We start from the raw sequence: 124,414 nt of genomic DNA, 5'->3' as shown, positions 1-124,414 counted from the left end.
AAGGCCACTCGGAGAGCTAGAAACTGTAAAATGCATGGCCGTGCTCAGATGAATCATAGGTTATGATTATCTGTTTTATTTGATCAGTTGAAATCTGAAACCGAGAAACACCTCTGGACATAAATAAGGATGACAACTCTTACCTTATGTTCATGAGCAAGCATCGAGCGACAAAGGAATTAGGAAATGCACACTTGTCCCTAAGGACAAGTGGGAGACTGAAGGAAATAATGCCTTTGGTCCAAGTATGCATTTAATGATAACTCTAATAAAAGCGGTTCAGTATTAATTAACAAGTTAATAATTCAGTGAGATCAAGTGAGCTGAATGCCTAGCTAGAGGCTGCTTCAGTTCAAGTGGAATTAATGATATTAATCCACAGCTTACTCTTGACTGAACCCGTAGGGTCACACAAATAGCACATAAACGGATTAAGTATTTAATGGCATTAAATACTCTATCTATGGATATTCGGAATCGACGGATCTTGGTTTCAGTGGGAGCTGAGATCGTCAAAGGCAAGAAATGAATACTCAGGAAACGATGATATTGCCGGAAACGGAAATATGGATCGTATCGGAAATATAAATATTATCCAAGTCGTAGATGTTGCCGGAAACGGAAACGTGGTACGTATCGAAAAATATTATCGGAAATGGAAATATTGCCGGAATCGGAAATATTGCCGGAAACGGAAATTTTGTCAGAATCGGAAATATTATCGAAATCGGAAAATAATTCCGGAAACGGAAATATTAAATATTCATTCGAAACGGAAATTAATTCCGGAATCGGAAATATTAAATATTGTTCGTATCGGAAATGAATTCCGGAATCGGGGATTTAATCGGAAGCGTATCGTACGAATTAGCATCGGACGAGGCTTGCTAGACGAAGGCCCAGCACGAAGCCAGGCCGTAGCCCAGCAAGCCACACGCAACAAACCACACGCCAAAGCCTCGACCAGGCCCAGCGCAAGACCAAGCCCAGCCAAGGCTTGGGCGCGCGCACGGATCAGGTAGGCTGCGAGCATGAGCCAGGCGCCGTGTAGTTCGCGTGGGCCGCGAGGCATGCACGCGGGCTGTGCGTTGCTCGTGCGGTGCACGTGTGCGTGCTATACGAATCCTAAAGCTATCGGGATTCATCATATGATTAAATCCTAATCCTAATAGATAAAGTTTATTTAATAGAGTCCTAGCAGGATTATAATTAAACTAAATTAGTATTCTAATAGGATTATAAGTCCTTTTCCATTACTCTATAAATAGGTGCCTAGGGTCACAAATTTATACACAACATTGAAGTATTCAAAGGTAAGATTTTGAAGCAAAAATCAGCCAAACACTTGCTGAAGGAAATAATGCCCTTGGTCCAAGTATGCATTCTATGTTAAGTCTAATAAATGCGGTTCAGTATTAATTAACAAGTTAATAATTCAGTGAGATCAAGTGAGCTGAATGCCTAGCTAGAGGCCGCTTCAGTTCAAGTGGAATTAATGATATTAATCCACAGCTTACTCTTGACTGAACCCGTAGGGTCACACAAATAGTACGTAAACGGATCAAGTATTTAATGGCATTAAATACTCCATCTATGAATATTCGGAACCGACGGATCTTGGTTTCAGTGGGAGCTAAGATCGTCACAGGCAAGAAATGAATACTCCGGAAACGATGATATTGCCGGAAACGGAAATATGGATCGTATCGGAAATATGAATATTATCCAAGTCGTAGATGTTGCCGGAAACGGAAACATGGTACGTATCGGAAAATATTATCGGAAATGGAAATATTACCAGAATCGGAAATATTGCCGGAAACGGAAATATTGTCAGAATCGGAAATATTATCGGAATCGGAAAATAATTCCGGAAACGGAAATATTAAATATTTGTTCGAAACGGAAATTGATTCCGGAATCGGAAATATTAAATATTGTTCGGAAATGAATTCCGGAACCGGGAATTTAATCGGAAGCGTATCGTACGAATTAGCATCGGACGAGGCCTGCCGGACGAAGGCCCAGCACGAAGCCGGGCCATCGCCCAGCAAGCACGCGCGCCACAAGCCCAGCCAAGGCAGCGCCCAGGCCTACCGCAAGGCAGGCCCAGCGCGCGCCAAGGCCACGGATGCGTGGGCCGCGCTGCGTGGGCTGCTGCTCGCACGCGCATGGGCAGCCCTTGTGGCTGCCGTGTGTGTGTGAGTTTGTGCTCATGCGTGATTCCTAAATCTACAAGAGTTAGTGTATGATTAAATTCCTATTCCTAATTGGATAAATTAATTAAATAGAATTCATGTAGGATTCTAATTTCAAATTAATTCGTATCCTACTAGGATTACGATTCCTTTTCCATAACTCTATAAATAAAGGCCTAGGGGTCATTATTTATACACAAGTTTTAAGTATTCAAAACTAAGATTTTTAAGCAGAAAAATCAGCCAATATTCTTGCCTACCTAACCGAAAATATTAGAACCTTAAGGGCGATTCTAGTTGGTCAATCTTAAGGCGGATCCGGACGTGCTGTGGACTATCTACGGAGGGACGACACTTGGAGTCCTAAAGACTTGTTCTTGTTCGGTTCGGGCGCAGCTAGGGAAGGCACGCAACAAAGAGTATGCATCTAAACTATGCTAAATGATTATGTGTAAATAATATGTTTTCCTGGGTTTATGGTTTTTCCGCATGATTTATGAATTGTCATATGTATCATAACCTAACAGTGGTATCACGAGCCCCTTATTATTTTCATAATCTAAATTGCATGAACATGGTTAAATATTACAAATTTGCAAGAATTAAAAGGGGTGATTAATTTTCGTAATTGTTAATTAATTGCAAATTGCGTTTATTTAATTATACGTACGCAGTTTTTCGGCAGTTTCTTCGTTACTCATCCGAATTGAGTGATTTTTGTGTCAATTCCGCATGTAAAAGGCATTCTAAAATTTTGACAAAAATAGTATTTTTCTGCCGAACCCAGAATTCTCAAATTCGAAGCCTAACTATGACTTTTCGAAGGTTTTAGTTTTTCGAATGCAAAATTTCGTAAATTTAAGATGTTAAATTAAATATTTGCGATTCTTGTTGATAAATCTTGAATTTTTGATTGACCTACTGCATATGTTTAACAAGTTTGAATGCCTAGTCTTGTTAATTATGCAATCTAATTATTAATTATGATTAATTTGTTGAAAATTAGAATAATTTAGAATTAATTTGATTTTCATAATTAATTGTAATTTAATTAGAAACCTATGATTAAAAACCACCATAAAAAATTGTAAATTTACGATAAATTTTAAATTTTTATGACCTAAACTTGAATCCATATCAATCGGAAATCAATTGGATAATAAATTTTCGATTTTTCGCCCTAAAATTATGAAATTAATATTATTTATTAATTTGTCATTAATTTTAAATATAAATTTTAAATTTTTATGCGATTCGTTCATAAAACTTGCACGCACGAAGCAATGGACGCTTCGTGTTACCCTTAAGGGGTGTTGTATAATGCGGGCATGCGACGACGAGCAAGGGAGCTCGTCGCCCGTGCGGCACGAATGCAATGAGCAAGGGCGTAGTGCACGAGCACAAGGCAGCAGCCCTGCCTTGTGTCGTGTGCCACGAGCAATGAACGAATGGGCATGGGCGAAGGGCGAGCCAAGGCAGTCGCGTGTGGGCAGCAAGCGAGCTGCGCCACAACGCGCGCTGCCTCGCACAAGAGCGCGCAGCCTCGCGCGCAGCGAGCGCAAGCTCGCGTGCCACGAGCGCTGCGCCCAGCATTACTCGCGCGCACAGCGCGCGATGTCGCCCGCCCAGCGAGCGATGTCGCGCCCCAGCGAGCGATGGCTCGCGCGCACAGCGAGCGATGTCGCGCGCCCAGCGAGCGATGTCGCGCGCCCAGCGAGCGATGGCTCGCGCGCCCAGCGAGCGATGTCGCGCGCCCAGCGAGCGATGTCGCGCGCGCGCACTGCGAGCGATAGCTCGCGTGCGATGAGCGCTGGCGCGCGCAGCGAGCACCAATGCGTGCGGAGGCTTGCGATAGGGAAGCAGCAGCTATGCGACGAGCGCATGGGCTGCGCGCACATGGCCAGCAATGGCTGTGTGCGTACGGTCCATGGGCGTGCAACGCGTAGGGTGTTTGCGTTACGATTAGATCGTTTTGAATGTTTAATTTGAAAATTTCAGTTCACGTAATTTTAATTAATTTTAAAATTAATAATTTGAATTATTTTCTTGGATTTTAATTTTGAATATTATAATTATAATAAATGTTATTTATTCTAATTATTTTACTAAAATTAAAATCATGAATTAATTTAAATACGACTGAAATTGAATTAAATTTTTGGATTCAATTATAAATTGATATGAGCTTTAAATTTTAATTAAATTTGTATGTTTCCGGTTAGACTAGAAATACATTTTTATGTTTAAAATTGGTAAAGCATATGAATTTATTGGTTTAAGTGGGAGCGCTTTTTAGTCATAAACTCTTGATTAGGTCTACAAATCCTTAAGGTTAAAACAACTTGATTAGAATTAATAAGGACTGAATAATTGGTAGATTATTGGTGCCCTTGATTAATTGCTGCAAATGTTTACGTGATGCATAATGTGTTTTACTAACCAGCTATGTGGGCCATTCATGATAATGAATGGGTGAATGGTATATATTGTATATGTACTGTTTTGCAGGTTATGAAGTGACTAGTATGGCCCAAATAGGATAGAAAATATGGTCTGCGTACCATTAATTTGAATGTAATTGGTCTAAAGTACCAAAGTTATTTTTCAATTCAAATATGGTCTGCGAACCATCAAATAGTTGTAATTAGTTATAGCTTATCCTATTTGAAGAAAATGGTGCCTCCCACGGAGATTTTCAAGACGGACTTTGAAGTCAAAGCTTCAAGATGAAGTCGGGCCATACTAGATCACAAATATCTTATGCATGTTTTAAGTTATTTATTGTTTTAAATATGTCTTAAAATGCATGAGATCAAAAGCTTGATTATGTTGCATGATTAAGGATTTTAGTTCACTTAAAATCTAACCAACATAGTAAGAGCCTTAAGTTCCAAACTTAAAAATTGAGTTAAAAGGTGCCATGCCAAAATATACACTTGCTTGGATATCCTTTACATCAATCTAGTAATAGTTTTCGCTCAGCGAGGTGTTACTTATTGGTCCTAAAGGGGCAAGGTACACAAATAATTGTGAGTACATGTTAGTTTTGGTGAAACTCAACGATATAAGTAAGGAGTCCTTTTATGTTGTGGCAAATTCGATAGGTTTACCTAATAAGTTCTTAGACGTACCTATCAACCAAGAATAGTTTCTAGACTATTAGCAAAAGGCTTTTGCTTACCTAAGATGTTCTAGGATTAAGTCGACAAACTGTGCTTAGTTCTTCAATGATTTTAGGATCTTGGAATCATTTTATTCACACCTGCCGGAACACATAATTTGAATAAAATGCTTAATAAACACTGAATTATGCATGTATGCTAGAATTTAAGTTTATTAAGAGAAACTGTGAATGGTTATTTATTTGTTTATTCTTTTCAATTGTAGTTTTTAATATGGCAAACAACAATTCATTCAACATTCGATCAATTCTCGAAAAGGAGAAGTTGAACGGGAAAAACTTCCTTGACTGGCAAAGGAACTTGCAAATAGTTCTTATGCAGGAAGAAAAGGAGTATGTCCTAGATGAGGCGATGCCCGAAGCTCCAGGCGACGGGGTCACTCAGGCAGCCCTCAATCGTTGGATTGATGCCAACAAGGATGTGAAATGTCTAATGCTCGCCACCATGAGTACGGATCTGCAGAAAACGTTCATCAACTCAGATGCTTTCACAATCATCAGTGAGTTGAAGAACATGTTCCAAGATCTGGCTCGAGTCGAAAGATTCGAGACTCATAGGCAAATTCTTGAGACCAAGCTTAAGAAAGGCGAGCCCGTAAGTCCACATGTTCTCAAAATGATTGGACTCATTGAGAATATGAGTCGGCTGGATCAGCAATTTTCTCAGGAAATGGCTATAGACACCATCCTCCATTCTCTTCATAGCGGGTATGATCAGTTCAAACTGAACTACAGTATGAATAGTCTGGACAAAACGCTCACTGAGCTTCACGGTATGCTGAAAACCGCTGAAAAGACGCTCAAAAGTGATAAGCAGGATGTGCTTATGGTGCGTGGGGGCAAGTTCAAGAAATCTGGAAAGAAGAGGAATGCTAAGAAAGGTGGCAACAAGGCCAGCCCAACTAAGCAAACTGGCGCCAAATCTGCAAAGAGAAAGGTCAGTCAACCCACTTCTGAATCCGAATGCTTCTACTGCAAGAAGAAGGGGCATTGGAAGAGAGATTGCTTGAAGCTAAAGGAAGATCAGAAGAACGGAACAGTCGTTCCATCTTCAGGTATTTTCGTTATAGACTGTATACTTGCTAATTCAACTTCTTGGGTATTAGATACAGGTTGTGGCTCACACTTATGTTCCAATCCACAGGGACTAAGAAGAAGTAGAAAGTTAAGCAAGGGTGAAGTCGACCTACGAGTGGGAAATGGAGCACGGATTGCTGCATTAGCTGTAGGAACTTACTATTTGTCGTTGCCCTCCGGGCTAGTTTTGGAACTGGAAGAATGTTTCCATGTTCCAAGTCTTACTAAAAACATCATTTCAGTTTCTTGCTTAGATGCTAAGGGATTCTCCTTTATAATAAAAGACAATAGTTGTTCGTTTTATTTTAAAGAGATGTTTTATGGATCTGCTAGATTAGTCAATGGACTTTATTTATTAGATCACGACAAACAAGTATATAACATAAATACCAAAAAGGCCAAAAAGGATGATTCAGATCTCACCTATCTGTGGCATTGTCGATTAGGCCATATAAACTTGAAACGCTTAGAAAGACTTCAAAAGGAAGGAATTCTAGAACCATTTAACTTAGAGGATTATGGTAAATGCGAATCATGTTTACTTGGCAAAATGACAAAGCAACCTTTCTCTAAAGTTGGAGAAAGAGCAAATGAACTATTGGGTTTAATCCATACAGATGTATGTGGACCAATGAGTACAAATGCTAGAGGTGGTTTCAGATACTTTATCACTTTCACTGATGACTTCAGTAGGTATGGTTATGTCTACCTAATGAAGCATAAGTCTGAATCCTTTGACAAATTCAAGGAATTTCAGAGTGAAGTAGAGAATCAATTAGGCAAGAAGATTAAGGCACTGCGGTCTGATAGAGGCGGTGAATATCTGAGCTATGAATTTGATGACCATCTGAAAGAATGTGGAATTCTATCAGAATTGACTCCTCCTGGAACACCACAATGGAACGGTGTGTCAGAACGGAGGAACAGAACCTTGCTAGACATGGTCAGGTCAATGATGGGTCAGGCCGAACTTCCATTAGAATTTTGGGGACATGCACTAAATACAGCTGCACTCACTATAAATAGAGCTCCGTCTAAAGCTGTCGAAAAGACTCCATACGAATTATGGTTTGGAAAGCCTCCAAATGTGTCTTTTCTTAAGATTTGGGGATGTGAAGTATACGTCAAACGATTAATTTCAGACAAACTTCATCCAAAATCTGACAAATGTATCCTTGTGGGCTATCCAAAGGAAACAAAGGGGTATTACTTCTACAATACATCTGAGAACAAAGTGTTTGTTGCTCGAGATGGTGTCTTTTTGGAGAAGGATCACATTTCCAAAATGACAAGTGGGAGAAAAGTAGACCTCGAAGAAATTCGAGTCGAACAACAAACTCTAGAGAATGCTCAAGATGACATTCAAGATGAAACTCAGAGATCTTTAGAAGAATCTGGTGAGAATCATGGTCAATCTAGAAATGTTACCCCGCGTAGATCGCAAAGATATAGATCTCAACCGGAAAGGTACTTGGGTATTTTGACGAACGAGAGCTATGACGTTCTATTACTTGAAAGTGATGAACCTGCGACTTACAAGCAAGCTATGACGAGCCCTAGCTCCAAGCAATGGCAAGAAGCCATGCAATCTGAATTAGACTCCATGTCTGAAAACCAAGTATGGGATTTGGTCGATTTGCCAGATGGCTACCAAGCCATTGGAAGCAAATGGGTTTTCAAACTGAAAAAGGACAAGGATGGGAAACTTGAAGTTTTCAAAGCTAGATTGGTTGCAAAAGGTTACAGGCAAGTCCACAGTGTGGATTACGATGAAACCTTTTCACCAGTTGCAATGCTAAAGTCTATTCGAATAATGTTAGCAATCGCTGCATATTACGATTACGAAATATGGCAGATGGATGTCAAAACTGCTTTCTTAAACGGCGTTTTAACAGAAACCGTGTTTATGACACAGCCTGAAGGTTTTGAGGATCCAAAGAATGCTAAAAAGGTATGCAAGCTAAAGAAGTCAATCTACGGATTGAAGCAGGCATCCAGGAGCTGGAATATACGTTTTGATGAAGCAGTCAGTGACTTTGGTTTCATCAAGAACGCGGACGAATCTTGTGTATACAAGAAGGTCAGTGGGAGCAAAATTGCTTTCCTAGTATTATATGTCGACGACATATTGCTTATCGGAAATGACATTCCTATGTTGAACTCTGTCAAGATTTGGCTTGGGAAATGTTTTTCGATGAAGGATCTAGGAGAAGCACAGTACATATTGGGCATCAAGATTTACAGAGATAGATCTAAAAAGATGATTGGACTTAGTCAAAGCACTTATATCAATAAGGTTCTTGATAGGTTCAAGATGGCGGACTCCAAGCGAGGCTACCTACCCATGTCTCATGGAATGACTCTAAGCAAGACTCAGTGCCCAAAAACACTTGATGAGCGTAGACGAATGAATGGGATTCCATATGCATCATTGATTGGTTCAATAATGTATGCTATGATATGTACACGCCCGGATGTTGCGTACGCACTCAGTGCTACGAGCAGATACCAGTCAGACCCAGGAGAGGCGCATTGGACTGCTGCCAAGAACATTCTGAAGTACCTGAAAAGGCACAAAGATGACTTCCTGGTCTATGGTGGAGATGATGAATTAATTGTTAAAGGCTATACGGACGCAAGTTTCCAAACCGACAAAGATGATTTCAGATCACAGTCTGGGTTTGTCTTCTGCCTCAACGGAGGAGCAGTAAGCTGGAAAAGTGCTAAGCAAAGCACCATTGCGGATTCTACAACTGAAGCGGAGTACATTGCTGCACATGAAGCAGCAAAGGAAGCTATATGGCTAAGGAAGTTCATAGGAGAACTTGGTGTAGTCCCCTCCATTAAAGGACCAATAGCCCTGTATTGTGATAATAACGGAGCTATTGCACAGGCAAAAGAGCCTAGACACCACCAGAGAGTCAAGCATGTACTTCGTAGATTTCACCTTCTACGAGAGTTCGTTGAAAGAAAAGAAGTCGAGATAAGCAAAATTGGAACTGATGACAACATATCAGATCCATTAACTAAACCTCTGCCGCAAGCGAAGCACAACTCGCACACTGCAGCTATGGGAATCAAGCATATTGGAGAATGGCTTTGATGTCTCTGTTTAATGTTTTAAAGTTTTAGAGTTTAAATCTTTGTAAAACATTATTGGTTAATCATTCACAATAAATGAAAGGAATTCATTTTTCCATTTAATTTGTGGTTTATTAAATGATGAGTCCCTTCAACTTGACGATATATTCAAGATAGACTGTCAGGACCAGTCCTGTGACTAAGAAATGTCTATCAAGTGAACTTGAATGTCAAAGGTTGAAAATGGTCCCTAATCGGAGTTTTCTATAAAATTGGACGCATAGAAAACGTTAGACGATTAGAATGCAAGATGACTAGTAGTTCTGTTTCTTGAACTATGTGGACATGGCAATGTCATAATCATTTGCATAGATACTTACTTTGGGAAGACTAGTATCGGACAAGACCTATGAAACTTTACTGTAAGAGATGAAAGTCTGTCATAAGTAAATTTCATTAAATTATTAGACACTAAATCCTCAATACCTGAGTGATTTGAGATTACTTGTTTGAGAACTGGTTGATTTGACGTTGACCAACCGTCGCACCGTAAAAGGAGGCTATAAAGGCAACGCTCAGGTAATCACCTATCAAACGAAGTCTAATCTCAAGATCGCAAGATTGGGATTGTCCTCCCATAAATCGGGATGAGATGCTTAAAAGTTGTACAAGGCCACTCGGAGAGCTAGAAACTTTGAAATGCATGGCCGTGCTCGGATGAATCATAGGCTATGATTATCTGTTTATTTGATCAGTTGAACTCTGAAACCGAGGAACGCCTCTGGACATAATAAGGATGACAACTCTTACCTTATGTTCAAGAGCAAGCATCGAGCGACAAAGGAATTAGGAAATGCACACTTGTCCCTAAGGACAAGTGGGAGACTGAAGGAAATAATGCCCTTGGTCCAAGTATGCATTCTATGTTAAGTCTAATAAATGCGGTTCAGTATTAATTAACAAGTTAATAATTCAGTGAGATCAAGTGAGCTGAATGCCTAGCTAGAGGCCGCTTCAGTTCAAGTGGAATTAATGATATTAATCCACAGCTTACTCTTGACTGAACCCGTAGGGTCACACAAATAGTACGTAAACGGATCAAGTATTTAATGGCATTAAATACTCCATCTATGAATATTCGGAACCGACGGATCTTGGTTTCAGTGGGAGCTAAGATCGTCACAGGCAAGAAATGAATACTCCGGAAACGATGATATTGCCGGAAACGGAAATATGGATCGTATCGGAAATATGAATATTATCCAAGTCGTAGATGTTGCCGGAAACGGAAACATGGTACGTATCGGAAAATATTATCGGAAATGGAAATATTACCAGAATCGGAAATATTGCCGGAAACGGAAATATTGTCAGAATCGGAAATATTATCGGAATCGGAAAATAATTCCGGAAACGGAAATATTAAATATTTGTTCGAAACGGAAATTGATTCCGGAATCGGAAATATTAAATATTGTTCGGAAATGAATTCCGGAACCGGGAATTTAATCGGAAGCGTATCGTACGAATTAGCATCGGACGAGGCCTGCCGGACGAAGGCCCAGCACGAAGCCGGGCCATCGCCCAGCAAGCACGCGCGCCACAAGCCCAGCCAAGGCAGCGCCCAGGCCTACCGCAAGGCAGGCCCAGCGCGCGCCAAGGCCACGGATGCGTGGGCCGCGCTGCGTGGGCTGCTGCTCGCACGCGCATGGGCAGCCCTTGTGGCTGCCGTGTGTGTGTGAGTTTGTGCTCATGCGTGATTCCTAAATCTACAAGAGTTAGTGTATGATTAAATTCCTATTCCTAATTGGATAAATTAATTAAATAGAATTCATGTAGGATTCTAATTTCAAATTAATTCGTATCCTACTAGGATTACGATTCCTTTTCCATAACTCTATAAATAAAGGCCTAGGGGTCATTATTTATACACAAGTTTTAAGTATTCAAAACTAAGATTTTTAAGCAGAAAAATCAGCCAATATTCTTGCCTACCTAACCGAAAATATTAGAACCTTAAGGGCGATTCTAGTTGGTCAATCTTAAGGCGGATCCGGACGTGCTGTGGACTATCTACGGAGGGACGACACTTGGAGTCCTAAAGACTTGTTCTTGTTCGGTTCGGGCGCAGCTAGGGAAGGCACGCAACAAAGAGTATGCATCTAAACTATGCTAAATGATTATGTGTAAATAATATGTTTCCTGGCTTTATGGTTTTTCCGCATGATTTATGAACTGTCATATGAATCATAACCTAACACTTGCAACCTATTAGCCGAAAATTTATAGAACCTTAAGGGCGATTCTAGTTGGTCAAGCTTAAGGCGGATCCGGACGTGTTGTGGACTATCTACGGAGGGACGACACTTGGAGTCCTAAAGACTTGTTCTTGTTTGGTTCGGGCGCAACTAGGGAGGGCACGCTACAAAGTGTATGCATCTAAATTATGCTATATGATTATGTGTAAATAATATGTTTCCTGGCATTAAGGTTTTCCGCATGATTTATGTTTTTCATATGTATCATAACCTAACAAACTTTGTAGACCTGCATCTTGGATGAAATTTGAAACAGCTATCCTCACCCACCTTATATAGAGTTCTAAACAGATATTCCTATACACACCACAAACAGTAAGGGAGACAAAGGGTCCCCTTGTCTCAACCCCTTGCTGGAAGCAAAATAACCCTGAGCTGAACCATTGATCATGATTGAGAACTTGGGAGTTGTAACACAAATCATGATCCAATTAACAAACTGAGTAGGAAACCCCAAAGCAAGCAGCATTTCTTCCAAGAAGTCCCATTCAATTGTATCATAGGCTTTCTTCATATCTAATTTGATCAAGCAACCAGGTGATGCATTCTTCCTTCCATATTGTCTGACAATTTCTTGGCATTGCAACATAGAAAGAACACATTTCATTCTCTCACAAAGGATCTCTGTGATGCATTTATAAATTACATTGCAACAGGATATGGGCCTGAATTCAGTAACACTTTTTGGACATTTTGTCTTGGGAATCAGGGTGATAGTTGTGGAATTGATCTCTTTTAGAAGTTTTCCCGTGTGAAAAAAGTCCAGGACAGCCTTTGTTACATCCTCCCCAACTATGTTCCAGTTTTCTTTGAAAAAATGGCTCCCAAACCCATCAGGGCCAGGGGCTTTGTCCCCATTGATAGAGAACATAGCATGCTTGATTTCCTCACTAGTAATAGGAACTAGTAATTGATCTTTCTGCAGCTGCTCAAGAGTTGGACCAGCATGCACAATTTCAGCCATAACAGTACTTCTACTAGCAGCTTTAGTGCCCAAGAGTTTCTGGTAGTACTCCAGAAAGGCATTAGACACAGATGTTGGATCACACACCCAATTACCATGCATATCATGGATAGCATGCAATGTGTTATGAATGATCCTAGCTCTAATGCTTTTGTGAAAAAGAGAACTGTTCTCATCCCCATCCTTTGCCCATGCTTCTTTTGCTTTCAGTTTCAGAAAAGAAATATAAGCAGCATGCATCATTTTGTACCTCTTAGCAGCTTCAACTTCTCTATCAGCAAGCTCACTCTCACCAGGTGCTAGGTGAAGATCCTTCTGACATAACTCCAAATCATGCTTAGCTTTTATGTCAGCAGCATGGATATCATTGAACCCTGTTTTATTCAGCTCTCTAAACACCCCTTTCATTCTTTTTAACTTCTGAACCACCTGATACATCAGAGTGCCAACCACATTTTTTGACCAATTCACCTTGACCAGGTCAGTGTAGCCTTCAGCATGCTTCCACATGGCAAAATACCTAAATGGCTTCTTTGCAATGTTGTGACAGGGGTACACAGCAAGCACAATAGGACAATGGTCATATTCACCTTCATACTAGAAACTAGCTTCAACATTAGGATAATTCTGGAACTATAAGTCATTTGCCAGAACCCTATCAATTTTAGAAAACACTCTGGCATCACCTGCTTGTTTGTTATTCCAAGTGTAGAAATGTCCATCAGCTTTAATATCTTCTAACCCACATATATCCACACAATTTCTAAAGTCTCACAGGAGCCCCTACCCTTTCATCTATATTTAGAACACAATTAAAGTCACCTAAAACTGCCCATGGCTTGTGCATACCAAGACCAAAACCACTCAGATCCCTCCACAGATCCTCTCTCTCCTTGCTCTCATTGAAAGCATTTATAAAAGTACAACAGAATTCCACACTCCCACTTTTTGGACAAACCAAACAATGAATCAACTGGCTAGTAACCTTTAAAACACTAAGAGTGAAAGCATTTGGGTTCCATGCTAACACAATCCTCCCCCCCTTACTTTTGCAACTGTTGGTAGTGAAACACCAACCATTGAACATATTAACATATAAGGCCCCCATTTTTCTATAGGGCACCTTTGTCTCAAGGAGACCAACTAACCCAGCTCCATGAGAGTGAATAAAAGCCTTCACCTCATTTTGCTTCCTCTGGGTGTTGATCCCCCTCACATTCCAGCTAATAATCATATCCATTGTGACCAGGAGAGTCCCCTCTCCCAGAAACAATTCTCTGCAACCTCTCCCCTCCCCCTACTTTACATCCCCCAAGTTGATCCTCACCCCCAACATCCTCCACTGTGGCATCATCCTCCAATGTGGCATCATCAGTGTCTAGCACCTGGAAATGGTTCACAATAGGAATACTTGGAGGTCTCTGATCTTTCCTCCTGCTAGAGTGCAACATAGTTTGAAATCCCCCATTCTCGGGCACCATAACAGTGCTGGTAACCAGTGCAACAGCAGGTGCAACCTGTTGTCTAGGAATCCAAACCCTTCTACTATCACCCTTCCTGCATTTTGTGGCATCATGCCCCATAGTCTTACAGACAGTACACACCAGTGGTTTCCATTCATACTCCACATCAATCTCCATCATCACCCCCTTCTCATTTACAAACCTAAGCACCTCAGGAAATTCTTGTTCTACTAACACCTCTACCTGCACCCTGGCAAACTGCAACTTGTCTCTCTTTGCAGTTGCATTATCTACCCTCTTCAACACCCCAAGCTTCCCCACTATCTTGCTCAAACTTCTCTCCCTCCAATACATGAATCGCAACCTGTGCAGTTTCACCCAAATAGGGATAGATCTTAAATCCTCCTTTGTGAAATCCATGTCCTGAGTCCAAGGCTTCAGTACAACTAGTTTACTATAAAAAAAGGGTCGATTAAGTTTCAACACAGCATCTCTCTTTTCCATTGTAGCAAATCTCACCAAGTATACCCCCTTTGCCCCCAATACCACCTTGTCCACCCCCATATTCCTCCAAATTCTTCGATGAACCCCTCCATAACATGAATAGGAGGGTTAGAACCCACCACATAGCACATTACATCAGAATTCTAGTAATTGATTTCCTCCTGAATGTTCTCTAAGTCAATGGTCACACAATCCCCTGTTTCAAGATTATGCAATGGTACCGATTGATTCAATGTGTTCTCAGTATTATGTGGAATCGTTTCAGTATTAACATGATTATGTGCAGCTATGTCAAAATTAGTGTTCAAATTACTCCTTATATCCCCAAATCGCAAGTTAGTCGGAGAATCAGGGTTACCTTCAATTTCATCCGCCCACGCAATCAGGCTTGAGTTCGAGTGAATGTGTGATAGCCAAGCAGAGAAATCCCTTCATGCTGATGACTGTTGTTGCAGAGCCAATAGCGACGCCGCAGGAGATAAAATATCCCCAAAACCACCGTCTCCAACATTCTGGGTATTCACAATTATTGGCGCCAACACCTCCCTTTCCTATTCAAGGTCCTCCAGGATTCTCGCAGATGGTCCAGTAGCTTGTGTGTCACTTCCATTCTTATCGAGGTTCGAATTTGTTGCCTTCATCCGAGCTCTAGCTTTCCTTGCCATGGCGTCACTGCTAAGCAGGAGAGAAAAACTAGAGAGAGAAACGCGCGCCTGGTAGGTTTTGATAATTATGCTAATTGTTATGTGGCAATTAATTTGGATTCTTGGCTTTATGGTTTTTCCGCATGAAATATATGTTTTATACTTGTCATAACCTAACAGTGGTATCACGAGCCTCTAATTATTTCCATAATAAATTATAGTTAACATGGTTAAATTTTATAAATTTGCAATGAATTAAAGGGGTGATTAATTTCGATTTTTTGTAATTAATTGCAAATTCGTGCGATTATTTAATTATATGTTCGCAGAATTTTCGGCAGTTTAGTCAATAATGGTCGGAATCGTATAATTTTATAGTGAATTTCGCATGTAAACGACGTTTTAAAATTTTGACTAAAATCAAAGATTTGATGCCGAACCCAGAATTCCCAAATTCGAAGCCTAACTATGACTTTTCGGAGGTTTTAGTTTTTCGAACGCAAAATTTGTAATTTTTAAGATGTTAAATTAAATATTTGCGATTCTTGTTTGTAAATCTTGAATCTATGATTGACCTACTGTATATGTTTAACAATTTTAATGCCTAAGATTGTTAATTATACAACCTAATTTTTAATTGTAATTAATTTGTTGAAATTCGAATAATTTAGAATTTGATTTGATATAATTTAGAATTTGATTTGATTTTCCTAATTAATTAGCAATTTAATTAGGAATACATGATTAAAAACCACCATAAAATTTGTTAAAATTGAAAAGTTTTAAATTTTTTATGACCTAGATTTGAATCCATGAAAATAAACTTGATCAGAAATTAATTTGAATAATAAATTTTTGATTTTTCGCCCTAAATTTATGAAATTAATATGATTTATTAATTCGTCTATAAATTTAAATTATAAAGTTTTGATTTTTTATGAAATCCGCTCACGAATCTTGCACGCACAAAGCAATGGACGCTAAGTGTTACCCTTAAGGGGTGTTGTATAGTGCGGGCATGCGACGACGAGAAAAGGAGCTCGTCGCCCATGCTGTATGAATGCACCGAGCAAGCGCGTGGCACGAGAGCACAAGGCAGCAGCACTGCCTTGCGTCAAGTGCTGCGACGAGTGGGCGGATGGGGCGAGAGGCAAGGCATCAAGCGAGCAAGCAGGCTGCGCCCGCGGGCAGCGAGGGATGCCTCGCCACAGCGAGCGAGCTGTTGCTGCGCGTAGGCGTGGCTCGGCTTGCTGTGTCTACGCGTGGCTGCTCATTCCTTGCTATGCGATCAATCGAGTGGGGCGTTGCTGCTACGTGGACTCGACGGGGCATGGGCGCGAGCCCATGGCCTCGTCTTGACCCGATTGGTTCGTTTTAATTTAATTTTGATTTTTAGTTGGAAAAACGATTTTAATTAAATTTAAAACTCGTAATTTAATTTTTTTCTCGGAATTTAATTTTGAATAATTTAATTATTATAAATTTTATTTATACTAATTATTTTACTAAAATTAAAACCTTGATTAAATTTAAATTAATTAATTTAATTCAACGAAAATAAATTAAAGGATTTAAATAATACTCCCTCCATTTCTAAATGTTGTATCCATTTGGAATCTTGGGGGGTTTTTAAGAAAAATAGAATCTTGGTTTGTATGGGTATAAGTGTAATGATTGGGTGTAAGAGAAATGATTGTGTGTAAGAATGTGTAAGTGATTCTTTTTTAAAGATTAAAGTAAGGAGAGAGAAAATATTAAAGAATTATGGGAAAGGGGATATTTTCAATTAATTAATCAAAAATCAGAAAAAATCTGATTGAAGTGGGGACCAAAGTACATGTGTTGGATTTATTTCATCCAATGAGAGTTAAGCAACCAAATAAAAAACGGAGGGAAGACTTCCCAAATTGGGAAAGTCCACTTCCCTTTTTACACTTCCCTCCAAAAACAGAATTTCAGCCAAAAGTTTTCCCTCCAAACTTTTTCCCTCCAAACTTTCTACATTTACCACACACCCTTTATAAATAAGGGTCAATTTCTACCAAAAAACCCTCATAAATTCCAACTGTTTTAATATCAGTTACAACAACAAAAAACCAAAGGCAATAAATGCACTATAATTTATCAGCAAGGGGACATTAATGGCTTCAGATCAAGAGGAGGACGAGTTCCTCGGTTTTTCCGATGATGAAGGAGACGGCACGAACTCTGATTCAGATTATGATGATGATGAGGCAACCCAAAATGCTGAAAGTGAAGTAAATGCTCATCAAATAGGGGACTTTGAGCAAAATCAACAATTGCCAGATCTTAATGAAGTGGGACAAGAATATGCACAAGAATGTGAAGTGGGACCACAGCATACATCTGGTATATCAGATAACCACTCAGTTCCATTTTTGTTTGATTTGAACATGCCAACACAACAAGAGTTCCCACCATCTCCAATTCATCAAACAGAAACAGATCAAAATCATCATAAGCCTAGAACCCCAAGGATTAACAACGAATTAAGGTTGGAAATCTTGTTGTTCCTTCTCTTAAGAAAAGAAAAGCATTCAGATGAACTCATTCATGGGACAAATAGACAGGCTGTTATAATGTTTGGTTACACAAGGAAGACAATTAGACTAATATGGCAGAGAGCATTGGCACATAAGGCAACCATGGATTCGTATTTCTATGATAGCAAATATCACAACTGTGGGAGGAAGAGAATTCAAGTAACATATGAGTCTATAGCCTCCATAGGCATGGGGGATAGAACAACCATTATTGATCTAGCAAGGATGCTCAATTTGAGTCCCACAACAGTTTGGAGAATGGTGAAAAGAAAACAGATAAAACCACATTCAAGTCCCTTGAATCCAGGCATTTCAGAAGAATGCAAGATGGCAAGGATGAAGTGGGTACTTGGTCTCTTAATGGACTACTCAATACCAAATGATCCCACATATTACAGCATGTATGATTTCATTCACATCGATGAGAAATGGTTCTATCTTACACAAAAAAGTCAAAGAGTTTATTTAGCAAACAATGAACCATTTCCACACAGGAAGGGAAAATCAAGAACTAAGATTCCAAAGTTCATGTTTATGGCAGCAGTAGCAAGGCCAAGGTGGGGACAAGATGGGCAGTGTGAGTAGGATGGGAAACTTGGTATATTTCCATTCACAGATGCAGTGGCAGCAAAGAGAACATCCAAAAACAGAGTGAAGGGGACAATTGAGACTAAACCAATCAAGTCAGTGAATCAGATTGCAACTAGGGCCATGCTAATCAACTACCTAATCCCAGCAATTAAAGATAAATGGCCACCACATGAGGGGGAAAAGGTGATATACATCATTCAAGACAATGCAAAGGCACACATTTTGCAAAATGATCAAGAATGGCAGCAACATTACAAGCAAGATGGCTTTACATTGATATTGACTCAGCAGCCAACAAACAGTCCAGATTGTAACATACTAGGCTTGGGGTTCTTTAGGTCAATTCAATCACTAATGCACAAAAAGATGCCTAAAACAGTTGAAGATTTAAGTGGTGCTGTGACTGAGGCATATAATGAACTGCATGCAAAGACTCTATCTAATGTGTGGATGTCACTTCAATATGTTGGAAATGAAATTTTGAAACACAAGGGGGACAACAACTACCAACTTCCACACAACAAGAAAAAGATTTTAGAAGATGAGGGGAATCTGCCAGAACAAGTTAAGGCCCCAAGGTGGGCTGTGAATGAATGCAAACAACTTGTTGATGAATGGAGAGCAAATCAGTGAAGTATAGAGCAAGAACGAGAGATTACTTTTTGTGTTTTGGGAACATGTTTTAAAAGTTACAAGAACAAACAGAATGTCACTTTTGTAAGCTTGAATGAAAGCATCACATGTATTTAAAACATTTTGGAAGCAACATATCAACTAGAAGAATGAATGAATCAATTTATTGTTGTTAATCTTTAGTTTTTGTTCATCATACTCACATATTTGTAGTTATTCATGTACATGGCATAATAACATATGATTTCAGGATAAGTCAAAATCATAAGGGAACATGTACATGAAAGCAATAACATGGCAGCATTGCACAAGGCAACAATGCACAAGGCAACATGATCAAGACATCATGAACAAGGCAACAATAACTAGGCAGCAATGCACAAGGCAACAATAACTAGGTTATCACAATCATAGTTTAGTTTTTGTTCATCATAATCACAATCATGTTTATTATTTCTAGTTGTAATTGAAACACAAAACATCAATTGAATCAGTGAGCCATTCCTTAAACCATGAAGGGGACATCTTTATGTTTTCAAGGCAACACATGAATTCATTTTCAAGCCAAGGCAAAGCATGGGGACATGTTGTTCTCAGTTTGTATTTGTTCATCATCATTGAATCCTATACTTTAATATCCTCCTCCCAAATGGAGTGAATGACTAACACAAACATAAATGGGAAAGGAAAGTCACTCCATTTGACAGAGGATACTAAAAGTGTAGGAAACTCAGGACATGCAAAATCACAACTTCGAACACATCGGCTTCAAAATGAAAAGAATGCATATCATATCATTTTCAGATGGAAAATCTTCCCACTTTGAAACCGATGCGTCAAAAGATGTAATATTCGAGTTACTAAATCATTTCATCATTGAACAACTCAAAAAAACAAGGCATGAGCAAGGCAGCAAAGGCAAGGTATTTACTTACAACATACTTAGAAAGTCATATGCAAAATCACTTCTCTAAACACATCGGCATCTAAGTGGAAAGAATGCATATCACATCATTTTCAGATGGAAAATCTTCCCACCTAGATACCGATGCGTCAACAAAAGTAAATTTCGATATGCTTAAACCAATTCATCATTGAACAAAGAATCAAGAACAAGGCATCAAGTACATAGAAGCAAGTACACACAACCATCTCAGAATGTCCCCAAGCATCCCTCACACAAACCCCATCCACCAACACTTAGCTCCTGAGAAGCATTATTCATGCTAATGGCGCATGAGTGTTAATGGAATATAGGGTTTGAGTGTCAGCAAATGAAGACTCATCATAGATGACTCAAAACAAATAACAAGGCAGCAATGGACAAGGCACAACAACTAGGCAGCTTGGTTGATTTACAGCATATATGTAGTATGTTTCTAAATTTTAACAACCTCATCACCCTTTCACAAAAGGGATTACATGATCACTTCTTTGTTTTTGAAATGAAATTTATCCCCTTTTGTAAAAGGGGACGAGGGAATATGTTAGAAACCGAAATCTAAGATAATCAACAATTACATCACAGATCACAATGATCAAACTCACACATGGGACATTAGCAAACATTAGGGTTTCAATCTCAGAGTTGTTGAATAGCATCATTGATCTATTGTATCAATATTTTCTCAACTTTAACATCCTTTTGCCTAACGGAATGATTGATATTCACTACTGATCATGTGAAATGACAATCACTCCATTAGACAAAAGGAGTTAAAGGACAAGTATTGAAACATAAATCTCAGGATATCAACCTTTAACATCATTGATTATCATTATCACCACAATCAAACATGTTGTTTAAGTGTCATTGTGGTCCTTCCAAAGGGAATTGACAAATTGTGAACTATCGCATTGGATATTTAAAAATAAGTCAATCCCCTTTGAAGGACCACCTAACTAACAAAAGTGAAACATGCATGACATCAAAATTCATCTCAGATGTCCCCAAGCATCATTGAAACAAATTCAACCTACACACACTTAGCGCTTGAGAAGCATCAACACTGATACTAATGGCAGCACGAGTGAGTGTAGGTAACTTGAATTGTTTCTCAGCATATGAAAGACTCATCATCGATGTAACATACAAAGGTACTTAAGGGGACAACTAACCTCTAAGTAAACAAGACATGAATTGTCTTTCCGGTCTAATGCCAGTTTATATGTGACGGAATCAATTGAATTGTTTCCAAAGACATTTAAACTAGCAAAAGATCAAAAAGCCAAAACAAACCATGCTCATTTTGGTCTCAGATGTCCCCAAGCTTCATTGAAGCACACCATGTTCACAAACCATTAGCACACAAAAGCCTCAAACAGCCAAAGGCTGGATGCTAATGGCGCACTGTGGTTTATGAAACATGGATAGTTTCTCAGCACTGAAAGACTCATCATAGACCTCATTCAAACCCTAACATCACAGACCAAGCATTCAGGAAAGGCAAACAATAAGAGGGGACTTTAATGAAACTGTTTTTTTCCAATCACATGTTAAAATTTTATTCATAAACCCATCCCATATGCTTTCACCCCTCTCAAGGCAACACTAATCAACCAGCAAACATATCACAGTTTTAACAGGCAACATTTTTAAACCAGCAAGCACACAAGGCAACATTCATCAATCAACAAGGCAACAAGTTTCAAGCAACAAGGCAATAATAGAGGACATGAATACACTCCAAACCCTATAACATCATCAACAAAACAACAACACCCCTTGCCAACAACAGATCACAGTTGTTGGCTACTCCACCTTATGTCTCCACAGCTAACCAGCAATCCAAATATAATTAAAAGAGGGTTTATAGAAGACACACTTATCTCTAAGCATCATCAACACCCTTAGGTGGCTTTTTTTTTTATTTCATCTTCCTTCACGTTTGGGGACGAAACCGAACATTGCCCATCCGAAACCTCTGGACCAGCAGTCGTGTTCTCACACTCACCCACATAGTATAGGTCGAATGAATCAGACTGATTGGGTTCCTTGCAATCAAGAGGGGACATAAAATATGTTTAATATATTTCAGATCATCACAAACATTCATGGGATTGAACAAGATCAAAGATCAAAGAACAAAGAACATCCAAATCATGGAATTGAACATCCAAATCAACCAAAGTAGACCAACATTCATGGTATTGAACATGCAATTTAAAAAATTCATAATATTCGAGGAAAATCAAGGGATCTCTGACATGCAATTCGAAAACTTCATCATTTAACCAAAAAAATCAAGGGATATCTGACATGCAATTCGAAAATTTATCATTTAACAAAATAAATCAAGGGATCTCTGACATGCAATTAGAAAACTTCATCATTTAACAAAAAATATCAAGGGATCTCTGACATTCAATTCGAAAACTTCATCATTTAACACAAAAAATCAAACATTTTTTGGACATGAATGATGAAATCAAACTACTTCATGACAATACAATAAGATCAACATTTTTCGGACATGCATGTTGAAATAAACCGGAAACAAATGAACTAATGTTAAATCAAGAAAACTAACCAAAAATCATCAACAAATGGAAAAAAATCATAAAAAATCACAAAAAATCACAAAAAATCAGAACATGCAGAGTAACCCTATTTTTATTATAAACCCTACGTTTCAACCAAAAATCACATATTTTCTCCAAGAAACACAAAAAATCCCAAAAACAGAGTAAACCCAAATTAACTCGAAAAATCAGGAAATCAACCCAACAATAAGTAAATATACCTCATCAGAATCGTCTCCTCCAAAGAATCTCAAATCTGCTGGTGTGGGGACTCGATCGTCGTATTTGGACTCCACCTCTTCACCAGGCTCCACTTCCATTTTCTCAAACCAAGCTTTGAGATAATTTCGGGTACTCGTGTTCTCCTTCTGGGCCAACCTCAAATTATTCAGATACTCGCCAGAATACGAGTGGTCGTTGTTGGGACAATTGCATTTCGAGCCCCAATCACAGTTTGGGTCAGGAATTCGTTGCCCAGAAGTACCCACCGAATTACTCGGAAGATATTTGGAGGAAGAGGATCCCATTCAGAAATTAATAAAACCCTAATAAAACTCCGATTTTTTCCCCCAAAAAATTTCACCAGAGAATCGATTACCAACCGGGATTTGGGACGACAAAGGGGACAAAACTAGAGGGGATCTCACCGGAATGTGGTTCCGGTTAAAGTTTGAGAACAAATTTGAGCGAAAAACCCAAAGATCTGAGAGATCTCACCAAAATAATCGAAGAACAGGGGCGGAGAAGGTTAGGGTTTTTAGAGAAACATAGAGGTTTCTTGAGGAGAGAGAGGGATACAGGAGGAGAGAGAGTTAAGAAAAAGAGAGGGATCCGAAGAGAATGAGGAGAGAGAGGGTGAGAGGGACGATTTATAAGGAGAGAGGGGGTGAGAGCGACGTTAGGGTTTTATTAATTTAATAAGGGAGGTGGGTGGGTTAAATGAATAAAATATTATGGGTGGGGAAAATTAGGTGGGAATATGGGTAGAATCTTTAGGTATTATGGTAATTAGATTGAAATGTAAGGGTATTTTAGGAAAAAATATATGTCCAAAAATAGAAAAGATTCTAAGTGGATACAACATTATGAAACGACTAAAAAGGAAACGGATACAACAAAAAGAAACGGAAGGAGTAATTTATATGAGATTTAAATTTTAATTAATTTTGTATGTTTCCAGTTGGACTAGGAAATACAATTTTATGTTTAAAATTAGTAAAGCATGTAAATTTCTTGGTTTCAGTGGGAGCGTTTTAGTCATAAACTCTTGATTAGGTCTACATTCCTTTAAGGTTAAAACAACTCGATTAGAATTAATAAGGATTGAATAATTTGTAGATTATTGGAAGCCTTAATTAATTTCTGCAAATATTTATGTGATGCATAATATGTTCTACTAACCAGATATGTGGGCCATTCATTGATAAATGAATGGGTGAATGGTATATTGTAAATGTACTGTTTTGCAGGTTATGGAAAGTGACTAGTATGGCCCAAATAGGATAGAAAATATGGTCTGCGTACCATTAATTTGAATGTAAAATTGGTCTAATGCACCAAAGTTTTTAATTTAAATATGGTCTGCGTACCATCAAATAGTTGTAATTAGTTTCAATTATAGCATATCCTATTTGAAGAAAATGGCGCCTCCCATGGTGAAATTCAAGACGGAGTTTCCAATCCATTTTCAAGACGGAGTTTGAAGTTGAAGTTTCAAGACGAAGTCGGGCCATACTAAATGACATTTATATCTTATGCATGCTTTAAGTTATTTATTGCTTTAAATATGTCTTAATTATGCATGAGATTATGGCTTGATTATGTTGCATGATTAAGGATTTTAGTTCACTTAAAATCTAACCAACATAGTAAGAGCCTTAAGTTCCAAACTTTAAAAATTGAGTTAAAAGGTGCCATGCCAAAATAACACTTACTTGGACAACCTTTACATCAATCTTAGTAATAGTTTTCCGCCATAGCGAGGTGTTACTTATTGATCCTAAAGGGGTAAGGTACACAAATAATCGTTAGTACATGTTAGTTTTGGTGAAACTCAACGATATAAGTAAGGAGTCCTTTTATGTCGTGGAAAATGAGATAGGTTTACCTAATAAGTTCTTAGACGTACCTATCAACCAAGAGTAGTTTTTAGACTATTAGCAAAGGCTTTCCTTACCTAAGCTAAAATATTTTAGAATTGAGTCAAAATGCATAATGTGTTTAATTCTTCAATGATTTAAGGATCTTGGAATCATTTTATTCACACCTGCCGGAACACATAACATGAATAAAATGCTTAATAAATAATAAATTATGCATGAATGCTAGAATTTAAGTTTATTAAGAGAAACTGTGAATGGTTATTTATTTGTTTATTCTTTTTCAATTGTAGTTTTAACTATGTGTAGACACCTAATTTGTGTCTCCCCTCTGGGATGATGACGATACCATTATCCTTACTAGGCGGTTGGAATAACTCCAGGCGGAAATCCCAATTGCTAAGAACATTTCCAAAATTCAAGATCCAAAATCCAATTCCCGAGGCCGTTCCCCTTTTGGTTCTCGGTACAAAACACAACTTTCAAAATCCAATTTCAAAATCCAAGTACAATCTCATCTAGTAGACCATCCCATTGGTATTACTAGGCCTTTTCCACTCAAAATCATATAAGGCAAGTCAAATTCGGGCGCCGACCCACAAAACCGAGCATGCCGAGCCCCGTCCCGTAAAACCGGAATTCAAAACCCTAGAAAGACTTGTTTTTAGACGCAAAATAATGCCTTAACCTCCAAGCAAACACAAAACGCCAAACCTAGTACTATTCGTACAAAGATACAACACTACAAGACGAAACAAGGACAGAGCCCGCGTCCTTGCTTTGGCGGCATTCACGCTACGTCACCAGCGCCCAGCGCTGCCTCGGCGTGCTGCGCTGGCGTGTGCTGGCGTCTTGCACCCATTTATCCTATAAATACCCCTCATTTTCAGCATTAAAAGAGGGGAACAACATAATACAACGTCGTAATACTGACATTACGCCTCAAAACACAAATAAAAAACCATTCAAAACACATACAAAATTTCTAATTCTAAGCAATTGGGAGCTCTAAAAGGAATTCTTGCCTAAACCTAAATAGGTAATTCCGAATCCCACTCTAATCAATCATGTTGTTTTGATTTCAAAATGATTAGCAAGTTGGCATTTTTATTATTAAAAATGTCACTTGCAAATATCATACATTTTTTTCAAAAATCCAAACTTTTCAAAATACGAAAATGCAAACTTTCAAGATTCAAGGATGTTCAAAGTTGTTTGCAATCACCTATTTGAACTAGAATCACCTTCAAATATGGAGTAATCAAAGATGACACCTTTTTAACTCTTAAAGGTTTAGTCTTTTGAGATTCAAAACTCCATTTTTCAATATACAAGTTCAAGTTTTCAAATTTCAAGATCCCACCATGTTTAGGGTTGCTCATGACTACTTCCCTAAACTATGATCCTTTCAAGTGAGAGCATATCAAAGTTCTAACCTTTTCAACATTAAAAGGCCCGACCTTTGAGATTCAAGCCTCTTAATTTCAATTATTTCAAGTTCAAAGTTCAAGTATTTCAAGTTCAATACTTCAATATTCAAGCTTTCAAGTTCAAGTTCAATATGCAAAATCTAGGATATTTGGGTTGAGAAACCTCTCCCAAGTTGAGATTTTTGGCTTTGACTTCGTGTCGGGCGCACTTATTTTTAAGGAGCCGCTTGGCGTTCGAATCTCATGTGCCCAAGTACAAGTTTCAATTATGAACCTTTCAATATTGCAACTTCAATATCGCACCTTTCAATTCCGCAATTTCAATATCGCACCTTTCAATTCCGCAATTTCAATATCGCACTTTCAATACCGCAATTTCAATATCGCACTTTCAATTCCGCAATTTCAATTCCGCACTTTCAATTCTGCATCTTTACTTGCCTAGTCCATTTCTAGGCAATGTGGACCTACTCCCTAGTCCATTTCTAGGGGGTCTTGTATTTACTAATTCCGCACTTTATTTAGTATTGTGACGTTGCTTTATTTGCTTTATTGCTTTCATCACCGCACATGCTAAATACAACAAAATACAAGGTTACATCACGCTTAACAAAGATAATTTCTTGGACAAACCGGCCTTAGGTTCCTTTAAATCAATCTTTAAAGCAAAGTGACCACCATACAAAGTAGAGATTCTATTTGCTCTAAACTCAAACCCACATAGTCTAATCTAGGGTATATTTTCGAAAATGTTGTGCCAACGTACTTGAATATTTCTAAAGCTCGCGGAATAAGCATTTCGTTCCCGTGCCCGGATCTCACCCATCCGTTTCGAGGATTCAAAGCCTTATCCAAAAATGAGTCGCTTGCGGTCTTTCCAAACGAGAATTTAAACAATGTTTGGTGGCGACTCCTTCGAGGTACAAAAATACAATGGTTTTCTAAAAAACCGCCCCTCTTGTAGAACGGGAAACGAGTTTTACACAAAAAAACCCCCTACAATTCTGGCGACTCCACTAGGGAATTTTCTAATTTCAATTCGAAAATGCGGGCAGATTTCGAGCAGCAAGCCACTGATCTGCTTAAGTACTGGATGCCAGCACTGGCTCCAGGCGCAGCCCCTGCGCCCAACGCCGCTGCCTGCATCCAGGACAGTGGCTCACAGTGGCTTGTCGCCCACTTTTGCTCAACTTTTTGTGTTGGGATCTATTTTTGAATCTAGAAGGACGCTCCCAAACCTCGTGAACGAGTGCCGAAAAACGAGCTTTACAAATACAAATTCAAGTACGATTTCAATTTCAATTTCTAGGCATTTCATGCATTTTTCGAAAACCATATTTGTGCAAAATGAATTTCTACCTTTGCCCAAACGGATGTGTTCTACATTCGGGCTAGCCCCGGGGGCAACGAAATGGTGACTCTCCATACGGTTCCCGACCAAAGTGTGTGACCATTTCCGCGCCTACCGAAACTTGGCATTTACTTGACATTCCCGATGTCAAGTATGGAGGCCGTCTGCCGACACACACTTCCCTTAGGCGGATGTGCAAGCTTGTCGTCGGATCCGTCTCTTAGCCGAGTACCTTTTGACACCCAAAGCCGACCGCTTGCATCATACAAAACTTAGACCGACCTTAGGTTGAGAACTTTGCATGTCGCATTCATATTCATGACTAGTGTGACAACGTGCTACTTGTGCATTGTGTGGGCGTCTTTGCACGCGTGAATGGCTAACCTCGAGTTCTAGCTTGCCAAAACCAATTAGCCTCCAACTAGGAAACCAAACCCCTAGGAGCATCATTCAAACCTCATGCATCTAAATCGCCGATTTTAGGGTCTTTAGGAGTGTCACTCCATTTGATTCAAAACCCTTAAACACGCCTCACGCACAAATGCCAAATTCAAAATTCAATCCAGCGGCGTCATAATGCCGGATTTTCGAGTCCAAATTCCAAATTCCAAGTTCAAAATTCAATCCAACGGCGTCATAATGCCGTATTTTCGAGTCCAAATTCCAAGTTCGAAATTCAATCCAACGACGTCATAATGCCGGATTTTCGAGTCCAAATTCCAAGTTTCAAAGTTCAAAATTCAATCCAACGGCGTCATAATGCCGGATTTTCAAATCCAAACCTCAAGTTTCCAAGTCATAGTTCAAATCCAACGGCGTCATAATGCCGGATTTTCTAGTCCAAATTTCGAGTTTCGAGTTCAAATTCAAATTTTCTAGTCCAAAACCTCAATTTTCAAGTCCAAATCCAACGGCGCCATAATGCCGGATTTTCTAGTTCGAATTTCGAGTTTCAAGTTCCAAATTCAAATTTCAATCCAACGGCGTCATAATGCCGGATTTTCTAGTCAAATTTCAAGTTCAAAACTCAAATCCAACGGCGTAATGCCGGATTTTCCTATTTCAAACATTCAAGTCTTCAAACCTCAAACTCAAGTTGCCAATTCCAATCTCAAATTCTCAAGTTCAAATGTCCAAGCCCATACCGGCATAATGCCAACTTTCCAACTCGATCTTTCAAATTTTCAAGCTTCAAGGGTCAAATTCCAAATTCATGCCGTCGTAATACCGACTTTTCTATTCTATATTTCAAACCTCAAGTTCGAAGATCTCAATTCAATCTCAAGTCCTATACCTCAAGTCCACGGCGGCATAAGGCCGGACTTTCAAATTTCCAAAATCAATCCCTCAACTCCATGGCGGCATAATGCCGGAGTTTTAAAAGTACAAAGCCTCATACAAAAGTGTGTCTTTTCCATCTCAAAGTTCAAACTTCGAGTCAAATTCAAATTTCAAATTCATCTTCAAGCTACAAAGAATCTTGCTTCCCATTGCTCCCCAGTACAAAATTCAAAATACTTCCAACGGGTTGAAAATCCCCTGAAATAATACAAGTCCAATCTTCCAATGGGTTGAAAATCCCCTGAAATAATACAAATTTAAATTCCCCACATTCTATCTCCTGGTTGAAAATCCCCTGAAATAATACAAACCCCATTCCAAATACTTCCAACGGGTTGAAACTCCCCAGAAATAATACAAGTCCAATTTTCCAATGGGTTGAAACTCCCCTAAAATATTGACGGGTTAAAATTCCCTTGAAATAATACAAAATCAATTCCCTTTCAATCGGGTTGAAATTCCCTTCAAATACTCCTCCAACGGGTTGAAATCCCCTAAAATATTGACGGGTTGAAATTCCCTTGAAATAATACAAAATTCAATTTCCTAGTACAAATCCAATTTCCAAAATTCTCGAGCGGGTTGAAATTCCCTGTAAAATAATCCAACTTCCAATAGGTCGAAATATTCCTTTTTCGATATTCCAAGTTCTAGTACAAAGAGTCAACTTTCACAAAAGAATGAAGGCTCCTCTCAAACATTTCCAACGGGTTGCAAATCCCGAATACAAGTACAAAAATCCAAAATCCCGAATCTTCGGAGTGGCACTTAGAGTCAAGTCTAGGTCTCATTCATTGCATGCATATCATGTCATGTGTCGGGAAGTCCAAGTTCTAAAATCGTCTGGTGTGTTCTAAATAGGAGTCCAAGGATCTTGTGGGTTCGCCGAAGAGGAGAGAGGTTGAAAAGAAATCCATCAGCCCTAGCATCCCTCAAAGCCAGCATCGAACGAGCAGCCAGTTCATCTCCTACAAATCAAACTCCCAGTCCCATTCAAGAAACAATCCAAATGTCTGCCTCCGATCAACTCACTCAACTCCTAACGGCTTTCGCCAGCCTCAGCGCCAATGTGGAGAACATAAGTAACCGATTGGGTGCCGTGGAACAGGGCGCGCCCACTGATGATTTAACCAAGAAGATAGAGAGTCTTGTCAGTAAGGTTACCAATCAAGAGAACTACTTCGACACTTCAATGGACGACAACCTCAAGGGGAAGGCAAATCTGTCGGACAAATTCTCCGCAAATGATATTCCAAAGTTCAAATCAACTGACAATCCCAAGTACCATCTCAAGAACTTCAGAGCTACAATGGCCATCAAGGGGATCGAACTCGAGCTATACCCGGTGGTATTCCCTATGTCTCTGGAACCTTTCTGCCAGAAGTGGTACTATTCACTCAAGGAACATCAAACAAATACATGGGAAGCGGTTGCTCGAGCATTCATGGAGCAATATCAGCCCAACATTCAACTCCAAACTACTCTAAGGGAACTAGAAGTTCTCAGGCAAGGGCCTCAGGAAGGCTTCACTACTTACCTCAACCGATGGAGAGAGATGGCATCCCAAATGGTGACCCGGCCCTCCGAGAGAGAATTAGTCAAGATTTTCATTGCCGGTCTTCTTCCGAAATACAATGCTCACATGAAGTACCTAGGCTTGGAAAGCTTCAAGAGAACCTACGACATCGGGGTTGACATAGAGGATGACCTGATGAAAGCACCAGCAGCCCCAGCTCCACAAGCTGAAAAGTGGAAGGGAAAGAGACCTGAGACAACACACAAAGTTCACGAGGTTAACTCCCTAGAGGCTCCTCAAGGTCCAAAGTCAAACGACTTCAAAAACAATGCTAATCAACGCAACTATCAAGGCAGCCCACAAAGGGTCTTTACAAACCTCGCAATGTCTTACTGTGAGGCATTCGATCCGTTGGTTGAAAAAGAAGTCATAGCACCAATCGGTCCAACACCTGATCCTCCGGTCGATAAAAGATCCAAGAGTTGGGATCCGGCAGCCATTGCAAGTACCATTAAGGGAAGGGTCATGACATCGAAGACTGCTACAAGCTCAAGCACTTGATCTAGAACATGGTCGACAACAAGACCTTACCTTTACCACCCGGGGCTAAGCAAACCTCGTCCGTACAAGCCATCTCCTATGACTGCGAAGGTGAAGAAGAGGAGTTTCCATGCAATCTGATCTCCATAATATGCAAGCCAGGTTACGAGATGATGGTTCCAAGCTTTTGCCATCTACTTCCGAGTGCTCAAAACTGGGTGATCCCTGAACCTAGGGTAACCACCGACATCCAAGAGAACATCTGTCCACTCGCCACCTTAAAGGCTTTAGGGTTCTCCGAATACGATCTCATGTTGAGTGCCCAACAAACTGTCAAACTCCAGGGTGTCACATACAAAGTCCTGGGAGTCCTCGAGTTGGTTTTCTCCTTTGAAACCTATTACAACAGTGCTGAGTTCCTGGTTATCGATGTGCCTACTAACTTCGACCTACTATTCGGAGAGCCTTGGTTCGAGGAAATACTGGATGGCCCTGCCTGCCTCACCCTCAAAGGTTCAAGCTTCCGAGACACTCTCATCAAGCAAAAGCCGGATGTACGCCAGGAAAGGAACGAGTGCATTCAAGAATACTACCATAGGTGGCAGTCTCCGCTCGTACGATTCAGCCCGAGCTGCCAGAGGGAAAAATGGTGAGAATTTTCCTCTTCGGGCTCAACACTTCATGCAAGGGAAGCTTCGCCGCATTTCCTTACAGCTCATGGAATCAAGTCTGGGATCAAGTCCTGAAAATCTGTGCATGCAGCCCCATCTTCGATGATTATGGTGCAGATGTCTGGGAATACCCTGAGAACTATCTTTACGATTAGTGTCTTTGTCCACGTCTGGAGTCTGTCTTTCAATTTCTGAGTCTAGCAATGAGTCTAAGTGTCTAGAACTAGAGTCTTGCATCAATGAAGAGCATCTAAAGGCCGAGCTTCAAGTCAAAACAGTCGATGTAATGATTGCTGATTTCAATAACACTTCAATTTCTACTTACTCTTCGAGTCCTAATTCAAAACATAATCCTAATCCAAACAACTTTGCTTCACAAGAAACTAACTTTGAATTTCTAAAAGCTATCGAAAATCACGAAAACAGGATGCCCATAATTGAGGAAACAGAAAAAATCAACCTTTCTAACAACAGTGATCCAAAACTAGTTCAGATTGGTTTAACTCTTTCTCAAGCAGAGCGGGACGATCTTATCAAGCTACTTTCAGAGTATGTAGACGTCTTCGCATGGTCCTATCATGATATGCCAGGGGTTGATCCAAGCATCGATCAGCATACAATTCCCCTTATTCCAGGTTCAAAACCCATCAAACAAAAACTCCGTCGCATGAAACCGAATGTTTCCCTCAAAATTCAAGAAGAGGTCTCCAAGCAGCTAGAGGCCGGGTTTATTCGAGAAGCAAAATATCCAGAATGGATCGCAAATGTCGTCCCAGTTCCAAAGAAAGATGGCAAAGTACGAATGTGTGTGGACTACAGAGATCTTAACAGGGCCAGCCCTAAAGACGATTTTCCATTGCCTCACATCGACATCTTGGTCGACAACACCGCAAATCATGCCTTACTCTCTTTTATGGACGGGTACGCAGGCTACAATCAGATTCCCATGGCAGAGGAAGACATGGAGAAGACAACCTTCATCACTCAGTGGGGCGCATATTGCTATACAGTTATGCCGTTCGGACTAAAGAACGCAGGAGCAACCTATCAAAGAACAGCCACAACCATCATGAGCGATATGATTCACAGGGAAATTGAGGTATATGTCGACGACATGATTGTCAAATCCAAAGAACGGCACGAGCATACCTCAGTACTTCGAAAGTTTTTCAACAGGCTCAGACAATACAATATGAGGCTCAATCCTCAAAAGTGTGCATTCGGGGTAATGTCAGGCAAGTTACTCGGATATGTTATCAGCTCTCGGGGCATAGAGGCTGATCCTTCAAAAATCAAAGCAATTCTCGAGATGCAACCACCAACGAATGAAAAGGAAATTCGGGGTTTTCTCGGCAGACTACAATATATCAGCAGGTTCATTTCAAGACTCACAATGATCTGTGAACCGGTATTTCGAAAGCTCTGAAAAAGCGAGCCCAAAGTGTGGGATGACGATTGTCAGCATGCATTCGACACAATCAAAAGATACCTTTCCAACCCACCAGTACTAAAGCCAGCCATGCCAGGGATTCCCCTCAGGCTCTACCTCACAATAACGGATTCGGCAGTGGGCGCTATGCTTGCCCACGAAATTGAAGGCAAGGAGAATGCCGTATACTACATAAGCAAAAAGCTGATCGACTACGAGACCAAATACACTCAGCTCGAGAAACTCATTATCGCCTTGGTTTGGGCCACAAAGAAACTACGGCACTACATGCTCTCCCATACAGTACATGTGATCAGCAAAGCGGATCCTCTCAAGTATCTATTCGAAAAACCAGCACTCAACGGACGGTTGTCCAGATGGTTGGTCATGCTAGCAGAATTCGACCTCAAATACATTCCACAGAAGTCTATCAAGGGTTCAGCAGTCTCAGATTTCCTAGCCGACTGTCCTGTCGAGGCAGAAGAGGAAGATTACGACTTACCCGACGAGCAAATCTTAATGACCAGTGATGACAGTTGGTCAATGCATTTTGACGGTGCTTCCAACCAGAACGGATGTGGTGTTGGAGTAATCCTAGTAGCCCCAGACGGCACTCACATTCCTATATCAGCAAAACTGCAATTCAACGTCACAAACAATGCGGCAGAATATGAGGCATGCATCATGGGCCTGGAAGCCGCCTTAGCACTAGGCGTCCAGAAACTTCAAGTGTACGGGGATTCCTCCCTAATCATCAATCAAATTTCCGGCAAATGGAAAGTAAGAAGCGAGAGCTTGGCCCCATATCAATCCTATCTCGAACAGCTGTCCGAACAAATAGAAGAGCTTCACTATACATACTTCCCGAGAGAGGAGAATCAATTCTCCGACGCACTGGCAAAACTGGCCTCAATGATCAACATTCCAAGCGGCATGGCTGAAATGCCACTTACAGTTGAAACACGTCAAGAAGCAGCATATGTCCATGCTATTGACGACGTCGAGCAAGACAAAGATGAACCTTGGTTTACAGACATTCAAAGGTATCTACAAAATTCAGAGTATCCCCCACACTTTTCAAGCAAAAATCAAAGGGCTCTACGATTACAATCAGCCAATTTCTTCATAGAAGGCGTCATTCTATACAAAAGGTCCCTTGGCGGTCCTAACCTCCGATGTGTTGACAATCACGAAGCTCAAAGAGTCATGGACAACATACATGCTGGAGTCTGTGGCACCCACATAAACGGGAAAATGCTAGCCCTCAAGATCATCAGAGCTCGATACTATTGGACTACCCTCGAACGGGATTGCTACTTCTTTGTCAAGAAATGTCCTACATGCCAAAAGTGTGCGAATCTGAAGCACATTCCACCATCATTGCTATACTCTAAATCATCACCGTGACCATTCTCAGCCTGGGGTATCAACGTCATCGGCAAAGTCACTCCAACGGGCACCGGGGGTCATGAGTTCATACTGGTCGCCATCGACTACTTCACCAAATGGGTCGAGGCCAGGTCATTCAAAGTGTTGGGTTCCAAGCAAGTGGCCCAGTTCATACAAGAAAACATCATATGCAGATACGGTGTTCCTCACAAGTTCATGAGTGACCAAGGAACCCACTTTCAAGGAGAGTGTGAAGATCTATTCACCGAGTACAAGATTCAACATCATCGCTCTTCACCTTATCGCCCACAAACCAACGGGGCAGTCGAAGCAGCCAACAAGAATGTCAAAGCCATCATCATGAAAATGACTACCAATTACAAGGACTGGCCCCAGAAGCTGCATTTCGCATTGTGGGGATATCGAACTTCAATTCGCACTTGAACTGGTGCAACTCCGTTTTCATTGGTCTTTGGAATGGAAGCAGTACAACCTATCGAGCTGGAGATACCTTCTCTAAGGTAGTCTTCGAAAGAAAAATCCCAGAAGTTGCATGGGTACAAGCAAGATATGACGAGCTAGTCATGCTCGATGAGCGTCGGCTTCAAGCCGCTCACCATGTACAAGTCTATCAGCGCCGAGTGGCCAGACATTTCAACAAAAGGGTCAGAACCCGAAACATTAAGGAAGGCGAGCTTGTCCTGAAAACCCTTCGCAAAAGCACCATGGTCCGAAGGGGAAAATTCAAACCCAACTGGGCAGGCCCATACATTGTCAAGAAGATCCTCTCCGGGAGAGCAGTCGAACTACACAGACATCGACGGAACAGAATTCAGATCCCTGACCAACCTCGATCAACTCAAGAAGTTCTATGTCTAAGTTCCATGATCAAATTCAAGAATCCAAATTCAAAGTCCTGTAAGGTATTCAGAACTACGTCCGACCTGATTCCCTAACGGGACACGTAGGCAACCTCATTTCGAGGCCCGGCCACTTTAATACAAAAAAAATTCAAAATTTCCTCAATTAAGGGCATCCCAAAAAACAAATCTCAAAACTCAATTGTTGTTGTCTTTATTCCAAATGTGCAAATTCAAAGCAAAGCATGTTCAAGCGGAATTTAACACAATTTTTTTTTTATTTGGCCCTAAGGCCTTCAAAGCTAATTCAAATACAAAGTCAGGATCAAGTGAAGCAAAGTTCAAAAGCCTTTTCACTTCCCAAACACATTTTCTAAACACATCTTCCAAACACATTCCAAACACAATTCATTCTAATACAATTTCAAACACATTTAGCCTACAAAGATCTAGGGTCGGGCGACTATGCTCTCGAGTCTTGGCACCTTGAGTATTATCCCCTGGCTCCTCCCGCAATCAATCATCAATCTTCCCCTTGCCCAAGCGGCGGGAGAAGGAACTTGCAAGCCTTCCAAGACGGGAGGATGACGAACCTCCTTTGGATTCCGAACGGTCAAGCACCGGATGGGTCACACCCCCGTCCCCTTCCTCATAGTCAGTTGATGCAGGACGTCTAGCTCTAGAACCTCGGACTCTAGCTGGTCCGGAGAGAGAAATGTCCCTCTGGCTTAGACCTCTCATCCATACAATGTACCCCGCAGACAGAGTAACTAGCTCAGGTGGGAACCGGATACTCAAGAATGGTTTGGCGACCCAATACCGCTTCCAAACTTCAAGTTGATTTGCATTCAGCGCAACAGGTTTCGGGTTCTCTTCAGTACAGTCAGGGATCTCCTGTTTCAAGCCATATTGTCTCATCACTCGAGCAGGCGAGTAGAAGACCAGCATTGTGAGGCTTGACACCCTCAAAGCAGTAGAACCAGGGGCATGTCTCATAGCAGCAATTCCCCACCAAGGAACTACCCACCTTATACAAGATTCAATCCCGGAGAGTGCGCATCGCCACTCATCCAATGAAAGCTGGCCATACAGCATGGGCCGCACAGTGAATCCCTGTCAGTTATATCTCCATGTTCTCCGGTGGTGCCTCCAGCATGAGCCTCTCCATAAGCCAAACCTTGGGGAGTATACAAGAAGTGCATTTCAAAATTCAACAATCAAAATTCAAATACAAGTACAAATTCAACATACAAGAAGGCTCCAGATCCTTACTTGGAGTAATACCGGACTTCCCGACGGCAGAGAAGAGGGGTCCGACTTCAGCATGTCAAGGCCCATCAATGTTTCTCCAATCACGAGCGGCATTGGGTCCCGACCATTAGCAAACTTCTCTAAAATCTCTATTAGCACTAGTGGAAAAAGGCTTATTTGCATCCCCGCATTTGCCACGCCATTCTAAACATGTGACGCAAATGACAATTTTTAGCATAAAATTTAGTCATTTGCGTCGCAGCTTTGTTAAACTGCGACGCAAATGACTCTAGGATGCCCCCCAGAGTCATTTGCGTCGCAGATTAGTAAAACTGCGACGCAATTAACTCAATCAAGTGCGTCGCAGATTTACTAATCTGCGACGCAAATGACTCTGGGGGGCATCCTAGAGTCATTTGCGTCGCAGTTTAGTAATTCTGCGACGCAAATGATGTTTTGTATTTTTTTCTAAAATGCGATATTCCACAGCGCGCGACCTAAATTGAAACCCAATTGCAAAAGCTTCACCCCTCACTGCTTCAATTCCTTCCTCCAACTACCTCGGCCTTCCTCGTCCTCCGCCGTCAACCTCGTCCTCCGCCGTCAACCTCCGTCTTCCTCGACCTGCTGTTCGTCTTCCTGCCGCGTCAACCTCCTCTTCGCACAGCTCATTGTCCTCCAACTTCCTGCTCGTCGCCGCCCCCTGATCGTCGTTCAACCCCCGGCCTCTTCACAGGTCACTGTCGCCGCTGCTTGCTAACGCCGTCGGCTGCCACGCCGCTGGCCCTCCTCTCTTCAATTGCTCCATCGATTAATTAGGTACATTTAAATTTTATTTTGTGGATATTATTTAATTGAATTTTAATTGTGCATTTTAATTATAATTGTGGATATTATGTTTGAATTTTAATGGTACATTTTAGTTGAATTTTAAGATTGAATTTTAATTGTGGATATTATTTAATTGAATTTTAATTGTGCACATTTAAGATTTAGGTTTTGTTGAATTTTAATTGTAGTTTTTGGTGAATTGTAATAGTTGGTTTTGTTGAAATTATTTGTTTATTACAATTAGGTTTTGTTGAATTAAGGTTATGAAATGAATTTTTGGGTTTGTTTAGGTTTATGAGATGGTTTGTGTAGGTTATGAAATGATGTTTTGGGTTTGCTACAAAATTCGGGTTTGTGAATTTGTGATGTGAAATGAATTGTACTATGGGAACTTGTTATTAGTTATGGTAGGTTTTGTTGGAAGCCATGGATTTATAATGATATGAATAGCCTAGTTTATATTCTAACCTTTGACAAAATTTGGTCATATTGTTTTATCTTTAGTGGTTGAAAATGGATCGGAGTTGGATGTATGGTAGTAAACGATTTTCTACAAGGTTCTTACAAGGGATTCAAGAGTTCATTAAGGTTGCCTTGAAACATCAATCAGAACATGAATCAAGTTTAATTCTGTGTCCTTGTTGTGATTGCAATAATTCAAGGGGGTATCGGGATATTGATGATATTGTTGATCACATAGTTCGTCGCGGTTTTAAGGGTAACTACACGACGTGGACATGGCATGGTGAGAGCATAGATCATGGGGCAAGTTCTAGTATGCCGAGCTCGAGTCAGCATAATCATTGTGATAATGGTGATGATAATGAAATTGAGGATGATATTGGTGTTGAAAGTGAGGAAGAAGAGGAGAAAGATAGGATATATGATATGATGCATGATGTGGAAGACCATCATTTCGTTGAGCGTCCCCATATGTATGATAGTATAATCAAAGCTTCCGCAACACCATTATATCCTGGTTCTACACAAACTGTACTTGGTGCCGTCATCGAATATTTCAACTTAAAGGTGGAAAACGGTTGGACCAACAAGAGTTTTTCACAGTTTTTGGAGGCCACGTCTGGTAATCTTCCTGAAGGAAACAAACTTCCAAGGTCTAACTATGAGGCCCAGAAGCTTATGTGTCCTTTGGGTATGGATTATGAGAAGATACACGCGTGTCCAAATGATTGCGTGTTGTATCGAAAGCAGTATGCAAATCTGCATGAGTGTCCAAGATGCGGATTGTCCCGTTACAAGATCGTGGAGAATGATGCAACATCAACTAAGAAGAAACCTTCTCCGGCTAAGGTGCTTTGGTATCTTCCAATTATACCAAGATTTAAGCGCCTTTTCTCAGAAGAGAAAACTGCAAAACTCTTGAGGTGGCATGCCGAGGGGAGGAAGAAAGATGGGTTAATGAGGCATCCTGCTGATTCTCCACAATGGAGGAACATTGATCGAAAGTACAAGGTCTTTAGGGAAGAAGTTCGGAATCTCAGGCTTGGTCTTTGCACGGATGGAATGAACCCATTTGGGACACTTAGTACCCAATATAGCACTTGGCCGGTTCTTCTCACCATATACAATTTGCCTCCTTGGTTATGCATGAAGCGTAGATACATCATGTTGTCGCTCTTAATCTCTGGGCCTAAACAACCCGGAAATGACATAGATGTGTATCTAGAGCCACTCATTGAAGATTTGAAATTGTTGTGGGATGAAGGGGTGTTGATGTTTGATGCATACACCAAAACCAATTTCACTTTACGTGCCATGATTTTTTGTACGATAAATGATTTCCCGGCTTATGGAAATTTGTCAGGGTATTCTGTAAAGGGAAAGAAGGCATGTCCAGTTTGTCATGATGATTTGGTCTCGAGGCGCCTAAAATTTTGTGGGAAAGATGTGTACATGGATTACCGGATGTATCTTCCTGAAGATCATCCATTTCGAAAAGAGAAGGAAGCTTTTAATGGAGAATTGGAGATGAGAGAAGCTCCTGCCCCCTTATGTGCGTGTGAGGTTTATGAACGGGTTAAAGACATTGAGACAGAGTTTGGTAAGCCTTATAAAGGTCAGCCAAGTGGTGGTTACAAGAAGAGGTCTATCTTTTGGGATCTCCCATATTGGAGAGATTTGGAAGTTAGGCATTGTTTGGATGTAATGCATATTGAGAAAAATGTTTGTGATGCCATTGTTGGGACATTGTTGAATATGCAAGGGAAAACGAAGGATGGGCCTAAAGTTAGACAAGATATGGCTGCTATGGGTCGCTCCGAGTTGGCACCTCAAGAAAGGGGAAAACGCTGGTACCTTCCCCCAGCTTGTTTCACCTTGTCTAAAAAGGAGAAAGTTAGCTTTTGTGAGTCTTTGCATGGCTTAAAGGTCCCTGCCGGTTACTCTTCAAATTTTCGTAGACTTGTGTCCATGTCTGACTTGAAATTAGTTGGAATGAAATCTCATGATTGTCACGTGTTGATGCAACAATTGCTGCCGGTTGCAATTCGAGGGATATTGCCGCCACAAGTGAGGTATACCATTACAAGATTGTGTTTCTTTTTCAACACAATTTGTAGCAAGGTGATCAATCCAACAATACTGGATGATTTGCAGGCTGATGTACTTGAGACCATGTGTCGGTTTGAAAAGTATTTTCCGCCATCATTCTTTGACATGATGCCTCATTTGATTATTCATCTTGTTCGTGAAATTAAGCTTTGTGGGCCAGTTTGTATGAGGTACATGTATCCCTTTGAACGGGAAATGGGTACCTTGAAAAATAGAGTGATGAATCCGGCCAAACCTGAAGCTAGTATTGTCCAACGAACCGTCGCGGAGGAAGTTGCTGCATGGGTTTCTCAATATATGGCACGTTTGAAAGAAGTCGGAGTACCAAAGTCTAGACATGATGGGAGACTTGGGGGTCAAGGTACAATTGGCAAGAAAAGGATATCAATCAGTTCTGAAATGATGTGTAAGGTTGAGCTGTTTGTGGTGCAAAGTCTTAGTGAAGTCCATCCATACGTGGCTGAGCACATGAACTTTCTTAGAGAGCAATATCCTTCAAAAAATGGTCCTCAACTGATAAAAGAGCATAATCGTTCATTCCTCACATGGTTCAAGCGTCGAGTGATGGATCAATTTTCCGACACGCCTAATGAGGTATCTGACATGGTGAGATGGTTGGCATATGGTCCTAAATGTCAAGTCATATCTTATGAGGGGTACGACATCAATGGCTATTCTTTTTACACGAAGCGACAAGATGACAAAACGACGATGCAAAATAGTGGTGTTACGGCAATATGTTTGTCTTCAGAGTATGCTAGTGTAAAAGATAGAACACTTGTAGATAAGACGAACTCTTACTATGGAGTCATTGAAGAAATATTAGAGTTGGAATATAAGTATTTTAAGATTCCTCTATTCCGGTGCAAGTGGGTTCGAAAATGTCATTTTTGCCTAAATATGTACTATAACGACCCAATTACCCTTAAATGTGGAATAATAGATTATTACGAGGCTTAGAAAGTTATAACTATGCATATGAGACATGTAATAAGTTTGAAAACATTCCTTAGGTTCTTTGGTTCAAAGTTGGGTTCGAAAACGTCATTTCAGGAGCTTGGTTGTGCTTTCTTTGTTGCTTAATCTTTAAAGAACAGTCTGTTTTTGGGTGGGTTTGTGGACCAAAATTTTGCATATTCAAATTCATTCCCCAGCATTTGTACAGAACTGATCAGAACTGACCAGTTCTATGCACTGATCTGCACAGCTCAGATCAGAACTGTGCAGATCAGTGCACAGAACTGGTCAGAACTGATCAGTTCTGTGCACTGATCTGCATAGTTCTGATCTGAGCTGTGCAGATCAGTGCACAGAACTGGTCAGCTCTGATCAGTTCTGTGCACTGATCTGCACAGCTCAGATCAGAACTGTGCAGATCAGTGCACAGAACTGATCAGAACTGACCAGTTCTGTGCACTGATCTGCAATGTTCTGATCTGAGCTGTGCAGATCAGTGCACAGAACTGATCAGCTCTGATCAGTTCTGTGCACTGATCTGCACAGTTCTGATCTGAGCTGTGCAGATCAGTGCACAGAACTGGTCAGCTCTGATCAGTTCTGTGCACTGATCTGCACAGTTCTGATCTGAGCTGTGCAGATCAGTGCACAGAACTGGTCAGCTCTGATCAGTTCTGTGCACTGATCTGCACAGTTCTGATCTGAGCTGTGCAGATCAGTGCACAGAACTGATCAGTTCTGACCAGTTCTGTGCACTGATCTGCACAGTTCTGATCTGAGCTGTGCAGATCAGTGCACAGAACTGATCAGAACTTTATTTTTATTTTAAAATCCTGCTTTTGAAGGTATGTAATTTTAATGATTTTCCAATGCAGTAGCGTCAGGCATGGATGAAGATCAACACGCAAATTCAGGTCCTTCTAACAAATCACCAAATCAAGTGCCCCAAAAGCAAAAAAAGAAGCCAAGAGGCCCTACAAAAGGAATAAAATCCATGCCCGGGGTTCCAAGAAAAATTGAATGGGATCACTTGGACCGACCCACAGGGAAATGGGCAACGGATTACAAGAATCACATTGGCGAGATAAGTCGCGCAAAGGTTTCAATATTGATCAGAACCTGGGAAGATGTTTCACAAGGAATAAAAGACACTTTGTGGGAAGACGTCAAGGTAACCGGTTTTATTTTGGAAATTCAGTTGTACATATCTACGTGTCTTTTTCATGTGCTAAAAGACTTTCTTGTTCCTTTTCTTTTTCTTTCATTTAGAGAGAATTTCATATCACAGATGAAACTAAGAAAGAAGTTGTCTTAAAGAGTTGTGATAAGCGTTGGAGGGAATTCAAATCAAGATTGGCGACTGGTTGGATTCGGGGTACAAGGAAAAGGCCAAAAGATGAAAAGATGCCATATGATTTGTATAGTTATATAACTAAGGATATATGGAAGGAATTTGTGAAGATACGTACCTCCGAAGAAGCTGAGGTATAAAAATTATTCTTATTTAAAGTCTTGTTATAATCTAAGTTTTATTTTGTTGTAATAATTTCTTTTACCCCCCTAAAATTAGGAAATAAGTGAGAAAGCAAGACAAAGTCAATCTTTCAACATATATCCTCATCATATGGGACAGAAATCATATGCTGAAATGACAAGTGAATGGCAGAGAAAAGGGTACATTCCCTCAGTTTCTTCGTCATCTGAAGGTTCCTCTGCGTCTACAATTTCTTCAAGTTTGCCGAGTAGGACATGTTTATGGCTTCTTGCAAGATCGAAACCAGATGAGAAAGGAAATCCTTACTTGCCGGATGAGGGCACACAAAAGGTCAAAGAAAATATTGTAAGTTCATTTAACAATTTTGCGTAATGTTGTGATTCCTCTAATTTCATATATGTTCTTAAATATGAAACCAAGTGTTGAACTTTTCTCAAAACCATTTGATTTCATGTAGGATGAATGGAAAAGGAAACAAGATGAAGGGGAATTTGTTCCCAAAAGTGCACGAGATGATGTCTTATCTCGTGCACTTGGTAAGACTAAAGAAGGGAGACCACTAACATTTGGTGGTGGAGTAGGCATCAAAGCTGTGTGGGGGACCGGAGAGCGGCGTAGCTTTCGACGGTATGGAGATGCGGAGATGGAGGAAATGGAAGCAAGAGTGACCAAAAGGGTCAAAGATGAGACAATACAAGAGATGAACTCCAAGATGGATGCCATGGTCATGGAGAAATTTATCACATTTGCTAAAGAACTTGGTGTCCAAATACCAAGCCATATGAGGATAGACGCAAATGTTCATAGTAGTTGTCGTTCCGGGGGTTTAGATCCATTTGCCGACATTACGGTATGATAATTTGTGTTTTTCAAGTACTTTGTTTCTAGTTAATTCTATTGAACTTTTCTAACATGTTACATTGTATTTGCGTTATTGTTCAAAATAAATAATAAGGAACCTGTCCCGTGCCATCTATACCTGAACATAGGCTCGGAGAAAGTCTTTGTTGCCTATGGTACCATATGTCCAGAGTTGCTCCTTGATCACCACAACGACGTCACGTCCGATAACGTGAAAGTGAGCGTTGATGATTTTGAGCCCGCGTACAAAGAAGCTCCCGTCCCCGTGCCTTCTCAATATATTAAGAAACTTGCTCAAGCTCATGGTACCTTCACTCAGTGGCCAAAACATTTGGTGTCGCTTACGAATGAGGAGGTAACTAACATATGCATGATAATTTGAAGTAGAACTATTATACCATGTATGCTCACTAATATGTATATCGTTATTTGAAAATCATACCTCAGGTAAACAAGCCTACAAGTAAAGAGCCTAAAGGGAAAGGGAACAAAGGGAAAGAGATAGTGGTTGGGGGAAGTGGAACAAAAGCGTCCAACACTAAATCAAAAACCTATTTCCTTGAAAATTATAAAGTGCAAAATTTGAGTGGTAAGTGCAATGTGATGAAAACTATGATGTTGGGATTAAAAGAAGGGGAGCACGTTAAGGTACATTGCACTAAAAGGACATTCAATATGGAAAAGGACTTTGAAATTAGTGTCACCGTTGAAGACACCGATCAACTTCTCTCGGGAGCATGGCTCAATATATCAATAATACAAGTTTTTGCTACGTGAGTTACCTAAATTCATATTTTGCCCCTAAATTTGATTTTTATGATTGTCTTAACGTTCTTACACTCTATATTATAGGGCTTTGAGTGAGTTGTGTTTTCACGATGATTGTCACCCCAATAGTATTGGATTCATGTGCCCGGAGATGATCTCGGCCACCATGTTAAAGTCCGATGCAGATCGAATTCTATTGTACATCACGAGGTCCATGAGTGCACTTAGTTCTAAGACATTCATCTTATGTCCATACTACGAAAAGTATGAAAATTACTTTGAACTTCGTTTTTAATTGATTGTTATAAATTTAACTTTTTTTTTTCTAACTACATACGTTTATTGTTTGTATGTAGGAGTCACTGGATGCTTTTAGTTCTTTGCTTGTCTAAACGTGAGGTCTACATATTTGATTCTCAACAGAAGAAGAGAAATTTGATGATTAAGGAGCCACTAAACAAGTAAGTAAAGTATGCATATGAAAATGCCATTTTTGCCAAAATTTTTGCCTTAGGTTCTTTAGTTCAAAGTTGGGTTCGAAAACATCATTTTTGCCTAAAAATGACCTAGGACGACCCAAATAGCCTTAAATGTGAAATAATAGATTGTAAAGGGACTTAGAAAGTTATAACTATGCATATGAGACGTGTAATAAGTTTGAAAACATTCCTTAGGTTCTTTGGTTCAAAGTTGGGTTCGAAAACATCATTTTTGCCTAAAAATGACCTAGGACGACCCAAATAGCCTTAAATGTGAAATAATAGATTGTAAAGGGACTTAGAAAGTTATAACTATGCATATGAGACGTGTAATAAGTTTGAAAACATTCCTTAGGTTCTTTGGTTCAAAGTTGGGTTCGAAAACATCATTTTTGCCTAAAAATGACCTAGGACGACCCAAATAGCCTTAAATGTGAAATAATAGATTGTAAAGGGCCTTAGAAAGTTATAACTATGCATATGAGACGTGTAATAAGTTTGAAAACATTCCTTAGGTTCTTTGGTTCAAAGTTGGGTTCGAAAACATCATTTTTGCCTAAAAATGACCTAGGACGACCCAATTAGCCTTAAATGTGAAATAATAGATTGTAAAGGGACTTAGAAAGTTATAACTATGCATATGAGACGTGTAATAAGTTTGAAAACATTCCTTAGGTTCTTTAGTTCAAAGTTGGGTTCGAAAACATCATTTTTGCCTAAAAATGACCTAGGACGACCCAAATAGCCTTAAATGTGAAATAATAGATTGTAAAGGGCCTTAGAAAGTTATAACTATGCATATGAGACGTGTAATAAGTTTGAAAACATTCCTTAGGTTCTTTGGTTCAAAGTTGGGTTCGAAAACATCATTTTTGCCTAAAAATGACCTAGGACGACCCAATTAGCCTTAAATGTGAAATAATAGATTGTAAAGGGACTTAGAAAGTTATAACTATGCATATGAGACGTGTAATAAGTTTGAAAACATTCCTTAGGTTCTTTGGTTCAAAGTTGGGTTCGAAAACATCATTTTTGCCTAAAAATGACCTAGGACGACCCAAATAGCCTTAAATGTGAAATAATAGATTGTAAAGGGCCTTAGAAAGTTATAACTATGCATATGAGACGTGTAATAAGTTTGAAAACATTCCTTAGGTTCTTTGGTTCAAAGTTGGGTTCGAAAACATCATTTTTGCCTAAAAATGACCTAGGACGACCCAATTAGCCTTAAATGTGAAATAATAGATTGTAAAGGGACTTAGAAAGTTATAACTATGCATATGAGACGTGTAATAAGTTTGAAAACATTCCTTAGGTTCTTTGGTTCAAAGTTGGGTTCGAAAACATCATTTTTGCCTAAAAATGACCTAGGACGACCCAAATAGCCTTAAATGTGAAATAATAGATTGTAAAGGGCCTTAGAAAGTTATAACTATGCATATGAGACGTGTAATAAGTTTGAAAACATTCCTTAGGTTCTTTGGTTCAAAGTTGGGTTCGAAAACATCATTTTTGCCTAAAAATGACCTAGAACGACCCAATTAGCCTTAAATGTGACTACTACGTATATAATTGTATTTACATGTGTAAATAAAGTATATAATTGCACTTACATGTAAAATATTCTTTGCATTTACATGTGTAAACAAAGTATATATAATTGCATATTTTATCGAATGTGTAGTGCTTTTCGGAGTTACAAGAGACTAGGTGGACAATCTAAGGGAACTAAATTAACATGGATTCCAGCACAGGTATATATATATATAATTAGTTTATTATTTACCTAAGAAATAAGTTTTTCAAAATTATAACATACAATGTGATAGAAATTTTACTTGTGTTATTTATTTTAATGCATTTAGTGTGCTCAACAACCGGGATCACTAGATTGTGGCTACTACGTCATGCGTTTTATGTACGACATAATAATGAATCATGGTAATAGTCAAGATCTTACTAAGGTATGTTCTCATAAACTACGTACTTTATATAATAAATTGAAGTACACAAAACTATTATATTGATCAATCGTTGATAAATTGAATTATTTACACTTTTTTAGGATTTTTCAAGAACATTGCCCTATTCACCGGAGGAGATTAATGAGGTGAAAGATTTTTGGGCAGATTACTTCATGAACAATGTCGAATTTTTAGCTTAATTTGTAATATGAACTTGATCTCTAGCTAGCTACGTACCTTTGTTGTAATAATTTTATGTTTGTTGTAACATGTTGGTTGATCGATCTATGACGAATTTAATTGCCTTTTATTGGGAACGTTAATTACGTTGTAAACTTTAGTGACAGGTATTAATTATAAATGTATTCCCGGTATTGGGAATGAAGCGTCTAATTTCAAAGACGATCATGTCGGAATTTCCAACTAAAATATTAAAAAACGAATATTTTTTTAAAAAAAATAAGTCATTTGCAACGCACGTTAGCTCAATGTGCGAGGCAAATGACTTAATTTTTTGGCGCTAAAATTGTCATTTGCAACGCACATTTAGCTAATGTGCGTTGCAAATGACTTTTCAGCACCATGCCTAAAAAGCTATTTGCGTCGCACATTTAGCTAATGTGCGACGCAAATAACTTTTCAGGCATGGTGCTGAAAAGTCATTTGCAACGCACATTAGCTAAATGTGCGTTGCAAATGAACCTTATTTGCGTCGCACATTTAGCTAATGTGCGTTGCAAATGACTTTTCAGCACCATGCCTGAAAAGTTATTTGCGTCGCACATTAGCTAAATGTGCGACGCAAATAAGGTTCATTTGCGTCGCACAAATGTGCGACGCAAATGACTTTTAGTCATTTGCGTCGAGAGCTTTTGCCACGCACGATGTGCGACGCAAATGTGCTTAAAAGTGCGATGCAAATGACCCTTTTTCCACTAGTGTAGGGAGGCATCACCATTGCCAAACCCCTGCTTCGAAAAGAGGAAGCGAGCAAATATACAAAAACTCAAGGCCCTCAAGCGGAAAACTTTGGGAACATCAAGCCCAGCAAAGTAGGTGACAAAGAGGGACAAATCCACCCCTCTGCCATATACAACAGCACTCAAAAGTGGGGGCTTCAAGCCCAAATACCTTTCAAAACTCAAGAAAAAGTGTTCTTCAACACTGGGCATGCATGGCTCCAGCATAATGGGCCATCCTAATATGGCACTAAATTCCTCAGGGAGGGGACATACCTCATTATTTCCAAAGCGGAAGACATGATGATTTGGATCCCAAGCCTCCAGAGCATCAAGGATGAAGTGCAAATCCAGCTTTACAAACCGGAAAGAGACAAGCACCCCAAGATGCATGCCATCATGCTCCCTTTTCTCCAATTTGCCTAGCGAACCAAGCCACGAGTTCAGGGCATTTTCAAAGGACACAACCATATTCTCTTTTCTTTTCGTGAGGAAGCAGTATGTAATGATAGCAGGGAAGGATTGATGCAAGAAGTGATCCGACAACCTCCCTATTTATACAAGAGTCGGCTTGCACGACAGCCCACAGGCGCCAGGCGCCAAGCCTGCGCCAGGCACAGGGGCCTGTATCAAAGGACGAGGCCACCGTCCTCTTTTATGACTCCGAGTACACACTCTTTAGTGTTTCGGACAGCAGAGTACAACTTCCATTATTCAAGATTCCAAAGCCGCAAGCCGCGCATTTTCAAGCAGTCCGGATCAACTCTTCGGGCAGATTTCGGGTCATTTTTATTCAAAATTCAAGCATTCTAGTCCTAGATCGGCGTCCTAAGTCGAGTCTGCATATGCATAAGCAAGAGTTGAATATACTTTGACTTGCGCTTTTCCTAACCAAAAAACCTCAGTCAAAGTGGGGGCTTATAGTGGGTATATACACCCGAAAAAATGGGGCAAATTTTTTCAAATTTTTTGCAAAATTATCATGCATGCATATAGCTACAAAATTTCAAGACACACGCAACGCATACAAGTTCAAACATTCAAACATACCAAAGAAAATCTTCAAAAAATTGTCAAACCAATTTAAGTTCAAAGCCTTACAACCATACAAAATTCAAGTTTCAATCCATACAAATACAATACAATCCAGCCTATACAAAATCAACCCAGGCAAGCTGGAACTCGCTACCATGCAGGGTCAGTCTGAGTTGTCACCAACAGTGATATCAACCACAGGCGCCTTGTCCCTGTTCCGCCTCCTAAGGCGCTCCTAATCCTGATCCAGCTCCGTCCCAGGAGTACTAGGATCCTGCTCCAAGACACGAAGTGTGCCAGGAGAGGGATGAACTCCCTGCTGAGGAGAGGAATACTGATAAGGCGGCGGCATCCCCATATACTGGTACAACCCAAACATCTGAGCCTGACGCATCCTCTCCATCTCTGCATAGTAAGCCCATGAATCTGCACCCCAAGGCTGAGGACCACTTCCTCCGAAGTAGTAACCAGGGGAAGAAACAAAGGGCCGTGAACTGCCTACACCTCCAAACGAATGCCTGGTGGGATCAACATGTACGAAAGGGGAAGCTCCCCGCTCAGCATCAGAATGCCTCTGATGAGCACCAGCACCGGACCCCTGTCCCAGCTCCAAGCTCGGTCCCTCCTGCCTCAAGGACGTCTCCACCTGGGGCTCTCTGTCAACGGATCCTCTACGGTCTCGACGACGCTCCTATACAAAATACAAGTTCAAGAATCAACATCCAAGTTCGAATTTCCAGAATACAAATTTCAAGATCAAGTAAGGCACCTCTTTGTCCCGGCCAGAAAGCATCCGGGTCAGCTTGGCACAATGCCTCTTCCAAGAGTCAATCAAGAACATCCAGCGATGCACTCTCGCCCGAGGCGCCTGCATACAAAGTTCAAGATCAATTTCCTAATACAAGATTACAATCAATTTCAAGAAAGTGCAACAGTACTTCCAGCAGCATAATTCTCAGGTACAACATCATATGATCTCCGGTGCGGAGGAGAAGCTAAAGGGATGGTCTACACCACCTCTTCCCCGTCCGAGTTCTCGTAGCGGAGGATCCTATCAGCATGGGGAATGTCCTCGGGATTAACCTCCTCATCCTACATACAATCATCCAATCATACAATCAATACAAGAATGCGAGAATACAAGAATACGAGATACAAAGTTTAAAAGCTCACCGGCAGTACGAAGCGTACTGGTGGAGCCAGCCTCCTCAGGAAGTCGTCATAGCTACCCTTCTTGTGTACAAAATCCCTCAAAGAGCGGCAAACAGCATCGCCCCTAGCCTCCGCATAGAGCCGGGCAAGCTCTTCATCTGACGCTAGCATGGACCCCGGTGGGTCCTTGGGGACAAGTCTTTCCCCCGAATGGTGCTGAAGGGACACTCGCTCCCCAAGATACCACATGTGGCGGTACACCCCTGGAAGCAAAACCCGCCGCCCAGACAAGAAATGGGCACGAGCAGCCAAGGCAGGTACAGGCGCGTTGGCAAAAGGACGCCATACCACCTGCAAAGCAGACAACTCAGGCAACAATACAAATACCAATACAAGAGAGCAAACCAGTACAAAAGATCACCTCGGCAGCAGGTAGAACTCTCCAAGCTCTGCGGGAGGCCGCCAGAGGCACCCTAACGCGCACCGCTCCTATCTAAGAGGCAGCATACGGATAAGACGCATCTCTAGTACGATCTGGCGCCAAAGTCGGAAAGTGCTCATATATCCAAATCTTTCAAGAAGCAAGCAAAACATCCGTCAAGTTCAAATACAAACATACAAGTACAACATACAAAGGACAAGGAGTCTTAAATACCTCCAGCACACTCCACAGAGCAGCCATGCTCGGGTCACTCCCCGGCGCAGTCCGGGAGGCCTGCTTCATCTCGTACAAGAGGTGGATATATGCCAAACCACCCCAGTTGTAGCTCGAAACAACCCTCAAGTCCCGCAGAACGGACAAGAATCTAATATGCACCCGACTGTTCCTACTCGGAGCCATCACTCTGCTCACCAAAACTAGGAGGAAGAGCCTAACTCTCTGCTCCGCAGACACACTCACACCACAGATAGCATCCACAATCACCGTCACGGAAGCATGGGTGTCGTCATCCGACAAGTCAACAACAGGACCAAGCAAGTCCCTGGCAGCGGCAGAGCGCCACGTCAGCTCCGGATCAAAGGTCACATTCCTCTCAGAAAAAGGAAGACCCGTGATCATAGCGAACTCAAAGGGGGGTAATGGTGATCTCCCCCCATGCCATGTGGAAAGTGTTGGTAGTGTCCCACCATCGCTCCAACAAAGCCCATAGTCGGGGTTTGATCCCCGTTCTCCTCGAAGTACCTCCCATGGCACGCCAGAAATCAGCCAGGCCCGTCTGTGACCAAATCTCCATGGCCTCCTCATCAGCATGAAGGGATTTAAAGGCCTTCTGAACCTCCACCAAGGACCAGAAAGTACAAAACGGCTTTCCATCGGCCTACAGGTGAACGAGTCAGTTCCAAACGTATACAAGTACAAAATACAAACTCAAAACACAGTACGAGACTCACCAAGCCAGCGCGAGGCCGCTGAGACAAGTGCCACTTCGGCCGAAACACTAGGTCGGAAGGGCTCCAACCAGTACCAGCAAAAGTGGGCGCCTCCCGGGGAACCATACCCCCATCTGGCGCGTTTATTGCAGCCGCTTCATCATCCGAAGCATCCTCCTCAGCAGCTCGAACCACCGACGATTCGGCGAGCTTCCTCCGAGTGTGACGAGGCATACTAAATCAAGTGGAGTACAAAGTGTCAAAATTCTAAACTGTGGGCTATCCTATACTAGCCTATACAAAGTCAAAAATTCAAAACAAATTCCAGTGGGCCTCTAGTTCAAAGTACAAGTTCTACACCAACGCCTAGGCTACCCGTGCCGAAGAAGGTATACGAGTTCTACAGCAACGCCTAGGCTACCCATGCCAAAGCAGGTATACAAGTTCTACACCAACGCCTAGGCTACCCACGCCGAAGAAGATATACAAGTTCCACATCAACGCCTAGGCTATCCATGCCGAAGCAGATACAAGTTCAAAAATTCAAATCTACAAGTTCCAACATTTCAAGTTCAAGTGGCTATCAAACAGTCTTCTACAAGATTCAAGGAGCTTAAGCATACAAGCATCATTTCAAAATACGAGAAAATCAAAACTACATGCAGTCTTAGAGTTATTTCATAAGCAAAACATGAAATACTTACATGGATAAGGCAAGAACAAGACCAAGGGAAGATAATTCGACCTTTGAGAGAGAAAAAGAACAAGAAAGCAAGAGATTGCTCCTCAAAATGGCACGGCAAGGGGCGCTTATATAGCACAGCCCCGCGCCGTACGTCGGCCTAGCGCACAGCGCTGCCTGCTGCATGCGCGAATCTTTAGCGCGCACGGTCTCCCGTGCTGATTGCACGTTCTTTGCTGCTACGGTCTTCCACACCAAGCATCAAACATCGCATCAGGCCATCCATCAAAAATACGGGTATACACCCGTATCTCCAAGTACAAACAGATGAATATTTCAAGAATACTAAGTCAAAAAAATACAACGACTCTGGCGTTCAACTCCCAACGGACCCAAGCTCCTGGAAAGTCAGTCGAAATTTCAAAATTCTAAGGGCCGGTAAAAAGCTCTTATCCCCAGCAAAGCACATCCCCAATGGATTAACTCCAGGTGTTCACATTCAAAAATTCAAAAATTCAAGATTCAAAAATTCAAGATGCCAATTTTTGATGCCAAGCTCCGTCCTGAAATGAAGGCGGTAAAGTACAAATACAAATCGGAGTCGTCACAACCGCACCGAGGTAGACTCTATCCTTTTTTCTAACGCCTGTTTTATGCAGGTACATACGTACAAAGAGTGGTCTCGATTGCAGAACATCTTGATCACTCTCCGTCCCTTTCGAAATACTTTGACTTGCGCTTTCCTAACCGAACGCTCAGTCAAAGTGGGGGCTTCTGTAGACACCTAATTTGTGTCTCCCCTCTGGGATGATGACGATACCATTATCCTTACTAGGCGGTTGGAATAACTCCAGGCGGAAATCCCAATTGATAAGAACATTTCCAAAATTCAAGATCCAAAATCCAATTCCCGAGGTCGTTCCCCTTTCGGTTCTCGGTACAAAACACAACTTTCAAAATCCAATTTCAAAATCCAAGTACAATCTCATCTAGTAGACCATCCCATTGGTTTTACTAGGCCTTTTCCGCTCAAAATCATATAAGGCAAGTCAAATTCGGGCGCCGACCTAGAAAACCGAGCATGCCGGGCCCCGTCCCGTAAAACCGGAATTCAAAACCCGAGAAAGGCTTGTTTTTAAACGCAAAATAATGCCTTAACCTCCAAGCAAACACAAAACGCCAAGCCTAGTACTATTCGTACAAAGGTACAGCACTACATGACGAAACAAGGATGGAGCCCGCGTCCTTGCTTTGGCGGCATTCATGCCACGTCACCAGCGCCCAGCGCTGCCTCGGCGTGCTGCGCTGGCGTGTGCTGGCGTCTTGCACCCATTCCTCCTATAAATACCCCTCATTTTCATCATCAAAAGAGGGGAACAACATAATACAACGTCGTAATACTGACATTATGCCTCAAAATACAAATCAAAAACCCTTCAAAACACATACAAAATTTCTAATTCTAAGCAATTGGGAGCTCTAAAAGGAATTCTTGCCTAAACCTAAATAGGTAATTCTGAATCCCACTCTAATCAATCATGTTGTTTTGATTTCAAAATGATTAGCAAGTTGGCATTTTTATTATTAAAAATGTCAGTTGCAACAATCATACATTTTTTTAAAAAATCCAAACTTTTCAAAATACGAAAATGCAAACTTTCAAGATTCAAGGATGTTCAAAGTTGTTTGCAATCACCTATTTGAACTAGAATCACCTTCAAATATGGAGTAATTAAAGATGACACCTTTTTAACTCTTAAAGGTTTAGTCTTTTGAGATTCAAAACTCCATTTTTCAATATACAAGTTCAAGTTTTCAAATTTCAAGATCCCACCATGTTTAGGGTTGCTCATGACTACTTCCTTAAACTATGATCCTTTCAAGTGAGAGCATATCAAAGTTCTAACCTTTTCAACATTAAAAGGCCCGACCTTTGAGATTCAAGCCTCTTAATTTCAATTATTTCAAGTTCAAAGTTCAAGTATTTCAAGTTCAATACTTCAATATTCAAGCTTTCAAGTTCAAGTTCAATATGCAAAATCTAGGATATTTGGGTTGAGAAACCTCTCTTAAGTTGAGATTTTTGGCTTTGACTTCGTGTCGGGCGCACTTATTTTTAAGGAGCCGCTTGGCGTTCGAATCTCATGTGCCCAAGTACAAGTTTCAATTATGCACCTTTCAATATTGCAATTTCAATATCGCACCTTTCAATTTCGCAATTTTAATATCGCACCTTTCAATTCCGCAATTTCAATATCGCACTTTCAATATCGCAATTTATCGCACTTTCAATTCCGCAATTTCAATTCCACACTTTCAATTCCGCAAATTTACTTGCCTAGTCCATTTCTAGGCAATGTGGACCTACTTCCTAGTCCATTTCTAGGGGGGTCTTGTATTTACTAATTCCGCACTTTATTTAGTATTGTGATGTTGCTTTATTTGCTTTATTGCTTTCATCACCGCACATGATAAATACAACAAAATACAAGGTTACATCACGCTTAACAAAGATAATTTCTTGGACAAACCGGCCTTAGATTCCTTTAAATCAATCTTTAAAGCAAAGTGACCACCATACAAAGTAGAGATTCTATTTGCTCTAAACTCAAACCCACATAGTCTAATCTAGGGTATATTTTCGAAAATGTTGTGCCAACGTACTTGAATATTTCTAAAGCTCGCGGAATAAGCATTTCGTTCCCGTGCCCGGATCTCACCCATCCGTTTCGAGGATTCAAAGCCTTATCCAAAAAAGAGTCACTTGTGGTCTTTCTAAACGAGACTTTAAACAATGTTTGGTGGCGACTCCTTCGAGGTACAAAAATACAATGGTTTTCTAAAAAACCGCCCCTCTTGTAGAACGGGAAACGAGTTTTACACAAAAAAAACCCCTACACTATGGCAAACAACAATCAAAACATCATCATGGGTTCTGAGCTTATGGTCAAGCTGAACCTAACAAATTTTCATGAATGGGAAGCTAAGCTGATTGAAATAGTGAGACTCAATGGATTTGAGTATGTACTATTCCATCCCATGCCAAGCTACTATGCCAGAGACATGACCCCTGAAAGACATGCCGCCTGGGATGCGGATCTCAAAAGGGTTATGAGTCTCATGCTGAACAATATCCCTGGTGAATAGGCTAGGAGGTTTGTAGCTTACGAACCTTTTATGCTCATCAAGAATCTGAGGGATATCTGTCGAGGAAACACGGAGGACAAGGACCTAAATGTCCATGAGTTGATTGAATCAATGTCAGGCCTGAAGGTTAGTTCTCATAACAGATGTTTTAGGATGGAAGTCCAAGAAACACATGTTCAGGTCCTTCGCACTAAACAAAGGGTGGGTGTTCCACTAAGGTTCCATGTAGATCATATGCTTTCATTGTTCGATCGCCTAAGTCTACTAGGAACACCAATAAGCGAAAGGATGGAAGTCTCTATCTTGCTCAATTCACTCCATAGTGGGTTTGGTCGCTTTAAGCAACTATACCTAAGTGAACCAAGAGAAGAAACAGTTGCAGAGTTTGTTCACCTTGTCAAAAAGGCTGAGATAATACTCGACTGTGAAGCCAAGGATTTACTAAAGGCTAAAGGGAGACCCTTCAAGAAAGGTGGAAAGTCCAAGGGAAATGCTGAGTCAAGAAAGAAGACAAAGCAGGACAAGTCCACATCAAGCTGTCTTTATTGTTATGGAATTGGCCATTACAAAAGAGAATGTCCAAAGCTTAAGGAAGATCAGAAGAACGGAACAGTCGTTCCATCTTCAGGTATTTTCGTTATAGACTGTATACTTGCTAATTCAACTTCTTGGGTATTAGATACAGGTTGTGGCTCACACTTATGTTCCAATTCACAGGGACTAAGAAGAAGTAGAAGGTTAAGTAAGGGTGAAGTTGACCTACGAGTGGGAAATGGAGCACAGATTGCTGCATTAGCTGTAGGAACTTATTATTTGTCGTTGCCCTCTGGGCTAGTTTTGGAACTGGAAGAATGTTTCCATGTTCCAAGTCTTACTAAAAACATCATTTCTGTTTCTTGCTTAGATGCTAAGGGATTTTCCTTTTTAATAAAAGACAATAGTTGCTCGTTTTATTTTAAAGAGATGTTTTATGGATCTGCTAGATTAGTCAATGGACTTTATTTATTATATCACGACAAACAAGTTTATAACATAAATACCAAAAAGGCCAAAAAGAATGATTCAGATCTCACCTATCTGTAGCATTGTCGATTAGGCCATATAAACATAAAGAGCATAGAAAGACTTCAAAAGGAAGGAATTCTAGAACCATTTGACTTAGAGGATTATGGTAAGTGCGAATCATGTTTACTTGGCAAAATGACAAAGCAACCTTTCTCTAAAGTTGGAGAAAGAGCAACTGAACTATTGGGTTTAATCCATACAGATGTATGTGGACCAATGAGTACAAATGCTAGAGATGGTTTCAGCTACTTTATCACTTTCACTGATGACTTTAGTAGATATGGTTATGTCTACCTAATGAAGCATAAGTCTGAATCCTTTGACAAATTCAAGGAATTTCAGAGTGAAGTAGAGAATCAATTAGGCAAGAAGATTAAGGCACTGCGGTCTGATAGAGGCGGTGAATATCTGAGCTATGAATTTGATGACCATCTGAAAGAATGTGGAATTCTATCAGAACTGACTCCTCCCGGAACACCTCAATGGAACGGTCTGTCAGAACGGAGGAATAGAACCTTGCTAGACATAGTTAGATCAATGATGGGTCAGGCCGAACTTCCAATACAATTTTAGGGACATGCACTAAACACAGCCGCACTCACTATAAATAGAGATCCGTCTAAAGCTGTCGAAAAGACTCCATATAAGTTATGGTTTAGAAAGCCTCCAAATGTGTCTTTTATTAAGATTTGGGGTTGTGAAGTATACGTCAAACGATTAATTTCAGACAAACTTCAACCAAAATCTGACAAATGTATCCTTGTGGGCTATCCAAAGGAAACAAAGGGGTATTACTTCTACAATACATCTGAGAACAAGGTGTTTGTTGCTCGAGATGGTATCTTTTTGGAAAGAGATCACATTTCCAAAATGACAAGTGGGAGAAAAGTAGACCTCGAAGAAATTCGAGTCGAACAACAAACTCTAGAGAATGCTCAAGATGACATTCAGGATGAAACTCAGAGATCTTTAGAAGTATCTGGTGAGAATCAAGGACCATCTAGAAATGTAACCCAGCGTAGATCGCAGAGATATAGGTCTCAACCGGAAAGGTACTTAGGTATTTTAACGAACGAGAGCCATGAAGTTCTATTACTTGAAAGTGATGAACCTGCGACTTACAAACAAGATATGACGAGCCCTACCTCCAAGCAATGGCAAGAAGCCTTGCAATCTGAATTAGACTCCATGCCTGAAAACCAAGTTTGGGATTTGGTCGATTTGCCAGATGGCTACCAAGCCATAGGAAGCAAATGGGTTTTCAAACTGAAAAAGGACAAGGATGGGAAACTAGAAGTTTTCAAAGCTAGATTGGTTGCAAAAGGTTACAGGCAAGTCCACGGTGTGGATTACGATGAAACCTTTTCACCAGTTGCAATGCTAAAGTCTATTCGGATAATGTTATCGCTGCATATTACGATTACGAAATATGGCAGATGGATGTCAAAACCGCTTTCTTAAACGGCGTTTTAACAGAAACTGTGTTTATGACACAGCCTGAGGGTTTTGAGGATCCAAAGAATTCTAAAAAGGTATGCAATCTTAAGAAATCAATCTAAGGATTGAAGCAAGCATCAAGGAGCTGGAATATACGTTTTGATGAAGCAGTCAGTGACTTTGGTTTCATCAAGAACGTAGACGAATTTTGTGTATACAAGAAGGTCAGTGGGAGAAAAATTGCTTTTCTAGTATTATATGTCGACGACATAGTACTTATCGGAAATGACATTCCTATGTTGAACTCTGTCAAGATTTGGCTTGGGAAATGTTTTTCGATGAAGGATCTAGGAGAAGCACAGTACATACTAGGCATCAAGATTTACAGAGATAGATTTAAAAGGATGATTGGACTCAGTCAAAGCACTTATATCAATAAGGTGCTTGAAAGGTTCAATATGGCAGACTCCAAGCGAGGCTACCTACCCATGTCTCATGGAATGACTGTAAGCAAGACTCAGTGCCCAAAAACACTAGATGAGCGTAGACAAATGAGTGAGATTCCATATGCATCATTGATTGGTTCAATAATGTATGCTACGATATGTACACGCCCGGATGTTGCGTACGCACTTAGTGCTACGAGCAGATACCAGTCAGACCCAGGAGAGGCACATTGGACTGCTGCCAAGAATATTTTGAAGTACCTGAAAAGGCATAAAGATGATTTCCTGGTCTATGATATAGATGATGAATTAATTGTTAAAGGCTATACGGACGCAAGTTTCCAAACCGACAAGGATGATTTCAGATAACAGTCTGGGTTTGTCTTCTGCCTCAACGGAGGTGCAGTAAGCTGGAAAAGTGCTAAGCAAAGCACCATTGAGGATTCTACAACTGAAGCGGAGTACATTGCTGCACATGAAGAAGCAAAGGAAGCTATTTGGATAAGGAAGTTCATAGGTGAACTTGGTGTAGTCCCCTCCATTAAAGGACCAATAGCTCTATATTGTGACAATAACGAAGCTATTGCACAGGCAAATGAGCTTAGACACACCAGAGAGTCAAGCATGTACTTCGTAGATTTCACCTTCTACGAGAGTTCATTGAAAGAAAAGAAGTCGAGATAAGCAAGATTGGAACTGACGATAACACCTCAGATCCATTAACTAAACCTCTGCCGCAGGCGAAGCACAACTCGCACACTGCAGCTATGGGAATCAAGCATGTTGGAGAATGGCATGGATGTCCTTATTTAATGTTTTAAAGATTTAGAGTTAAATAATTTGTAAAACATTATTGGTTAACCATTCATATAAATTAATAGAATTCATTTTTCCATTTAATTTGTGGTTTATTAAATAATGAGTCCCTTCAATTTGACGATATATTCAAGATAGACTGTCAGGACCAGTCCTGTGACTAAGAAATGTCTATCAAGTGAACTTGAATGTCAAAAGTTGAAAATGGTCCTTGGTCGGAGTTTTCTATAAAGATGGACGCATAGAAAACGCTAGACGACTAGAATGCAAGATGACTAGTAGTTCTGTTTCTTGAACTATGTGGACATGGCAATGTCGCAATCATTTGCATAAATACTTACTTTGGGAAGACTAGTACTCCCTCCGTATTTATTTAAGAGATACACTTGGTCGGGCACGCGTATTATGAAAAAGAATTGAATGAAATAAAGTAATAAAACAAGTGGGGTTAAGTAGATATTTTAATAAGAAAAACAAGTGGAGACCATGTCATTTTAGGGAGTGGGGGTGGAGGTGGGGTGTAGATATATTATTTAATTAGATGGTGGGGTTGATAAGTTACTAAAAATGGCAAGTGTATCTCTTAAATAAATACGGCAGGAAAAGGCAAGTGTATCTCTTAAATAAATACAGAGGGAGTATCGGACAGACCTATGAAACTTTACTGTAAGAGATGAAAATCTGTCATAAGTAAATTTCATTAAAATTATTAGACACTAATCCTCAACACCTGAGTGATTTGAGATAACTTGTTTGAGAATTGGTTACTTTGACGTTGTCAACCGTAGCACCGTAAAAGGAGGCCATAACGGTAACACACGGGTAATCACCTATCAAACGAAGTCTAATCTCAAGATCGCAAGATTGCGATTGTCCTCCCATAAATCGGGATGAGATGCTGAAAGTTGTACAAGGCCACTCGGAGAACTAGAAACTGTAAAATGCATGGCCGTGCTCAGATGAATAATATGTTATGATTATCTGTTTATTTGATCAGTTGAACCCTGAAACCGAGAAATACCTCTGGACATAATAAGGATAACAACTCTTACCTTATGTTCATGAGCAAGCATCAAGCGACAAAGGAATTAGGAAATGCACACTTGTCCCAAAGGACAAGTGGGAGACTGAAGGAAATAATGCCCTTGGTCCAAGTATGCATTCAATGCTAAAGTCTAATAAATGCGGTTCAGTATTAATTAATTATACAAGTTAATAATTCAGTGAGATCAAGTGAATTGTATGCCTAGCTAGAGGTCGCTTCAGTTCAAGTGGAATTAATAATATTAATCCATAACTTACTCTTGACTGAACCCGTAGGGTCACACAAATAGTACGTGAACGGATCAAGTATTTAAGTGAATTAAATACTCCATTTATGGATATTCGGAATCGACGGATCTCGGTTCCAGTGGGAGCTGAAATCGTCAAAAGGCAAATTATGAATACTCCGGAAACGATGATATTGCCGGAAACGGAAATATGGATCGTATAGGAAATATAAATATTATCCAAGTCGTAGATGTTGCCGGAAACGGAAACATGGTACGTTGATATGTGTGTTTTATATAGTGTTTCACCCCCGTTCCTTAGTACTTTTTATGTGTCAAGCGTGCTCTTAGGAGCCGTTTCTAGTACTAATGTGTGTTATTGAGTGTGCCTTGAGTTTCAGGTTTGATTATGAGAAATTGGTCTTTTTAAACCCGTTTCATGTTGATCTAGGCCACTATATGAGCCCGAGGAAGTTCGGGACCTCCATCGTCGACTTTCGGGAGCCTTGGATGCTTATGGTTGAGCCCCGAGAGTTAGACTCAGTGATATGGGCGAGTTATATTGAAGATTGCAAATCGCCCTGGAAGCTGAGGGCAAAATGCAACCATCGGGCGGAATTGAAGCAAATTGGACTCATCAACGCGCGCCCGATCGGGCGCAGCTCGCCCGATCCGGATCGGGCGGTCATCCGGAAGCTTATGTGGAGAGTTCGTAAACCGCCCGATCGGGCGGATTTTGGCCTGATCGGGCCGACTATCGAGTGCATCGCCCGATCGGGCGACGCCAACCTCCTGCACTTATGCGCGAGTTTTCTTTCCGTTTTTTGGCTTGTATTTTGGGCAAACTATAAATACTAGCCCCTTATATTTTTAGAGACATCTTATTTTCTAGTTTCAAACACTTAGTTTATTTTCCTAAGCTTAGTTTTCTCTCCAATTGTTCCAACACTTAGTTTTATTTCCAATTAAAAGTTCAAACTTTAGTATTCCATTGTTCTTCAATTAGGTATTATTTTCTTACTTTGATTTATTACTTTGTTTCAATTGTGCTTTCAATTAATATGCTTGCTTTGTTTATTGATAATATGTGTGAGTAGTTTAATTTCTAGGGTTTGGGGATCCATGAATTAATATGATGGGATTTTGAATAATTGTGATTATTGACATTGTGATTAATTCCTATTGATTGGTTTATTCCACTATTCAATTAGATTTGCGCAGGTTTAATTGTGTAGTTATGCAATATCAAGTTAAAATTCGAGAGATGCAATTTGATGTTTAGGCTTGTGTCAATAGGTATAATTGAGATTAATAAGTTGCGAGAGCCCGTTAATTCTAAGTCTATGACTAGTATCGATTCGAGAGAGCATGCTAGTTTAATTAATTACTTTGTTGATCATCGTGATTGTTCATTGTCCTGGATTGTTAATTGCTGGTGAACCTATGCCCTAGATTCCCTTAATATCTTGATTCATACTTATTTAATTATCGTTCGTATAGTATTAGTTTACAAACAATCAACCAAATCTTGTTCCCAATAGTTTAGTTTAATTAATTAATAGTAGAAAGAACGCCTGTCTCCCTGTGGATTCGATCCTGACTTCCCTTGCTACCTAGCTAGTGGACCTTAGGTTATTTTTTATTAGGTGATACGACTTTAGCCTGTCAAAATTTGGCGCCGTTGCCGGGGAGACGGTTTTATTTTCTGTTGTTGATTGCTTATCCTAGATTATTGTTTGTTACTACTCAAGGAACTCACGTTCCTTGAGACCGGATCTCACATTGTTTTGTAGTCTTTGTCTATGCCCAGGACCGTAGGTACTAGTAATCTTACTCCATTCGATCTTGAGCCCGAAAGAACCTTTCGTAGACGAAGAACTTTCATTGCACAGTGTGGGAATTACTCTGATTCTGATCATAATATTGGCAATCTTTTTCCTTCAGATACAGATTCAGTTTCAGAGATAGAGATGGGTGACGAAACTCCGCTACCGCCACCTACCCCACGGCTTACAGACTATTCTAAGCCAAGTCTGTCCGTGCTACCAAAGGCGATCATGCCTTCTATTGCAGCTGAGACCTTCAAGATTGAGCCTGCATTGATTAACATGATCGAGAGACGCCAGTACGGTGGGGAACCAGGTGAAGATCCGAATCTTCACATTCAGTCCTTCATCCAATATTGTTCCACCATCAAGCAAAAGGGATTGACTCTGGAGCAGACTATGGAGATACTTTTCCCGTTCTCTTTGAGTGGGAAAGCTAAACTGTGGATTAATGGGTTGAATCGGGCGGCTTTGAAAATCACTAATTGGGAGTCCTTGGCTCTTGCTTTTTATGTTAAATATTTTCCACCTGAGAAAACAGCTCGTCTGAGGGGTCAGATATTAGGTATCTCGCAACAAGCGGATGAGAGTTTGTTCGAGGTCTGGGAGAGATTCAAGGATTTGCAAAGAGAATGCTCGCACCATGGTTTGGAAGATTGGTTCTTGATTCAGCAGTTTTATAATGGTCTGGGCAATGAGTCTAGATGTTTGTTAGATTCGGCTGCCAGTGGGAGGTTCATGCAACTTGAGGTGCCTAGAGCTATGGAGGTGATTGAGGAGATAGCCATTCACAATGCCCAGTATGGGAATCCTAGAGGTCTATCTAATAGGGGTGGTAAGCATGATTTAAATTCTATTGAACAATTAACTGCCCAATTGACTGCTTTACACTATAAGTTTGATAATATGCAAGCAGCCAATGCTCAACCTACCCAACCTGCTAGTGTAGCTGCTATGAGTGCCCAACCTGCTACTGTTTGTGAAAGTTGTGGAATGTCTGGTCATTATGCACAGGACTGTAGGAGCTCTGTTGAACAGTGTAACGCATTTCAATCCTACAAACAAAATAACCCATTCTCCAACTCTTACAATGAGGGCTACAAAAACAACCCTCTACTATCCTACAGGAGCAACAATATCCAGAACCCTCACCAAGTCCAACATCCACCACAACAGCCATACCAACCCCCACATCAACAATCCTACCAACCACGGAACAACTACAACCAACAGTCTAGTGGACCACCTGGGTTCCCTAGACAACACACATCACCTCCACCACCACAACCTCAAGCCACACAGCCTGACCCTATGCTAGTAGAGATGAGAAACATGATGCTTCAAATGCAAAAATCTCTAAGTGAAAAGGATGCAAAGATCGATGCTCTTACTGCTCACAACAAGATCATTGACACATAGTTGGCACAGATGGCTACTACTATTGCAGGGAGGCCACCAGGCCAATTTCCTTCACAGCCCGAAAATAGGGAGACTGCCAATGCAATTACATTGAGGAGTGGTAGGGATTATGATGGTCCTTCTATGCCGGTTGAGGTTGATTCTGGGATGTCTGCTAGTGATCTGGTCAGTGAGGAAATCCCGAAGATAGTTATGGATGGTAAGGAAGCTGAAAAGGTAGTCAATGAGAATGAGGCTACAACTGAGGTTAAGAAGGGGGCAGATATTCAAGTACCACCTATTGCACTCCCCTTCCCAAACCGACAACTCAAGAATATGCTAGACAAGCAGTTTGGCAGATTCTTGGAAGTGGTCAAAAATTTGCAGGTAACGGTTCCTTTTACTGAATTAATTTTACAGGTTCCTGCTTATGCTAAATTCATGAAAGATATTTTGACCAGGAAACGTGCTTTTTGTGAGGTAGAGACTGTAGCTTTCACTGAGGATTGTAGTGCTTATTTGCAAAACAAGTCTCCACCTAAACTTAAAGACCCCGGGAGTTTTTCCATCCCATGTAACATTGGCACTGTATTTATTGATAAGGCTTTATGTGATTTAGGTGCTAGTGTGTCTGTCATGCCTTTGTCTGTCTGTACTAAACTGAATATGGGTGAGCTTAAGGTTACTAATATCACTCTACAAATGGCCGACCGTTCTGTCAAATACCCCTTAGGTGTTTTAGAGGACGTCCCTGTTAGAGTAGGTAAATTCTATATACCTGTAGACTTTGTAGTACTAGACATGCAGGAGGATTCTCAAATTCCCATAATCTTAGGTAGACCCTTCCTTCACACGGCGGGGGCGGTCATTGATGTTAAAAGTGGGAAATTGACTTTGTCTGTTGGGGGCGGTCATTGATGTTAATAAGGTGACTTTTTATCTGAATAGTGCCTTAAAAAGTCCCATGCTAGAGGAGGAACAATGCTATCGTATAGATGTAGTTGATTTTATTACTCGTGATAACGTCTCCCAAGTTCTCGAAAGAGATCCCTTGGAGGCAGTGCTTTGTTGTGAGTCTTCTGCAGGTGATAGCAGTTCTTGGAGTGCTGAAGTGGATGCTCTAGAGTGGGATCTTAATGGTGGAGAATCTGAGCCAGAGAGCACCAAATTGAAGAGGTTAGTTCGTCTGGTTTGTTCTGTTAAAGAGGTAAAGAAACCCGAACTTAAGCCTCTTCCTGCTAACCTTAAATATGCGTTTTTAGATGATGAACAACTTTTCCTTGTGATCGTCAGTACTGCACTTGATGCAGACCAGTTATCTTAACTTCTTATTGTGTTGAAAAGGCACAAAAAGGCCATTGGGTACAATATTGATGATTTAAAGGGTATTAGCCCTGACTTTTGTATGCATAGGATACATCTAGATGAAAATCATAAACCATGCATCCAACCCCAGCATCGTTTGAACCCTGTCATGCAAGATGTTGTAAAAGCTGAAGTTATGAAATTGCTTGATGCGGGTATTGTATATGCTGTGTCTGATTCTAAGTGGGTGAGTCCCGTTCAGGTAGTGCCTAAGAAAGGGGGGACAACTGTGGTGAGAAATGAAAAAAATGAGTTGATACCAACTAGGGTAGTCACAGGTTGGCGCATGTGCATTGATTATAGGCGTCTTAATGTTGCTACTAAAAAGGACCATTTTCCCCTTCCCTTCATTGATAAAATGTTAGAAAGGCTAGCCTGTCACAAGTTTTTCTGTTATCTGGATGGTTATTCTGGTTTCTTTCAAATTCCCATACATCCAGACGACCAGGAAAAGACCACCTTCACCTGTCCCTATGGTACCTTTGCATATCGTAGGATGCCTTTTGGTCTGTGTAATGCACCCGCTACTTTCCAACGTTGCATGATGAGTATCTTTTCTAATTTTATTGAGTCTATCATGGAAGTGTTTATGGACGATTTTAGTGTCTATGGTACCTCTTTTGATTCTTGCTTGCTAAATCTGACTAAAGTCTTGAAAAGATGTGAAGAGTGTAATTTAGTCTTGAACTGGGAAAAGTGTCATTTCATGGTTACTGAAGGGGTGGTCCTGGGACATTTGATATCTGATAAGGGCATTCAGGTGGATCGAGCTAAGGTCCAAGTGATTGAACAATTGCCCCCTCCAGTTAATGTGAAGGGTGTTAGAAGTTTTATTGGTCATGCGGGATTTTATCGCCGCTTTATCAAGGATTTTTCTAAAATTGTTAAACCACTTAACCAGCTCCTCCTCAAGGATGCCTCGTTTGTGTTTACTGATGCTTGTCTTGAGGCCTTTGACAGGATTAAACAGGCACTGATTTCGGCTCCCATCATTCGTTCTCCCGAATGGGATCTTCCGTTCGAGATAATGTGTGATGCAAGTGATTATACAGTTGGGGCAGTTTTGGGTCAGAGAAATGAGAAGGTTTTACATGCCATCTATTATGCAAGTAAGACCTTAGATGAAGCTCAAGTTAATTATGCTACTACTGAGAAGGAGCTTCTAGCCATAGTCTATGCCTTGGATAAATTCCGCACCTATCTGATTGGATCCAAGGTGATAGTCTATACTGACCATGCGGCCCTTAAGTATCTGCTCTCTAAGAAAGAAGCCAAGCCTAGGCTTATTCGATGGATACTACTGCTACAGGAGTTTGATCTAGAGATCCGCGACAAGAAAGGGGCTGAGAATGTGGTTGCAGATCACTTGTCTAGATTGAGGTATGACGATGGTAAGGGATCTACACCGATTGATGATTCATTTCCGGATGATCATTTACTTGCACTTGCCAGTCAGTCACCATGGTTCGCAGATTTTGCTAACTACATTGTGGGGGGAATTCTTCCGGTCGATCTTACATATCAACAGAAGAAGAAATCCCTACATGATGTCCGGTTCTACTTTTGGGACGACCCTTATTTGTTTCGTGAGACTGCTGAAGAGTTGTACAAGCGTTGTATTCCATAATGGGAAGTTCAAGGTGTTATCAGTAGGTGTCATTCTTCACCTTATGGTGGTCACCATGGACCGTCTAAAACAAACGCTAAGCTGTCACAATGTGGTTTTTACTGGCCTACTATGTTCAAGGATGCACAGGCTTTTATTATGGCTTGTGATGCGTGCCAGAGGGCCGGCACTATTTCGAGGAGGTATGACATGCCACAGAACGGGATCCTTGAGGTTGAGGTTTTCGATGTGTGGGGAATTGATTACATGGGACCATTCCCATCGTCCAAGGGTAACTTGTATATCCTTGTTGCTGTAGATTATGTGTCAAAGTGGGTGGAAGCCGTTGCCTCACCTACAAACGATGCAAAGACAGTCATTTCTCTGTTCAAGAAAATCATCTTTCCGAGATTCAGGGTTCCGCGCGCTTTGATTAGTGATGGAGGGTCACACTTCCATGAAAAGCATCTGGATGCGCTCCTGCGCAAGTATGGGGTTTATCACCGCACTGGGCTAGCCTATCACCCTCAGACGAGTGGGCAAGTTGAGGTCTCTAACCGAGAGATCAAATCTATACTTGAGAAAGTGGTGGCAAAGTCTAGGAAGGATTGGAGCGATAAGTTGGATGATACTCTATGGGCATACAGAACCGTCTTTAAGACACCCATTGGTACTTCCCCGTATCGATTGGTGTATGGCAAGGCGTGTCACTTACCAGTAGAAATGGAGTACAAGGCTTATTGGGCAATCAAACAGCTCAACATGGATACCAAGTTAGCCGGTGAGAAGCGGTTACTTCAATTGAGTGAGCTCGATGAATTCCGACTGCAAGCTTACGATAGCGCCCGGATTTATAAGGAAAAGACCAAGAAGTGGCACGATAATCGCATTTTGCATAGAGAGTTCGCGGTGGGAGACAAGGTCCTACTATTCAACTCTAGACTTAAGTTATTTCCTGGAAAACTCAAGTCTAGGTGGTCTGGACCGTTCACCGTGACCACGGTTAGCAAGTTTGGATCTGTTGAAGTAGTGAATGATAATGATGAGCGATTTAAGGTCAACGGGCAACGTCTGAAGTTGTACCATGACGGGGATACTGTAGGAGTTGTTGAGGTACATTACCTCAACCCCTCCGCCTCATAGACAACATATCTGAGGTAACAAGGTCGAGCGGGACCTAGAAATAAACCAGCGCTTTGCGGGAGGCAACCCGTATTTTATCGCTTTAGTAGTATAAGTTTGATTTTTGATTCTATTGTGCGTATTTAGTTAGTATTTCCCATACCTAAGTGTGTTTAAGTATTGTTTTTGGTGTTAGAGAGGTGAGAAGAGGGCATTACGCTGTTTGGGTGTTTAATAATGTGCAGGCCTAAGGCTCCAAGTTCGAGAAAGTGAAATTACGTACAAAGCCGAGCATGCTGCAAACCGCCCGATCCGAATCGGGCGAGGTGCGCCCGATCGGGCGCGCACAGATGAAATTAATGCAGCTTATTTGTGCCCGATCGGGCGCAGCATGCCCGATCGGGCGGTCTGACGAGTGGAATGCCCGAATCGGACGATGGTCTGCCCGATCGGGCGCTGAAGGCGAGTGGTTTGCCCGATCGGGCGAAATTATTTTTCCCGATCGGGCGGTTAGGGAAAAGTTCGTGGAAAAGTCAAGGAAGAATTCTGGGCAGGAAAAGTCAAGAAAAGAGGCATTCGCAAATCGCCCGATCCGGATCAGGCGAGGTGCGCCCGATCGGGCGCGCACGTATCAGAAAAAATAGATCGCAAATCGCCCGATCGGGCGATATATGGCCCGATCGGGCGAATTGCGATTTCAGCGATAAACACACGGGTTCCCCTTTCTTTTCTTTACTTCCTCTTCATCTTCAACCTAACTTTCTCTCACTTCCTTCATTAAACCCCAACCTCCAAAAACTTCCAACCACCATATCTCCCTCAAATCTCCACCAAATTCAACAATCTTTTCACCAAAATCATCCTCTCACCATCCTCTACAACCTATACCCAACCGATTTCAGTTTCCTCCAATCCCCACAAAATCCCCAAATTCACCCAAAAACCTCAAAAACCTCAAAAAATTCAGATTTTCAACCATGGGTGACCGACCAAGGAGGAATTGCACGAGGGTACCAAGGAATCAGCATGAAGCTTCGACGAGCCGAGCTCGGGAGCCAACACCACCACCTCCGCCGCCGCAATTTGAGCCCGACACGGATTTTCCGGATGTCATTTTCGTTTCGGAGGGGCAACGAGCACGTTTCATCCACCTCAAACTGAGGGAGGTAATCCCTACTCGCTTTATTTGCCAAAAATCTTTACATGACATGGGTATTGAAAGTGATGTCAAGCGTGTCTTTGTTGGTGTTGGAATGAGAAATATGTATAGCATGCTCCGTCTCACATTTAGACGGTTAACTCTGGAATTTTTGAGTAGTTTCAATGTGCGTAGAGATGGTTATCGAACCGTGTCGTCGGTTCAATTTCGTGTGATGAACCGAACTTTCACCATGAGTTTAGCAGATTTTAGTAGGATTTTTGGGTTGTCTACCACCTATAGTAGGAAACCTAAGGGAACCCATAATAACTGTGAAATGTGGGGAAAGCTTACGGGTAATGCCAATCCCGGGAGTATGCAACATTTGCATGCTTCCAAGATACAACACCCGGTCCCTATTGTCTTCTACAAGTTTCTGGGATTTACGATCTTTGGTAGGGATGAGACCCAAAATATTAGGAGTACGGAGCTTGAGATTCTAGGTGGCTACGTTTTAGAAGGAGAGGATAGCTACAAAATGAACCTTGCACACCATATGGCCTCTCAATTCTATTCCATAGCCACTTTCACCCATACTACTCGCATTACCATTGGTGGGTTGATCACCCACATAGCCATGACCACGGCCAACTTTACTGAGGCTAACCAGACTCCAGTTCTGGGTAGCAACCTACTTGACTTGGCTTACTTTGTTGGACTCCATCGGCTACAGGGGGAGCATGGGTTGTTTAGGCCGGGAGCCATGTATTGGATGTTTGAGGGAAACAGGCTTTTCACCTTGCCTGACCCTCAAGGCCGCACTAGTTTTAGACCCGGTCAGGCTCATTACTTATATGTTGGATTTGGGCAAGAGCCTCAGCCTGACCCCCAGCCTCAGCCTGACCCACAGCCAGAGCCCCACCAGTACCAGCCAGAGCCTCGCACCTACTTTAGGAGGGGGCGTCGAGACGCGGGGAGGCCCCAGGGTGGCCCGGTAGTAGATGAGGAGCAGGGGTCCATTCATGAGCGGTTGAGCAGACTTGAGCTCGGGTTCCATGAGTTCGCAGCTGATCACCAGAGGACCATGTTCCCGTTCTACGATCAGTATGCTAGGCAGGGCTACATTGCCCCAGATTATGAGCACCCTACCTGGTATACCTATCCCGCGGAGGGATATGGAGCTCCGGGTTCTATGGGCACCTTCACACCTACCCAATACGGAGGGTTTGGAGCGGGTCCTAGCGGGCATGGTGGCAGAGATGATGGTGATGATGTTGATGATGATGGCGGCCAAGGCCGTCACTGATGATGATGAGGATCGAGTTGGTTCGATACCCCTTGAGCCAATGAGGACATTGTCTGATTTGGTTTGAGGGGGTTTCACATTACTTGTACATTGTAGGTATGTTTTTCTTTTCTTTTCGCATTTCTTTATTTTGGTATATTTCTTTGGTGTGTTTATTGCTTTGTAGAGTAGTTTATTGCTTTCAAAAAAAAAATACAAAAATACGTTCCGATGAATACAATATCATGTTTCCCTGTGCCCCTTGAGCGGAAATTGTTTTGATTCTTGGTATTTGATGATGGGCAATGTAGATGTGTTAGCCATGATTTGATATTCGATTGCTTTGATGCCTTAACATGAGTCAACTCCGACTAACTACTTGTGGACTTGGTGCTTGACTAGTTGACTTGGCTAGGATGTGTGATAGCTTCATGGTGTGTCATTGATTTTGAGTATTGGTTTGCAACTATTAGTAGTGTTTTATGACTCATATACATGCACATTGTGGAGGACGAAGGCATTTTTCTATTTAGGTAGCCTTCGGATGAATTTAGATATATTTGTTCCCTCTTTTTGTACCCATGTTGTGCTTGTGCCCTTTATTCGGTGACTAACCATATTACAAGCCCATGAAAGCCCCATTGGTTACTAGTCCCAAGCCTAGCTTGGGGGAGCTAATAGTAGTGAGGTGAGGGAGTTGTAGTGTGGTACATTTTGAGCATTTTGAGTATTGAAAAAGGGAGTTTCTCTCATCATGATAGTTGTTGAAAAAAAATGAGTTGAAAAATGAAAGAGATGAGAAAATGTGAAGGTTTTCCAAAAGAAAAAAAAAAGAAAGAGAAAGAAATTGATAAAAAAAAACAAAAAAAAAGAGAAAAAGAAAAAGAGAAGTTCATTATTTTCAGAAAAAATTCAAAGCATTGTGTCATTCAAGTATTACAATTCCTTATCATTATGAGTGATTGGTTTTATAGATGAAAAAGGGCAAGAAAGTATGGTGTAGTTCATTTGATTGTTCATGTGTGTAGACACCTACTTTTGTCCCCGTTCCCGCAAGGGAAAGGTTCGATGATGAAAGCATAAAAACTCCACTTGACAACGCATCTCCTATAAAATAAACGAATCTCGATTCCCCATTTCATTTCACCCGAAACCAGCTATTTATGGAAACCTGCTAAAAATAGTAACTGCCGTAAAAAGTAGCTTCTAAGAGTGGCAAATCATAAAAGATAGAAACCTGTCAGAATTAGGTGTTGCATTCCAACATAAATCCTAAATGAGATAGAAAACTGCGAGAATCCTATTCCTAATATGATTCGGAAATAAGAGTTACGTATTAATCGAAATCCTAACGAACCTAAAGTTCGTAACGGGCCCAGACGCATTCCATCACAAAATTGATACGCGCTAAAAGACTCGAATTAATCTCAAACTCTACGGATTTCAGGAATCCGAATCTGACAAAGAATTCAGCCCAGACATCACTTTCAACGCCCAGAGCTGGGCGCCGAAATCTTTGACGCCCAGCCCTGGGCGCTGAAATTACATGGATCTCTATTTTCAACGCCCAGCCCTGGGCGCCGAAATCTTTGACGCCCAGAGCTGGGCGCCGAAATTACCTGGGACGTGTTTTTTCCTAATTCTTTATGGATTAGAACTCTGCAATTCTATCTTTCCACGAACTCTTCCCTATAAATAGGCCCCTGGTTTCCACGTGAAACAACACACAACAACACATAATATATTCTGAGTATTGACTCTAAACCCCTTAGCCTAAGCCTCTCGCTGCGAAACTGTTCACGCGTTCTGTCGCAATCGATCCATAAATCGAACAGAACGTATCCTGTCCCATAATTGAGATTCGTTAAATAAAAAGGAGAAATAGCAAAGTCAAAGTGGTTAGTTTTCTGAGAACCGTGACGCACCTCTCAAGGGTGCGTCGTAATGTGTCCCTTTTCGATGATTTAACTGCTTTCCTCGCCCTTTTTATGAACTGTTAAACTAACCTAATATTATTGTTCTATCACGCCTAACAAATATAATATTTTTGGGAAATCGGATTATCATGCTAGGTCCCTTAATGCTATTTAAATCAGATAATCACGATCGAATTAGTATTATATGTTGCATATTGCTAAAATCAATTCAGATTAGTTTAATAGTTAACGCATGTCCCTTCAATTATTTATGCTGAGCTAGTAAGGATATCCTGCCTCTGGAGTTATCGACGAGCGAATTACTCCTCTCGGTAGTTACAGTCCCCCGAACCATCAATCTCTACCTTGCGGGTGTATATTGAGAGATCCCACACCAGGGATCACAAGGGAACCTACGGCCGTCGTGGTCAAACATAATTGCACTCCCTTTATGTCACGATAACCGGGTTTTGTCAGTTTTTCTCATTGTCGTTAAAAACTGAATGGCGACTCCTATATTACTAGTCAATTGGGTGTATACTCACAGGAAATCCAATTACACTTGATTGAATAAAAAGAATCGTCACACCCACGAGGGACAAGGTCACGCATTAGCCTCGCGCTTTTTCGACCCCCTCACAGTGGCGACTCCACTGGGGATAGTGAAGGAAATACTCGTGCTTGTAGGTAATCAAAATAGCCAAAGGGTGAAACGATCCTACCCCGCGTTTATTTCCCCATCAAGTTGGGACGACCTGAAAATCAGCATATTAATGTGAACGGGCAGAACATCATAACGAATCTCGGCTCCCTCGGGAGTTGGGACTAAGGATACCTTTTTTCGCCAATAGGGGGGTGCATACGCCGCGCATGTTTCCCACTCGGTACTTGTGCAGGTAGTACACCTATCCCGAACCCAATCGCTCGCTCATTAGGTCCCTCTCGCCTGCATGCCCCCTTGGCTTGCACTTGCGGGTTGGCCTCTTGAGCGAAATTCGTCTGTTGATGACACTACCTCGACCGGGGCATGTGTTGGATCTACGATAAAAGCGGTACCAAGCCAGGCGCAAATACTACCCATAGAAGCCTATCATAAACTACGTGACATATTTAATTTTCAAATCCATGTTTGTAATGTAGTTATGTGTAGCGAACTATGTTATGATTGTGTGTACGAATAATGCTAGACAAATAATGCTAGAAAACCAACGACCTTAAAAAAATTGCCCAAACATTCATAGACTAATTTGCCAAAGAGTTATACCAAAATACGTGTTCCGCAAGCCCGAACGATCGCCACAAAAAAAAGCGACGCTCGGGATGGCCTGTAACGAATCCCACAAACGCTGCACAACGCGTAAAGGACGTTATAAGGCAAGCACGCAAAATTAAAGTCGCAAAAACAAAAGTAGACGCAAACAGAAAACGAGAACTAGCCAGGGACGCATTTTCAACGCCCCTGGCTGGGCGCCAATATTTCTAACGCCCACTGCTGGGCGCTGAAGTTGCTGCCTGGCCTTCTGGTCAGGCACAGCAGCCTCGGTGCCCACGCATTAAGAAAATACGTAGCAAAAAAAAAAACTTTTCGTGAATTTTTTTTATTTTTTTTTTGCAACGAGGGCGTATGAAAAGCACTCGATTCTAAAAGCGACTTATAAAAAATAAATAACTCTTTGTGTCGTTGTTAGGCCTCCTACGACGGCAATACTCGGCACCAAAACCGAACATGCTAACAACTATGAATGTCACACGGGCAAGTGTTTCGAAAATCCAAAGAATGACCAAATAAAAAAAACCCCCAAAAAGTGTACCGACAGAAGAAAGAGCGAAAAGAAAACACCAATTTAGAGAGTCGAAGTCTAGACTAAGTAATGCTTGAAACTTTGGGAGCCTAAACTTTAGCTTATCTTATGCCTAGGACTGGTCCTGCCACTTGGTGCCGATTAGGGAATCAACGGCTAGTGCGTCTCGAAGATACATCACCAACACCAGGTTTAGTAACTCCAAGCTCCGTCCGTCGTCCCTCATTTCAAGGATCTCCGCTTCCCCAACCTCGATTCGCACCTCCAAACATGTCCATCGAAGATTTGCGAGACCAGATGGTCCAAATGACCCAACTCATGGGCCAACTGAAAATGGAAAACGAAGCCTTAGCGGCTGCGCAAGCCAAAAATGACCTCGAAAACGAGAAGAGGATCGAAAAAATGGTCCTACAGCAAACCATGGGGAGCAAATACTTCTCCCTCGAGCCTGAACCTTTTTCTGGCAAATTACCAGAAAAGTTCAGTTCATCTGACTTACCAAAGTTCAAGGCCACGGACAACCCCCGTGATCATCTACTGAGCTTTGTGAATACCATGAACTTGAAAGGCGTGGACAAGTCCATGTACCTACCTGCCTTTCCTTTGTCCTTGGAACCTGTGCCGCTCAAATGGTACTATCACCAGGACCCTAAGCTCTTCCCCACTTGGGAAGACTTTGTCAATGTCTTCATCAAGCAATACTCGTCAAACATGGATTTCCAAGTCACCATGCGCGAGCTGGAAGTTCTCTTCCAAAAGAAAAATGAGGGTTTCACAACCTACTTTGCTAGATGGAGGGACCAGGCGCCCCAGCTAATCAATAGGCCTCCCGAAACAGAATTGGACCAGAAATTCATTGACAGCTTGGACCCGGCTCACAGACAACACCTTAGGTACCTGGGACTCAACACTTTCAAAAGGGTTTATGATGTGGGAATAAAAATCGAGGACGACCTCGCCAAAACCATACAGAGCAAACCTGCATATAAGACCAACACCTATAATCGGGGTAACACACCCCAAGCCCAAGAAGTCCATGCTGTAGAAGAGGCTCCCGCCCGAAGATACCCTGTAAGATGGGTCCGAGACCGAAAGTTTGCCCCACTCGGGTCAACTTTGGTACAAGTCTTTGAAAGACTAACCAATCAAGGAAAGTTGAGACCTATAAACCCCACCCGTGACCCTCCTGTCAAAAACAAATATTGGGTCGAAGGTACTTACTGCAAATTTCATCAAGGAAATGGGCATGACACTGAAAACTGCTGGAATCTAAAACATACGATCCAGGACATGATAGAGGATGAAGTAATACCTCTCCCTAACGTTGGCAAACCCAACAACAACAAGAGCCCACTCGGCTCTTGTCACATCTCTCTCGACCAACCAGAGAATTTCGACCCCACGGTGTATATTACACCTCAAGGTGCACCACTCGCTGTGGTACCTATGGATCGAATCGAGGGGGAAGTGTGCGGTGTGTGGAACGATGATGCTGAAGATATTTACCTATCTCAAGTCTCGGGCCAGGACCGCTTCACTGAAACTTGGCCCGGGTATGCTCTCATTGACACCACCCCTCAGGAGCCCGAGGTCGACAGCCTCACCCGATTCGGAAGGATATACCAACCGGATATTCACCCACCTCCTATGGACGACATCCCGGTTAGGCAAACTCCTGAGAACGGGCGGCACGCCACCGTCGCGGAAGTCATTGAAAATCCTCTCATGAAACAACTGAAAAGAACCAAGGCTGAGATTACCATCTGGGATCTTATGTGTACTTCAAAGGAACATCGCGAAAAACTTATTCGCTCACTTGACCTCATCTCAGTACCCAAAGATATCACACCTGACTCATTGGTTAGCCATGTCACGAGAGATGCCGGAGAAAAGGCCATAGTTTTCACTGATAAAGACTTACCCAAAGAGGGGGGTGCTCACAATAAAGCCCTTTACTTAGTGGTTGGATGCAAAGGACAAAACATCCCCCTAGCGCTCGTAGATAATGGTTCGGCGGTTAATGTCTGCCCATTGCGAACCGCCCATTGCTTGGGGCTAGGAAGCGATGACTTCCAAACCTCCTCACAAGGGGTACGAGCTTATGATAACTCCCGAAGGCCTGTGTTGGGAAAAATCAACCTTACCATACAAACTGGGCATGTGGCACGCACCACGGAGTTTCAAATAATCGACATCAAGCCCACTTTCAACCTCCTCTTGGGGAGACCTTGGCCCCATGACTTAGGAGGTGTGGCTTCAACCTTGCACCAAATGGTTAAACTTAACCATAACGGGGTAATACTAGAAATCCGCGCCCCTCCTCTCGACGTCAGTTGTACTATGGTTGGAACGGCCGAAACTGCAGATGACCTTTATGGGTTTCAAATGGAAGAAGCAATCCAGTTCATCGAAGATTATGATCCAGCATTCCTAGACCCGCATGCATCCCGAGTCATCCCTAGAATGTTGTTGGCTCAAGGTTATTTCCCAGGAACCCCATTGGGCATAAGGAAGAAGGAATGCACATTCCATCCTTTTCCCGACAAATCTACTCCCTTTGGCTTAGGTTATGAACCAACGGAGGAAGATATTGCTGACCGCCTATCTAGGCTACGCCTTAACAAAGCCAAACAAACCACCCTCCTTCCCCCATATCAAAGGACCCTTAACGGGATGTTTGTTCGGGAAGGAGAAGAACACCCATGCTGTGATATCCCTGAACCCTTCGTTCAGGATGGCTTGCTAAAACCCGGATTTGAAATTTTCCATGACTGCCACACCTTGGATGAGGCACCCCACCTCACCAAGACTAAAACAGCTGAAATATTGGACAACCAGGCTCTGTGGACATTGTTTAACGAATCGAGGCCTATGGAGAACGAGACTGTGATGACTACCCTAGCTTTACAAGATGAAGGTTTCGATCCAACCCGGTTAATCTCTCCTGCATCAACAATAGAAGAGGTCGGGAACGGATGGGTGAAGACATATCAGTGGGTCAACGCGAAAGGAATAGGATTCAAGATGAGTACCGGTGAAGGACCGAAGTTTTATGAGACTAAACCCCAGGCTTGAGCCATATAGAGCACCATTAGTAGTTCTTTAGATTGATAGAAAAAATAATAGAGACTTTAGATGGTCCTAAGGCCCTTTAGAATATGGGTCAGTTTTATTTCAGTGTGTTTTCCTTACTTTCCAAATCAATAAAGGCGTAATATTTCTCCTAAAAATTTTATTCTAACACTAAATAAACACCAAATGTACTTGCAAAATAATAAAAAATAATAATAATAAAGAAGCGGCCCACTATAGGCCCAACAAACAAAGCCCACTCGGTTTTGAAATAATGCCATGTGAACCAGTTCCCGAAACCCACAAAATAAACCACACTATCCCATCCTCAAAACCTAAAAAGCCAACCAATGTCATCATAAGAGCCAATCCATGCAACCCATAATCAAAAAGAAATCAAAAATTTAAAACAAATGCAAATGTTACCAAAAAAATAAATTCATAAAACATAGAATCCACCAACAGCTGTTTCACATAGATTCCATCATACCCTCCACAAAGATCTTCATAAGTTCCGCACCCTAACTCCATTTTCAAAACTGTTTTGAGTCACCAATAGAAAAAATTAATCTAGACAAAAATGTGTTTCACGCTAACAGTAAAAAAAGCCTCCAAAATAGCCTCAAAATTAACTTTAACTACGAAGCAAAATATCAAGGCACAAAAAACGAAATAGAAATAAACGCAAGAACATGTGAAGCAAAAAACGTCAAAATTGACCGCCCAAGTTATTTTCAGCGCCCAGGGCTGGGCGCCGAAATTTCTGACGCCCCAGCCTGGGCGTTGAAACTCTCTGCCTGCCAAAAGTTTTCCTTTTTTCGAAAAGTGCTCGTCATTTTATCCGCACACAACGGAAAAATAACGAACACTTGGGGGGTACAGTACGTATCCAAATAGGTTTACCAACAAATTGGTCGAATTTTACGCAACCTATGGAAAACGGCAGATGAAAATAATGGCAAATACTTCACTCATTTGACCGATTAAGTAATATGTTTCCACTTCAGGACATATCTACCGAAATCCGGCATACTAGAACTTATTCTAAAGCTAAGAACTACGCGCGACCTAATTCTGACAAGATACGTAGGCAATCCTTACCAAGGATTCGGTCCAAATAATAATAAAAAATTATATTCTTTGTGTAAAAAAGTGTTAGACATATAAACAAAATTCAATGGAAACTAAAAATACGCCTTTATTAAAATATAATAAGAAGGAAAACAAAGTGCTAGGAATAAAAACAAACACAACTGAAATAAATAGAGGGCACCTACACCCTAGCAAAGAACTACACTACTCTAGTTCTTCCGGATCATCAAATAAAGTCTTGAAGAGAGCAATGTTCGCAGGATCCACCCCCATAGTCTTCTGCGCTGCCCCAATATCAATCTCCATAAGAACTGGCTCCTGGACACTAACTTCCAAAGATTCCAAAGCTTTAGAAACATTCTCAGTTATAGCCCGCTCAGCCTCAAGGGCACAAACAGTGGTGGGAGAAGGATTACTATCATCAACTGGACTAGCCACTGTTTCTACAGGCGGCTGAGCCTTCCTAACCCATACATTGTTCCGGCGACGATCTCCGCGAGAGCTTGCATTTCTTTTAACAACAGCAGGCTCCTTCATGTTAGGCATCTTTTTAGGCCTGACACTGGAACGGGGAAGAACTTCCTTTCGCTTTCGATTAGGACGAGCTTTCACAGTCTTAAAACTATAGGTATGAGGTCTTGCAGAATCAGGACCCTCATACTTAACACGAATACGAGGTATCAAAAGCTCAGCCGGCTCCCCATTACGAGCCTCGGTCCTCACATCCTTGTCATCGGAACTCATCCACAACTTATAGTTTTCAGAAAGACCCACAAACCCATTTGTAGCTACAGCCCAAAGTGGGAGACCATCATAATACCTAGCCCACGCTAAGACCCGTGTTTGTGCAAAGGTCGCTACCTTAGGTGGTACCGTATCAGAAAAGGGGATAGTCTGCCTTAAACCATATTGACGCATGACTCGGTAAGGGAAAATATAAATGGGACAAGATAGCCCCAACAAAGAAATATAAACCGATACATCAGACCCCCCTGTCATAGTAGTCAAACCCCACCATGGTACCACCCACTTAATAGAACAAATGCCATAAGTAAAAAAGGAGGTCCATTCGGCCTCGTCCTGGCCTTGGTGCAAGTATTTTCGGTTACCCAAAGCTATAGGGCGATAATGTTTAGGATCGGCAGGAGCTTCCAAAAGTCTAAGCCGTTCCGCAAGCCAAATCTGCAAAAACAGGTACGATCGAATCAAAAGAATGAAAAGAAAGAAAAAAGGTTCCTGGGGCGCAGTTTCAACGCCCAGGACCAGGCGCCGAATATTCCAGCGCCCAGCCCTGGGCGCTGAAACTCAGCCCCAGGCAAAAAGAAATATATAAAAGTGGCGTATGTGTGCGCAAAGAAAAAAATAGATTACCTGCAGTAATAGGGGGCTTCCCTTAAAAATTTCGGATTTGGCATCCTTCTTCAGCTCATCCGCACTCAGCAAAGTCTCAGCAACAACCAACGGCATAATAGAATAGCAACTTTCCATCTGGCTAATCAAGGGGATCAGCCTTATGTCACCGAACTCACCATTATTATTCGACAGCAAATAATGATTCAACAAGCAAAATACAAGGGCTCGAATGTTCAATTTTTGTTCGGTCATATTCTTACTAGGCCTAAAATGATGTTTTACGAGTTTTGCCAAGTTAACCTTATCGTCTACAACAAGTTCAGCAAACATGTTATCATCTAGCCCTAGGAAAGCCCTTATGGTTGTTTTACCCTCTTCATAGTGCCAGGGGTAACATGAGTAGCATTAGTAGGATAAACAAGGATCGCAGCGAATTCATCAGGCAAAGGACATATTTCATTGCCCCGAAAGGAAAAAACATGATGATCGGAGTCCCAAAAGTTTAGGGCAGCATGCAGAAAATTATAATCAATATTAATTTGTTGTAAGCCTAAAAGTGCCTCTAAGTGGTATTCTTTTAACAAAGCTTTTTCTGTGGGAGTAAGGGCTCGTAGCCAACGCCTAACAGTTCGTTGGAGTGAGAAAGTAGGGATCGACATGGCAAAAGCAGTAAATAATTAGAGCACATCAAAAAAATGAGAGAAAGAATTTGAGAGTGGTGGAAAATAAGGACGTACCTAGCCCCTATATATAGCTGAACGCACCCAATAAACATCCTGATCCCATTCGGAAACGTGTTTAGAAATCCGAAAATCAAATATTACCAGGAAAGAACTTTCAGCGCCCACCTCTGGGCGCCGAAATTTTTAACGCCTGAGCTTGGGCGCTAAAAATGCAGCCCAAGGCCCAGATTTCACAAAAACACGGAATAGGAAAGGACTTAAGACCGTGTTGCTAAAACACGAGGCCCTATTACAAGTAAGATCAAGCCCAAAGCACCTTTAGCTCCCAAATAAGCAAAAAAATAATAATAACATTGAAACTTGGTCGAAACTTAGACTCATCTCAGAAAACGCTCATGTACACTTTTCAAAAAAAGCAAGTTAAATATCATGGTCATTCTTCGAAACACCAAAAATATGTGTCGTCAAGTCATTGGTTTTCCAAATAGAAAATGTCTGTCTGTCAAAGGGATAATCCGGGCCAAGCCAAAACCGGATGTCGCCTGAAAGCTAAAGTCGCACTCCACGGCTTCACTAAAATAGCACACTACTATAGGAGGTCGCTCGCACATACGAGCGTGACCCCAAACATGATTACAAGACGCGAAAAACAACCGACGAGCCCCAACACTTGGGGGCTCGCGAAAAGTGGACTCCAACAAAGAGCGCGCAATCAAAATCACATTCCCAGACTGCGCCACGCACCATATCATGTTTGGATATCTCAAAAAGTATATTGTTAAATATACACAGTGTGGACCCACTTATAGGACACATCTAATCAGGAAATATTACGACCCACCAACAGGTTGTAATCACCAAAAGCTCTTCTACATAGACAAAATAAGAAATTCAAAATGGGCTCGCCCACCCTCAGCGGGCAGGGTCTGCGTCACTAGCCGCGCAGGTCCTCAGTTTTTCGAAGAATAAAGTCTTCAAATTTAAAATAGGCTCGCCATCTTTAGCCGGCGGGGTCTACGGCGCAAACCACGTAGGTCCTTATTTTCAAAAACAAAAAAAAAACAAAAATTTCAAAACAGATTCGTCCACTTCTATCGGACGGGGCGTCCACCCTCAGCGGACAGGTTCGCCATCTTCAGCCGGCGGGGTCTACGTCACAAACCGCGTAGGTCCTTATTTTCAAAAACATCAAACAGATTCGTCCACTTCTATCGGACGGGGGGTCCACCCTCAGCGGACAGGCTCGCCCACCTTCAGCGGGCGGGGTCTGCGTCACTAACAGCGCAGGTCCTTAGTCGCTGCAGCGATAACTTTTATCGGTTTTCCCTTTTTCCGAAAATCAAAGGATCGGTTTTCCCTTTCTCCGAAAATTAAAGGATCGGTTTTCCCTTTTTTCGAAAATTAAAGGATCGGTTTTCCCTTTTTCCAAAAATTAAAGGATCGGTTTTCCCTTTTTCCAAAAATTAAAGGATTGGTTTTCCGTTTTTCCAAAAAAGAACGATGTGTTGGATTTTCCTTCGTTTTACGTCCTATAAAAACAAGGGGGTTTTCTCGTTTAGCTAGCCCTGAAAATGAGAATCTTTAAAAACGTTTTACCTCGTGATTGGGCTTGGCCAGGCCCAATTACACTTTACAGCTTTAATTTCGAAAACATCTGTAGTTACTCCCAATGACAAAGTGAGGGAGTTTCTACGCATCTTTAGATCCTTCCAATGACAAAGTGAGGAAGTTTATATACTATCAGTTGACAAATCCCAATGACACGCGAGGGATATGTCGACACTTCAAGTGATGACCCTTAAGTCAAATGTTATCACTCGGGGGTTCGTGAGACCCTCGCAAAACAGGTCACATACACCATGGCTTGTGTGACGCACTCCGTCTAATACTTTGACCATCGTCTTACTCCAAGACTCAATCAAAGTGGGGGCTAACTGTAGACACCTACTTTTGTCCCCGTTCCCGCAAGGGAAAGGTTCGATGATGAAAGCATAAAAACTCCACTTGACAACGCATCTCCTATAAAATAAACGAATCTCGATTCCCCATTTCATTTCACCCGAAACCAGCTATTTATGGAAACCTGCTAAAAATAGTAACTGCCGTAAAAAGTAGCTTCTAAGAGTGGCAAATCATAAAAGATAGAAACCTGTCAGAATTAGGTGTTGCATTCCAACATAAATCCTAAATTAGATAGAAAACTGCGAGAATCCTATTCCTAATATGATTCGGAAATAAGAGTTACGTATTAATCGAAATCCTAATGAGCCTAGAGTTCGTAACGGGCCCAGACGCATTCCGTCACAAAATTGATACGCGCTAAAAGACTCGAATTAATCTCAAACTCTACGGATTTCAGGAATCCGAATCTGACAAAGAATTCGGCCAGACATCACTTTCAACGCCCAGAGCTGGGCGCCGAAATCTTTGACGCCCAGAGCTGGGCGCCGAAATTACCTGGGACGTGTTTTTTCCTAATTCTTTATGGATTAGAACTCTGCAATTCTATCTTTCCACGGACTCTTCGCTATAAATAGGCCCCTGGTTTCGACGTGAAACAACACACAACAACACATAATATATTCTGAGTATTGACTCTAAACCCCTTAGCCTAAGCCTCTCGCTGCGAAACTGTTCACGAGTTCTGTCGCAATCGATCCATAAATCGAACAGAACGTATCCTGTCCCATAATTGAGATTCGTTAAATAAAAAGGAGAAATAGCAAAGTCAAAGTGGTTAGTTTTCTGAGAACCGTGACGCACCTCTCAAGGGTGCGTCGTAATGTGTCCCTTTTCGATGATTTAACTGCTTTCCTCGCCCTTTTTATGAACTGTTAAACTAACCTAATATGATTGTTCTATCACGCCTAACAAATATAATATTTTTGGGAAATCGGATTATAATGCTAGGTCCCTTAATGCTATTTAAATCAGATAATCACGATCGAATTAGTATTATATGTTGCATATTGCTAAAATCAATTCAGATTAGTTTAATAGTTAACGCATGTCCCTTCAATTATTTATGCTGAGCTAGTAAGGATATCCTGCCTCTGGAGTTATCGACGAGCGAATTACTCCTCTCGGTAGTTACAGTCCCCCGAACCCTCAATCTCTACCTTGCGGGTGTATATTGAGAGATCCCCACACCAGGGATCACAAGGGAACCTACGGCCGTCGTGGTCAAACATAATTGCACTCCCTTTATGTCACGATAACCGGGTTTTGTCAGTTTTTCTCATTGTCGTTAAAAACTGAATGGCGACTCCTATATTACTAGTCAATTGGGTGTATACTCACAGGAAATCCAATTACACTTGATTGAATAAAAAGAATCGTCACACCCACGAGGGACAAGGTCACGCATTAGCCTCGCGCTTTTTCGACCCCCTCACAATGTGTTGAGTGGGAGAGTTGTGGTCATCACTTGTGATTGATCATGGTTGTATTTAGGATTTATGCTCCCTAAAGCCAAGGCTTTAAGCTCACATTATATCCAAATTTACCGCACCCTTACCCAAGCCTAACATTACAAGCTTTGAAGACCTTCCGACCTTTGTGCATAGAGTCGTACTTATGTGAAAATAGTTGTTTAGCAATGCAAGTTATGACATGACACATTCCGAGTCGACTACTAGGTTGAGTGTATGTTTTTCTAGACACACGAGTGTTGTGAGTTTTGGAGGGCATTGTTCACTTATATGTTGGGAGGGGAGCTAACAGGTACATCTTTTATCCGCCACATAAATGAGTGACGAGTGTGTGAGCACTAGTCTTGAATTCCAATGTGCATTTGTGGTTCGCTTTGCGTGACGATTGTTAAGAAGGATTAGCGATTGAATGGATTTGATTGGTTGACATTGATGCATGCTTGTTGAATTTTACCTTGGATTATGTTTTCATTTTGAAATATATTGGGGGTGAAGTTGGTCTTGTGTTCATCGATGATTTCCTTGCTTAGGGACAAGCAAGGATCTAGCTTGGGGAGGTTTGATATGTGCGTTTTATATAGTGTTTCACCCCCGTCCCTTAGTACTTTTTATGTGTCAAACGTGCTCTTAGGAGCCGTTTCTAGTACTAATGTGTGTTATTGAGTGTGCATTGAGTTTCAGGTTTGATTATGAGAAATTGGTCTTTTTAGACCCGTTTCATGTTGATCTAGGCCACTATATGAGCCCGAGGAAGTTCGGGACCTCCATCGTCGACTTTCGGGAGCCTTGGATGCTTATGGTTGAGCCCCGAGAGTTAGACTCAGTGATATGGGCGAGTTATATTGAAGATTGCAAGTCGCCCTGGAAGCTGAGGGTGAAATGCAACCATCGGGCAGAATTGAAGCAAATTGGACTCATCAACGCGCGCCCGATCGGGCGGTCATCCGGAAGCTTATGTGGAGAGTTCGCAAACCGCCCGATCGGGCGGATTTTGGCCCGATCGGGCCGACTATCGAGCGCATCGCCCGATCGGGCGTCGCCTCCTGCACTTATGCGCGAGTTTTCTTTCCGTTTTTTGGCTTGTATTTTGGGCAAACTATAAATACTAGCCCCTTATATTTTTAGAGACATCTTATTTTCTAGTTTCAAACACTTAGTTTATTTTCCTAAGCTTAGTTTTCTCTCCAATTGTTCCAACACTTAGTTTTATTTCCAATTAAAAGTTCAAACTTTAGTATTCCATTGTTCTTCAATTAGGTATTATTTTCTTACTTTGATTTATTACTTTGTTTCAATTATGCTTTCAATTAATATGCTTGCTTTGTTTATTGATAATATGTGTGAGTAGTTTAATTTCTAGGGTTTGGGGATCCATGAATTAATATGATGGGATTTTGAATAATTGTGATTATTGACATTGTGATTAATTCCTATTGATTGGTTTATTCCACTATTCAATTAGATTTGCGCAGGTTTAATTGTGTCGTTATGCAATATCAAGTTAAAATTCGAGAGATGCAATTTGATATTTAGGCTTGTGTCAATAGGTAGAATTGGGATTAATAAGTAGCGAGAGCCCGTTAATTCTAAGTCTATGACTAGTATGGATTCGAGAGAGCATGCTAGTTTAATTAATTACTTTGTTGATCATCGTGATTGTTCATTGTCCTGGATTGTTAATTGCTGGTGAACCTATGCCCTAGATTCCCTTAATATCTTGATTCATACTTATTTAATTATCGTTCGTAGTATTAGTTTACAAACAATCAACCAAATCTTGTTCCCAATAGTTTAGTTTAATTAATTAATAGTAGAAAGAACGCTTGTCTCCCTGTGGATTCGATCCTGACTTCCCTTGCTACCTAGCTAGTGGACCTTAGGTTATTTTTTATTAGGTGATACGACTTTAGCCTGTCATACGTATCGGAAAATATTATTGGAAATGGAAATATTGCAGGAATCGGAAATATTGCCAGAAACGGAAATATTGTCGAAATCGGAAATATTATCGGAATCGGAAAATAATTCCGAAATCGGAAATATTAAATATTTGTTCGAAACGGAAATTAATTCCGGAATCGGAAATGAATTCCGGAAACGGAAAATTAATCGGAAGCGCGTCGTACGAAATAAACATCGGACGAGCTTGCTAGACGCAAGGCCCACTATGAAGCCAGGCCTACGCCTAGCAAGGCCCGTGCGCAGCAAGGCAAGCAGCAGCCCGCCAAGCACCGCAAGGCCCAGCCAAGCAACACGCAAGGCCAGGCCCAGCGAGGCCAGCAGGCTGGCACGCCCAAGCGTGTGCTGCAGCGCTGCTGGGCCGAGCCCTCCGCGCGCGCGCGCCCAGCGCCCCTCGTGGGTTGTGCGTGTGTGTGCGTTGAGTGTGTGCATGCGTCGAATCCTTAAGCGTTTAGGATTAGTTTGATTAATTATTATTTTCCTAAAACTACTAGAGTTAGTTGTTGAAATAAACACTAACTTAAAAGATTTAATTGGAATCTAATTCTAATAAGAGTAGGTTAATTAAATCCTAGTAGGTCTCTAGTTCCAATAATCCAACCTTATAAATAGGTGATGGCAATCACAATTTATAATACATCAATTCAAGTATTCATATAGTTTTAAGGTTAAAACTAAAGTTAATAATTTGCTACAAATTATAATCGAATAAACATAAAACCTTAGGCTAAATTCTAGTTAATTAAATCTAAGGCGGATCCGAACGTGCTGTGGACTATCTACGGAGGGACTACACTTGGAGTCCTAAACTTGTTCTTGTTCGGTTCGGGAGCAGCTAGGGAAGGCACGCTTCGAATGTATGCATCCTAAATTATGCTAATTGTTATGTGGCAATTAATTTGGGTTCCTGGCTTTATGGTTTTTCCGCATGAAATATATGTTTTATATTTGTCATAACCTAACATTAACACCATTACTTTTGCTCTGATTACTTGCCAAAACAGTTGATGCATTTCTAGTCCCCCAAGTCACTATTTTTTTAAAAAAAATATTGTTATTTATTAAAATAATTAAAGTATGATTAACGGTTGATTATGATATGATTAGTAACTAATTGGCCGAATATGAGCTAAGGTAGTAATTGAAAACAATAACTAAATATCTAAGTAGTGATTGACAACTTTTAACAAGTTATGTAGTACTTTGCAAAGTCACTAAAGATCTAGGTAATAATTTGCAAATTTTCCAAACTCTTAACCCTAAACTTAATCTATACCAAAATTTTCCTAACTGATACACATATTAGTCGTATGTGCTAAGTTATTAACGGTACTATGGTAACCAAGTAAAAAATACCACTACGGTGGGTTGCCATATGACATGATAGCTTTGCAACAATAACTCATTTGTATTTATCTTTAGTTACTCATGTATATTCCTTTATTTATTTATTTATTTATTTTTGACGAGTTATGGAAGTTTATATTTTCATACTTGTAACCATTAGTAATCATGTAAAGAAATAATTACAATTGATATTTTTTTTTAATTGAAGTATTTAACTTTATTGACTCATTTTTATTCTTTTTTTCTTTTTTTTACAATACGACTAGAAAAACAACCAAAACAAGAAAACAAAAACAAAACTTAAAAATGATCCGGAGAAGACGTCTACACTGAGCAGAAGAACCCAAGCAGTGATCAGAAAGAACCGTAGACCGAGAAACCTTGCGAACGGAGAACTTGTCAAGGGACCTGAGCAAGTGGCGGAGGTCTGTAACAAGCCACGTAACAGACACTAGAGTAATATGAGAAATAGACAGCAACTGAACCAACAAAGAACAATTCGAATACAAAAGAAGCTTGTAGAAACCACGCCGAAGAGCCATCCGAACAGCCCACAGACAAGCAGTTAAATCTGCCTGAAGGGCTGAACCTAGAACACACGTTTGAGCCCCACCACCTAGAATGGAAAAACACAATGGATGTTGAAGAATCCACCCAATCCCTGCTTGATTACAAGAGGATAACCAGGCCCCATCAGAAACTACACATGCGTCAAAACCAAGTAGGGATGTAGTAGAAGCCACTAGAAGAGGAACAGATGAATATGAAGAACTTTGCAGATTCATTGTATTCTAGAGACAACAACGGGCATAGAGAGACCAAACTGAATTGCAGCGAGCTATCCACCCATCTACTATAGCTGGAAACGCACCTGGATCCCAGGTTGCCTCACGAAATCTCATATTATTACGAAGAATCCATATGGACCACAAAGTAGCACTAAAAAGATCTAGAAGACTAGATTGCAGTGAAGATTGTAAAATATTCAAAACAAAACGGACACACCAGTCAACAAAGGACCCAAAAGTATACAGAGGACAAAAGGGAGTGAGAGGAACAGACTCCCATGCATGAGTATTAGAGAAATCACTAAATAATTAAGTGGGAGTCAATCTCGGGGTGCTGATGGAAAAGAGAACAGAAAGGGTCAACAAACATACACCATTGCATAAGAGTATTGGCTATAGGAAGACCATGCCGCAACAATTTCCAGATGAAAACCTTGAACCGAGGAAGAATACTAAGACCCTAAAACCGCTTTCACCAAGTCGTAGAAGGAACTGAAGCATCGGTAGAACCATTATGACCCCTATTCATCAGCATTGCATATAATGAATGAACAGAGAACACACCATTAGGGAAGACATACACTCCAAGGCCAAAATTTGACTAGCAATATTGCCGTGAAAGAGACGGCGCACGAGCCCCATATTCCACGCGTAAGAACGCAAATCAAGTAATGAGGAAACATGAGTTGGAAGGTCCAACCCAACCGAAGGGGACTTAAAAAGAAACCAAAGAATCCGCAACCCAAACATCTTAACAAATACGAATCCTGGAACCCGGTCCAGGCTTCCAAGTTATGCCTTATCCTAGGACTCCGAAACCCAAAGAAAGACTCTGGAAACCCCAGGAAGGACGGGTAACCCTAGGAGACGGATCTTGAAGACCCAAAGAAGGATACTGCGCTTGAAAGAGTATGGAAAGCAGAAGTTGAGGATTATGAACAATCCTCCACGCTGCCTTAGCTAGAAGAGCCTGATTGAACGAACTGAATTTACGAATACCTAGACCTCCCATACCCCCGCAGAAGATGAACAACAGAAGACAAAACCAAAGAAATTCCACGAGAAGAATCAGACGAACGCCACAAAAAACAAAGATAAAGATGGTCAATACCGTCAAAAATAGATTGCGGAATTTGAAAACAAGCAAGATATGAGTAATAGAAGCAATCAGGACGGAGTTAATAACAACCAACTTAACTGCCGATAAAGCCTAAGGGATGAAAATTTAGTCAGACGTCTAGCAATGTTGTCCACCAAACTTTAGAAAGCAGAACAGTTAGACCTTCCCATGTCCAGAAGAACACCCAAGTAAGGGCTCACAAAAATATTTTGACCAAGACGCAAAGATTTAGCTAAATAGTCACGACAATTTTTGTTCGTTAGCGCTTAAGAGTTAAGACTGCATCTATTTTTGGCGAAAAAATAACAAATGTTAGAAGTTAAGAGTTATTTTTTTTTTTTTTTTTTGGTGCGAATGAGCCACAAGGGCTGGGATGAGAATCGATCCCAGGATCACCTGAAACCGGGATGGAAGCTCTAACCAACTGAGCTATCCATCACTCTCAGAAGTTAAGAGTTGTGATAGCAATTCCAGCACATGATTTGGGCCCCTTGGTCCTCTCACTCTCAAGTCTCAAGTCAACAAATCAAACAAAATTGAAATTGCCAAAAACTGTACTCCTCCTAGGCTCCTGTAGTCCTCACTACCAAAAAAAGAAGCAATCACGAATTCATCAAGCGCAACAAAAATGGCGGAAGTGGAAGTAATTCATTCATGGTCTGCTCCTCGATCTCTCAGTACCAGTCTCATGTACTCCTTTGCTCAAGTATTTCCACATCCCTCCCTTCAATTTTTTTTAAATTTCCCCCCTCCTCCCAATTTTATCAGTTTTTTCCCGCACTTTTATGTTATTCATTTCGAGAATTACCATAATTCAATTACAATTTATGCATGTTATTCTTCATTGTTAAATTCTTGTGATCGTTGACTTCTTTGTCAATTTTATTTTTAGGATGGCATAAAATGTTGAAATGTTTGGATTGTAAGCGATTTATCCTAGGTTTCATTCTGTGATAAGAATTACTATCTGTTGGGGTAACTGAAAAATGTGGTGTTGAACTTCGTTTATTGTGCTCGTTGGAGAAGACGAGAGAAAATAATCGAGTTATATTCTTAAAGAGTTGCTCCTCGAATTGCCAATTGGTTTTGGGACGGAATCTCACACGAGTGGCCTAGGCCATTTATGTATGTGCTTATTTTTTTGAAGGATGCTTATTGTTGTTAAGAGTTTAGCAATTGGTTTCGGGATGAAACCTCACACATGTAGCCTAGGCCATTTTTGTACTATGTGCTTGAAATTTAACTTATTGTTAAGAGCTACTCTTCACTTTACCAATTGGTTTTGGGACATAACCTTACACTGTGGCCTAGGCCATTTATGTATCATTCATCATCATTATCGTTACCCAATGCCTTCTTCATCATTTATGTATGTGCTAAAATAGTTACTTATGATTTACGGAGTATGGTTATTATTTGTTAAGAGTTACTCCTCGCATTGCTAATTAATTTTGGGAGAGAACCTCACACGTGTAGCCTAGGGGTCGCTTATATTTATTTCATTATTATTGCTCTTGTAGCGGGATGATACTGAAGTGCTTGATGAACCCCTTTATGCAAACTTTCTTCAAGTTACTGGCGTAAAGCGGCCTTACCGGGAGGAGGTTCTATCAAATATGGTATGTAACTGTAGAGAATGTATTATTAGTTTTTTCATACCAAATACGGAGTAAATATTAGTTCTGTTACTAACTTTTTCCTACTTTTTTAAATTGCCAATTAGGAATCTGATGGGGAGAAGGTTATAAATGAGGTCATATATGGTCCTGGAAATAAGAAATATCGTTTTTGTAAGGTAATTATGTCTTTCTAATCGCACTTGATGATTTTGCAACTGAAAATATTATACAAGGGAAATAAAGTGAATTTAGAGTGGTCTACTTAATTTCTAAACATGCTTAGGGGTAGCATGAGAAATAACTATTGTACGTGCAATTTTGGCATACCACTCTCACATTTGAACTAATCCAAGACCCACATAGGATATACTAGAATTAAGTTCCGTTGAGGAGGTGATGGATGACCGAGGAAAGATCCTCTTTGATATACCTGTCAATTTCAATATTGGGGCATATGAATGAGCACATATAAGCTGAGTGAAGTTCCATTCCCAATTGACAGTGAGTTGGTTGCGACTAGGAAGCTTGGAAATTTGTGGGACATGAGGTTTCCCCATTTCTGAAACACTAGCTGTTTCCAAAACCCTCACAATTCCATGCTAATGAAGTCTATAAACGCCAGAGACTTGAGGTTTTTCTCTATCTAAAACGTTACCGTTTTGAAACCCGATCTATTTCTGTACTACATTGGGTTGCAAATGCGCTCAAGGACATCACTTCTTTCCGTGTAATGGTCTGTACTCTATGCTAGAACGAACATGGTTGCCTTGTGGTGTTGTTCTTATTCTGCAGAAGATAGGCCCATTTTTTATAAAATAGCCTAATTTTGGTTTCAGCACATGTCTAAACAACGCCTACCTGGCTTGCCAGATGATTTGATGAAGAAGGGAAAGCACTTCATATTGATAAGAAATCCGATGGATGTTCTGGTGAGTTCTTATATGAAACCTTGTTATATTTCCTCTGAAATTCCCATGTATGTATAAATCAACATCAAGGGAAGTACATAAATAAGTTGCTTGTAGGAAATTTCTTTCGCGTGTCTATTAATAATGCTTTGGTTCATTACTGAATTAACTGTGCTACCTATCTGTGTGTTTGAATGCTAGCCATCCTTTGACAAGGTTGTAACCCCAACTTTTCTTGAAGTGGGTTTAGCTGCTCTCGTCACCATATACAGTGAGCTCTCTTATCTTGGAAACCCGCCTGTTATCGTCGATGCTGGAGAACTTCAACGAGATCCAGAGGTTAATTTTCAAACCTTTCAGTACTATTTTAAAAATGAGATGTTTGCTTTACATGGAGCATATATGGTGCACTTTCTTTTTCTAAATTTATGCCGTAGTTAGATGAATGATAAACAGCTGAACATAAATAGTGTATCTGCTTCTTCGATCTTACGCTGGGCTCCTCTAGCCTAATTACTTTTCTAATTTATGTAAAAGGCTCTTCTTTCAATGGGTTTCAAGTTTATTATTATTTTTTACCTTGTATCTTGTTACACATACTTTTCTTGTTGTACTTCTATGATTTCTATTTTTTATAGATGAAGAAGGTTAGATGCTGAAATGGTTGTAATAGTTGCCTGATGTTTGGTGAATTAATTTTTTTCTTCGTGAAAGAAAAGTTGCTCAATCTTTCCATGATAAACCCTTAGCACCGTCTTTGGTGTCTCTCTGGATATAACCGAATTTACTTTTATGCATGCTGTTATTATCACCAATCCATACTGAGAGAAAATAGTATGTGGAAAAATAGAAGGCTCAAAGTGTATTCATTGTTTGGTGAAATCTCAGTTTCCAATGTAATGTGTGTATTTTTTTTGTCATCTGGTAAGGTAAGATTCAACTGTGCTTAAGTTGCTATGAGTTAAACAGTTGGTAGTTTGCCTCTTATTTCTCCATCATTCATTAGGTGTCTTTGTTTTATTAATAAATAAATGCTTCTTCAATTTTTCTCTGTAGGGAGCTTTACGTGGTCTTTGTGAGGACCTGAATATTCCCTTTCAGCCAGCAATGCTCAAGTATGAAACATGCGTGAACTCTGCTGGTTTCTGTTCATATAGCTCTAGTGTTTTATGCAGGAGTGCATACATTTCATCACCATCCGAGATGTTGACCCATGAATTACAGTTTGCCAGTCAGTTGCTTGAATGATTTAGCATATAAATACAGCTGATGATGTCTTATATTTAACTTTCAAGACATTACTGAAACTTTTCCCACATACATGTGCTGCATAAGAAATGTATCACAAATTCACAACTCAAACCCGTTGTCTTTTGCCTTGTTTGGTAACTAGCAGATAGTAGATACTAGTTTGTGTTTGCAGATACTCCCTCTGTTTTAATATAAAAGGCACCAAACTTTTCGAAGTTGAACTGTGAGTCTGTGATCATTAACTCTCAATATATATTGATAGAAGTCAGTAATTTTTGTTAATTATTCATCTGTATTTAAAGTTTGTCTGTGGTTTATTTTAATTCCTAGATGTTCACTAACGTGCAATTAGGAGTCAAAGTGTTGTTTGTGTACTATGGAGTACCCGACTTCTTTATTTCTTGTTTTCTAACTTTGATATGAAAACTTAACTATGTTGCCTTTTTTTAAAAACCTTATCCACTGGGTTCATTTTTCCGCCTCCTGCGTCCTGTCATTCCTGAAGGGACTGAGATAGTGAGATGGTTTCATTTGTCTGTTGTTTTTCATACAAAGTTCTGCATAATATTTATCTAGTTTTGTTTTGAATTAGAGCTCAATGGATTTAGTTGCATTCAACTCTTTCCCGCTTGGCAACTCGAGTTCCGTTGTATATTCTATGCTGAAGGCTTGTAAATTTACCCCCAAACCCGGTCTCACCGTAGGCTTACTGCATTTGATAGATCATAAATAAATAAATAAATTCTCTTAGAAATCCTGACTGCATTCACCAATATGCATATGCATATCAGTTTCTATTTTGTTTGGCTCAAATTTTGTGGTTTTGAGTTAATAGGCAGTCAAAGTTTAAATAATTTTTCTCTTTTCTTCAGATGGGAAGCCGGTCCAAAACACATTGATGGTGTCTGGGCTCCGTGGTGGTATGAAGGTGTGCATAAGTCAACTGGTTTCAAAACAGAAAACAAATATCCCAAGGTTTTATTTACTCCATGTTCACTCTTACTGAAGATTATAAACCTTGTACTGTTGGTTCTTATTGTTAACTTTCTCCGTTTGATGAACTATCAAAGTTCTGAAAGAGCTCTGTAGTTTATTGTTTACCATTCTTTTGTGTATTTGTTTTCCTTGTTGTAATATTATTTCTTCTTTTATCCACAGACGTTTCCATCGTCTCTCTATGACTTATTGGAACAATGTCTACCCTTCTACAACTTTCTAAAGCGTCGTCTTAAAAGGTCCTCTTCCCTTCTAAGTTCACCCTTGCCCCATCCCAGTCTTCCTGTTCCAGCAAATAAGAAGTTACTTGCATGGGTTGGTGATGAGATTCTACCTCGCGATAGTGCAAAGGTGTATTTATGTTTTGCTTGGTAACACGTGGTGCTTTCTGGAATCCTTCTCAGCTATTTAGTTTATCCATTTTAGTTTGTTTGCTAACAATATATGAATTAAGTTTTAACTGCTTGTTTTTGTATTGTCAATTCTTCAAGGTTTCAGTTCTAGACTCAGTAGTACAAGGAGGTGATTCTGTTTGGGAAGGACTCCGAATTTACAAAGGAAAAATCTTTAAGCTGGAGGAACATTTGGATAGGTTAGTGAGTTTTATGGACATTGCACTTTTTAACCGCTTATGTTAACTGCTTGTAACTATAGTTTACCAAATGTTAAGTAAAAGGGACGAAATCGTTTTTGTAACCTGTGCTCGGATTAACACTTTGTTTGGATAGCAACATAGAATGGAAACAAAGGGGAGGGAAAGAGGAGGAAGGGGAAGGGAAAGAAAGGGAGGGAGGGGGTAGGTGGAGATCCATTTTCCCTCCAAATCTCTCCAATTTTGGAGGGATGGTGTTTATTAAAGAGGGAGCCCCTTCCTTTCCCCAACCCCTTATCCAAACAAGGGAATTTGTTCCCATCCCTTCCCTTCAGTTCCTCTTATCCAAACAAATTGTAAGTCCTGCATGCCTGATCTATTATGTAGTGTTTGGGCTTCGGATCACAGATCACTTAACACGACCGTAGCATGGTGAAGAAATTACAATACGTGTTTTGATTGGTTTGCAATAGCTTATTGGATATTTGATCTACTTAGGAACAGCTTATTAAGGAAGACAACCCACACTTGATTTGGTTTGCTTGGACATGATCTCCTTGTTCAGTATGATAACCCTTTTATTTGTTGAAATTGTATCATGCTAGCAAAATTAAGGAATCCCAGATGGTTACAGACTCAATGTTCAACCCAGTATTTCAATCCTATTTTTGTGTTGAAGCCATTTGTAGGTAGACATGTGCTGTATTGTTGTAAAGCTTAAATGTTTTCTTTAGCCAATTTTAATTCTTAGATGTTCAGTTGACAATATAGAAATTTGTTAGATTCATAGTAAGTGTGCTGTTATTCTTGCTTATTTTTATTTTATTTTATATATTTATATATATATATATTATTGCCACTACTCCATATACTACTGACACTAGTTTGGCACACAAATTTTTATTTTCAGACTGTTTGACTCTGCAAAAGCTTTGGCTTTCAGCAATGTTCCAACACGCGAAGAGGTGAGGTTGCGGTTGCAGAGCTTTAATCATTCACTATTAGCCTTTTGTTTCTGTGATTTTTCCTTACAATATATAGCAAATTTACATGCCTTCTATAACAGATCAAGGAAGCTATTTTCACCACTCTAATTAGGAATGGCATGTTTGATAATTCCCATATTCGTCTAAGTTTAACTCGCGGCAAGAAGGTAACATCTTTTCTTCTTCTTCAACCTGTTGCTGTGTAGATGTTTAAGTTGAGAGTTTGATACAAAATTTTGTTTTAGGATAATAGCTACTAAAACTACATCTGTGCAATATAATATCTGTTAGTAGTATCTTGAGGAGGAAGATAGTTGGTTAGTTTTAGGGGGAAAGGAAAATCAGAAATTCTATAAATAAGGGAGATAGGGAAAGTAGAGGGCATCCAGAATATTGAATTGTCATCTTAGTTTTGTTAGCAGTTGGGACTTTGGTAGTGAAACAAGCCACCCGAAAGCTTGTATCTGTCAATCAATTGTTCTGTTCTCTAGAATATTAAAAACAATTATCATCTTCTTCCTTGAATTCTTCCATTAATTATACTCCAGTTATGTTAGTTCATAACAAAATACTTTCTTGGATTCTTTGCAACTGTACATGGAATTCTCTTTAAAGTTAACGCCTATCAGTGGTAAAATTGTGGTTGCACTTGAGAGTTGAGACATGGTGGTGTAATGTTTGGAAATATTTCCTATGTAGTACTGCTCCAGAATTTAAGGTTTGGCCAAATTAGTTTTACGTAGTCCAAACATGTGTCAAATTGTCAGAGTCAGACGTTCTGTTCCTTTTGATCAACCTATATCTTTTCTGAAGAAAATTGTTCTCTGGATATCTGTAGGTTACTTCTGGAATGAGTCCTGCATTCAATCTTTATGGCTGCACCTTAATTGGTAATTCTACTTGCTTAGTATTCTTTCGTTGAATATATTGAGTAGCTTAATAGGTTTAAATAGAATTTCTCAGAGAAACTTGAACTTTTTTATCATCAACGATTAATAACATGAATGTGTAACACCGTGTTGAGCGTTTAATACTGACTTTAACCTGTGCCTCACCATGGACAGAAGTGCTGTTCAAAACTGATGTCATGTAGATTCTTATAGAATATGATCATAGACTGTGGGCAAATTGTTGTAAAGTAAGAAACAGGTTTTATGTGCCCTCACCGTCCCACTAAGTTTGTATATTTGTTGAAAACTGTGTTGAGTCAAATTTTAATTTTCAAGAAAGTGACGTACTTTATGGCATGGAGAGAGTAGCAATTAAGGATCTACTCAGACCTCATGTTTTTTCATTAATCTTCATCTTCACAGGACGCTTAAGTAGCGGAGCTTTGTATAGCAATAATGTTTTCTGCTTTAAAGCATTTATTTATCTCATTTCTTTGATCTTCTAAATACTTAGCTTCAATATTTCTCTCTTTTCTGTTTTAGAATGTTACCTTCAAATCTTCAATATCCATTATTCTGGAGGACTAATCATTTCCTCCCTTTTTCTCTGGAAATGTAGTGCTTGCTGAATGGAAGCCACCTGTCTATGATAACACCAAGGGTGTAACTCTGGTTACTGCTACAACCCGCCGCAATTCTCCAAATGTAAATATGATGCTTCTACATTTATGTTTTACTGTCTGAGTGTGTTTCAATGTGAACTTTGCTTGTCCAGTTATATGCATATTTTCTTCTTAGTGGTGGTAGGGTCTATGCTTTATGTTATATGTTGCATTTACATCAACCTACCATTATAGGCCTTTGTCATCCAGCTGCTAGAAGAAATGTAAATTTAAACTGGATGATGATGGCAGCTCTGCTGAACAATTTTGGGCTGCAGCATTATTTGGCTGCTTGAAAACTCCTGGCATACTGGTCCTTCTCCAACGAGTTCAATAAATAATCCTTTTGATCTTTTTAGAATTTTTTTCGGACTGGCATTTTCGTTGTTATGGACTTACAGTACCGGCTGTTAAGATTGGGTCTGCTTATTCAGGTTTGATCACCATAATGGCTGTCTCCTTAGTTACTATGCAAACTATGATGAAAAAAATAGTCATACAAGGTTAATGCATTATATGTAACTTCTCTTGTTATATATTACATAGTATCATTTTCATGCCTTGTGATAAGTACTTGTTCATGTCTCCTGATTGAGTGATTATGATACGACACATGAATTTTTAATTTTTTGCTAGTAATTATTATTTTAGCTTTGCAAGCTACAAATATTGTTCTTTTGGCTGTAGGATGTAAAGGACTAAATCAAAATGGCTCTTAAAACCTCTTCGCTTCCTTTCCATGAAGTAGAAGATGGTCGTCCCGTTGTCGTCCCCTTATCGCTTTTGGGTCAATTGGAAACAACCTCTCTGCAAATGCAGGGGTAAGGTTGCGTACACCCGACCCCCCCTTACCCCGCTTCTTGCGGGAGCCTTTTTGAGGCAATGGGGTAATGATAATGAATGCAAGCTACAAATATTATGTGCAAATGATGAACTTGCCTTTTATGGATGAAAAACTGTAAATATGACAAATTGATAACATCATACACGTATTTGACTTTTCTGTTTTATTGGCTTGCAGAATTTGGATTCAAAGATCCACCACAACAACCTGCTGAATAATATACTTGCAAAGGTAGTATCTTCTCTTAACATGCATTGTGATGATCAGCTTCAAAATCCCCAAAGTTTTATCAAATTCCCAAATTTTAATGTTCAATTGGGTTATCAGCTTTGAGATTGCTTTTTATGTTTTACTGCTTGTGTTTGGGATTATGAAACTTATAGATGGTTCTGAATGCATTTTTAATTCTAACTAGTTAGTGGCCCGGGCGATGCCCGGGAGTGTTGCATATACTTCGAGTTTTTTTTTATCATTTCAAATTCACTATAAATTTCTTTATATCGCAGTTTGACCATACTATGAATTTCATTACGTATCCAGTTTAAGGATAAAATTGGTTAACCAACTACCTTTAAACTAATTTTTTGAATAAATTTGCATTATTTGTGTAAATTTTTATTTTTTGTACCTACTTTACTTATGACTTGTAAGAAATTTTTTAAGTTACAATTGTATATCGAGTTACATAGAATACATTTTGGGGGAAAAGAACACACTTGATTAGTTAAAACTTAAAAGAAAGCGCAACATTATTTTTTCCTATTCTTTTCTCTGTTAATTTCATGGTTTTATGTTTGATCTACATACATTTCTAGAAAAGATAAATGATTCGATTAGTAATTGAATAAAAATTAAGAAACTTTTTGTTACCATAAATTAGGGTATTAAAGGTTTATGCATTCATAAGTATGAATTTTCTCTTTTTTAATTGTTTTAGAGTCATAAGTTGTGTCATTGGAGTGATGGTCAAGACTTTGCATTAACATATAAGAGATCATGAGTTCAAGGGTGGATAACAACATTTTTTTTTTATGAGGACGCAATACACGATGTGTGCGTATGACATGGCACTGCTATGCCATGTCACTTGCCAAGTCATCGTGACACATGGAGAGATGTCATGGAATACCAGATTAAGTAGCCCTTTTCTGGATGCAGGTAGAAGGGAATAATGCAAATGCTGATGATGCAATAATGCTCGACAAGGATGGATATGTATCTGAAACAAATGCAACAAATATTGTGAGATTGTTTTTCTAACTATTTACCTTTTTGGCTTACATATATCTTCATAGAATCTTTCTAGATAAATCTGAATGATCGCACTTTATGCTTCCCTTCACCTCCCTCACCGAGTCACTGCTAAATGAAAGACAGAAGGTTGTTAGTCCCATTTGCAAACGGACAAACAAGTCACAGGATTTCTCATATGCACTAGCTTGTAATGCTGGTTACACGGCTGTTATATCTTATATGCAAATTATGGATGTTGTCAATACTTTAAAAATTGCAGTTATCAAATTTAAATGCATGTCCACCTGGATGTAAATTGTCAAAATGGGTAATGCTTTATGGTAACACATATGACAAACTTTGCTGGTGATGGTTGAGCGTTGGAGTATTGATTATTTTAGTCTCTCTGCACCTGGTTGTTTGATCCTCATCAGTCATCACCTGTGCGCGCAGGGATTCCCTTCCCTTATCCATCTTCCCCTCCCTGGATGTGGACTCTTACCTTTAAATATAAATGACCACTTTCCTCGAAAACCTTGTTCTTCTACAAGTTTGAGATGTATGTTGATATACAGTCCGCCATTTTATAACTGCTAAATTTCATCTTGCAGTTTATGGTGAAAAAAGGCAGAGTCTTGACACCTCATGCAGACTATTGTCTTCCTGGAATAACTCGAGCTACTGTAAGTTGTTACAATGCCCCCCCCCCAACCCCAACATGTTGTATGCTCAGATTTGGACCCCTAGAGTTTGGCCAAAGACATGACAATTAATACTTAGGTCCGTTTGTAGCAGTGGCGGATCCAGAATTATATGTAGATGCGTCTCTATTTGAAATTTGTAGAAAAATTAACTAAAGTATTTTAAAAGAAAACTAATTAATAATTAATTAAAAATAAGCATGTTTTTTGTCAAGTGGGGTCACGCAGCTACTGTAAGTTGTTACAATGCACCCCCCCCCCCCCCCCCAAACATGTTGTATGCTCAGGATTTGGACCCTTTGGTATGGCCAAAGACAGGACAATTAATACTTAGGTCTGTTTGGTAGCAGTGGAGGATCCATAAGTATATGTAGATGCATCTCTATTTGAAATTTGTAGAAAATTTAACTAAATTAAGTATTTTTAAAGAAAACTAATTAATAATTAATTAAAAATAAGCATATTTTTGTCAAGTGAGGTCACACGGCCCCACTTCATATAAAGCTACATCTGCCACTCTTTGGTAGGTGGTATTAAACTGGCGGTAACGGGAATGTATTTAAATGTAAATTTGTAAGGATACTGAAGTATCATCCTAATGTCTGGTAATGCAACCTCATCCCAGAACTTGTATTTTTCTTCATAAATTTCCATTACCACCCCCTAGCAATACCATCTCCTAAGTAGTAGTGGATGTAATAAAAGTTTATGAAGAGAAAAAGATACTTTTGGGAGCACTAGTGTTAAAAGGAATGAGAATAAGATTTATCTTGCAAATTTATATCTACAAATCCGTTCCCATTATCTCTGCTACTTACCAAGCTCTCGGATCCATTGTTCCATACCCAAGCCTCGCACTTGCTTCGGAGTCTGAGCATCATAGGTTTGCTTTGCGTTTTCTCAACTTATCCTCCATCAATGGTAAATTTTAATAGAATACATAGAGAGAGTTGTAACTAAGGGTAGGAGAATAAGGAGATGCTTATAGTTAAGATACGTGGAAATGCCCTTATATTTAAACTTGATTAGCAGAAATCTAAGCCATGTTTGAAAGGCACCACAAACCACTTTGTCAAACACACATGTGAATGCCATTTAAGTTTGTTTCCCTCTGTCCCTTATAACTGTCCGAATACACCATATGCTGAGACAGTGTCGTTCTGCTCTTTTGAATTATCCAACTACCCCTGCCAGTTAAGCCTATTCTGAGTAATAGTATTTGTGTATGATCCTGTTTCTTTCTTTCTCCTTTACTATGTGCTTCCTTTTCTCTGTTTTTGCATATAGTCTCCCTAAAAAGGATGTTGCAGATAAGCATCCTTTGTTTTTTTTAAGTCTATAACCACCATTTCTTCATGTATTTTCATTTACAAATTTAAGATGCCTGGCTTCAACAAATTCCCTTACTTTATTGAAAAACTCCAAAGGAGGGATGCTTCTGCAAGCCTATGAACAAAATATCAGTTTGTGATAAACTGGGAAGTGGTGGTGTCTATAATGATTTTAGCAGGGAACGTCATATGTGTTCACTCTGAAACCAACACTTTTTGAGGCACAAAGGTATTGAAAAGTCAAATATTTAACATAGCCTCGTGAGGCAATTGGGGTACGTGACAAGACTCATACTAGCCCATGGAAGTTGATCTAAGCTGCATCTTCACTCTTTTTTCTTTCCTTGCATGTTATTCTATACGGTGACGGGGAGACAGGGTTTGTCTTTCTAGACCTACATTACAATGAGTCCTTGACTACATAGAAAGGTATATCCTATATGACTTATTTCTAAGCAGGGTATGACTTGGATGACTGGTCCAACATTAGAGACAAAGAGAGATTTGACCTTTGAAACATGGACCTCTGCTTGCAAAATCCAGCCAATAACAATGAGGAACAGCTAAATCTTTTCTTATGTAAAGGGATGCATCAAACTGATGTCTGGTGATACTAACTTAGGACCTTTACCTCATCATTAAAAGGAGACTTGGTCCATGGGTTCAACTGTACAAGTGTTTGCAGTGGCCAGTTTCTGTTCTTCAAGAAAGGACATGAAATTCCTGATTAAAAACATCAGCCAAATAGAAGGTGTTGGGGGATAAGGATTTTATTCTAGCCAATATATGAGATATTCTTCTGTTAAAATGATTCTAAAGAGAAATTCCTCCCTTTTAATTCTTTCTTTACTCTTTAATACTCTCATTGTATGACACTTATTTCGAGAATGGTGACAACGAGAAGGGTGCAACTTTTCAATTATGGTTTATAAAAATAAGAAGATTCATGCAAATTCAATGTGGTGCAACGAAATTATCTTAACTCTGCTAGTTGACCTCAGAAACTTTTAGTGGGAGATGAGGTTTGCTGCAAATAAATAAGTAATGTGGCAACAAAGCCTACCAAACTCTCTCATTGCTACTTGTATATAAGAATCCCTACACTACACTTCTCCTGTAGCTACTATTAATAGTGCTTGCCAGTTGCCACCATCTTTTACTGCTGAATGATGCTGTTATTTTTAGTTTTCTTACTGTAACCTCTATAAATCAACATTAGAAGCCACCTTTCTGATATTTATTTGTTAGAGCCACCCAGCCCAAAATGTGACTTCTAAGTTCGAATAGATAAAATTATAACATGAAATAAATATTTCAAAAAATATGTAATAAGAATTATATTTTTGCATATATTTTGGGATAAAAGTCATAAAACAAACAACCACTTTGTGAAGATAAATGTATATAACTTGAGAAAAGTTAGAATTATAACTTTTGTGATGCGATACAATCTACAATTCTACATACAACCTATTCCTTCTATTATGCTTCATGCACTAAATCAAGAATGACTAAAGTTATATTTCAAAATAAACCGCGGAATATGTTTTCCTCCCCCCCCCCCCCTAAAACTTCTCTTTTTCTTTCACTATAATTTCCATGCTTAAATTAGAGAATTAATTATGTGGTAATTGTAACCGTATGTTCCCACAATTCTTCACCTCGTTCATAATTTGAAAATTCTTCAAACTAGCATCATCTTTTCCACAGATGAAGGATGCAAATGAAAAATTTGCTAGTTTCACGAAAGTTGCACAAGATATTGGCTGGAAAGAAAAAAAGTCTTATGCCTTGTGAGGAACATTGTATTCTTGGTTGATGAAGAAGCAACGGCTGGTGGGGGGGTGGAGACAAATTTCATCACAAAAACCCTAATGAATCAGATCTATCTAAAATCCAAATTGTATACATACAACTATACAAGATGAGGCATCTTAATCCGGGAATACATTAATAAGTTCGTTAGGATTATATCAGATTTACAGGATATAGATGTTAAGATAGATGATGAAGACCAAACACTCATGCTACTACTTCCATTGCCAAAGTCCTATGAAAATCTAGTCCAAAATTTGATGTCTATGGGTGATACTCAAACTTTTAGCGGATGATCTTCGAAAGGTTACTACAATTAGGATGTTGTATAGAGATTGAAGAGAATACAGGAGAAAAAATCAGGGATTGTTTTTACAACTAGAGGAAGGACCATTTAAGGAGGAAGAGTATAGATCAAAATTTAATTTAGGGATGCTAATCTGCAACATCCTAATAGAAATACTACATTCCTCTATGACATCTTGTAAACAATTATATCTCACATCTATATGCTTTAGTTCTTAGCCAACTGAATTTCACTTTCGCTATCACAAGTTCACAACTCAGATCCACACACAATCTTGCTTCTAACCCCAAATCATTAGAAGTCCCCACAACCACAATGCTTCCTTAATTCTTTATCCCATAGCCATATACTCAGTCTTTGTCGAAGATAAGGCCATAGATAGTGTCCTTTAGCGTGTAACACTCTTTCTAGTTTGGCAGCATATTCAAGCGAGAAATTAGAGTGTATGTTGTAGTGCGCTAACTCGGTATTTTGGTTGTCAACGAGAAAGATTGGTCCTTCTCGCACTAGTAATTCACCCTCTTAGAGCCAAATGAAGGTGTTAGAGCTCACAACGGAAATTTAGCTTCTACTATATAATATGATATCGACCTCACAAATAAAATTAAATTTTGGGATTATACAAACAACCACCATGAAGGATATAATAAATGTAACGTAAGAAGAAATTTTCTTAAATTTATTACAACTAAACTTTTCTGATGTAAATAATAACTACATTACAACCTAAACAATTTATAACACCTTACACGCTATAATAAAGAATGGCTGGAAATGTTTTCTTTCCTCTTTCCTCTCCTACAACTTTCTTCTATGGAAAACAACGGATGATGTTTTCCTTCCTCTTTTCTCTTTTAAAACTTCTCTTCTCTTTTCACATTAATCCATAATGCTTAAATCAGAGAATTAAATAGTTATTTAATTGTAACCATTAATTCCCACAATTCTCCACCTCGTTCATGATTTGAAAAACATTCAAATTTTGGACGAACAAATTGCGTAATCTGTATCCTGTATTCCGTTACTGCTTACGTACCCTTCGACCGGGATCAAACCAATCGTATTTCCATTTATTTCTCCATATAATGCCTTAACATGAGAGAATGTTTAAAAATTCCAAGCGGTGTTGGAACTTGCTTCGTGACACAACCTTGGTTAACATGTCTTCATGGTTCTCATTTTGTATGCACCTTTATAAGAGAAATACTACCTACCTCTATGACATTTCGTACAAAATGATATGTCACATCTATATGCTCGGTACGAGCATGATGAACTTGATTCTTAGCCAAATAAATTGCTATTTGGCTGTCATAACTTATGTTCACACATTCCTGCTTCTGCTTCAACCCCAAATCATCTAGAAGTCCCCACAACCACACTTAGTTTAAAAAGGCGCAAGGCGCACTAAGGCGCACAAGGGCCCTGGAGCCTAGGCGCAAGGCGCAGGCGCGCGCCTTTTGGATACGAGGCGCACATAAATTCTAAAAAAAGCTTGAAATTCGATGTAGAACAAAACTAAAACACTTTATACAGAAAACATCATAATAATTATATTAGTAATGCATAAATGGACGAAAAGAAGCACAATTAGTTGCGAACATACCGCTAAACGACAAAGTACTTAGTAGAAACTTAAAGTTCCACACAATCAACAATTCAACATAATATAAATAAGTAGAAAGAAAAGCAAACACATTAGTTCTTCAAGCTTGAAAATAGGCATCCTAAAATGCTAGTACTCTATGTCATCATCGTACACATCCCGTTAATGATCCCGTTGATAGAGTGCCGATACTAGAACCTTCCATAGTAAATTAACAAGCTGAAAATAGACAAATAAACTCATTTATGCTACTATCTACAACAATGTGTCTAAGACTCTAAGCAACCTACTGACCAAGCACTAGTGCACTACCAAAAAATAATTAAAAGATAAAACTAATATTAAAACAGAAACAAAGAATAAAAATGAAAGACAAATAGAGCCGCAAAAAGGACAGAAATATCAAAAGCATAAATATCAAATGCAGAGACGAAAAATCCAGAACCGAAAAAAGAAAGAAAAAAAAATTCAAAATTAAATACAAAAAATCAAAATTAAATTCCCACAAAGTAACAGTAAAAAGACACTTTCCGGCCAAGTCCCATTAATTGATCATAACGATATCGTGGACCCAATCATAGTCAAAAGAAGAGTTTGATCCTGGCTCAGAAGGAACGCTAGCTATATGCTTAACACATGCAAGTCGAACGGAGGAGGAGGAGGAGGAGAAGGAGGAGGAGCAGGAGAAGGAGAAGGAGAAGGAGAAGAAGAAGAAGAAGAAGAAGAAGAAGAAGAAGAAGAAGAAGAAGAAGGAGGAGAAGGAGGAGGAGGAGGAGACGGAGAGGAGGAGAAGAAGAAGAAGAAGAAGAAGGAGAAGGAGAAGGAGGAGAAGAAGAAGGAGAAGGAGAAGGAAAAGGAGAAGGAGAAGGAAGAAGAAGAAGATAGATCTACATACCTGGAGGCCGGCGAGCAAAGCCGTGGAGGAGAGGGGAAGCCGGCGTCGGAGCAGATCCGTGGAGGAGGCCATGGCATACATTAAACTGTGAACTGCACTAACATAAGGTACATTATCCATGTATGCCTTATATTCCACCGTAGTGGGAGATTGTTTACCGGAGAGCCTAAAATGTGGAGCCAATGGAGTCACCACTGACTTAGCACCTTTCATCCCAAACCTTTCAATATCCCGCTGAATGTAGTCTTTCTTGCTCAAGACGAATTTTCGGTTTGATCTCTCTCTTCTATATCCATACCAAGTATTTTCTTTGCAGCGCCAAAATCTTTTGTCTCAAATTCTTCCCCAAGTTGAGTTTTTAAACTATTTATCTCCACCTTGCTCCTCGAAACAATAAGTATGTCGTCCACTTACAATAGAAGATAAATATAATCACCTCCATGAAGTTTACGAATGTATACACAACAATCATAATTACTTATAGAAACCCCTTACTTTAGCATAAAGGAATCAAATCGCTTATACCACTGTCGAGGAGATTGCTTCAATTCATAAAGTGGTTTCCTCAGGCGACAATACCTTATTCTCCTTACCCTCAACTTTATATCCCTCATATCCCTCAGGTTGATAAATATGGATTTCCTCATACAAATCACCGTATAAGAAGGTTGTCTTCACATCAAGTTGTTACCATAAGCAACAAGACTTAATAGCACTTGAATATTACTGGAGAAAATATTTCAATGTAATCAACATCCTCTTTGTGTGCAAATCCCTTAGCCACTAGCCTAGCCTTATACTTTATATCATCGGGCTTGGAAGGATCCTCTTTTCTTTTATACACCCACTTACAACCAATAGCAGTCTTTCCCACGATATTGAAGAAATTTATGGTTATAATTGAATAACTATTTAATTCTCTAATTTAAGCATTAGGAATTAATGTGAAAAGAGAAAATAAGTTGTAGGAGAGAAAAGAGGACGGAAAACATCATCTGTTGTTTTTCAACCATTCTTTATTTATAGCATGTAAGGTGTTATAAATTGTTTAAATTACAATGTAGTTATGATTCACATCAGAAAAGTTTAGTTGTTATAAATTTAAGAAAAGTTTTTCTTAAGTTACATTTATTATATCCTTCATAGTGGTTATTTGTTTAATCCCAAAATATTATTTCATTTGTGATGTATCAATTTCATATTATCTAAGAGAAGCCAAATTTGCGCTGCGAGTTCTAACAATAGGTATCAGAGCCAACGTCAAAATATTAAGTGGTAAGAAATTTATTTTGAAAAATATTTATAATTTGGCTTCCACTAAATAATATGAAATCGATGCCTCACAAATAAAATAATATTTTGGGATTAAACAAACAACCTCTATGAAGGAAATAATAAATGTAACGTAAGAAAAACTATTCTTTAATTTATAACAACTAATTTTTCTGATGTGAATAATAACTACTCCCTCCGTTTCAAAATAATAGGGACGCTTAAACATTTCACAACAACTAAGATAAATGATTGGAAAGTAATGAATAACTATGGGAAAAGTGGAATTTAGTAAGAAAGAAATAATAAAAAATTAGGTTGAGTGGAGTGGTGCAAACAAAAGATAAAAAAAAAAAGGTTCAGTAAAAAATTATGAGTAAAAAGAGAATATAAAAAGTAGATTGAGTGGAATGTTGTAAGTAAAGTGGGAAAAAGAAGAGTGTGAATTCATTAAATATGGTGGGTCATCTACCCAAAAATTGAATAATGTAGAGTGTCCCTATTAATTTGGAACACTTACTTATTGAAACCGTCCCCATTATTTCGAAACGGAGGGAGTACATTACAACCTAAATAATGTATAACACCCTACCTGCTATAAATAAAGAATGGCTGAAAAACAACGGATGATGTTTTCCTTACTCTCCTACAAATGCCCTTCTCTTTTCACATTAATCCATAATGCTTAAATTAGAGAATTATATAGTTATTCAATTATAACCATTAATTCCCACAGGAGCACGGTCTATTCTAAACACATAACTAGTAGTAGTTTGCCATCTATCTAGATCAACGAGCCGAATCAACAAAGCCGCTTGTCAATGGTACCTTTCAAGTACCTTAAAATCCATTCAATGCTTCCAAATATGCCATATTCGCCATGAATTTATTGACAACATTTTCTGCACGTTTATCACGTACATTAAATTGCCAATTGCACTACCATAAGGTACATTATTTATGTTTAAAGAGCCTAAAATGTGGAGCCAATGGAGTCAACAATGACTTAGCACCTTTTAACCCACCTTTCCTGTTTGATCTCTCTCTTCTTTGCAGCGCCCAAGTCTTTTTCTCAATCTCTTCACCTTAGCTTATCCATCTCCAACTTGCTCTTTGAAGCAATAAACATGTCATCGACATACAAAACAAGATAAATATAATCATTTCCACGGATCTTACAAATGTATACCTAACAATCAAAGGAATCAAATCGCTTGTACTGCTGGAGAGAAGATTGCTTAAATCATAAAGCGAATTCCTAAAGCGACATACCTGATTCTCTTTACTCTCAACCTTGTATCCATGTTGAAGTGTAAGAAAGTTGGCTTCACATAAAGTTGTTCTAGCTCAAAGATTTCTATGATCAACTAGACTCAATAAGTCATATGGAAGTATGTTTTGTGACGGAATAAAATATTTCATTGTGATCAACACCTTCTTTCCGTGCAAAGGCCTTGGCGACTAGCCTAACCTTATACGTTAGTTTATTTGTAGGATCCTCTTTTCTGTTATACACCCACTTATAATAACAGACTAACAGTAGTTCGTATATCCTATCCTATAGGCACTACCACCTCCCACAACTTATTCTTATGAAAAGATCGCATCTCTTCCTCTATAGCAACCGACCAACTCTCTATATCCTTGTCTCTAATAGCTTGTTTGAAGGTGACCGACTCATCATCCTCCATAGAAAATGCATATTCCACTACCGCAAAGCCTCATAAGGGCCTAAACTTCTGAATTGTTTTATATTTCCTCTTCGGGCTAGTGGTGGTTGTTGTTGTAGCACATGTGCATTTTCAATCTCCTCATAATCAAGTTCATCATCCTCATCATTTGTTAGACCTTAGATTCTATCTCCACCACTTCAGTATTTGAAGTCCTAACATCACCATCATTATACACCATAACTTTTGAGAAAAATTACCATGGATCTTTAATCAAATCTCATATTCCTCCTAATTAAAAATTTAGAATCCTCTACCCACCAAACACCCTAAACCTCTTTTGGATATCCAAAAAAGATTGCTTTAGTAGCTCTTTCATCATGCTCGTTATCCTTGACATGGTAATAAGTTGTGCACTCGAATAAGCCGAGTCTCTCGTAAATCGTAATCTACATGTTCCCCTGACCATGTGCTTTAAGGTGTGCCTTACACTGTCTCACAATGCCCTTTGTGATAACACAATTCTTTGAAAGCTCCCTCTATGTACTTTGTACTATTACTACATGTTTTCAACTTTCTACCAATTTTGTTCTCAACCATCACTTGGAAATGTCGAATACCTCACTCTTATGCTTAAGAAAATAAATCCAAGATTATCTTGAATAATCATCAACAAATTTGACAAAGTATTTGGAATTACCCATGTAATTAGTCGAACCCCCAAACACTCGTATGCACATAATAATCCTCTGATTTTGTGCTTGCTTATAGTGAACTTTACCTTGTGTGTTTTTTTCCATATACAATGTTCACAATATTCCATTTACATATTCTTCGTGTATTTTAAAAGAACCTTGTCCACTAAGAGAAGATAGACTTGTGCCATATTCTCGTGCATGTCTTTACTTACTACAATTGTCCCCAAAAGAAGATATAGATTTTTGTGACGAATTCCCTTCATCACTACCAAGGAACGAAGAACAACTTTTATTCCATTCTCCATGACTATTTTGCAACTCTAATAAAAAAAGAGAATATGGTATTTCTGCAAATGTAAGGTTATTGACTTATTATTCTTCCATCATACATCTTGACTTGGACAGTCTTACAAGCATGACCGTTTCCATGTGCTACGGTCCAAATTTTGGTAAGCTGTAAACCACTTCCTATTTGGACACATGTGATGAGATGATCCTGAATCAAGCATCCCCTTGATATTTCATTGCATTGTTCGGAGTAACAATAATCATTCTTGTCATTTGAGACATAATACGACTCTTGGTTTTCTTGTTGTGTTCTTCTGAAGTTGTCGATGTTGTGAATATTACCCTCTTATTTAGTAAATTCCCTTTAATATATCCAAGCTCACCGCATTTGAAACACGGCCTTTCCCAAGAAGTCTATATTTTGATCTAGATTTTCCTTTTTCTAGATTCTTTTGATAGTCAGTGGCCCCACAATATGTGCCACAGTTTTAAACAAATTAACAGGATTTAAATTTGTTGACCTAATTAATCCCTTTTTCCCAATTGGTTGTTATGATAATCCTTATATTTGATTCACTGGATAGTGTCTAGTTTTTTGTGGATAGATTGTCATCATTTAAGGAAACAAGTAAATATTCCTAAAACTTTGTTGAAGCATCTAAATATTCTGCATGCTAGTTACAAGAAGATAAGACTGCAATTTATGTTGGTACTTTTCCTTTTACTCTATTATTTAGAACTCAGCAGTTTTAGAGAAACACCCTTGTAGACTCATGCAGTGCAGATGGAGCTTTCTGACAAACTTGAATTAGAGCATGATATTGATTTGAGTGATACTGATTCAAGTTCTTAGATTTTTTTCTTGCGTTTAATGCTTGTCTTCTACTCTGTATCTGAATTCTTTGTTTCATCAATATGGTCCGTTAGTATATAAAATTTGCAAAAGAATTATATAAATCATATACTATGTCAGGGGACAAATGCATTATCTTTCACGGACTATTTGGAACTCTGATGAACGTTCTTCATGCATACATAATGAGTGCACTGCATTTCGAGGTGTAAAGGGGAAAAGATGGGATGTAATATTTGGGGTTTTGAATGAGCCATAACCATTTCTGGTGTTTTATAACTACATGTCTACATATATGTCCACCTCCACCCCAACCCCTGCAAAATAACAGTACTTTTTGGAAATTTTCCACATCTATAGAGCAGTGTTGTCAACTCTTATTATTGAGTTGCCTTGTTATTATATTTTTACTTCTCCTTTGTAGAATGTTTAATATTCAGCTTTTTAAATGTTCAGGTCATGGACCTTGTGGTGAAGAAAGGTTTTGTCTTAGAAGAGCGACGACTTAGCCTCTCAGAGTTCCATACGGCAGATGAGGTCTTGATTTCTACTTTGCTGATGTTAATATATGCCTAAATAGTAAATTTGAAAGGATTTTCACATTTCTGAATCATTTTAGAAGTTAATGCTGAGGCTTGCGGCTTGCATATGCTCTCTTCTCCTTTCTTTCCCTTGCATGATATGCACTGTTGTTTTTATGTAAATATTCTTGCAAAAAGCTACTTCAGTTGGTAATATTCGTGATAGTACTCCACAGAACATATCCTAATTTTCCAGTTCGCACTTGCTAACTCTACGTTCGGTTAGCTGCCTATAAACATAAAAAAAGTTGGTTCCCTGAAAAATGGTTCTGGTTTATAGTATCTAAATGAGATGATGCTTGGAAAGTAACGTCTTTTGACTGATTACTTGTATGGCTGTATGTGAAGTGATAGCATCTCCAGTCTTTTTTTCTACTTATCCCGATGTCTTTCTCTAGGATCCATGCAAAATTCTATGAACTTTATGGTTGGAAATGCATAAATTGTTTTGTTATGTAAATTCAGTCAGCACAGAGATGTCTATTAGGCCAATGAGCATCTAATCTGTCGTTCACTTATAATCTTCCTTCGCGGATCAAATCCCAATGCAAATACATGCTTATTGTGAAACAACATTCTTTAGAAAAACTATCCTGGTGTTGGGTTTTTTCTAGGGCACACATGGAAAATGCTATAAACTTTACAGTTGTGAATGCATAAATATTTTGTCATGTAAAATCATTCATCACAGCCACTAGGCCAATGTGGATCTAATCTGTTGTTCATTATTATCTCCTTTTATGGACCCAAATCCTAATGCATGTTATTATGAAGCAACATTCTTTAATAACCTTATGGATGCAGTATCTTCTAATGTAGTGCCGAAAATGGAAGTATTTTGCTAACTCTTCCAGAGTCTACCTCCTGAAGTCCTGAGTCTTTGATTGAGTGATTTATTTTTGTCATAGGTATGGACAACTGGAACTATGGGAGAACTTAGCCCAGTAAGTTTTCCTATTGCGCACCATGAATTCAAAAGGGCTTTTCAGCCATATTCTGCAGGTGCTTGATGGTTGATGGGGTGTTTTCTGTCAGGTTGTGAAGATTGATGGGCGTTTGATTGGAGAGGGGCAGGTAGGACCAGTGACGCGAGAGCTGCAGAAGGTATACCAAAAATTGACAGAAGAGATCGGAGTGCCTATACCAACCTATCAGAAAGATTGATTTCAAAAGGTAAGCTCGTATATTATGCCCTCATCGGTAAGATAATTTTTCATGAAAGCTCTAACTGTGAATGTGACTACATTAGGAAGTTTAATTTTCTTAATCCAATTTCCGATGTTGAAGGCCAAGTTTGGTCTGTTGGGTTCTCAACTAATGCCAAATTGTTTATGATGCCAAGGAACTTGAGTCACTAAGTTGCTGGAATTGATGGCTTGATGAATGATGATGAACATGATTCTCTTCTTAAAAGGTTGGATTCTCATTTAAGTGGCAATGAAGTAGGAAGCAGCACAAAAATAAAGAGGATCGTCAAGGATGGATCTATCGAATTTGCCCATGTTTACAAATTCAATTGTTGCACAATAGATGCTAATCAAATCAGAGCTGTATTGTCATGCAGCTTTTTAATGTGATTAAATGATGTAGGTTGTTCACTATTTGGCATCTGCTCTGTAAATAAAACAAATGCGAACTGCCCTGAATCAGTTTGGTTCTTAATAAATGTTTAATCCCTCAATAGATTACAAAATTTACACCTAACCACTGCCCACAGGCTTGATTAGAGCTCTCTTTCTCAATAAGATCCTATGTCCCTACCCCTCTGCTAGTGGCCTTGCAGTGAGTACAGAAAAGCTTCCCTACGGCTGGTGAGCGTCAGCCTCCTAGTACCCGTGGGCGGTGGCTGGTGAGCACATTTCTTAACTGTGATTCAAGGGCCAAATCATTTGGCAGAGATATTTATTTTCTTATTTCCTCTGTTCTGGAGGCTAGGAATTGCAGGCCATTTTGGTTTGTTGGCAAGGCCTCTTAAACTTCTCAACCTAAAGGAAGAAACCATATATTGCAAATTTTACATGCATTAGGCATATACTTCATCCGTTCTTATATTGCAAATTTTACATGCATTAGGCATGACAAAATTGAGTTTTTGTCACTATTTACACAAGCTCATTTGACTTACATTTGTGATCTATACATAAGAAAAAAATATAGTCGTGTGAGGTCTTATTAGATTCGTCTCAATAAATATTTTTTAAATATCAACTTTTTATAATTTTTTTCTTATCCGCAATGGTGTTTGAAATCGCGTCTAAATAATCGTGTCATTTAAAAAAGAACAGATGAAGTATTTCTAATAAACCCCCTTTTGTTCTTGGGCTTTGCGAATTATTTTTGGAACTCCCACTAAGTGAGTCAACTATTTTAGGACGAAGGAAGTATACCATTATCGGTTCTAGTATGCCAAAAGTCGAGCTTAGTAAACCATCAAGATTCAAGGGTACATTTATTTGCTTTCATTTATAAAAGAATGTATGTGCATAACTACATAAATCATTACACTCATAAATCACAAAAATTATTACACTCATTTTGTTCAACATGAACCAAATGTTTAGTAATTAACCGAACTTGAGGATTTTGGGAGCAAACAACAACAATCTGTTCAAGCTACTTGGCATGAACTTTCTTGCAAATAAGAAGCAAATATTGGTCTTCTTCCCATTATATTTGCAAGTGTATTTAGTCCTCAAATTCTCCAATAGCGTTGGCGTAACACGAGGCCTCTGATATTGTCCAGGGTGAGGCCCTAAAATAGACCAGTCAACCCAAGTAACTGTCCTATTTGTATTCTCCTTCCCAAACTTGATATTAACATAAGTTGGCAAATAATGTTCATCCCCATAACAAGCGTTCTTGCAGAACTTTGCAAAAACAGGGAAGTATTTTCGGTCTGATATGACTTCAAGGGCTAACTTACGACTCATCTCGAACCATTGAGATCCTTTTCGCCATTGAGATAGTCGAATGAGAGGGTTCATACGAGGGCTATACCGGCCTTGACCAGTACCCCCTTTCTTATCATAAACTTCAACGTAGCTCTTTGTAGAGTTTATAAGATAGGAATATACCGTTGTGAAATTGAATAATGGGATGCATGATTCTGAGAGGAGAACGAACCGTTGGTTCGAGTGGTCGAGGAGGGCGTTGGCTAGTAGACGACGCTCAGCTTCAACCATGTTGAACTTGCCCCATTGCACCTCCTAACACAATTAATCAAAGCATTAATTAGAATGAAGGCCATGTTTGAGGTGAAAATATTGACTTTTTGTTGACTTCAGGATAGAGGGTACGAGTCAATCCGTTGAATAAGATCATGGGTAAAGAAAAGTCCTTTCTTTCTTTACAATCGATTTTTGGACAACATTTTGTTGACTAAACCTTAGACCTTTAACATTTTACTGAAAATACATAACTATATATATATATATATATATATATATATATATATATATATATATATATATATTTTAGTAGGCAAGAAGAATGGACCCTACTGAACCAGCACCTAACATAAGTTAAGCATTTTTGCAGATGATGGGGCTCGACCCTGTACCCTCCAAGTCACAAGGTGAGTTCCCCACCAACTTCACCAACTTATGTTGGTAACACATAACTATATAAGTCCTTAAATTTTTAACATTTTACTGAAAATGCATGACCGTGTTACATTAGTACTCGGATTATACTTTGCAATAAATGGAACCCACATTCATACTTTGTGGGAAGAATTTAAGTGAAAAGGGAGTTAGAATATTTTAGTTCAAATGAAGAAAGGAATGAACAAAGCTAAGCTAGAGACGACCAAAATACCAAAGACAAATGGATGAAATTGCTTTTTCTAGTTGTGCAAAAGAGTAGAACCTAAGCAAAGTACTTTAAAAAGATTTTACTCGCTATGTTGAAAAAATAAAGCTTTATATGGTAGAAAGAATATGGCAAAATTACCAATAGAGTTAAAGATTCCAGATAAAAACTCTCTTTCATTCTTTCAAGTATAAATTCTAACATTTTCATGCTTCCTAATTCCATGTTCTAGCTACTTATATGTTTGAACTGCATTTCCTATGTATTTCTTATCTTAAGATGATGACATCTAAATTAATTAGAAAGGAAGTTCCCAAGAAACCATATTTCCCATCTGAATGCATGCGAAAAAGTTGATTTAAGAAATGAACCATTTATTTCGAAAATGAAGAGACCCCCATCCATAAATTAAAAAAAGTATGTGATTTTGTGAAGTGGGTGTTAAGAGTAAGTAGATTTGAATTACCCACTTAAAATCTTCTTTTGGTACCTCGGCAGTAACAGGTCTGCTTTCTATACCCCGTCTCAAGTGAATTGAAAGTGTCGAAATTAATTGAAAAATGGGATCACATTTGTTTCTCATCTTAATTGTACATTGTTATTTATTTTCCTTCTTCTTTACTTAGAAGATCATGTTCTTGTATAATCATTATCTTTCTGCAAGAACACTTGTTTCAGGGATCTAACACTATTTGTAAACCTTGGGGGATAAACGCTATCGTTGTTCATCCCCGATAGTTCTTGAACTTTGTAATACTACTATTCGTCTTAACTCTTTTCACGGGACGTTTTTTACGGTTTTCAGTTTTCACTGATGTAAAGTCAATATAATTCGTCAACTTAACTCATTTGTTACCAATTTTTGTTTCCGGTTTTTCCAATTAGAAAACTAAAAAATATATTTGAAAACAAAAAAGTAGTTTTAGTTTTTTAGGGTTAGTTTTCAATATTTTTATTTGATTAAACAGAGCTGAACTAAATGGAACTGAACCAAGCTAAACTAAACTAAATTAAATTTAACTGAACGGAACTTAAGGAAACTGAATAAATAAATAAATAATAATAATAATAATAATAATAATAATAATAAGTACTATGTAATAGTTAATAAATACTTCCTCTGTTTGATTCGATGACATAATTGGATTTTGACACTATTCACACAAGCTCCTTTTAATTCCTCTTGTGAATTATACTTCGGAAAAAACATAGTCTTGTGGGGTCTTATTAAATTTGTATCAATGAATATATTTTTTAAACATCAACTTTTTATAATTTTATCTAAACATAATTGAAGATATTAACGTTTAAAATCGTGCATTGTCAAACGTGCCTAAAGAATTGTGTCAATCTAATAAATAACGGAGGAAGTACGTAATAACAAATAATAGATAAAAATAATAATTAATGATAAAAATTAATAATTATAATATTAAATGAAATAATAATAATTATAAAAAAATAACGATAAACATTGTAATTTTTAATATAATAAAAAAAATACGAAGTAGTAAAATAAGATTAAAACCAAAAATTAATACAACGCAATTCTTTTGAAATGAACTGCATTAATAGAACTGAACTGAATTGATCGAATTGAACTTAACTAAACAGATGGAATTGAACTGAGTAGAAATAAACCCAACTGAACTGAATTGAATAGATCCGAACTGTCATAATTGGAACTGAACTAAATGTCGCAAGTTGCGACAACAAGTGCTGGATTCTAAATGGTACATATAGACACCACGTAGACCATGTGTCATCAAAAATATTTTTATTGTCAATGCAAATTTTACTATAAAAATATGTAAATAGGTTAGTCGATACAAAGAAGGAAACAAATATTTACTCGTATTATATTTATAATAAATTAAAATATTAAGATTTTTCTACCTTTTTTGTAACATATATAATATTTCTCCGTCTCTTTTTGTTCTTTACGTTTGGTATTTTTCACGCGTTTTAACAACTAATTAATATGCTTTGAGATTTCTCTAATTTTTTTTTTTTAAACAAGAAAAATTACGTTTATTTATAATTTTTTTACTTTTACCAAAATTCTGATATAAATTTAACATCCCAATTCAAAAGTGTGAGATATTAAATTAACCAATGAATTTAATTTGTTAAAATAATCATTTGACATAAATTTTGATAGAATATTAAATTATTTATGTGATAATAGAAAAGGAAATGTAAATAACTTTTTGAAACACCCAAAAAGGAAAATGTAAAGAATAAAAATAGACGTAGAGAATAGGTTATATAAGTTAAGTATAACTAGTTTTTGAGCCCGTTCAAAGAACGGGCAGTTGTGTATAGTGGTTATTTAGTCTATCTTTTTAAATTCTAATTTTATTGAGCTTGTGATTTTAGAGAGAATATATGATTTAAATAGAGGTAAATTTTGAAAATTGAAAGAATACATAAATTTAATAATGTATTAATATTGAGTGTTAATCGGGAAGATGGAGTGGAAAATGTTGAATTGATGTTGTATGAGGAAGATTGAGTGAAAGAGGCGATTGGAGTTGTATAATATATCAAACAACAACAAAAAAAAAAAAACCAAATTGCTGGAGGAAAAAAGGGATGACACGTGTCATCTAATCAAATGTATTGATACATGGTTTCCCTTTTTAAATACTAGGTATAGACTAGATATAGATGTTGTATGTCATCATTGTGACATGATTTAAATGGCACAATGTGCTACCTTTATCATTTTCGCTGAACTAAACCGAATTAAAAACCAAAAAAATGGGCCTAAGACTATTCCCTTTAAATTACACAACTTTCAAAATTATAAAACTCAAATCTGAAAACTAGCTGTGGATCAAACTTGAGAAAGTTTATCGGCCATTCGGCCATTATCAAACTCCTATCCCGCCTTCATGTTATTATTTTGGTTTTTTGTAGCAATTAAAAGTTAATTTGATTTTTCCTTAGAAATATGCGGGAAAACAGAAAATAAGACTCCTGATATTCAATCAACCTTGTATGCAGCATAATCAATATACATTAATAATTAATTAGCTTGCTAATACGAAAGCATGATGCTTATTTTAATTTCAAAATCATGCATTAATTATATTATTAATGCATGATCAATATATATGTAACGACGTTTGGTTTTAAGCCTTAATTTTCCTTCCTAAGCTAAAATGGGAAACGTAAACGCTCAAACTTCAATTCCATTAATAAGGGTTCATGCATTTGCATTCAACGTTGCACTTGTTTGACTGATTATATGAATCTGATTTAAATTTTAAAAATAAGGATTAATTAAAATTTATTTTCTCCAATTAAAACTGATTTTTAACGATTAAAAATACTCTTTTATTTTTACTGTGTTTGCTTTCCGTATTTTATCAATTTAAACGGACCAAAACTTATTATTTGATGTACATTAAGTTTATTTTTACTTATTAAAACGTTTACTTAGTACACAGAGTACAAATGGGAATGAAACTTATGAAGGTGTGATATCATTTACAGACCTTATTATTTTACCACTAGGCCAGAACAATGTTGGTGTAAAGTTGTAAACGATACCGAGTAACATATACTCCCTCCGTCTCTTTTTATTTTTTACATTTTTCTTTTTGGGTATTTCAAAATCAAAATGTTGTTTACATTTCCTTTTATATTATCACATAAAAGGCTTAGTATTCTATCAAAATTTGTGTGCAATTATTATTTTAACCAATTAAATTCTTTTGGTCATTTAATCTCTAACACTTTTTATTGGGACATTAAAATTTTCTCATTTCCCAATATCAGAATTTTGATAAAAGTAATTTATCTTGTTTAAATAAATAAAATTGAAAAATCTCGATGCAAATTAATTAATCGTTAAAACGCGTGAAAAATACAAACATAAAGAACAAAAAGAGACGGATGGAGTAATAGACTACTTAAAGAAGAGAAACCATACCTTGCTTGGAATTCTTCGGTCATAAAAGACAGAATCCTGATGATAACTCTGATTATACGAAGGATTTGCATGCACATATATGGAATACAATCCTTCATGCCCACGAAAGAACAATTCCCATAGTGGAGCCAATGGCAATTCTCCACGTACCAAAAACATAAACGCAATTTTGGGTTTCACTAAATTATTATTATTATTATTGCCTTTGTTTTTTGGCACCATTGAGGCCATCCATAGCAACTCCTCATCCTCCATGTGATGGTGTTTCAATGACAGTGTTGGCGACGGTGGAGACGGGCTGTCCCGCTTCTCAACATCTAATACTGTTTGTGACGGTGGCGGTGTTGATGGCGGTGATGATGGTGGTGGAGAGGAGGAATAATCCACTGTAATGTTGTTGTTAATGACTTTAACGGTGACAAAAAGATCACCAATATCAATATTTGGGAAGATTTTCGGAGAAGTAGCAAGAATTAAGCCACACCCAAAAATAAGAAAATAAGGAATTATGTAAATAAAATTGTGTAATAACCTATTGTTTGGTAATGGTAGAAAAATAAGCTTCTGTTGTTCTTGCTGAGGATTTTTCATGATTTATTTTTGCAAAAGAACAAAGAAAATTAAGTGAGAGAATTTCAAAGATTAAATAATAGTAGATCGATGAAGCTAGAGTAAAAAGTTTCTTAATTTGCATTATTTAAATATATTAAAATAATGCAAATTAAGAAACTTGGGTTGGGGAGATTCTTGGAAAGAAATCATACATATTTGCTGGCTTTCTTGGTGATCCATTTTTCAGTCCAATATTTATAATCTTGCAATTAATTTTACTACGTTTTCGCATTAGAAAGGTTTTTACCGTGGTTAGTAATTACTACGGAGTACAAATTTGAAGTGAAGTTTTGAAACTTGAGTTAGGAGAAAATATAACGTCAACTTTATTTTTGTTATTATTTTTCTTTTTGACATAAGCTTATATATCTATTCTAATTCTAGTATTTTAAAACTCAACGTATTCATGAATTGATGCCATGTGTCATTTTTTTTTTTTTGCTAAGCAAGTGAGAATAATATTATAGCTCAAAACAGTCAAGTACAACCTAAGTTCACTTCAAGAGAGACAAACCAACTAGGTTGGACCATCTCAACCAAGAAGCAAACAACTAGGCTTACACAGATTACAAGTTCACAAACCAATTACAATCTTTCCTATTCACATACTTAGGCATAACTATCTGAATTCTACTTCTCACTGCTTGCTTTAAAGCACCTATAGTACTCTTGACAGTAGGGATACAACAATCCCAAAACACTGAATTCCTGCATTTCCAGATGAGATAAACCACTGCTACAATAGCAGCAAGATAAACCTGCTTTCTAAACTTAGAGCTTCTGCCATGTCTGATGGATCTGTATAGAAGGTGGAGATCAGTTGCTGCAATTCTAATATCCAGCCATGTTTTCAACTCTGTCAGGCATTGCCTGCTATAAGAACACTCAAAAAACAGATGTTGATGAGTTTCATCACCTTGGCCACAAATGAGACAGCTAGAGGAATTGCTGATGCCAATACCAGCTAACTTAGCTGTAGTTTGCAATCTGGATTGAATTGCCAACCAAGCAATAAATCTGTGTTTGGGAGTACTAAGCCTATTCCACACAAGTTTATCCCAATGCACCTTAGGTCTATCTCCAACTAGCTTTTGATACACTTGTTTCACTGAATAATGAGGCATTGCTTCCAGTTCAGCTTTAGAGTAGACTGACTTCAATTTCTCCCTTGTATTCCACGTGTCATTTCTTTTGTATTACTCCATCCGTCTCTTTTTGTTCTTTACGTTTGGATATTTCAAAATGTTCTTTACATTTTCTTTTATATTATCACCTAAATGACTTAGTATATATTCTATCAAAATTTGTGTCAAATTATTATTTTAACCAATTAAATTCATTTGGTCATTTAATCTCTCACACTTTTCCATTGAGATATTAAATTTTTCTCATTTCCCAGTATCATAATTTTGATAAAAGTGAAAACATTATAAATAAACGTAATTTATCTTGTTTAAATAAAAAAATTGAGGAATCTCGATGCAAAATAATTAATCGTTAAAACGCGTGAAAAATATCAAACGTAAAGCACAAAAAGAGACGGAGGGAGTATTTTATTATTTGTTAAATCATCATGTATATTCATCTTTTTAATCTCCTCCTTAATTAATTAGATACTAGTATGTGCCTGTATTATTGCACGAGTACCTATAAAAAATACGAAGTATAAAAAAAACTCTTAAACGACTATGTTAATTATAATGTTTATTATTCGACAATATTAAAATGTTTATAGATATGGTGTGTCCCTTATGCAAAACATAAAACCAGAAGTAAGAAACTAAAATAGTATCCAAAATTAAGTTATAGATTTATGAGAGTCTAAAAAAGTGTGAACATATTGTCTACCTTTTCTAGCCCGAATAATCCTAATCTGCAAATCTCGATATTCACATTGGTCACGCAACATATAGTTCGAGCATTCCGAAACATCGCAACACATGGATTTACATTGTCAAGCATTTTTGTAGTCCTTCTATATAGGATTATAGGACTTATCATGGAAGATTCAGAACCATCTATCACATGCATGCGATTTTGTACTTCATTATCAATGTCATAAATGTACAATTACGCAAACTTTAGCAAGTTTCTTGGCTCTGGGATTAAAGACCCAATTTTTTGATGATTACTACCACTTATGCGGAAGACATAGGGCCTTTACCGTCATTAACGTGAATGCCAACAAAGAATTGAATGTTCGAGCTTTATCTATGATATGGCGATTCGACAAAAGGGAGTTGAATACCTTCATTTTATTTCTCATTACCTTTTACATTTTGAATACCTTAATACCCTCACTTACCCACTTGTATTTTTATTTTAATAAAAATTAACTCACACTCTTTAAACTTTGGGCCGGTCCAGTCACCATTTATTATATATGGATAAAAATATGTTATTTTTTATAATCATATCAACCACACGTTACTATAATCCCTTCATCTCAAACTAAGACAAATTTAATAATGTTTAGTTGGCTATGATATTAATGTTCATGTTTTAATTAGACTTAAATGTTTCTTCAAGAATAATGTAGTTATTTAACAAAATTAAAAATTAAAAAGGAAGAAGAGGCAAGAGCCGCGGTGATCAACAAAGTGGCAACTACTTCAAATGCATCTCATAAAGTTTTTGGTACGATAGTTAGGAGGCCATTCAGGGTTCAAATGACTCGAATATGGTAGAAGGCTCTTCTTCGAAGGCAAAGGACTTTACTCCTTTTGTTGTTAGCAGTTCAACAGTGGATAATCCGATTACCATTGTTGAAATGAAAGATGGAGAAATCACCAAAAAATAAATCTCCCAAGTGCCTTAGTAGTGTTTCATCTTTGGCTTGTATAGATAACTAGGATTTTTTGTGGCCTCAAGGTTTATCTAGGTTATTGGGATATTTTGTAGAAGGGAGGTATGATCTTATCGTTATTTGCTTCACCAGAAGGGGAGCTGGTTTTGTACCAAACCTACCTTAATGTTTTGTTAATATAATCGTCTTTTCATGTGTTAAAAAATCTATGTGGTATAGTGGTATACCAAGCTTAGTGAAATGATATCTAACCCAAATTATTAAGCAATAGCTTCATTCTTTCTCCTCTTTATAAGATTTTTCTTTCAATATTCAACAATCTATATACAATTATTCGTCCTTACACCAACAAAAGTAATAGGTTCGCTGACTTGTGTAATTGCGTATATTTTTATACTTGGTAAACTAAGAGTATTCCCTTTAAAAGAAAAAGAAAAACAAAATCTTTAAGGATATGTTTCGATTCTTCTTCGATGGTTGAAAAGGCGATTTGCTCTTGAAAAATGTCATTTCTGTAGATTTAACAACTTCTCAGATCTAGTTTCTCTTATTTTGTTTTCTTTAGTTGTAAATTTATTTTTAACTGATCTAATCCCCGGTTGATATATTTTTTCTTCATATTCTTATGTGTAATTTTTTTCCCTTTTTGTTGGAGTTTGCCGAATTAATTTGTTTTTCTTTTTTTGTTGGAGTTTGCCGATTTTATTTGTTTTTCTTTTTGTTGGACTTTTTCTTTATTATTTATTATTTATTATTTATTATTCAGTTTCATTCAGTTCATTTATTTCAGTTTAGCTCAAAAGAAAATGACGTTATGCATTTTGAGCTCCTTTCATGGTATGAGCTTAAAATGCATATGTTAATTATACCATAGTTCAAGCTCAAAATTCATAAGTCTATACTTTTATTTTCGGATTAATTGTTTTCAAATTCAATATATACCAAATAAAACCCTTAATGAAATGCATAGACTTTTGCATATTGAGCTCCTACCATGTCATGGACTTATGCATTTTTTACACGCTTAAAATGCATAAGTTTATACCATGATACAAGCTCAAAATGCATAATTGTCTACTTCTTTTTTTCCAGAAGCAAAAAAAAATATATACAATTACACGTTATGATGTCTTCAAGGTTCCACTATATGACTCGGACATGTAACAATTGCGGGCATTTTCTCGTTCGAGACTTTAGGCTCGGTGAGATAGTTGTCGAAATTGTTGTTCGAGGGCGGCCGAATTTTGGCGGTGGTCTGAATTTGGTAGGGAAAGTAAATGTGAAATTGGTAAATCAATAGAGAGGTTTTAAGCAATATCTGGGTGATGTCTAGTAAGCCAAAAAAAAAAACCCCGGCAATAATCCATTTTGTTAAAAATTACTCCTACCTTTGTACCCACTTAATTAGCTGGATGAAAAACGGTCTATTCTCAATCCGAACTGTTGAACCCGCTGAGTTGATAATTCAAATGGGTTGTCATTATAAACCCAAACCGAGAAGAACCTGAACATTCCATTTGATACAATTTTCTAAATTACAAGATTTATCCACAATGTCTTCCCTTTCTAATTGCAAAGTATAAACTTGTAATTAATATTTTGTCTTTTACAACGCCGATTTGCATATTACTCCGTATTTTACTTTCAAGTACTTTTACTCCGTACTTCGGATAATTATAAATTCAGTTTTTTTTAATTATAACTCATTTATCCAAATTAACAAATACGAGTATATTTCATTTGATAAAAAAATTGTTTCACATCCAAGGTTGTACTAAAGGTTAATGCGATAGTATGAACACACTCCACAATTGCGCTTCAAGTTCTCAACTCATTTGTTGACTAATATCCAAAAGAAATTGGGATTTGAAACACTTGTCAAGATATACTCAAGAAGTTCAGCCGATCAGCCATCAAGGCCATTTTGTTGAACTCTGCCCTTTTTGAAGAGACCCGGTAGTTAACTAAGCTATCCGATACGGTTTAATGGACTTTGAGTTTCTTTGAAGCAAGAAAGATGTTTGGATTGGGCCAATTTTGTTGGTGGGTCGGGTGCTGTAAGTATTTGAGTGCATTTCTTATTTTTTAACATGGGACAGTTTTTCGGGGATAAGGGCTGCCTGCCAAAAACTAACCCATCAGGCAAAAACTATGAATGGGCCCGAAATGTTACGTATGACGGTATGAGTACATATTCCACCAATTTTGAATGGACTTGTTCCACACTAAATTTATTGTGGACCATGTCTTAAAATAAAGTCAACAACTTGTTTCTAATTTATTTTGGATTTTATTAGGATTATTATGAAAAAAATATATCAAATTAGTGTCGTTGATACATGTTGTGCTTGAATAATGTGATTTTAAGTCACAATTCACTTTTAAAAATATAGGATTACTATATTTCAAAAAATGGTTACTATGTCTAAGAATTATGGTGTTTAATTTATTATGGTTACTATATGAAAAATAAAGGTCACTATGAGTGTAAAAAGGGTGTTAGAGAAAACTATTGATTTTGGGTCCACACTAACATTATTGTGGACCAGGTCCACGCAAGAATAATCCATATTCAATCCGTATGCACACACTAACCTCGTATAAACTATTGTCTAATATGACTCGAACATATGGGTGGTATTGAATGATAAGGAACGTTTACGAAGACTAAAATATTGCATTATTATGACATAAGGATGATTAGTTGTGAAATTAAAAATCACTATCATTGCTAGTTTTATTATCACCTACCAAATAAGTCCATTACTATCAAATCCCTGACGGCCCGTTTAGTAGCCGGTAATAAACGGTGGGTATGGGAATAAATCCTAGTGTTATTTGGAAAGAAATTGACATCATGATGTACATGGTAATGAAATCTTGTCTCAAGATTGGTGTTTTTCTTCATAGATTTACATTCCCATCTAATACCACTCCCCAAATGGTAATGGATGGTAATGGAAATTTATAAAGAAAAAGAGATAATTTTGAGTGAATTATGTTAGGTTATGATACATATGA

General features: G+C 39.2%; 5 protein-coding genes and 1 non-coding gene across 7 annotated transcripts; 3 read left to right on the top strand and 3 right to left on the bottom strand.

The window, feature by feature from the left end:
- The first annotated feature begins 17,571 nt into the window (after positions 1–17,571).
- On the top strand, positions 17,572–19,218 carry LOC110780666 (uncharacterized). Its single transcript, XM_021985008.2, has 2 exons — positions 17,572–18,571; positions 18,617–19,218. Exons 1-2 carry the CDS (start codon positions 17,572–17,574, stop codon positions 19,216–19,218), a joined length of 1,602 nt encoding a protein of 533 aa, XP_021840700.2.
- A 24,577-nt stretch (positions 19,219–43,795) lies between these two features.
- LOC130459786 (ubiquitin-like-specific protease 1) lies at positions 43,796–46,768 on the top strand. Its single transcript, XM_056827331.1, has 6 exons — positions 43,796–44,105; positions 44,185–44,364; positions 44,457–44,561; positions 46,264–46,333; positions 46,445–46,543; positions 46,645–46,768. Exons 1-6 carry the CDS (start codon positions 43,936–43,938, stop codon positions 46,741–46,743), a joined length of 723 nt encoding a protein of 240 aa, XP_056683309.1. The 5' UTR covers positions 43,796–43,935; the 3' UTR covers positions 46,744–46,768.
- A 15,525-nt stretch (positions 46,769–62,293) lies between these two features.
- LOC130460262 (small nucleolar RNA R71) lies at positions 62,294–62,400 on the bottom strand. Its single transcript, XR_008920191.1, has one exon. It is a non-coding gene; the product is annotated as a small nucleolar RNA R71 (small nucleolar RNA).
- A 26,349-nt stretch (positions 62,401–88,749) lies between these two features.
- Positions 88,750–111,929, top strand: LOC110780795 (branched-chain-amino-acid aminotransferase-like protein 1). Of its 2 annotated transcripts, XM_021985106.2 has the most exons (20): positions 88,750–88,933; positions 89,748–89,846; positions 89,951–90,022; positions 90,683–90,775; positions 90,956–91,093; positions 91,811–91,869; positions 92,878–92,980; positions 93,164–93,352; positions 93,493–93,593; positions 94,504–94,558; positions 94,660–94,746; positions 95,418–95,469; positions 96,089–96,174; positions 97,153–97,206; positions 98,134–98,217; positions 98,820–98,891; positions 110,101–110,181; positions 111,134–111,169; positions 111,261–111,398; positions 111,568–111,929. In XM_021985106.2, the coding sequence occupies exons 1-19, from the start codon at positions 88,856–88,858 to the stop codon at positions 111,387–111,389; spliced, it is 1,668 nt and encodes a 555-aa protein (XP_021840798.1). In that variant the 5' UTR covers positions 88,750–88,855; the 3' UTR covers positions 111,390–111,398; positions 111,568–111,929. The 2 variants fall into 2 exon arrangements, with proteins under 2 accessions (XP_021840798.1, XP_056699647.1); XM_056843669.1 differs by lacking the exon at positions 88,750–88,933 and having other exon boundaries at positions 89,797–89,846; positions 90,717–90,775.
- A 708-nt stretch (positions 111,930–112,637) lies between these two features.
- LOC110780659 (glycosyltransferase BC10) lies at positions 112,638–118,700 on the bottom strand. Its single transcript, XM_021985005.2, has 2 exons — positions 117,976–118,700; positions 112,638–113,431 (listed from the first exon to the last, which is right to left on the bottom strand). Exons 1-2 carry the CDS (start codon positions 118,564–118,566, stop codon positions 112,790–112,792), a joined length of 1,233 nt encoding a protein of 410 aa, XP_021840697.1. The 5' UTR covers positions 118,567–118,700; the 3' UTR covers positions 112,638–112,789.
- Positions 118,701–119,153: 453 nt separating this feature from the next.
- Positions 119,154–119,711, bottom strand: LOC110780648 (uncharacterized). Its single transcript, XM_021984998.1, has one exon. It carries the CDS (start codon positions 119,709–119,711, stop codon positions 119,154–119,156), a length of 558 nt encoding a protein of 185 aa, XP_021840690.1.
- Positions 119,712–124,414: the final 4,703 nt, after the last annotated feature.

Source organism: Spinacia oleracea, chromosome 4, assembly GCF_020520425.1.
Source record: "Spinacia oleracea cultivar Varoflay chromosome 4, BTI_SOV_V1, whole genome shotgun sequence".
NCBI lineage: Eukaryota > Viridiplantae > Streptophyta > Magnoliopsida > Caryophyllales > Amaranthaceae > Spinacia > Spinacia oleracea.
This window is presented reverse-complemented; position numbering and strand designations above follow the sequence as displayed.

Excerpts from the sequence above, each read along its gene's own strand:
- LOC110780659 (XM_021985005.2), bottom strand. The coding sequence starts at position 118,566 with ATGAAAAATCCTCAGCAAGAACAACAGAAGCTTATTTTTCTACCATTA. Across the intron at positions 113,432-117,975 it reads ACCGAAGAATTCCAAGCAAG|GAGGTGCAATGGGGCAAGTT; the intron begins GTATGGTTTCTC and ends TAATTGTGTTAG.
- LOC130459786 (XM_056827331.1), top strand. The coding sequence starts at position 43,936 with ATGAAAACTATGATGTTGGGATTAAAAGAAGGGGAGCACGTTAAGGTA. Across the intron at positions 44,106-44,184 it reads ATAATACAAGTTTTTGCTAC|GGCTTTGAGTGAGTTGTGTT; the intron begins GTGAGTTACCTA and ends TCTATATTATAG. Across the intron at positions 46,544-46,644 it reads ATAGTCAAGATCTTACTAAG|GATTTTTCAAGAACATTGCC; the intron begins GTATGTTCTCAT and ends ACACTTTTTTAG.
- LOC110780795 (XM_021985106.2), top strand. The coding sequence starts at position 88,856 with ATGGCGGAAGTGGAAGTAATTCATTCATGGTCTGCTCCTCGATCTCTC. Across the intron at positions 93,594-94,503 it reads CTGGAGGAACATTTGGATAG|ACTGTTTGACTCTGCAAAAG; the intron begins GTTAGTGAGTTT and ends TTTTATTTTCAG. Across the intron at positions 110,182-111,133 it reads AGTTCCATACGGCAGATGAG|GTATGGACAACTGGAACTAT; the intron begins GTCTTGATTTCT and ends TTTTTGTCATAG.
- LOC110780648 (XM_021984998.1), bottom strand. The coding sequence starts at position 119,711 with ATGCCTCATTATTCAGTGAAACAAGTGTATCAAAAGCTAGTTGGAGAT.
- LOC110780666 (XM_021985008.2), top strand. The coding sequence starts at position 17,572 with ATGGCTTCAGATCAAGAGGAGGACGAGTTCCTCGGTTTTTCCGATGAT. Across the intron at positions 18,572-18,616 it reads GTGGGGACAAGATGGGCAGT|TGGCAGCAAAGAGAACATCC; the intron begins GTGAGTAGGATG and ends TCACAGATGCAG.